The sequence below is a fragment of the Pongo abelii genome, chromosome 10, assembly GCF_028885655.2.
Source record: "Pongo abelii isolate AG06213 chromosome 10, NHGRI_mPonAbe1-v2.0_pri, whole genome shotgun sequence".
NCBI lineage: Eukaryota > Metazoa > Chordata > Mammalia > Primates > Hominidae > Pongo > Pongo abelii.
Genome location: NC_071995.2, coordinates 115754061 through 115881177, shown reverse-complemented (window position 1 = coordinate 115881177; position 127117 = coordinate 115754061). Strand labels below are relative to the sequence as shown.

The window sequence follows — 127117 nt, the reverse complement described above, 5'->3', positions numbered from 1 at the left end:
CCGTGAGGTTCCAGGTGGAAACTTGTGAACAGAAGAAGTGAGCTCAGGGCGCCTCTGCTTTTTTGCCCCCCACCCCCACCCCCCAGCATGCCCCTTCATTTATTTTATTTTATTTTATATTTTATTTATTTTATTATTTTTTGAGATAGGGTCTCACTCTGTCACTCAGGGTTGCAGTGGAGTGGCGCAATCTCAGCTCACTTCAACCTCTGCCTCCCAGGCTCAAGCAAACCTCCTACCTCAGCCTCCCGAGTAGCTAAGACTACAGGTACCCGCCACCATGCCCGGCTAATTTTTGTATTTTTAGTAGAGACAGGGTCTCCCCATGTTTCCCAGGCTAGTTCTGAACTCCTGAGCTCATGCAATCCACCCACCTCTGCCTCCCAAAGTACTGGTAGCGCCTGGCTCTACCCTTCTACATTAAAGGCTCGGGGAGTTCATTTGGTACAGCCCATCATAAGCACAGGCCCCGGACACTGTTCTAGGGGATGGTGACTTGTGCTTAAGACTGCAAACGCACGGAGCCCAGATGGTGCTGAAATGCCCCATCTCCACTCTAGCGTTGAGCCTGGTGTGGTCCCAGCGGGAACCCTAGGCAGGGGAGTGGCTGCAGGGGGAGCCTCCTCTCTCAGCCTCAGACCAGGGACCCCTGGCCATGTGCTTGTGGACCGTTGTCACATCTGAGGCAATGGTGGGCACAGCAGGCAGAAACACCATTGTTGGATGCGTTCCCACAGTGCTGAGCTATGTCTAACGTGCTCCCCAAGGGCTCCCACACCCCTGTCCCCTGGAGAGGTGACTGAGGGTTCTGGGTGTTCCATGGATGAATATTGACTTCAACAGGCGTATTCCTGTTTTAATACATGTAAGAAAAAAATAACTTCACCCCACACCAGGGAGTCCATGGGATGCTGCTTAGGATGACTGAAAGTCAGGACTTAAATTTAAAAACACAGCCCAGCAGCACAGGGAGCTAAAGGGCCAGGCGACCCGCTACACAGGGAGTGGGCGAATGGCCCCGGGAAAGTGAGTGCGGCCTGGGGAGGCTCAGCTTTTGGTTAATGCGCACGACCTCCTGGGTAGGTGCCAAGCTGCGGCTGAGAGGCTCTTGACTCTGTGCTGTCATTGTCATTGTAAGCACCTGGCAGAGCCTAGTAGACACCAGACAGCAGTGTGTGCCACCCCAGCCTCTCCTGAGGCCTCTGGTGTCTGCAGGTCGGTAGCTGGAGGCAGGTTCAGTCTCTCCGGGGAGGTGAAATTGCACAGTCTGAAATCACCTCTGGAACTCCGCTTCTCAGTCTGGGAGTCCATTCAACACTCAAAGCTGCAGGGCAGGCCAGACACAGTGGGTGGCTCATGCCTGTGCCTTTGGGAGGCCGACGCAGGCGAATCACTTGAGGTCAGGAGTTCGAGACCAGCCTGGCCAACATGGTGAAACCCTGTCTCTACTAAAAATACAAAAATTAGCGGGGCATGGTGGTGGGCGTCTGTAGCCCCAGCTACTCAGGAGGCTGAGGCAGGAGAATCGCTTGAACCCAGGAGGTGGAGGCTGCCGTGAGCCAAGATCACGCCACCACACACCAGCCTGGGCGACAAAGCAAGACTGTCTCAAAAAAAAAAAAAAAAAAAAAGCTGCAGGGCAAAGACAGAGGTCTGTTTCCTGCCCTCAAGCGCTAACTACATAGTGGGAGAGACAAAGCCCCCGGGACTTCCAGGTGGATCCCAGGCAGTTTCCTCTGGAGGGAAGTGGGATGCGCTCCCCCTCACCTGCTCTCCCTGCCTTCCCCTGCTGCTCGGGAGCTTCTTGGTCCCCTGGCTGCTGGCGGAAGGCACCTAGAAAGTCACTAGGACAGCCTGGTGGGGATCGGCCTTACTCCAAGAACCGCCCTCTTCCAGCCCCCATGCACCTTGCCCTGCCCTGCCCATGTGAGCAGGACGATCTGCAGTACCACTGAGCAGGAGGGCATACTGGCGCTGCCACTGTAAGCCTCAGGTTTTCTGGGGCTGTCCCAGTTTGCTTTGATTTGGTTCATTTCAACAAAGGCAGTTCATTAACGTAAAGTGTTTTTATAAATAAATCATCTTCCGTCAGCCCCTGTGCCCTGAGTTTTAGTTTGGGAGATGTGGCCACGATGGGCACACATCAGATGTGCTCCCCTGTTTGGGCCACTGAGGCTGCCTGATGTCTTTGAAGCTTTGGGCCACCGCTTATCTAAACAGCTAATTAAAATGAGGTTGAGTTACCGTGAGCCCAGTCCACACCGCTCAGAAGAAAGCTCATTTGTGCATAATCACTGAGGGTGTCCTCTAATTGGCAGGGTTAGGGCTCATTTCCGCCAGAGCGTGGATGCAGAAATCACCTGGCGCTCTCCTGCCCGGCTCCTGGCATTGTCTGTGGCATCCCGGGAACGATCAGGGTTGGCGATGAGTTGGTGCAAACCTGATCCCAGAAGGGGCAGGCTGATGCGTCTTGTGGGGCTGCTGGCCTCTGATCAACAAAGACCGAGGGTTGCTGCTCCGGGCACGGATCTCAGTCAGCCCCACCATCTGGGCACTGCGGTCTGTGCCTCAGGCTGGAGGCAGGTGGTTCAGAAATGGCTCTTGTTACCTGCTGGCCAATGGGGCGTGCCCACGAGGGGATTTCTGGCCTCACAGACCCTGTCCCAAGTGCAGCAAGCCCCTCTCGTCCCTGGATGGGGACAGAAATGGAATGACTGGGGCACCTTAACTCTAGCAGCCTGAAGGAGGTGATGTGTTTGCCCTGAAACCTGGTCAGCAGGCGAGTGATAACCACGTACACGGGTTAACAGCTTTCCTTCCATCAGAAATGACACCAGTGACTAAAAGGAACTAGGCAGAAATCAACACTAAGTCAAATATTTGAAGGAAGCTGATAAGTTCGTCCTTTGAGGGCCACAGGCCGTGGGTGGAGAAGACTGAGCAGGGGTGGCATCCTCAGCCTGCTGGACACCAGGGGAGGCCACCTCTGTCCATACTCTTCAGTCATCTGCCAGGAATAGAGTCGAAAGCGGACTGTACTCCTAATATCGCCGTATTACCAAGGGGAAAGGTTGGCTTTTGGATGTTGAAAGAATATGGCAATTTGACACAAACACTCTAATTTGGTTGGTTTACAAAAGGGCCTTGTGATGGAAATGGAATATGAGGAGCTCAGGGGACACACTGCAGCCACGTTAAGCATGAATTATGGATAAGGGAACAGAGTAAGATGACAGCAGCTTCCAGCTCTGGCCAAATAGCCGCTTAGGGAACGAATTACTGCTAGACTTTAACAAAACAATGCTGTTGTTTTCTGAGCCAGGGGACTGGAAAGTTCTTTTTAAGCTTTGCTAATGGGAGACAGGTCATCTGTGGATCTGATCCTTGTCATAGAGCAGTTGAACCTGTCCCCACCTGCCTGCAGTTAACGAGGCTGCGGCTGAACTCTGCTGTGCTGGAAACGGTGCCGTGTGACTGAAGTAGGCTGATGGAGAGTTAAAAATACAAGTTGCCTTGGCAAGGCTTTTGCAAACACCTGCCTTGCAGGCTGTCCTCCCACACAGCGACCTTGGGAAAGCCAGGAAGAGCTGAGTAGGGGGAGCCAGGGTGTAACTGCACTCCCCGGGGCACTGGCGGCGTCTCTGTCCTCTTGCAGAATTTGCACATGCGGCAGTCAGCAGGGGCTTGGTGGTGGACCAGCCTGGTCCTAGGAGGACTCACGACTCTGAGGAGGACATAGTGGCTGCTCAGCCCTCTAATCTGCTTGTTGACCAAGTCAGCAAGGGACTGGGTTCTAGTCTCACAGAGGAAGGGCTGGTGCCCCAAGAGTGGCTCTGATGGGATGGCAGTGGTCAAGGGGCCCGCTGAGGAGCTAGCTGCCACGTCTGTCTTAGAGAAACGACAAGGCAGTGTTTGTCCTAGCATTGGGCGAGGGAAGAAAAGACATGGCCTGACAGCTCAGCCTGGGGGGACTTCCCCTTCCATTCCTAGGGAAATAAACGGCCCCCAGTGCAGAGCAGTCAAACGGCTGCTTCTGGAAGCCCACGCTGGGCATCAGAGGCCAAAAGTGGGCTGGGGACAACATGGCACCCGCCAGAGCCCAGCAAGAGGCAATCTGCCATCGCACATTAGAGGCAGCCCTTGTCCAAGTCGCCGCAGGTCCCTGCAGCGGTAGCCAGGTAACCATCTGGCCTGGCTGCACGGGTGACGCGGGCAGGCCTGTGTGGCTCACAGCACCTCAGCCTGGCCAGCCAGCGCCGTGAGCTCACTGCTGCTGCAGCTGCCGCTCAGAGCGAAGGCTCCGTCAGGCAGTGGGAAACGGCCCTGTTGGAGCCCCTGTGGTGGCTTGCCTGGAATAGCCGCGGGACAGTTGTCGGGAGAAGGCTGGACCCTCACCAGGGGAAGCCGTTTCTCAGCAACTGTAAACAAAGTGGGTTTGCAGCGGCCAGCGTCTGCCATCTAACACGTGTGGTGGGAAGCGCTAGCCCCTGAAACGTGGGGCCTGTAGCTCTCAAGAGGGGGGGATGGGGGTGAAGGACTTCATCTTGGGGGTGTCAGCCTTCCCTTTCAGAAAGGACCAAGCCCTCTCTTGGGGAAATTCAGTTTCCCTCTGATCAGCTGAAACCCTAGCGTTCAGCCAGCGCAGGGAGTTGTGCTTGGTAGGAGAAGGTGACGCCGTCCCTGGAGTATCTCTGAAACATAAATTATTGCCTGGGCAACAGCAGCACCAGGGTGGCACATGACTTGGGTTGCAAAACACACTCTAGTGGCAGAGACGAAATTCTCAGGGGGGCTGTGTAGTCCCTTGGAGAATCTGATGCGAGGTAACCACGCTTTTTCCCAGAAAATGCCCTCATGCACCATTTCACACACAGCAGGTCCTTAAATAGCATCGTTTTATTCAATGTCATTTTGTTATAACATTGAGAAAAAAATTGATTCCCGGCTGGGGCCACTGTGTACAGTCTAGACGTCCTCCCGGTCTGAGAGTTTTCTGGGCACTCTGGTTTCCTCCCACACCCCAAAGATGTGCAAGGTGAGGTTTGTTGGTGTCTGGTTGCAGTCTGAGTGTGTGTGTGGAGGGTGAGTGTGCCCTGTGATGGGAGGGCATCCTGTCCAGGGTGGTCCCTGCCTTGCACACTGAGCCGTTGGGATAGGCTCTGGTCGCCCACCACCTTGAACTGGAATAACTGAGTTGGAAAATGAAAGAAGGAATGAATAAAAATTACTGTAAAATAAAAATTGCCTCCCATAACCATACAAATGCACAATAGTAGATGACGCCGTGCAGAAGTGCCCAGTGAGCCCGTTCATTCTGGTGTCTGGCCTGCGTGGTGGAAGGAGGTGCTCCTGACAATTTTTGCTTCGCGAACATTTATTCTGTGATATAACTCACCGTCGCTGCAGCTGCCAGCACCCAGTCACCAAAAATTGGGTAATTACCTTGTTTTTAGTAATTTTTCTTAAATGTATGTATAACTCATGTCTACTTAATGTTTAATATTAGAAGTGTTTGCTTTAAAGAAGTTCTAAAGTTTGGTGATGTTTTTATGGCCAGCAATATGCCGTGGGAACTTAACTCTTGTTTACATCCATTAGCCTATAGTAAAATTAGTTTCATTATACATCATTTTGCTTAAAGTTGCCATTTCTTTTTTTGAGACGAAGTCTTGCTCTGTCGCCCAGGCTGGAGTGCAGTGGTGCGATCTCGGCTCACCGCAAGCGATTCTCCTGCCTCAGCCTCCCGAGTAGTTGTGATTACAGGCACGTGCCACCAGGCCTAATTTTTGTATTTTTAGTAGAGATGGGGTTTTGCCATGTTGGCCAGGCTGGTCTTGAGCTCCTGACCTCAGGTGATCCGCCTGCCTCGGCCTCCCAAAGTGCAGGGATTACAGGCCTGAGCCACCCTGCCCAGCCAAAATTAGTTTCATTATACCCCATTTTGCTTAAAGTTGCAGTTTCTAAGAAAACCTATTGATGACGGTTGGTGAAGAGTTACTGTACCATGTTGCGGGTCTCCTGGATCCTGGGCTGGGAGCCCCTGTAGGGGAGATTCTGGGACAACCCACTTGACTGTGGGTTTACAAAACAACCACGGTGGAAGGTAAGATTTCAAGGGGGTGGGAAGAGAGCTGGAACCGTGGCATGCCAGGGGATTATCACTGTATGCCTTGCCCAAGTTAAAATAACTTGACCAATAAATAAATTCAAAGCATTTAATATTAGAACAACTATGGACATCATAAAGCAGAAAGCAAGTCCGACAGTGTTTTGAGATGCGACATGAGATCTTCTGGTGTTTCACCATCCAGCTCCCCAGGCAGCATGCTCGAGTATCTTCTACCTATAGGGGAGCCGGGGATGGAGGCGTCCCTGAGAGGGACTAAAGAAGGAAAGTAGAGGATCAATTGGCTAAAAACTCAGAACTTGTGAAAGGGTCTGGATAAAGGTAAGGGGGCTTAATTTGGATAAATGTTGGCTTATAAAGGAGCATTTATCCTTTCCCTGTCAGTGTGATTGATTCCAGGATGTTGAGGTTTGCAGCAGAAAACGCTGCCTGAAGTTGGCGTGCTTGAAGATCACAGCTTGGGTCCAAAAAAATTCTCCTTTACAAAACCCAGGCAACTTTCACGAATGGCAGGTACGTTACAAACAGGCTCTGCAGTGGGAGGGGCTACACTTGGGACATTTTTATACTGGACCAGCTGCTGGCTGCTCTAATTCTGGGTCTAATGACTTTACACTCCGTTATCTTTAATTGCTGCAAACTAGGAAGGGCGAATGCCCCTACAAAATGAACTGGGAACGCAGACTGAAGGGGCTACTTTTTGAAAAGAAAAATATTTTCCCCAGTGGTCCAGATGCATTAAGACTATGAGAGAGAAAGGGCGGGGCTTGATGAAAACCTTCTAAAGCGAGGTCACCAGCGAGCAGTCTGACCATCACATGACATGATGAAAGTAAACAAAATCCTGCATTTGCTACCTACAGGCCATCTCCGCTTAGGAAGTCATCTGGTTGAAAGGAAGCAGAAAACCCTCCGGTCCATCTGCGTGCAGGAAGGCGGGGTCTGAAAGAAAGCGCTCTGGACGGGGAGGTGACGCTTCCCAGCCGCAGCTCTATCTGCTCCATTCCCCTGTGTAGCTGGAGATGAATATGGAATGGCTGCGTATCTTAAGCAATCTGAAAAACCTTCCAGAACCTTCATGACGTGAAGGTTCTAGGCTTTGGAGTAATGGCAAGCACTTCCCGCTGATACATACACGTGTGCAACTGAGAGGACGACTCGGTTTTCTCTGGGATGAGTGTGGACAAACGGTTCCCATGTGGTAGGTACTTCTCCTGCATCCTCAGGTACCTTTTCTCTTCCTCACAGACCATTGTACCTTTTTGTTTTATCAAGAGTTGTATATTTTGTCTTTTTTTTTTTTTTTTTAAACTGCTTTTGGGCTGGGTGCAGTGACTCACACCTGTAATCCCAGCACTTTGGGAGGCCGAGGCAGGCGGATCATTTGAGGTCAGAAGTTTGAGACCAGCCTGGCCAACATGGCAAAATCCCCCGTCTATACTAAAAATACAAAAATTAGCCAGTTGTGGTGGCGGACGCCTGTAATCCCAGCTACTCGGGAGGCTGAGGCAGGAGAATTGCTTGAACCCAGGAGGCAGAGGTTGCAGTGAGCCGAGATCAGGCCATTGCACTCCATTCTAGGTGACAGAGCGAGACCCCACCTAAAAAAAACAAAACCTGCTTTTGGCTTTACATTAACTGTTGGTTTTTGATTCCGTTGATGTCTGTTTTTATCCTGATTTAACCCGTGCCTTCTGCTGCTTTGAGATTGCTGCTCCCTTTTCTGAGCTGAGGTGCCAGGCCCTCCCAGCCCCTCCCAGCCCCATCCCCTGGGTTTTGTATTGTGTGCTTTTACTGTCAGCCCAGTCTAGAGAGTTTATAGTTTGTTTTTATTAACCTCTTTAAATCCAAGTAAATTCAGGAGTGTCTGGAATTGTCTTATTTTGCTTTTTGTTGATTTCTCACTATTCTGCATTGGGGTCAATTCCTAGAAAAGCAGGGCCCTGCCTGAGGGTACAGCCCATAGGGTGCAGTGTCTCGCGGTTGGGGGGTTCTATAATTTGGCCTGTATGGTGTGAATCTTTGTGCATCTGAGCTGTTCTTTGTGGCCTTCGTACAGGGTGGTTTTTTGTGCATGGTCTATGTGTATTTGAAATTCCATAACGCATCTACTGGATCCAGCCTGTTAGCGATATTAAGTAAATCCTCCAGATCTTTACATTTTTCTCACTGATTTGCCTGCCGTTAGAATGGATTTTATTTCTCTTTGTAGTTCAATCAGTTTTTGCTTTGATATTCTGACGGTATATTAGGTGGATGCTGTTGCTGTTTAGAACTGTTGAAAATCAAGAGTAAGGCAATGGCTTGCTTCCAGAATACTTTGGAAATGGCAGCTGTGTATCACACTGAACAGTCCTCTCCTGTCCTGTTTCATTTTGATGGCTGTTTAGTCAATGAATATTTAGAAAATATTTGCTTTGTATCACATATCACAGACACAATAGTAAGCAAAATAGTCACCAATGACTAAACTGTATAAGTATATAATTATAAGCCATGGTAAAAGCTGTGAAGAAAAAGTACTGCTCTACCAGCTTGCTACTGGAAGGTGGTGGTGGCAAATGTCACAGAAGAGCACCCTAAGTAAATACAGGGAAAAGGACATGGAGGTTATTGCCTTGGAGGCCAGGGACAAGCACATCCAAAGGCCCTCAGAGGAAAAGAGGTAAGGGGCTGGAGACCGAAAAGGCGGCCTGCAGGGCTGGAGCTGGGAGGGCGGACACAGAGAAGCTGGCTAAGCAGAGACCGTATAGGACCACGCAGCGTGATCCCTGAGGCGTCCTGAGGGAGCTGAGGCCAGGGTGGCTGGCTGGGTGGGGAAGGAGGCTATGTTTGAGTTGGCAGCATGTGGGACTCGAGCCCCGGCACATGCCAGCTTGCCCCAGGCGCCGGGGGAAGTACAGGGTTCTGGGAGATGTGTGCCGTCAGGCATGGCACCTTGGGCTGCTTTCTTCCCCTAAATGTTTACCACCTGTGCAGAGCTGCCTGGAGTTTTAAGATGGATAAAACTGGTTCTTCCCATTTTTCTCCTTGCTCCCAACTGAGGCACGTCCCTAAACGTGGTTATAGGGAAAGGCCAGTGCGAGGTCGTAGTAGTGAGTGGCCATGGCGTCACAGGATGAACGACAGACAGGGAGAGGGCTCTGGAAGGCCAGCTGGTCCACCGCAAACTCGTAGGCGCGGATCAGCCCCCGGTGTCTAGAAAGAGCACAAAGATGGCGACAGGTCAGGGCTGCCTCGCTGGCCCTCACCCCGGCCGCTTCTGTCTTTGCCGAAGGCATTCGCCTGAGACCAGATAGAGGTTCATCTTCACAAAGGTGTTCTCTGGGCACACAGCGTCAGATACTCACAGTCCCGGGCTTAGCGGTCAACGTGGGGGTGCACAAGTTGGATGGGCACAGTGAGTGTCACAGGGCAAGGACTCAAGAGGGCGGGCCTTGCCCCTGACAGGATTCTAACCACAGCAGGCCCCCCAGCATACGGCTTGCCCTCCCTCTCTGTACAGCCAACAGCGTGGACTCGCCCCATGGGGCTGTCCTGCATCAGATGCTGGGCGCTCAGTACAGGTCAGCATCCACGTTTATGTTTCCAATTCCTAGAAAGGCAGGGCCCTGCCTGAGGGTATAGCCCAGAGGGTGCAGTGTGTCACGGTGTGGGGGTATGGGGTGGGGTTCTATACATCAGTCAAACTGAGATGGCCTCTTACTCGCGCGGCCCCACCACTAACCTCCTGTGAGTAGTGAAGCTGTCCAGGTCGGCGTTTCGCATCACCGTCTGGTAAGGCACATTGGCTGTGATGAGGCTGTGGCTGCTGAATGAGATGTGCTGCACAGGGTGTCTGGAAGGCAGTGGGAGAGAGCTCGTAAGGGGGCGTCCACTGGGCCTGCGCTTGCTGCCACAGACCTGGGAGTTCAGAGCTGCAGGGGATTCTAGAACCCATAAAGCTAAGCTTCTCTTTCACAGAGGTAACAGGGCCCCCACGGAAGCAGTGTCTCACCTCAGTTCCCAAAGCACAGGTGAGCAGGCCACGCTTTGGGCATGACTTTGTAAACAGGTCTGCATGCCCCATACGCATGCTGGCATCTGCCCCCACAACCTGGTACATTCCAGACATAAAGGGCACACCCTACTGGAGACGAATCAGCCACGTGCAACAGAGACTGGCCCATTGCTGCCTCCCTGGGCAAGTCCCTTGAGCTCTCCCAGCCAGGCTCTCCATCATCTATGGAGCATTGGGGGCATGTTCACTGTTGATCCATGAAGGTGCCCCCCCATCCTGCTCACAGGGCTGCAATGACACACGTCCCCTGGGTGGTGAAAGCACGTTCGGGACATCTTGGAAAAAAATGGCTCCAAGTCTGTTGAACAGAGGTTTGCCTTCATTCTGAAACTTTCCTGCAGTACCTGCTGTGGTCATGGCACTAAGCTAGGAGACACTGGATTAAAAAGATGTCTCATCCAGGTGGATGCCTGGCCCAGGGAGGGCCCTAGCTAGTGAAGAAGGTAAGATGCAGTCCCAGAAAACGTGACCAATGTTTCTGTAGCACGAGCGATGTGACAAGCTACAAAGAATGTGTGACCCAGAGTTAAGTGCTGGGAGCAGAAGCAGGAGGCGCTGTGGGCTGAAAGGGTCTGTTGGGAGGGGTGCACAGGAGGGGACGAGGCCTGTGTGGGCTGGGCCAGGGCTGATCCCAGGATGGCTGGGGCTGCTCTCCTTGACTAAAGCAAAGGATTCTTGGGAGTGAGGGAAGCTGGGGAGCAGTCCCTGCCTCCCCAGGGTTGGGACACCCACAGGAGGAAAGTGGTGGTGGACCTGGCATGGGACCTGGAGGATAAGAAAGACCCGGGGAGGGGGGCAGGCTTGGTGGAGGGGCTTGGTGGAGGCCTGCAGCCTGGCGGGCTGGCGGCACCCTGTCAAGCAGGCGAGGACCTGGGCTGAAGAGACGGAAGTGGACAGTGGGGGGTACATGACAGTGACCAAACGACAGCCAGACCGGGGCTCAGAAGAGACTGGGGCCTGGCAGCAGGCACTGCAGGTGAGGCCTTGAGCAAGTCAATGAGTTCTGGGCAGGAGACCGTGTGTCTGTCAGCCTTGTGCTGGTGAAAACAGTGACCGCGTGGGGGACAAGCCTGGACCGCACAGGGACAGAGGCAGTGCTGGGACAGGGCCACACCTCTGGGGAAGGCCTTCCTTAGCTAGGCTTCATCTCAGTGGTCTGTCCCAGGGAGTGAAGCTTTCCCAAGAGAAAAATGAGATCTGCTGGAGTTGGGGGCTGGCAGCCATCACTGGGGACCTGGATGGCTGATCAGGGTTTTCCTCAAAGGCAATGCTTCCGGGAATTTCAGTCCGGGAGTTTTAGTTGCCGTCTGGCACCACCTGGTGGCAATTCAGTGCATCACCATTCAGAAAAAGGGCCGCGCGCCCTGGACACGGACAGCCACAGCGAGGGGCGGGGGCTGGGCAGTACCCAGGGCTCTGTCTGATAAAATGTGCTGGCCACAGTGTTTGCCAACACCACCCTCCAAGGAAGCAGCCCCTTCTGCATGTAACCCTGCCGCCTCTTGGAGACGCCTGTCAAATTGCTGACCTCGCACTTCCATAAAGACCATGTTGCTGCTCAGAGGTCACGTTCTCAGAGGTCGGTTTACCTTGATTTGCGGTAAGTGGGGAACAAATCTTAGTTCACGTGGGAGGGCCTTGCCCGGTTTCTGCTCTTCTGTGTTGTCATGCTCAGAGGCCACTGGCCCAGAATCATCTTGGTTTTGTAGAGATGGGGTTTCATTCTGTCACCCAGGCTGGAGTACAGTGGCACAGTCACTGCAGCCTCAAACTCCTGGGCTCCATGAAGCAATCCTCCCCCGTCAGCCTCCTGAGTCACTGGGACTAGAGGTGCACGCAACCATGCCTGGAGAATTTTTTAAGAGGCACGGTCTCCCTGGGTTGCCCAGGCTGGTCTCAAACCCCTGGCCTTGAGAGCTCCTCAGTCTCCTGAGTAGCTGGGATTACAGGTGAGCCACCGTGCCTGGCCGAATGTCTCTTCACAGTGGTGCTGAGGGGCAGCGAGGGAGAGGGCCGGTTGCCTTTCTCCCCACCTGTCTCAAAGGCAGGGTCTCCTGTTCGAGGCCTGCCGGGCCAGGTAGAGGTGGTGGCGGGTGGCCTCAAGTCAGCTCTGATGAGCCGGCCCTGGGCTGGGCTGCTGCTTTGAAGGTCAGAAGCAGGCTCACTGGAAATGTCTTAACCAGTTAGGCACCATTGGCGTAAACCTACCTACCTACCTACCTGTGTGACGCCATCAGCCTGTGCTTAGGATAGGTTTATTTATATCTCGAATAATGGTGTTAAAGGTGGAAATGACAAATTCCTCCTTCGTTGGAGCCTGAACCCCTTCAGTCCTAAGTGCTCTTCTCTGTAAACAGCATGAGGAAAGTCTAAGCAACGGGCAGAACCATGGTTACACATGACGGACTCAAGTGGAGGACAGCAGCCGGGCCAGCCCTGCCTTCCACCTGTGGGCAGGTGGGGTGTCACATCCTGGTCTAGCCCAGCGAGCTTCCTATGTTTTTGAGTTCCCTTTTCTGTTTATTAAGATGGAGAAATCCTAAAATAATCAGAATAGCACTTGCAAAAAAGTAGTTTCATTCTTAGAGAAAGTTGGGCCTGACTAATGTATGAATTGTGGCGATCTGAATGATATCAGAGACAGGAACTGCATCCCCACTGACCAGCGCCATTTCCCAGCCTGTTTCCTCCTCTGCAGAGCAGTGCTGGGACAGCAGCTGGCTCCTAGGGTCACAGTGAGGATTCACCTGGCGAAGCCGGGGGGTAGGGGGCATTTAGCACCGTGCCTGGTGCAGGCTGACTAGTGCTGCCTTCCCTGTTCCTACTAGAAACTCCCGAGAGTGTCTAGAATGCACCTTACCCGGAATACACCTCCCACAGCTTCTGGTTTGTCCGATAATCCCACACGGACACCAGGCCTTCCTCGCCTCCACTGACGATCTTCCAGTCATCCATCTGCACAGCAGAGACCCTGAGCTGATGGGCGGAGAGTGACAGGGCGATGTTACCGCTGCGGAGGTCATGGATCCTCACCCTGGACAGGCCCAAGAAGAGCAGAGAAGGGAAATGGGGTTAGAGTCAAAGCTTGAAATGACAAACTCCCCCTCCGCTCTACTGGTCTATGTGCAACACTGCTATGAAAAACTCCTCAGCTGCAAACATTGATAATAAGGACATCAAGCATAGACTGTCAGGAAGGACCCAGACAGTCTCATCTGAATGGTTTAAAAGCACATGGAGCAAGAAAGACGCAGGCTAAGGACAGTGGCTGCCCACTTTACCTGCTTAACAGGGAAAAGCCACCTGCGTGACTGCACACGCAGGGTGGCCTGAGACGCCTGTCCCAGCAGTAGGTGTATTGCCCAGCACAGTAATTTTGCTGATGGTAAAATAACCTGTTAAAGGCAAGAGCTACAAAGCCAGACACCCCAGATCCTCACCCGGTTAGGAAAAGAACACTTTTTGGGTATTTCACTTGACTCTGTAAGTTCATTGCTGTCTTGCTGGAACTGAGAAAGGGAAAGCCTTTATACTTGATAAGCGCAGCAGAGCGGGGATAAGGGTGTGTGTACCCTGGGCAGTCACTTATTGAAATAATTACTTGCCTTATAATAATCCACATTTCTTTAAGAACCTCTTTAAAAACTACTTTTTATATATGTTGAATTTTTCACGAGGATAAATTAGATAATGGGACAGAAATCTCGTATCCACTACAAACACCACTCTACTTAGTTTCTACAAGAAGCCAAAGGCTAAAAGTAAACCAAATTCATTACATTTAATAGTAAAGATGAGCTTAAGAGACCCTATGATGCAAGTCGAAAAGGAAAAGACAGTCCCTGCCCTGAAAAGACCCCAGCATCTAGCAAGGAACAGGACAAACACAAGGATGTAAGATTAAAAACGCACGTCTGACCCAAAAGCTGTGGAGAGACAGGATTCTCTGAAACACGTCCCATGCCCTGACTCTAGTTATGCAAGTATGTGCGCACACACGTCAATTTTCCAAGTTCTGAGGGAAAATTATTTTGAACCAACAATTCTATACCTAGCTTAGCTACCAAGTGTGAAGGCATAATAAAGACTTCTTTTTCTTTAACAGAAAAGGACTCAAAGTGAACTACCTGTGGATACTCTCTGAAAGAAAGTGGCATAGCAAAATACCAGAAGAAGAAGACAGATGGCTTAAGTGGGACCTGATGTGTCTGCTGGGTCCATGGAGGCACACAGGACAAACGTTCCTATTAACAAGAAGAGCTGCCCATGGATCACAAAGTAAAAATATATGCTATGCATGAAAAACACATCTGCAAATGAGGATGAAAAGATGTTACAATTTTAATGCTAGAAAAGGCAGATTTCAAGGCAAAAGCATTCACTGAGAGCACTTACAACAATGAAGGGGCAGTTTACTCAATGTTCGGTCAGACCTGGAAAAACAAACTCCATGGATCCCATTTCTTTTTATAGGTTTTGTTTTTTATTATTATTTTTTTAAAGACAGGGTCTCACTCCCATCACCTAGGCTGGAGTGTAGTGGCACCCTCATGGCTCACTGCAGCCTCAACTTCCTGGGCTCAGGTGATCCTCCCACCTCAGCATCCCGAGTAGCTGGGACTACAAGCACGTGCTACCACGCCAGGCTAATTTTTTTTATTTTCAATAGAGACGGTTTTGCTATGTTGCTCAGGCTGGTCTCGAACTCCTGGGCCAAGGGATCTACCCACCTCAGCCTCCTAAAGTGCCGGGATTACAGGCATGCGCCACTGCACCCAGCCTGTTTTTTTTTTTTTTTTTTTTAAATTGTTTCTTTAATCTATTCAGCAATAATCTGTTTATATTTCTTGAATTTTTAAAATCTCCAAATCTGAAAACTTAGATGAGTAAATGGCTTTCTGGGAAAATAAGAATTATCAAAACGAATCCCCAGGAGACAGAAAATCCAAGTAGATAAAATAACAAATAGCAGCCTGAGGAAGCCAGCAAGGGGCAACCGTCCCTGCAAAAAAAGAACAAGTGACTTTGGCCAGACCTGTAAGGACCAGCTGCCTCCAGGGCTAAGTTAACTGTTCCACAGCCTAGGAAAAGGAGGAAAGCTTCCAAATTCTCCATGAAGCCAGCATTCTATTGCCAAAGCCTAATCCTGAGAGCATGATCAAAGAAAACTACATATCCGAGTGAAACATCAGGAATAGACTCCACAGCAAGATGCCACAGACGAGGGGAATTGACAAAAAACCAGGCGGTCACGTCCATGGAAGCCGAAAGCAAACGGACAAAACGTCACAGCCGTTCCAGATGTGGTCTCTAGAAACACTGAGGCACTGGCACCACCATTACTTCACATCGCTTTTTAAAAACCAGACACAATTAGACAAAAGGAAAAAATGAAAGGTAAAAAAATCAGAAAAAAGTGGGTAGACTTCTCATTAGTGAGAAGGGACCGTCCCAGAGAATTCAGTAACACAGAGTCAAATATAAATTTATATGCTAAAATCTAGTTTAAAAAATAGAATAGAAGAAAATGTCCCATTTGTAATAGCAGTGAGAGGCAAAATATAATAATTTTCTCAAGTTGGAGCTCTACCACATATATTACACAAATTACAGAGAGCGCAAAGAGTTAAACATAAACTATAAAACATATTCAAAGGAGGAACACCTTTCTAAACATAACAAAGTATGGAAGGTGAAAAAAGGGTTTAACTTTTTCCTATTGGGGGGAACAATCAGAAAGTCAGTCCAATGATAAACTGAGGAAAATGTTTGCAACAAAAAGGGTTAATGTCTTATAATAAATGCCTTCAAATTAGTAAAGACTGACAACCCATTATTAAATCGACAGAAAAGATAAGAAAAAACAATTTACAGAAAAATACTAATGGCTTTTAAACGTGTAAGATGTTTAAGTTTGCTGGTAATAAGATAAATTACACAGTAAAACTACAATGCAATGCCACTTGTCACCAATCTACCCAGCAAAGGTAAAGTTTGGTAACATGCCCTACAAGGCACTGTGTGGCAGGGAGACATGGACGGGTAGGTACTCCTAGACAGCTGAGACGAGCAGAAATCTTTCTTTGGGGAGTGATTTGGCAATATCCAACCAAATACCACATGCACCTCACTTCTGAGCCAGCAAATTCCACTTCGAGGAGGTAGCTACACAAGTGTCCACATACACGCAAGGCCAGTCACTGCTCTTAGTCGCAAAAGAGGCTTCTGTTTCAGACAACATGTTGACGGTTCCACTGTAAAACGCTTAAAAATGCTGGATAAAATCCTTTTAAGGGCACTGCTGAGGTCACGTAATAAGTGACTTCCCCAGGACCTGAGCTGAAGACCAGACAGGAGAGGGTGAGCTGTGACTTCAGGGAGGGGAGGCTGCTGGCAAGCGCCAGGCTCAGCTCCGTGGTTTCATGAAACACACTGAAGGGCCACCCAAGGCAGGGAGCAGAGTATGGAGCCTCCTGCTTTCAATACAAAAGCATGAAAGTATAGTCCCTGAAATTAAATTCAGGAGATAGGCTGGAAGCAGATCAGAGAATGCGTGAATTAGAAGAAAAATCTGAAGAAATTATCAAGAATGGAGCACAAAGAGATAAATATGAAAACTGTGAATGGGGGTATGAGAGACATGAGGGACAGAAGGGGTGGTGCAGCACACGCCCCAAGTTCCGGAAGGAGAAAGAGAGTGTGGACAGTTAACAGCTGATGTTTCCCGAACTGATGAAAGACGTGCATGCCGACTCAATGCACACGAATCAAACACAAAATACATATCTAAGAGTAAGAGTATAATTTAAAAAATGGGAAAACACAAAGACAAAGAGGTCCTAAAAGCAGCCTGAGAGAAAAAGACATTACCTATTAAGGAAAGATAATTAGACTGACAGGAAAAATCAGACACATTTTAGCTGTCATGAACTGGAATGATGTAGGTGACACGATTAACTAGCTCATCAACTGAGTGCTAGTTAAAGCAATTATGGTACATCCATACAGTGGGACCCGGGGCAGAACTACACAGGCCGACCGGCAGCCGTACGCACAGGTGTGTGCTGGGGGACATGCGTTTAGGCTGTGCGTGTGTGGGCGGCCCCCAGAGAATGCTCAGCATTTAAGCAGTCACAATGAGGGAGGCTGACAAGGCTGCTGGGAAGAGGGGTACGCTTCGCCCTCTAGGCTACTCTGCTTTTGAGGCCCATTTTGAATGTGCATACTTCCTGTTTAAGTAAAACCAAACAATTTTAAAGATCAAATTCTGGAAGCACGTACTTGAAACATTAACAACAATTACCTTGGAGAAGAAAGAGGGCAATAAAGGAGGCTTTTGTGTTTTATTCTGGACGCTGCCACGTTTAAAAAACAAGAATTCATTCATGACCGGGAGGCCTTCAACAGTCACTCTCTTCTTGAGCTGAGAGGTGGATGCGCGGGCATTCTCGGTTATTCTTGAAACTGTACGCGTACCTTATATACGCTCCCATACATATGTTCGGTTTCATAATTAAAAAACAATACTTTCATCTATTTCTTAGAAAAGGTGAAATAAAACAGGATGGAACAACACGTCGTTTTAGGACACAGAGGAGAGACTGTTTCTTCTTTCTGTTAGGCCATGTAACTGACAAGGCAACGCAAGTGAATAGATATACTCAACGCTGGGAAACAGGCAGCACAGAAAATGGGCACCAGAATATGCCAAGACAACCGATTCCAGGGACAAGTTGAGAGTTCTCTGTATAGAGAACATAAAATTCTATGTGTCCAAGATTAACAAGCCCTTCGGACTGGTCACTGAACCTTTCTGGACCAGCATTAGATGGTCTTGAAGAGGTCTGCTAGACCCAAAATTCTGAGATCCATAACAAGTCCACCCAGTGGACAAAGATGATAATGTACAGATGACACATAATAGGTCCGTTGCTACAAATGCTGCTCAGTCCCTGACTTGCCAGTGAGGGATCTGGGAGCAGAAAGATGCAGAGAGAGCTTGAAGATGACTTTGAAAACAAAGGTCTCTCTCTGTCGCATTTACAGACACCTATCCTTAGGCATGCGTAGGTAAGAAAACTCAGGCTGTGTGTGCAGAGAAGAGAAAAAGTATAAATGCTGTAAAGAGAATTCTGACTTTAGGCCATAATGGGAACTTGAAAAGGACTGGGGAAAGGGGGAGCGGAAGTGTTTACCAAGTACTTTTCAGTGCATATTTGGTTAATCAGAGTCTATTCAGCTATGGTGATTTCCATAAAGAGCTCCTCTGTTGAATATTTATACTCCATAATTTACAGTTTGGCTGTTAAGGAGACAAAGGCAAACACAAATTTGGTCCAGAAGTTCAAAGTTTGCCATCTGTTTTCCTATTGTATTTAGATACCAGCATGGATGGCTCCAAACAAAATAAACAAATAAACCAAAAGATGCAGCCTCAGTGTATTTTATATCACTAAGGAAAAAAAAAATAGGCCAAACCAGCCTTGAACTTCTCCCCCTTGGGAAAAAGGAAAAACATTTTTCTGACATCTCCTTAGAGAAGCACCACTCTGGCTTCTCGTCGACAGAAACAGCAGACAGCACAGTGTGCTAAGTCCACCCAAGCCATTCAGATTCACATGAAGAAACAGGTATCTGCCTCGGACATCTGACAGCACGCAGCACCGGCCCGAATGCCGTGCGCCTTGGCAAAGCCCGTTGTCAGCTCAGCCCTCAAACCAAATACTCGACGCTGGGAAACAGGTAGCACAGCAAATGGGCACCAGAATATGCCAAGACAACCGATTCCAGGGACAAAGAGGAGCCAGTGGTAGATATTGTGAATCCCCATCTAGCGAGTATTTCATCAACTTTGCCCGTTGAAAGGAAAAATAATTGGTCTGAAAGCTGTAATTGTATTATGTTTAATATTCATGGTTGGGCTTGGAGGACGGTTCCAACACTCCCTCTCTGCAGCCTCTCTCTAATGAAAATCACACCATAGGAGTCGGCAGTAGCCCACCAATTAAAACAAAAGACACCAGAACCTTCCAAAGACTCCAACAGAGGAGCATCCATCTGATGGGCAGGAAAACGTGCTGGAACCGAGAGGGAGGCACGCTCTGGTTGGTCCTGTGTTAAGAGCTTTGAATAACTTATTATAACACTTGCAGATGGAGCAAATGCAACATTTACGCCCCAATCACTCTCTCTCAACAGCAGGCAGCAGTAGCACGAGCACAGCACACAACTTTATATTTGTCAGGGCAAGAAGCAAGCACTGAGACTCTGTAATTGGGGGGTCACAACTCAGGGCGTGCTTCCTATTGGCTTGGATTAAATACTCCCATATGATAATGAGGAACACTGTAGCTGATGGCAAGCTGAAGCCTATTCAATGCCTGGCTCGGCAGTTTCATTAAGGAGGACCTGACCTTCAGCTATATTTCTACCCAGAAAACAAAGGGAACAAGCAATAAGGTATTACAATGTAGGCTTTATGACCAAATTAATTTTAAAAATAGTATTTTTTTTAAAGAAATCAATACATGATTCTGTTTGGTCTCACTGAACCTGAGCTATTACATATTAAAGAGGATTTTAAATATAACCTTATATGCCAAAATCAATAGCTTTATCTACAAAGCACTGACAATGGCCTTTGGTGAAAGATTCATTTTAAATGGCAACTAGAAAAATGTGTATTTTCAGGTAGAACTGCCAGTTTAATCCAGCTAGGCTAAGCCTAGTGCTTTCTGTATTTTAAGGCTGTATCTCTGAAGTTGAGAGTTCTCTGTATAGAGAACATAAAATTCTATGTGGCCAAGATTAACAAGCCCTTCGGACTGGTCACTGAACCTTTCTGGACCGGCATTAGATGGTCTTGAAGAGGTCTACTAGACCCAAAATTCTGAGATCCATAACAAGTCCATGCAGTGGACAAAGATGATAATGTATATAATGCCAAGAAAAGGGCACATGGTCCCAAGTTGGAAATACTAAAACATTTAGTTATTAACTAAGTCATGAGTATTTCCTATGTCCATATTGTTACTTTCATATACAGTGACACTATTCAACATGCCTGACATTTGGAAGTTTACTGTTACATTACTTATTTTAGAAAGGGCGAGGTATTGTAATCAAAAAGCTGTACAGTGTGGTAGTGCCAGAACACAGACATACAGATCAACAGAATAGAACTGAGAGTCCGGAATAAACCCTCAAAGTTACAGTCCATTGATTTTCAACAGTGGTGCCAAGACAACTGAATGGGGGAGAGAATTGTTTTTTCAACAGATGGTGCCAGGACAGCTGGATATCCACATGCAAAAGAATGAAGTTTAGGTCTCTACCTCACACCATATACAAAAATTAACTCCAAATGGATCACAGACCTCAGTGTAAGAGCCAAAACTATAAAACCCTTTGAAGAAAACTTAGGAGTTAATCTTTGTGAGCCTGGGTTAGGAAATGGTTTCTTAGCTATGACATCCATAGCACAAATGACAAAAGGAAAAAAAAAAAAAAAAGACAAATAGAACTTCATCAAAATTGAAAACTTGTGTGCTTCAAAGAATACAATCTAGAAAGCGAAAAGACAACCCACAGAATGGGAGAAAATATTTTGCAAATCACGTATCTGATGAGAGATTTGTACCTGGGCTATACTAAAAAAAAACTCTAATAACTCAATAATAAAAAGACAGCCCAATTAAAAAAATGGGCTGAGGATTTGGATAGACATCTCTCCAGAGAAGATATACAAACAGGCAATAAGCACGTGAAAGGATGTTCATCACCACTGGCTGTCAGAGAAATGCAAATCTAGAATTCGAGACAGTAGCAAGTGTTGGTGAGGAGGTGAAGAAACTACAACCCTCATCCAGTGCTGGTGGGAATGTAAAATGGTACAGCCACTATAGAAGAGTCTGGCAATTTCTCAAATGGTTTAACATAGAATTACCACATAAGCCAGCAATTCCACTCCCAGTGTATTTCCCCAACCGAACTGAAAATATGCATCTACATACAAACTTACACATAAATGATAACAGTAGCATTATAATAGTCAAAAGGTGGAAGCAACCCAAATGTCCACTAATTGATATAAAGAAAATATAGTATATCTGTACAAGGGAATATTACTTGGCCAGAAAAAGGAATGACATACTGATACATGCTACAACTTGGGTTTATCTTAAAAACATGCTAAGTGTAAGCCAGTTATAAAAGGTCATAGATTACATCATTTCATTTATAGGAGATGTTCAGGCAAATCCAGAGACAGAAAGTAGATGAGTGGTTGCTTAAAGATGGAGGGGATGAAGGAAATGGGGAGTGACTGCTAATGGATTTGGGGTTTCTATTTGGGGTGAAAATGTTCTAAAATGGACTGTAGTGATAACTGCACAACCTTGTGGACCTACTCAAAACACTAAATTGTACAATTTAAATTGGTGAATTATGTGGCATGTAAATTAAATCTCAGTACAGCTGCTAAAAAATAAACTTGAGACCATGGGGGAAAACACTGGAATTTGCTGGCTCAATGACTTAGCAACCCAGTTACAGCCCGACATTTGCCCTTAGCTCCAACTCTTGGTTCTCCATAGCACAGCACGGATAAGCTTCTCCCTGCTAGATCCCCAGCTGCCCTGGTGAAAACGAGCAGATCACAGATGACAAGACTGAGAGCCACAGAATAGGAGGGGCCCTCATTTAATACAGCCCTTGACTGCCAACTACTGTGCTGACTTAATTCACTGAAAAGAAAGGAGGACGTTCTGATTCTGGCCAGAACGGAGTAAGTCCACTGCTGCCTCTCTCCTGCCGACTGCCAGCAAAACCTATGGAAAAAACGCAAAAACAAACACCTGAGGACTCTGGGGAGTCAATCCAAGCCGATGGATTGCAGAGGAGAGTCAAACCCATGGAAGTGGCTGTACAGGGGAGGAGTTTCCCATGTTTTTCCCTTTTACCTCTTGCAGCCTTGCCCTGAGTATGGGCTCCAACATGCAGAACTGTGTGGTGGTGCAGGAAGCTAAAACTCCAATAGAAACTCCATCTTTCTGACCAGAGGAACAAAAGGGGGCCCCTGCAGTCCCTGAAGAATAGGGGTGAGGGTTACTGTGGGGTTTTTTTCTCTTTCTTGTGGCTGTGGCCCAAGGACAGTCCCCAGTCACATGCTGCATGGTGGCGGCAATGCAGGCAGGTAGAACTCTGATAGAAACCCCATCTTTCTGACCAGAGAACTATTAAGGGAAAGGAGTCCCTGAAGGCTGGAAAGTGTAAGGATTGAGAGAGGAGGAACCTCAAGAAAGGGATCCCATAATACTGTGTCTAAACCTACATAAATCCCAGGCTCATCCCTGGGCTATGTGGGACAGATTCAAAGCAGGACGGCAACGGCTTTAAGAGCTCAACTAAGACTGAACCACTGCCAACCCAAGTGGCACATGCGCAGACCAAAAACAGCATAGAAATTGAACAGCTTTGGAAAGCAAACTGACATTGGAGTCACCACCCACAGAGGGTAAAAAAGAACTTGCCGTCTGAACCTAACCAGGGTGACTGCCTGTTTAAGAGCAAAAACAAAACAAAAATCATTCATTGGGGGATTACATAACAGGATCCAGAGTGTATACAACACGACATCCACAATGTCCAGAATACAATTCAAAATTACTTGACATACCCCAAACCAAAAGCCAAACAGGAAAATGTGAGCCTTTCTTATGGGAAAAGACAATTAACAGATGTCAACCCTAAGATAAGCTAGTTTGGGAACCCTCAACGACTTTAAAGAACTTGTTGTAGCTATATTCCATGAGGTAAAGGTAAAATGCATGGGAATACTGACAGTGACAACCTCAGCAGAGACACAGAAACTATATATAAAAAAAGAAACGGATGGAAATTTTTAACCAAGAAAATATGGAATCTGAAATAAAAAATTCACTGGATAGGCTCAACAGCAGAATGGAGATGACACAGGAAAGAGTCCATAAACCTGAAGTTAGAGCAATGGAGATAACACAGCCTGAAGAACAGAAAGAAAGGTTTGGGAAAGAACACGAACAGAGCTTTGGTGGCCTGTTGGAAAATTTCACAAGGTTTAATATTTACATTATTGAGGTTATCGGAAGGAGAGGAGAAAGGGACTATTCAGAAAAACTATTTGAGGAAATAATGGCAGGAAACTCCAAATTTAGTGAAAGACATAAATATACAGATTCTAAATGCTTAATAAACCCCAGACAGAGTTTAAACTAAAAAAAAAACCAAGTGATTACTTCCTGCAGACTTTTCCTTAGTGACTCATTCAAGCTTCTCATAGATGTCCCAATTCCTAAGCTATTAATTCATTGTTGCCTTCAGTGAATATATACTTTCATTTCATTGAAAACACCACTGATTCCAAGAAGCATCATTACCTTGTGTAACTTTTTAAAATGCTGCCATTTTATGATGCTATTGTAAAAGTCCATTCTGATTTCATAGATGTGAAAATGTTTTTTTTAAACGTACAACTTAGAATAAATAGAAAATATACTGTGCTAGGCACCCGCCAAGTACCAGAGAGAGTGTGGTAAGTGGAATGGACATGAGCAGCCAATCCTAATGCCAATGTGCATCACTCCCCGTACCATTACTCATTGCTCTTTCTTCTTAGTCTTAGCGAGAAGAGACAAAATATGCATTCAGAAAAACTCATTGATCTACACTGATAAAACTCTTATGCAAAATCTCACTTTTCTCTCTGCTCCCATCTTTACAAGCCTTCCCTCCCAGCGAGGGAAAAGCATACTCTAACATTAACTCAGTTTCCACCCCAATCTTTCTCTTGCTCTTCATCAGACTCTGTTTATTTTTTAGTTTTTCTTTATTTTTTGAGATGGAGTCTCGCTCTGTCACCCAGGCTGGAGTGCAGTGGTGTGATCTCGGCTCACTGCAACCTCTGCCTCCTGGGTTCAAGCGATTCTCCTGCCTCAGCCTCCCGAGTAGCTGGGATTACAGGCATGAGCCACCATGCATGGCTAATTTTTGTATTTTAGTAGAGATGGGGTTTCACCATCTGGCCAGGCTGACCTTGAACTCCTGACCTCAAGCGTCTGGTTTTTCTTGAGTGATAGAATAGATACTTTTTCATTTTTACTTTAAGCCCACTGTCCCCCCACACCCCCAAAATAAAACTCCTTGCAAAATTCCACCCACATTTGCAAACTACTTAAAGCTGATTCCTTACTTTAATGAAAACATTTTTGTCTTAATCTGGGGCAGTTTTATGTACCTTTAGAGTTCATCTCATTCCCAAGTTATTTATAAAGCACTAAGAGAATGCAGTGGGAATTAAGTTTTTAAAATAAAATAGGAAGGTTCTAGGGTTTGTGAAAAATTGCATCAGTCAGTAAGTGACAGCCAAGGACATAGTTCTCTTCATAATATTTGACCCCTTACTCCCACTTTTGACATAAAACATAAGCTATACAAGCCTGGGCCAGCATCTCTAATGAGATCTTACTCATAGCTATTAAACCTCTGGGGAAAAAAATGTAAGACTTCCCTCTACCACACTTAGTCTGGCTTCCTCATTCCTTTTTTCTAGATGTGCAATTTTTATTAAAACAACAGATTTTAAACCCCTATATTCTAAGCTGCTGACCGAGCAACGCTGACTCAGGGAGTATTCTTACATATGATGGCTGGCCCCTAATGTACCAGCAGTGGGCACACAGCTGGCACTGCTCTAGGACTCACACTGGTTAAATGCCAATTTGGATGCCCCACCTCCAACTCTAAGTCACTAGTCTGTTCTTTTCATCCACAGAGACAGAGCGTTTTAAAAAAAAATGTAACATTGGCTTACTAATAAAATGGACTTAACATAGTCAGATTTGGACTGCAAACTGACCAGAGAGCCCTTTGACACTATGCATGGAACACCTCCCTGGCAGTGCGTACATAATGAGGCAGCCTGCTCCAGAGGAAAAGTCAGCTTTACTGAGTGTATACAGTCAGCCCTCAGTATCCACGGGGGATTGGTTCCAAGACCCCCTGCAATTCCAAAATCTACAGATGCTCAAGTCCCCCTTTACATATAAAATGGTGTGGTATTTGCATATAACCTACACACATCCTCCCATAAAAACCATCTCTAGATTACTTATAATAGCTAATACAATGCCTACACATCACTTCATTATGATTCAACATAGTACTTGGCTTGCTGCAAATTCAAGTTTTGCTTTTTGGAACTTTGTAGAATTTTTTCTTAATATTTTTGAAATTATGCAGAAAACAGAGATTTCTTCTCCTCAACACCCTTCTGGTTTCCGGTGAGCCTAACTGTGGCTGAAGATATAAATGTTCACACTGCAAGCAAACTCTGAGCATCATCCACCATCCCAAAGAGCTCTCCACATCGCCTCTCCTCAAAAACAAGCAGCTGCCAGGCCCCTGTGTGGAGATCCCAGGAGAGGAGCTCGGAGCCTCTGTATAGCTCAACCTGAAAACTAAAATGCGGGATTAAAACTACAAACTGACTTGATTCTTTTGCCGTGCCACATGTGGGGCCCCTTATCAAGCCTAGTTTCTAAAGAGAACTAGCCCAGTGCGTGCCCCACACACACACTGAGGAGTTCAGTTCTCAAGCACCGGAACATCAGCCATTTTAGGAGGCCTTATTTTTCTTCCCAACAAAGCATACTCACATCATTTCCTTGCTCTAAGTTGGGGGTGGATATCTAGGGGTGAAGGTCGGGAGTTGAAAATATTATTTGACAGAATAACTATTTTTGCAAGCTGCTGCACTGGTGGGACAGAGGCCTGGGATCTGGCACAGAGGAGTACCCGCCTCACGATCTGACACCCGCCTCCGAGCAGCCCGCCACCTGCAGCCCAGGGCCGGGCCCAGGGGAGGGGGCGCCAGCAGCCCCTGGCCCTCAGCCATGCTACCTCTCTTCAGGGCATGGATCAGACACAGCAGATAACTGGCCAAAAAAAAAAAAAAAAAAAAAAAGGGAAAAGAGAAAACAAGGAAAGAAGAGGGGGGAGAAACCTAAAATTTGGACGCAAAGGGTCTTTTCAAACACTTTAATCCTTTCGTGCTGATGGTTCCTGGGGCGCCTGGGGCTGGCACAGGCCCCTGTACCGGGAAAATCCGACTCCCTAAGCCAGTGCGTTGAAGGGAAGGCTGCTAATCAGCTAAATAGAAACTGGAATCTGTTCACATGAAGTCTCTCTTTCCCTCCATCACCAGAGAGACACCACCGTGTTCTGAAATACACTCTTGACATCATTTGGCAGGAAACCCTATTTTGTTGAACATGATTCATCCCTTAGGTTATTGTTTTTAATATTAGAAAGTGAGCTTTCAAGTGCCAAACAAATTTTGCAGCAGGGGACAAAAGATATTCCAAGTGGTCTCCCTGGACCTTCTACCAACTGCGTCCACCAAATGGCTTAAAAGAAAACCTTCCCGTGGTGCTTCAGAAATGAAGCAGAGACATAGCTACATCCAACTATTACCTAATACAGGACTTTGTTCTCCGAGTCTAGAGTGTTTATGGGATCGGGGCTGAACTCAGGTGGGCAGAGCTGTTGAGTGAGAACCGGGCAGTGTGAGCAGCGCAGTGGGGGCTGGGCCTTGGCAGAAGCCATGGGGCTGCAAGGCAATGCCCTTCCAACTCACGTACCTCCCGTCCGTGTTGCCACTGACCATGAGGTTGGGAGGGCTGTCGCTGAGGTTGACACACGTGAAGTCACGGAGAACGTTACCCAGCTTCAAGAGGCGGCGTCCTGCTTCCAGGCTATACACCAAGATCTGAGAGAGGAAGAGAAATGTGTGGGCCCACAATTCCATACACCAGGCCAACATCAAATACTTTCATTTCACCATCGTGGAGGGCATGATCCTTACCACTCAGCTCCCGTGAAGATGTTCTGCCACTTAATTTCCTGATCTTTTTCAGGTTACTGATAGTATAGGGACATGGCTATTAGAGTGCCAAAAAGAAATGCAAAGGAAGAGAGAAGGAAATCCAGCGAATTCCTCAGGCCAAGGTGCACACTCAGGCCACAAGGAAAACGCAGGGAAATCAGGTATTCTAATTTCTTAACAAAGAGAAAGCCGTCTGGAAACCATGGGGCCACTGACTGCTTCTGATTTGGAACGAATGGGAAAGCTCGCAAGGCATCAGGAAGCTTGCAGATGAACCAGCATGTTCTCATCTGAATTTACGTCACAGGCGGGAAAAGAAAGAATAGTACAAAGACCAGGAAGATGAAGCTTGCATAGCCACTGGATGCTTCCTTCGGACTGAACTATAAACCAGAACACAAACTCACTCCCAAACACTTTTCTCTTCACTCTCTGCTTGTTAATGTTAGGATGCTGTGTTCCATAGGGTATGAAAGTAAATAAGAAGGTACCCCTGATTTCCAGACAATGCATTGTTATATTAGAACACCTCTGTGTCTTCTCTCCAGCGGGGGGAAATTTACATTTTTTGCTTAAAAAGTATTAATTCAATTCAACTTAATTCAAAGAACATTAAATGCTTGCTATGTGTCAGTCACTGTCGTAGGTGCTGAGGACACAGTCCTTGCCCCAAATTCACATTCAGAAGGCTCCTCATTAACACACACACAAACACACCAAGTTCTGAGCATACTTTCTATCCTAGAGATCATGTGGTTGATATTTTTAAATTAGTGAACTCAAACGTTTTTGGTTTTTTGAGGGGGTGGGGGGACAGGGTCTTGCTCTGTCATCCAGGCTGGAGTGCAGTGGCAACATCATAGCTCACTGTAGCCTCAAATTCCTGGGCTCAGGCAATTCTCCTACTCAGCCTCCCGAGTAGCTGGGGCTATGTGTGTGTAACACCACAGCCTGCTGATATCTTTCTTTTTTTAAAAATTTTTTAAGTAGAGAAGGGGTCTCACTGTGTTGCCCAGCCTGGTCTCAAACTTTTGAGCTCAAGCGATCCCCCTGCCTTGGCCTCCCAAGGTGCTGGGATTACAGGTATGAGCCACTGCACCCAGCCAAAGGTTTTTGTTTTTGAGACTGAGTCTCACTCTATTGCCCAGGCTGGAGTGCAGTGGCGCGATCTTGGCTCACTGCAACCTCCGCCTCCCGGGTTCAAGTGATTCTCCTGCCTCAGCCTCCTGAGTAGGTGGGACTACAGGCGCCCGCCACCACACCTGGCTAATTTTGGCCAGGCTGGTCTCGGATCTCCTGACCTCAAGTGATCCTCCCACCTCAGCCTCCCAAAATGCTGAGATTACAGGCATGAGCCACCACGCCTGGCCTCAGCCAAAGGCTTTAATAGTAGTATTTTGTAGAAAGATTTCTCCTCTCAGCGCACACATGGAAGTGATGTGCGTTTCTTCTTGTCAGCCTGTACATTTATCACTTACCACGATACAGATTTTTACTTTAGTATTGAGAAGTTAATAATAAATTAAATATTCTCTACCTTAAAAATAAGCAATCCTGTCAACACACATTTCTAACAAGTGAATCTTTGGAAGTTTCTAATGGTCAAAACAACACTATAATATTAACTATTGCTAACAGCATCTGGAAGGAAAAAGGACAATTTCAAAATTTAAAATGCCCTCTTAATCCATAAAGACTACAGAGAACAATTGCAGTTGAAAAGAAAAATTTCTGACACAGAACATTTAAACAATTTTAAAATATCAAGAGTAAACTTATTCTTCCAAGTAAGTATATAGAAATAACCAAATCTCTTATCTTCAGAGAATAACCTAAAAATTATATAAAATCAGCACCTGGAGGGAGAAAATAAAAAGAGCAACCTCACGTTCTATTATAAAAGTAGTATTCTGCATCTACTTATCATTATAGAGTGTTCAAAAATTTGGACTCAATATTCTCTTGTTTTTAAAATACTTCAACTTCTGTAGCAGGAAGGTAAGGCCTTTAAGTCAGTAAAATGTTGATGGTAAATGTAAGAACTGAAATCTGATACTGAGTAGGTTCATGTGTCTTTATGTCTTCCAGTTGTTCTTTTTTGACAAGTGGATAAATTATTTCTTAGTGATATAGTGAGATGTAATCCCTTTCCAAAAAGACTCTGCAAATTCATCATAAAGACATCTAAGTTAGTAGTCCAGAGTCCAGTATTTTCTAAAATGTTTAATAATTCAACGAATCAGAACTATCTGAAGAGCACCTTTACCATGACGTTTAGTTAAAGACCACAGAGATTAGAAAACACATTACCCATCTCAAAGGCAGTTCTTTCCATGTTACAAGTCCCTTAACGACCTTTACCATTTCTCTCTCCCTCCCACACGCTCTCTCTCTTTTAATAAGGTTGAGCAAATGGGACTTCATTTTATCTGATTGCCATAGACTAGTGAGATTAATTATTCATGCTCACACTCTCCCTCTTGTTAAGACCATGCATTAGACTAATTTTTCTCTTTATTGCCCTAGCTGGGTGAGTCTCAACCCATGGCCACTTGACTCATTCTCAGAGGTGTACAGATATGCTGGAAAAACCTACCCCAGCTCAAATCCTGGAGAAAATATTCTGCACTAATGCGGCTGCCAAAGATGATGTTGAGGATGGTTCCTTTTAAGTACCAGGTATATATATTAGAGAAAAACTTGAACAGTAATTACAGAGCAAATTTTTGCAGGCATTAGATGTTTCTGTAAGAATTAGCTAAAACAGCTAAACCATGTTGAGGCTGGTTGTGTGTTTTACAATGGTAACAATAGGAAGTGCATGACACAGAGAAGAAGTTTTCCTCCTTTTTGGCTTCCAGGTAGACCTAGAAGGCAACAGGGGAAAAGCAAGCACTATCTTTAAAAAGAACTCTAGCAGAAAGTTCTCTATTCATCTGTTTTTTTTCTTAGAGATCTTAAAGTATTTCCATAAATCCTAGTCTTAGAATCTTAACTTGCAATTTTGTCAATGATTCTGATGTATCTGAAATCTATTTCTAAAAATCTTTTTCTGATTTCAAATATGATACATCTTACAACAAATTCTAACATAATAGAATTCTATAAAGAAAGTGGTAGCCCTCTGTATATTCATCTCTCAGAAATCAGCACTTTTAACAGTTTGATATATATACTTCTAGACTTTTCTTCTGCACATCTGTCTCTGTGTGTATACACATTTTTTCTCTAAATGGGATTATTTCACAACTCCTTTTCCCTACGTGTCAATACCTATAGATAGATCTTGTTCTTTTTAATGGTTGTGTAGAATTTCTCTGTGGATACACAATTCCATATGGATTGTTTATAATTTTTAGATAAAATAATGCTGTGATTCATTCAAGAGCTGGCCAACAGATATTTATCAATCATCTTCTAGGCACTGGAATGAACGTGCAGGGATGCTGGGTGACGTGCAGAAGTCCCAGCCTGCTGCCAGCTGACAGAGCCCGCCTCTTCCCCAGCTGGGGCCTGACTGCCAGCTGTCCTGCTCCTCCATAGACGGGGCCTGCCTCTCTGAGGAGACCCACCGATCATCTTCTAGCCATGTCCTGGCAGCTGGTGTCTTAAGCAGCAGGGGCGGTGGTCCAGAGTCAGGAAGGAGACACCAGCTACAGGCCCAACAACTGGGAGGCATCAGCCACTGCCGTGGGCAGGTGGGCCCCGCAGCATCCAGGTGTGACCTGGACTAGCTTTCCAGGCAAACTGTGAAGGAAAAAGCTGAGAGATGGCTCTTGTCCCTGTGGGGGCGGGAGGTGGGGTGGGAGGCGGGGTGAGCTCAAGGCAGACCAACTCTTCCTTCACCCAGTAAGAAATGGATTAACACTGCAAGCTTTTCTTAAAGTGGGGGCTATCACCCTCATAATTAATCATGAACCAGTTGCATACTGAAATCCCTATGAAGAGATGATAGAGCCTTACCCTCTCAGAATTTTGGTCCTATACTGATGAATGAGGAAAGGAACTCTGTGTTTTAATTTTACCGAAATACTGAGTCTTCATACTCAAATACCTGCTACAGGCATGAAACCACCATCAACCACCCCAGCAGCTGGCTCAGCTCCCCAGAAGCCCAGCACTGTCTGTCCAGAGAGCTCAGGAGGAGTCGGAAGGCTTCCTTACAAGACAATAGCATTTTAAAAGCTTTTTCAATTGAAGATTATTTGTTGGCCGCCATTTAAAAAAGGGCAGTGGCAAAGAGAGCCAAAGGTTAGGAGGTGCTGTGCTGGGCTGAGTGGAATATAAGAGAAGAGGCACGAGAGGAAGATGTGACTACACTTCCTGGAGATGACACCTTCTACCCACTTTCTTTTCTGATCCCTAGTAACCTACATCACATATGTGACTCTTGGCTCTTCTGAACGGGGAAGTTGTGATCAGAAGCCAGATGCTGGGCAGTGAGGCAGTTAAACCGCCTGCTCTCTTCTTTTCCGTCCACTCCAGCTGCCTTTGTGCTCTCTTCTCCATGATGTTCTCGGCACACAGTGGCCATTCCCCTGGTCAATGCTGACAGTCCTTGCTGTCTGCACGTGTCATGTGGTGTTTCGACAAGGTCACCCTCATCTGTGTCTTATCTTCCTCCGGCTCTTCCCCAGATCTGTGGTTCTCAGATACTGGAGGGGAGGAGGCGGTGACTCCAGCAGGTCAGGGGAGGCTCTGCAGCACTATTACCAAGCACCACACTGCATCACACTACACGTTGTAACATTCTCCTAGGCTTCAACTCTAAGGTTCCTAACTCTAAGGTTCCTGGGGGCAGAGATCCTATCATTCGTTCATTCATGTGGCAATTATTAAAGGGCAGCACATGCCAGGTACAGTGTCAGTTACACATTCCTGCATCTCACTAAGTGCCTGCATTTGTGTTTGGAGGCTCACTGATTGGTACACAATGCCAGGCAAATCCAGAGCTTCCTATAGTCTCAGACCCCAAAGATATTCAGATGTTGCTTTTAGTGCTTAACACCTTCCTCCACTCCTGGATCTTGCTGCTGGTATGGACAAAGGAACTGCTCCATCCTACCCAAAATAGAAGATGGTTCCACAGAGATCTCTTCATACTATCCAGATGCCAGAGTGCCCCAACTACATCCAGTCCGACAGTCTCACCTCTGACAACATGGCAGACAAGAATGTCTGGAAAACCTTGCCATTTACAAACAGTGACCATGCTGGATAAGACTCAGCCTATTATCAAACAGTCCTTCAGACCTTCTGTTTAATAAGCAATCAGAGAAATTCACAGGAGCCCAAAATGGAGAGAGCACGAAACCCAGATGAAGAGAGCACGAAACCCAGGAAGGTAAGACAGCATTCAAGCCAGGGGCTAGTTTGGGCCCTCCCTCCAGTGTCAGGAGCCTGGAGAGCTGGGGAAACAGGAGACCAAGCATCTGCCCAGCATGAAGTAGAACCTACAGTTGGGTCCCTGCAGGGCTACATACATTCAGTAAAAAAGCGAGCAAGATGGGGAAAGTATCTATTGGTGCAGAGAGCTTACCCAGAAACGTGTCTGCCTCAGGTTCAGTTCAGGGTGGAAAACAGTCTGCAGTCACATATCTGCCCCCACACAAGTTCTGGGTTTGAGTTTACACCACCTGTAAGGCTAAAAGAATCCAAGCCTAATAAAGTATTTTCGGGTTGGTAACACCTCCCAGTACCTCGGCAGAATCTTCTCAGGAGGGAAACAATTTCAACTCAGGCCCCTTTAAGAAACCTACAAATCAAGATCAACTGAGTATTAGCTCACAATTAAAAAAATCCAAATACAGCAAGAAGTGATTTATCATATGTGAGACAGAAAAACAAGGAGAATTAGACTTCCAGGCAAGATCAAATAAAGAATACAAAATAAGCATGCTGAAAATGTTTACAGATAAAAGAGGGAGAGGATAAAAAGTAGGAAATCGGATTAAGCAGATTTGAAAAATAAAGCAGAGAATTTCTAGAAATTAAAAAGTCAATGGATGAGATAAGCAAGAAATAAGAAGTCCGAGAGAGAAACTGTGGACTGGAATACCGAGTTGAGGAATTAGGCGGAATGCAACAGACAGACAGATGGGAAATCTGAATGGGCAGTGAGCAGCACGGAGGAGGGGAGAAGCTGCCTTCATGCACACCTCTCCTGAGCTCCACGCAGAGCATCGCGATACATTTCCAGTAAGATAAGGGCCGAGAATTCTCTACAACTGAAAGGAGGGACACACAAGAAATCCCAGACACACAAAGAGACATTGGCATGAAACCACAGAAAATTAAAGACAAGGAGAAGATCTTAAAAGCAGTCAAAAGGAGAGAAAGTCCTAAAAGAGAATGACAGACTGACAGCCATCTCGTCAGTAGTGTCAGTGGAAGGCATAACCAGTCATATCCTCAAAGGCTGAGCGAAAATAACTGTCAAGCTAGAGCTGTAAAAGACTAGCAAAACTACCTTTCAAGGATAAGGATGAAATGAAGGTGCTGTAAGAAAGAAACACAGAAAACACTTGTGACCAAGTCCTTATGAAAGAAACTTCTAAAGAATGCACTTTTGGGAGACAGAAAATCATTCCAGAAAAAGGGTCTGAGGTGCTGGAAGAAATAGTCAACAAAGATTCAAATAATGAGCATAAAAGAATCCAGATGCTGTCTGCAAAAACAACAATGCTGATTTGGGGGTTAAATACATAGAATAATCTGTACCTAGTCTTTATTCCAACCAGTCAAATGCCATGAATCAGGAAAAAGTACCATAACCATGAAGATGCCAGATGCCCAGGGTGCGCCCCCCGCACTGTCCGGAAGGAACAGAAGCTCCTTTGGATACCTGTGGAGTGTTTGGCACATAGGAGGGGCTCAGTATACAGTTGATGAAAGAATGAGCAGATGAATACACACTGCACATGTCTGCGTGTATCTACCCTTTACAGGCGACTGCTATGCTGGCCTTACAGTAAAGACAGGCTTCACGCATACAAATGAACACACAAAGTCGATTTGCTGTCCACCAACTGCAATGTATACAGCTGTTTGCTAAGTGACAGGTACGCTTTTATTCAGTACAGATCTTCACGTACAAGACTAGTGATGCTCCTTTTTCAAAAACAAAAGATACAAAAGAAAAAGTCCTATACATCTTCATGGTAGAATTTACTCATGTAAACGACCCACATTGCTATTCTGACCCAACAAAAGTAAGATCCACGGAAACGTGGAATTGAACTACAAAAATGCAAGGTGTGCATATCAATATTCATGCACAAAGCTAGGTGAACAGTCTCTATAAATTCACAGATGAGCTAAGGCTTTAAAAAAACAGGGATGAGAAAGACAACTGGGGAGAGAGGAGGAGCCAGTGACCAAAGAGTAAATCATACACAAAACAGCCAATAAAAAAATAAAAAAGCAGTTAATATACATGAATAATGGATGTCTGATTTAAAAGCAGTTTACTCCAATATGATGTAATTTTTGACAATCAGCCAGAGAGACTATTTTGTAAGTCCTTGCCAGAGATAAGTCATAGCGTGAGGCTTGGTAACACGGCCGTATCTGTGAACATGTGGAAAATGACTTTCACCACCATCCCAAAGGTGACTTTCTGTTGGCAAACAGAAGCTTGCCTTTCAGGTGCACTTCGCAGAAGCAACCGGCAAGATGCAAATCTTGAAGAAATGGATCCCTGACACCCTCGACGTTCCCTGCAACATGGCACCCCTTAACAGTCTCCATGACATGCTTCTGGCACCGTCCATGCTCAAATTCAGCACAAAGGGAGAAGCAGCCTGAGCGGCTTTCATGTTTAAGTTTTAATTGGAGTGACAAGCCCACAAGGCCAAGATATTTCAGGGATGGGACGGTGTTGCTGAGCGTCGCCAGGCGCTGGGTAGGCAAGGCCTGTGTGCGCTCCCCACCACCACGTGCCAGTGCACCTGCAACCCCCGCTGTTCCAGGACTGGACTCTTCCCGGGGAGGCAGTGCCAACTGCTGCGGGCTGTGCCAAACGTGGGGGCTTTGTGATGTGGGCAGATGTCTACAAAGGACCGGAGTGAGGCCAAACCAACACCTATTGTGACCTAAGCCTGAAAGGAACCCACAGAGCAAGAGTACACTTGGGTACAAATCCAGGCAAAAACCATCCAAACCGGCCAATCTCGCTCTCTCAGCACGTCCGTAGGTGCTGGGAATAATAAAGGAAGGCCAGGCCTACTTTGTGGAGTGAGCGGAATACGGCTCTCTCTTTGCTTTGGGATCATTTTTGTCTCAGTGCTGGTGTAAGGGTAAGAAATGTGATCACGAAGACCTAGTTAATGCTCACATAACACGAACAGGGAATATTCATGTCAGAGCAGTGAGTCCAGTGAAGAGATGATAACCATCGTGCAAATGTAAGACTGGGAGCTGAAAATCCTTACACCCTCCTTCATGCTCCCAACAGGCCTCATCCCCACAGAGAGCATGGGCAGTGTCAAAATGCCATGAACACTGACCACACGGAAAGAATCACCAAGAGAAGGTTATTGTATCTATCTTACCGAGTGAAAACTGAGGCTGCAAACTATGAAGTGAACTCTTTAAAATTAAAGGCAACTTGCATACTATTTTGAAAATGAAAAGGTTACCATGAGATGCTCATAATGTACAGGTATCTGTATGCCGACAGGACTTAGTGAACATTGCACATGAAATTCAGTATGTTACACTAGCTTGGTTATCAATTTTCTTTTGACTAGCCTGGCAACTTCTAGTTTGGCCCGAAGTGAGACTGGACAAAAGCTTCTAGAAGAGGGCAGGCAGGCAGCTAAAATCAGATCACTGAAACAAATAGCCCCAGGGGGAGACTGGGCAGCCACAGTGAATAATCAGGGCGTTTGCTGGAGGGCAGCAGGTCCACCCAGGGGCTCCCCCCAGCTCCCTAAGGCATAACGGCCTCTGCTCACTGTACATGGTGCATGAGGTATTGGCAGAGACATGTGCTTAGTAGCATTTTGCACAGAAACGAACACTACACATATGAGCTCTTCGTAATACCCAGGACATGCCTTTCACACAAATCCCTTCGGAATATCCTTCCATTTGAATCTCACAACCACCAAGAGGGAGAGAAGACAAATACTACTGCCTACATTTTGTGCATCAAGAAACTGAGGCTTAAATAATTTTAAGCAGCTTGCCCCAAATTACCTGGGCAACAAAAGGAGCTGAGGTGGCACTAGGTGGAGCCCAGCTCGTGTCATTCCTACGCCACTTTATGACCATATCACACAATGTCTTTCCTGTCCTGCCAAAATAGTTATTAATAACAGCTAATATTTATAATATTCTCTTACATGCAAAACACTGCTATGATGCGTTATGTCACCTGACCTCCACAGTGCTGTAAGGTAGGTACCATGATTTTACTCCCTTTACACAGGAGAATATGGGGCCCTAAAGAGCTCAAACCTCTTGCCCAGTTAGGAAGTTGTGGCACCAGGATTCAAACCTGGGTGGGTGGGCTCAAAGCTCATGCTCTTTAAACCTCTACCCCAGGGTGCTCAAAGTATAGTCCCAGGACTAGCAGCCTCCGCTGCACTGGGCACTTGTTAGACATGCAAATTCTCAGGCCCCACCCTCAACCCACTGAGTCAGAAGCTCTGGGGGTGGGGCCAGTGCTCGGTGTTTTCATCAGGTCTCCTGTAGATTCTGATGCATGCTGGCATGTGAGAACCCCTGTGCTCTACCTATACTGCCTTTCAGGCTAACGAAGAACTTCAGCCATGACAGTGGTAAGTATCACTCAGCTATCAATGCTTACTTCCTGCTTCCAAATTGCTGCCAATCTGGGGAGGCAATAGTGCTGTGCGGTGCCAGTATGAAAATATGAGATGCAGGCTGGGTGCAGTGGCTCACGCCTGTAATCCCAGCACTTTGGGAGGCCGAGGTGGGTGGATCATGAGGTCAGGAGATCGAGACCATCCTGGCTAACACGGTGAAACCACATCTCTGCTAAAAATACAAAAACCCAGGCGTGGTGGCGGGTGCCTGTAGTCCCAGCTACTCGGGAGGCTGAGGCAGGAGAATGGCGTGAACCTGGGAGGCGGAGCTTGCAGTGAGCCGAGATCGTGCCACTGCACTCCAGCCTGGGAGACAGTGAGACTCCATCTCAAGAAAAAAAAAAAAGAAAATATGAGATGCAGACCCCGTGTTCTGTACAAGCTCAGGGCCAGAGCTCTGATGCTCAATGAGAGGCAGATAGTTTATAAGGCTGCTTCTGGTAAGTAGGACTCTTTTTCAAAAGGACATGGCGAGACAGGAGAGGAAGAGGGGATGCTAGTGCCAGTCCCCCGTCAGGAATGAATGTGGCACATTGAGGATGGCGCTGGCCTGGCTGGAGGCCTGGCTGGAGCAAGGGGCTCATTCTGGAAGCACAGGACTAGAGAGCTGGAAGCTAAGATGGGGCCCGACTCCCCACAGTCTAGAAGGCCAGGCTGAAGATGGGCACCGGGGCCTTAACCATGCTCCTTGCCATGCAGCCATTGCTCTGAGAAAACCTGAAGTGGACCGTGAGGAGGGGCACTGACAGGCAGATGGGTGCCACAAGAGTATAAAGGTGGGGAAAGGGCAGGGGCGAGGCAGGAAGGGGAAATGCGCTCGGGGAGGGATTATTTTCATGTCATTTTCAACATACTTTTAAAACTGTCATCATGAGATCACAGTAAGAGTTCATGACCCAAGGAAACAGCAGAGTGCAAAGAAGCCACCTGGGCCAGATGGCCTAACCCTGCAAAGACCCAAAGAAATCTGGATGAGGAATTCAGTTTGGGACCAGTCGGTCATCCCACGTCTCTGGCACAGTTCTCCTGCAGCAGAGGCAACCTAAGGCTGGAAGCCAAGTCCAGCAGAGCGGCTCCCTGGACACAGCCCACTTCCTCGTTTTAATGCACCTTCAGCCTCATGGCTCCTCCTGAGTCCCTTAGTTTGGGATGCGACCGCTTAGATGTGGGCTGAGCAGGAGTTTTCCTTTGCTCTCTACAAAGGGGATTTACCCTGTAAATCAATAACACACCAAGGGAATGCTTTAAAGAGTAACTTTGCGTCCATTAGAAGGATTCATCTGCACCTCAATAATTGATAAGTTAATTACAAACCCACTCTCTAACACACTGCCTTATAGAAGACTGAAGTGTGGAGGAAATTAATAAATCATAGTCATCTATGTGCTGAATAAAAAGTGAAAGTTCTCTACTTGGTAATATTTTGTGAGTCTAAACTGCGATATGTATTTTGAAAACAGTAAAATATTTGAAATATTCAGAAATTCAACTCACATAGGCCATTTGCTGAGTGCCCTCTTGCTCCTACTCTGCCCCAAACCAACATCAGTCTCAACTGTCTGGACACGCAGGGGAAGCACACAGCCTTTTCTGCAGCACTAGTGTTTTCACCTCTGGAACAAAGGCAAACATTTCCAATAGGGCTCCCTTATCTCCCCATGAACTGGAGAACGAGCTGATTTTTAACACTAACAATGCCTGGGCAGTATTTACTCCCAGGCTCATCTGGCACAAACAAACCAAAGCCATACCCATCTGTGAAGGTGAAATAAACAGAGTTAGCGCTAAGTTCATTCTCTTCCATGGTATAGGATGGTAAACCAGGAAGGCAATTCCACATAAATCATCAGGGAAGAAAAACCAGGCTCTAAATAACATTCTAAGCTTAATTTCAAAGCCAAAAGAGAAGAAAGGCAATGAACATCATATTCTTCAATCTAAATGGTTCTGTAAACTTGGTCAGAGTCTCAAGAAGACTGAATAATTCCTTTAAAAATTAGAAAATGGTACAGATGTTATTGGCATACAAGAACTAGGCAAGTGTGAATAAAGACAAAAGACATTTAAGACTTGGTGCCAGCCCTCTCCAATGAGGCTTCGCATCTTGAAGGGTTTCATATGAAGTGACAGCATTCACATTAGCTTATTGCATTAGTTCTGCATGGAAGCTAAAGTGACCTGTCCCATTCTACCATAAATGCATTCTTTTAAAACAATCCTTGGGGGCCGGGCGCGGTGGCTCACACCTATAATCCCAGCACTTTGGGAGGCTAAGGAAGGCAGATCACTTGAAGTCAGGAGCTCAAGACCAGCCTGGCCAACATGTAGTGAAACCCTGTCTCTACTAAAAAATATAAAAATTAGCTGGGCATGGTGGCGCACGCCTGTAGTCCCAGCTACTGGGGAAGCTGAGGCAGGAGAATTGCTTGAACCCGGGAGGCAGAGGTTGTAGTGAGCTGAGATGGCGCCACTGCACTCTGGCCTGGGTGATAGAACGAGATTCCATCTCTCAAAAAAACAAAACAACAACAAAAACAATTCTTGGGAAAGTGAATCCTGTGAAGAAGCATGGGCCGCTATCCCTACAGGTATGGCTTCAGCAGGGCTCCTGCAGCAGCCCAGGGTTGCTGGTGCTCCTGCAGGCCTGAATATACCTGGCGCTGCTTCCAGCCGGTGGAACCCCCTTCCACAGGCCCTGCTGCCTCTGCCTGGACTGCTCTCTCCCAGGCTTTGCCTGATGAACTCCAACCTGACCCCAAAGCTGGGGGATGGGGGGTGAAGGAGGAACCTAACAAGTGCTGAGCACCAGCCGCATACAAAGCACATTACCTTTCTGGGGTATTAGCTCCAGTATCCACATGGGGACGCCAAAGCAAGTAACTTGCCTAAGGTTTACCTGACTGCAGAACCCTTGCTCAGTCTCCAGTGGTGATGCAACTGCCATCTTGACTGTAGCTGAAAGGAACTTTCCCCTATATTTACATTCTATAACTTTATCACTCCCTTCCAGGATCCCTAGAGATCCTAAAGATCATGGCTTCTGCAATAAGAAGCAATATTCCAAATGACACTTTTCACAGAATAACCCATCAGTTGTACAGAGTATCAGAGATGGTCCAGTCCTCAAAGGCGTCTAAGCCAGAGGTTTCTCGGTCTGTCTTGAGAAACTCTAGGGCTCTGTGGAGGTGCTTCAGGGTTTTCACAAGTGAGAAGAACTGTATTTATTATTTATTATTAACCATATACTAACAATTATATCAACTATGGATACCATTTTAATATTAAACATGTACAAAATGCACTTGAATGTTCATTCCTCATTTATTTATCTACATGATTTTCTATCAGTCTGGAATTCACCAAGTTCATCACGAAGGTCAGGTTATGACCTCATTTCCATCTCAACACGCCTCCTTTACATCGCCAAGTCACTGTTAAGGACCACAAGGCTGTAATCCCTGAGGCAGATGTGATATTTGACTCATCTCTATGTTTCCAGTGCCAATCAGATATTGCACACGCAGCATGTGTTCAATAAGCATTCATTAACAATGACGGCAACCCTCAAAACAACAATGGACCCTTTGGGAGTCAGCATCACTCAACAGTCCAGAAAACTGGTCTCCACGAGTTATCTGTCTACATTTCTCCAGGAAGCAGATAAATATTAAAAACATTAAAGGTTTAAGGTAAAAATGAAAATGAAATTAGACATTTACTTTGTGAACTTTCAATTTTTTTATTTAAAATTTTTAAATGAAAAGTTCACAAAGCAAATATCTAATTTCATTTTCATCCTGCTTGTAAAATACCAAGTTTTTTTTTTCTTCTCTGGACTAGAATATCAAACAAAAGGAAAGATGGATTTCCTATTCGGGTGGAGGTATGGGAGAATGTGGCCACAATCTATGCGCACTGCATTTCTGATTCCAAAGGCTCTCCCAGACAGATATTTCAACTCGTGATGAGTGTGAGCAACCAATCCAGAGTCTCTTCACGTCCGTGTATGGGGAATAATTATCATAAGAGACGTTAGCGATGATTTTCCAGCGTGATGTAAGCTGAGGCAGCAGCGCCAAGCAAGCGTCCTTGTCACGCGCATTCCAGCCTCCTGGATTACTTCACTCACAGCTCCCTGATTAGGATGCACGCCGTGTGCCGCTTAATACAATCTGCCATCAAATGCCAAGTACTTCAGACCTAAATTAGGAAATATGTCCAAATACATAGAATGATGCTAAGAGCCCTAAGTGGCTCTCTCTCTTCCTTTATGAGGCCTGGGGCTCGTCATCAACCTAATGCTCTTAAACAAGGCAATTCGGTCTTCTAACCCTCCACCTCTGAGAGCAGAATTTAATTCAGGCAGCAAAAGAATTAATAAAGATTATATGGTATCATAAATATGTGTTCATGGATGAAAGTATTTTTGACAGATTTCAGGAACTATGAGACATAAAAACAGATTTTAAAGGGCTGCTTGGGCACGAAGGCTACATTAACAGCGTTCACACTGACTTTTGCACCACAGCATGACAAGAGATGAGGCCAGAGGAATTACTTTTACCTTTGTTTTCTTTTACAATCATATACCACTTAGCAGTGACTACCTGTGAGGTCCTGTATGTCACTGAAGTCTGAGAACCCAAGAATGCAACATCAGAACTTAAGAATCCATTTTTAATTTAAGAATTCATTTTTGTCCAAAAGTAAAAAACCGTCAAGCAGCCCTTCTTCCTACATACAGCTTACAAGGCAAGACGTAGGAACTGAGGAAAAAAATACCAAACATTTCCTGCCCAATACTTTCTGCCAGCAATAGGCACAGCTAAGGAACTCTTGGGCGACACTTAGAGAAGAAGTGATAGAATAATGGATTCCTCGGCCCATTTCAGAAGCCCTCAGCAACTCAGCATCCTCCAGTGGATTGGCTCAACACAACTCCACAGCCAAAAGGTTTAAACCACCTACATGGCTTAAAGAATCCAGAAATGTGGATCGGGACAGGAGCCCAAAGGTCACGTGTTCAACCCTCCTCATTTTACAGAAGAGAAGAGGCAGGTCAGATTAAAAGAATTGTGGGCTCTTCCCTAAATGGGTCCCAGATAAGCCCAGAAGGGCAGCGTGTCCGCGTACGCTGCAGCTGTTTCTTGCCACCACGACACTGGCCGGATAGGGCTGTCAGTCATGTTACACTGATTCTAGATGAAGTCGTGTGTTCTAGTCATTCACTCTAAAAGCAGAGAGCTGAAAAATAATTTAAATGAAGGGCAGGACCAGTCACATCTCTGTATATCCCCCCTGGCCTCATCTTGTTGTGATCTTTCTGTAAAGCCTATCAGAGAAAAGCTGTCCAATAACCACTAGGGGAAGGGGATGCCCTGCCATCCACAACTGCCCAAGGTACAACTTCTGTGGAGGGCAATGTCTATCAAAATCATGGAGGCACATGTCCCTTTGACCCAGCAAGTCTACTTGGAGGAAATGACCCTACAAATACATTCATGTGGACCAAGTGTTGTTTACAATAGCAAAACACCAGGAGCAATCTAGCATCCATCCGTAGGAGCTAGCAAATTAATTAAAGCACATCCACAAAGTATAATATTATAAAGTCGCAAAAATCAAAACCAAAACATTAAAAAGTTCTTTGTTAGGTCATAGAAATGATCTCCAAGAGATTCTGTTGCAGGAAAAAGCAAGCTGCAGACAAAAATGTAGCACTTTACTATTTTCATTGTTTAAAGTGGGGTCGAGACCACATATGGTAATTTGATTATAAGTGCATAAACTATCTTAGGAAGAATGCACAAAAAACTGGCAACATTGGTTTGGCTCCAGATAGAGAAACTGGGTGGCAGGTTGGAGGGAGTGGGAAGGAGTCCTCCCACCACATACCCTTCCTTCCTATCTTTTGATTCCTGAATTAGGTGAATGCATTACCCAATCAAAAAATACATTTCTTTAGATGTTTAAAAATCTGTGTTCTCTTTTCTGTTCCATTGGTCTATGTATTTACTTTTACACCAGTACCATACTTTCACACCAGTACTGTTCCATTGGTCTGCGTATCTACTTTTACAGCAGTACCACTACATATCTACTTTTACACCAGTACCATCTACTTTTATACCAGTACCGGTATCTACTTTTACACCAGTACCAATACATATCTACTTTTACCACCAGTACCATGCTGTTTTGATTACTATAGCCTTGTAGTATAATTTGAAGTCAGGTAATGGGATGCCTCTAGAGTTGTTCCTTTTGCTTAGGGTTGCTTTGGCTATTTGGGCTCTTTTTGGTTCCATATTAACTTTAGGATTGTTTTTAAACATACACTGAGGAAGGGACACCCAATTCAATAAATGGTGCTGGGAAAATCGGATAACCACATGTAGAGAAATAAAACTGGATCCCTATTTCTCACCATATATAAAAATTAACCAAGACTTAAATCTAAGACTTGAAACCATAAAAATTCTAGAAGAAAACTTAGGAAAGACTCTTCTGGACATTGGCCTAGGCAAATAATTTATGTCTAAAATCCCAAAAGCAAATGTAACAAAAACAAATAAATGACACCTAATAAACTAAAAAGCTTCTGCACAGCAAAAGAAATAATCAACAGAGTAAACAGACAACCCACAGAATGGGAGAAAATATTTGCAAACTATATATCCAACAAAGGACTAATATCCAGAATCTACTACGAACTCAAATAAATCAGCAGAAAAAAAAGCCAAAACAAATAATCCCATTAAAAAGTGGGCAAATGACATGAACAGATATTTCTCAAAAGAATATATACAAATTGCCAACAAACATAAGAAACAATGCTTAACATCACTAGTCATCAGGGAAATGCAAATTAAAACCACAATAAGATACTACCTTATCCCAGCCAGAAAGGCCATTATTAAAAAATCAAAAAACAGGCCGGGCGCAGTGGCCCACACCTGTAATCCCAGCACTTTGAGAAGCCAAGGCGGGCAGATCACGAGGTCAGGAGTTCGAGACAAGCCTGGCCAACATGGTGAAACTTCGTCTCTACTAAAAATACAAAAATTAGCCAGGCATGGTGGCACGCGCCTGTAATCCCAGCTACTCGGGAGGTTAAGACTGGAGAATTGACCAAGGACCCGCCAACATGGGCCGCGTTCGCACCAAAACCGTGAAGAAGGCGGCCCGGGTCATCATAGAAAAGTACTACACGCGCCTGGGCAACGACTTCCACACGAACAAGCGCGTGTGCGAGGAGATCGCCATTATCCCCAGCAAAAAGCTCCGCAACAAGATAGCAGGCTATGTCACGCATCTGATGAAGCGGATTCAGAGAGGCCCAGTAAGAGGTATCTCCATCAAGCTGCAGGAGGAGGAGAGAGAAAGGAGAGACAATTATGTTCCTGAGGTCTCAGCCTTGGATCAGGAGATAATTGAAGTAGATCCTGACACTAAGGAAATGCTGAAGCTTTTGGACTTTGGCAGTCTGTCCAACCTTCAGGTCACTCAGCCTACAGTTGGGATGAATTTCAAAACGCCTCGGGGACCTGTTTGAATTTTTTCTGTAGTGCTGTATTATTTTCAATAAATCTGGGACAGCAAAAAAAAAAAAAAAAAAAAAGACTGGAGAATTGCTTGAACCTGCTCAGTGGATGTTGCAGTGAGCCGAGATCACACCACTGCAATCCAGCCTGGGTGACAGAGCAAGACGTCATCTCAAAAAAAAAAAAAAAAAAAAAAAAAAAAGTCAAAAATCAATAGATGTTGGTATGGATGTTGTGAAATGGGAATGCTTATACATTGCTGGTGGAAATGTAAACTAGCACAATCTCTATGGAAAACAGTATGGAGATTTCTCAGATAACTAAAAGCAGATCTGCCATTTGATCCAGCAATCCCACTACTGGATATCTACCCAAAGGAAAAGAAGTCACTGTATAAAAAAGACACCTGTACACATATGTTTATTGCAGCCCAAATCACAATTGCAAAGATAAGAAACCAACCTAAGTGCGCATCAACCAATGAGTAGATACAGAAAATGTGATACACACACACACACACACATACATACACACACACACCTCCCATGGAATAATACTCAACCATAAAAAGGAATGAAATAATGTCCTTTGTAGCAACTTGGGTGGAACTGGAGGCCATTATCCTAAGTGAAGTAACTCAAGAATGGAAAACTAAATACGGCATGTTCTCACTTATAAGTGGGAGCTAAGCTATGGGTATGCAGAGGCATAGAGTGGTACTGGAGAACCCTAGAGACTCAGAAGGGTACTGGGTACAATGTATACTATTTGGGTGACAGGTACACTAGAAGCATAAGCTTCCCCACTATACAGTTCATCCATGTAACCAAAAACCATTTCTACCCCCCTAAAGCTACTGAAATAGAACGATTTTAATTAAAAAAAAAAAAAAACTCTGATCTTCAAAAAAAAGGGCAAAAATACATAGTTGCTATTTTTTTCTATGACTTTACGTGGCCCATAACACTGCTGGCAAACCCAGGTGTGGCCCCTAACTCTGATGTCTGAAACCCAAGTCTGGGAGCCCCTGCCCAACAAGCAAATCAAGATGTTACAGGGCCCAGACTGTCTGATCCCTTCCTACCCGAGCTGGAGGTGACTGATCAGCCAGCTACATTCAAAGACTTTTTTAAAAAAAAGATTAGACAGATAAGCTTTTGCTAAATTACTCGGCTTTGTTTCCTTAGAAAACTATGTTTATTAACAGAGCTAGGTTCCTTGACAAGCACCAGTTTGCTGAAATCTGTGTGTAATGCTGTTTTAACATGCCAATGCCAGGAACACTACTGGAGCTCAGTATTTGGGATGAATACACAATGGATTGGCTAGCCAGATATAGGAATGGGTGGATTTGAGCCATTATTACTCCATGCTCATGCAGCTGAGGTGCCTGTAATATCCTAATGTGGGCATCATACGGTGTAAGAATATTCTCCAACTAAACAAAAATTACACCTCTGGAATACTTCAACAGGTTAGGGAGCTTTAAGTTTCTGACTAAAAGTCAATTTCAACATTTGGACTTCACTGTCTGCTTTTATCACAGTTAATCAATAATGGACTACAGCTAAACCCCAGTTTTGTATCAGGTACAAACAAATATAAACCAAATGCTCTGTTCTCATAAAACCTTCATCTGAATCCTAGATATACAGGCCAGAGGCACAGACACAAACCCTAGTGTGGATATAGCTCCAGGTAAACTCTATTGCTAATAGTCTCACACCAGCCTAATAAAACGTGCTGGGACACACGCTGCCACCAGGCTGAAGCACAGAGATGGTTAAGCATGGTATTCGCAAGCAAAGTGACACCAAGCCTCACACATGAGACTATTTGGGAATTATGACATCACATTAGAGCACAGCAGGAGGATACTAAAATCTCACAGAGTTACCCATGACATGACTTAATTCACACAGAGCTGTTATATGACAATTACGTTTCTTAAAAATGCAAGTTTTTCTGAGGAAGCAGAAAATCCATTAAGCACAATCAGATGGAAAGTCTTGTCTCTGTAAAAATAAGCAAAGTTACATAGATGAAGCTTGGTGTTCCTCTTACTTTTGAGTGGGTGGCATTCCTGTTGGAGAAACATCTCAACACAAAGTTATTACCAACACTACTAGCAAGTAGCCATTCACCCACATGAGTGTTTGGAGGGTTGGTGCTGTGCTCACAAAATATTTGGATGACTAAATGCTACTGTCAGCTTCCAAAGAGACATTTAGAAACATTCTTGTAGCAAGTTTATTTCCACTCCTAATTTTAAAACACCAGCAAAAACACCAGCTTACAGGACTATACTTTTGTTTTTTTCCTTTTTTTTTTTTTTTTTTTTTTTTTTTTGGTAGAGACAGGGTCTCACTATGTTGCCCAGGCTGGTCTCAAACTCCCAGCCTCAAGCCATCCTCCTGACTTGGCCTCCCAGAGTGCTGGGATTACAGATGTGAGCCACCGTGCCCAGCCAGGGACTATACATTTTTAGCAAAGGACTTTTCACAAAATTAATGTGTTTATCAGCTGATTCTTACAGTTAATGCTTTCAGTTGAGTTGGAAATTTTGAGAGGAATCAAAAAAACCCCACTGCCTTACATCTGTATCTGAAGGATCCTTGTGCTGAACTGTCCCTTTAAGTAGTTTCTCAAATGTATCCATTACAACTGTATTACTACAGGAATAAATCCATTCAGATAAGTCAAAGAGAAAAAGGACCTACCAGATAAAACATTTATAAAAAGTATGAAAAATTTAAACCAGACTAGTACTGAATATAACTATCACCTTTCTATACTGAGAGCTCTAAAAATAAATGAGATAACATAAACTTGAAAGCATACCAGATGAAAAATTAGAAAGCAAAATGGTCTCTCCTCTCTCAACAAATTAGCTCACCAGGGACGGGAAAAGAAAGTTTTTTTAGAGCATGAGAAAGGAAACTGCCTTAGGAAACAATTTCTGCTCCTTCCCCACTTCCTGGGAAGACAAAACTCAGGAGTTATATCATGACACATCTTCCAGCTAGGACACAATGGATATGCCCCAACCAAACTGCACACCAAATTTGCAGCACAAAGGGAGGCCTTTTCACAGTGAGATGATAAAGTTTGTAGCACAAGGGGAGGCCTTTTCACAGTGAGATGATAAAGTTTCACATTGAGATGATAGGATGCCACACATATCGTCTACCGCTTAGTCTATCTTCCTGGATGAAGAATACATCACTGGGATCTAAGATGCTTCCATTCTTGACCACTTACTAGGCTGCAAAGCCAATCACACCTACATAAATGAGATTTGACCTTACAGGTCAAATACATGGAGGAAGTCAGATGTCAAAATAGGCACCACCAGAGGCTGGAATCCAACTATGGGTGGGAGGAGTAACGGGAGGTTCAGGAGCTAACAGGTCGTGAGCTCTCATGTGCCAGGCACCATGCCTCAGGCTTTACATATGGCTTTTCATTTAATCCTATGACTCTAAGAAGCAGGCACTATTATGAACTCTATTTTACAAATGAGGAAACTGAGGCATAAAGAGGGTTAAGGAACCTACTAACAGTCACACAGGGTCTGCTGGCCCAGACATGTTCCTTCGCAGGAATCCCACCAACTGACAGAATGGGTCAGGAGCAGGGAAATTGGAAAAAAACCCAAAATGAAACAAAAACTTTCTCTCTCTCCCCCTTGGTCCCACTGGTAGGGAGAGCTCTATAAATCCGCTTTTAGACTAAATATTTGGCCTACAGTCAGGATAGTAAGATGCTAGGGAGTGATAAAATTTAGTCATCACTCAAAGAATTTCCATTAAAAACCTGTCTTCCTGCTTTTGGCTCAGAGTATCAGAATGCACTTTTATGCACTGTTGGTAAGAATGTGAATTCTGATGCACCTTTTTAGAGGGGCAATTTGGCAATGTCCATCATTATCTCAAGTACATATCCTAGAGATACACTATATATAAAAGGACTTCTGCAAGCTGCAATATGCATTGTAGCATTGCTTATAGCAGCCAACACAGTGAAAGCAAGCTAAACACCCACCAGTGAGGGACCTGGCTAAACAGGCTATGAGCTAGAAGCATATGCTGGAATCCTAGGGAGGGAGAGCTTGGTAAAAGCTGACATGGAATCCTCTCTCCAAGGCACATTATGGAGTAAAAATGTTGGATACAGAACACTATGTATACTATGATCCCATCTCTACAACAATATGTTTTTAGTATACAAATGTACCTATATATGCATTAAATTTTTCTAGATGGATACCTAAAAACTGTTAATAGTTTCTTCTATGCAGGGAAGTTGGGGGAAGGGAGGAGAAAGAACATGATTACTTTTCATTTGCAATTCTTTTGAAGTTCTTGAATTTTTTGACCATGCTTATATACTGCCCTGATATATACGGAAAAATACTGAGAGCTTTAATTTTTCAATTCCCTTCTAAAAAATAAATCTATGTTCATTTTGTTAATTATACATCTTGCTAGTTGTGTACCTTGCTTCCTTCGTACACCCATCCCAGACCCTGTACACCAAAAGCAACTTGGTTGGCCGAGACGTCTAGACATGTGACAGGCGGGCCGTGGGCGTAAAGGAGGGTTCTGGCGGAGTCTTCGGCTTTGAGCAGGTACATCAGATCTCCAGCAGCGGCTACTGCCACAGGGTACCTTCTGGTTTCTGGAACTATTTCAAGGTACTGAACCTGTTAAAAGGTAAGAGTTGTTTAGTCCCATAAATTCATCCTGACTTGGTCAAAAATATGCAATTCCACCTACACATCAATGAGAAGACCAGCAACCCAACAGAAAAAGATGGGCAAACGAAACACTCACAGGAAATGAAACACAAACAGCTCTTACACAACAGAAAAGATGCTCAGTGTAAAAGAAACATAAGACACACCTAAAAAGAGAAATACAAAATGAAAATTCATTGAAATATGATGCTTCACCTTTCATATCAGTAAAGATCAAGAAATCTGATAACACCCCGGGCTGGAAGTGAAGGAGGGAAAACCATGTTCCATGTTTCTGGATCCCACTTACTGCTGGTGGGGATATAATCTTGTCCAACTTGTATCAAGGGAACTTTGGCTACTCTTATCAAAATACCAAATGAACATGCACTCTGACCCAGGACATCCACTTCTAGAAGTTACTTACAAATAAACTCACATATATAAAAAATGATTATGTACAAGGTTATTCATGGACTGTAGTACAATTGTGTCTTAGCTAAAAACTAGAAAAACAGAAACACCCATTACTAAGGGACTAATTAAATAACTTAGTGTATCTATACGCTGGAATACCATGCAGTCCTAGAGGGAAGCATGAAAACGTTCTTTAGAAAACGAAACAAATGGCATGATTCTCCAAGATAAGCTTAGCGGGTAAAGCAAGGATGCAAGATGAGTTAAGGTAACCCCATCTGCTGACATGTGTACAAGGTGGGGGTGGAGAAAGTACACAATGCGCTTGACTCGCACATCCATACATCTTCTAACAATGGCTGCCTTCAAGGAGGGAAGTGGATTATGAGATGGGGAGATTTCCCACCATCAGCCTTATTGTGTCTTTTAAATTCTGAACCATGGGGGATGTAATAGCAATTCAAAAAATAAAAGGTTGGGTTTTTTTTTTGTTTTGTTGTGGTTTCTGTTTGTTTTTTTTACAAGAAACTGAATAACATTCACGCAGTTCCAAATTCGCAAAAAAAATTTTAACATTTGTGCCAAAATGTGTGGCCGAAAGGTTAAAAATATCAAAGTGATCTGCTGTCTCCTGGTTTCAATGTCATCAGGGTCCATTTGGCCACCAGAGGGTAAGGAAGGGCTCTACAAACACGCACGTTTCTACCCACCCCGCTCCCCAGTCCTGACTGCGTCACCGCCGGCACTTTCTCTAATGTGCACGAGTCTGAGACGCACTTTTCAAGAATAATTTGATTCTGTCCATCCACAGACGGCCCATTTCTCCGCGGTGCCATTCGCAATAGGCTTTCGCCTCTGCGAGTAAATCATGAGAGGACACATGGAAGGTGAGCCACACTGTGTAATTATGAAAATCCACAGTGTGAAAGGACAGCGCTGCCCTGACCATATGCCAAAGAGTTCAAAGCCGGCCTCCAGAACACCGTCCAGAAGAGCTGGAGGGAGCGTCAACATCTGGGGGACTCTGCTAATCCTCGGGCCCAGCTCCGCAAGCCGCGGGTCCATCACAAAGGACAGCCGCTCTAGGCTAACATCGCAGACCTGGGAACACTGCCACTGCCATTCAGGGGCGTATATGGACAAGACAAAACTGGCTTGGCTCTTCGGGCCAGGGGTGCCTTTTCCAAGGATACTCAGAGCATTTTGTGGGAACCTTTCACTCAAAGTGAAAAATAATTCCTAAAACATGCATAAAACCCGCCTTGAACAATGGCTGCTCGGTTCCTCTCACTCCCCCAAATCATGTCTCATTTTTCTACAGCTGACATCCTCTGTCTAGCCCTTTAACTTTATCTCCGTGTTGGCTTTCTGACAGACCAAGAGGCTCAGATTGACAGTGGTGGTGCCATTTGCTGGGGGCTGTAAACTAGTTCAAAAAGCTTCCAGTCTGTGCCAGGATGCCACCTTATTGCCAAGGCAGGATTTGCACTTTACAGAGAAACTGGCATCTTAAGTAAGTATCTGGGTCTATATAGTGATTGCTGGTCTACAGTATTCGTTTTTTTTTGTTTTGTTTTGTTTTGTTTTGTTTTTGAGACGGAGTCTCGCTCTGTCGCCCAGGCTGGAGTGCAGTGGCGATCTCGGCTCACTGCAATCTCCGCCTCCTGGGTTCACGCCATTCTCCTGCCTCAGCCTCCCGAGTAGCTGGGACTATAGGTGCCCACCACCACGCCCGGCTAATTTTTTGTATTTTTAGTAGAGACGTGGTTTCACCGTGTTAGCCAGGATGGTCTCGATCTCCTGACCTTGTGACACAGTATTCTTTAATCACCGACTAAATAGTAAGTACTATGGAAGTTTTGAGAACAGAAATGTACTTTCACATTTTTCTAATAAAACCCAGATGAGCTGACAGCATCAGGCCATTTTAGGGGAGCACTATACCCAAAGTGCAGACGCTCCTGGAGGTGAAGCAGTGATGCCATGGCTTTCTAAGTTATTCTAGTCTAAGAAGATTCCCACCAGAGAGAAAGAGGGAGGAACAGGATTGGTTCCAGGTCAGGCCCTCAATTCATCACTCAGTGTTGGCTTTTCTGCTCACTCTCCTACCAGTGCCAAAATCAAGCTTGTTTAAATTAAATCCAAACTCAGCATAGACAGATTTGAGCACTTCCTTCTTAACACCAAATCATCTCCCACTCTACAAATCTAGAGGTTCCTGTACAAATGAACTCAGAAATAAGCTCGACATAAAGAATTCTTAAGGCTGGCTGAGCTGCACACATGACATCCTGGAACATGGCTACCCAATTAACACCGACTTAAATCTATCTTCACGCAAGAGTTACTTTAAATTTCAGGTGAGACAGTCTTGGGATGAAGAAGTGTAGGAATGGAAACCTTCCTTCCCAGATGGACTGGGATAACACCACTGAACTCATTCTCACTTATATATTAGGTCAGAAACTGATCTTTGATTCCCAAGGGTGAGATTCCACCGTGTTCGTCTGAAGAAGGCCAAGGAACCACAGTGATGAGCAGCTCTGGCCCTGAAGTCAGCCCTGAGGTTTGAATCATAACTTCTTACCTCTGAGAACTGGGGCAAGTCAGTTCACTGCTCTAAGCAGACTGAAGTGGCTTCTTGGTAAATGGGGAAAATGCTACTACCTATTTTGTAAGGCTGTAGTTAGACTTATGGAGGTAAGGCCCACAGGAAGCTCTGAGTGAATGGGAGTTACCAACACCATTAGTACGTGCTTATATTAGACCCAGAGATTCTAAGAACAGAAAATAAGATGACCAGACTAAAAAGCTCACCAGTTTCGGAACTTCAAATTCCGCAGCTATCTGCCAGTACCCCTCCTCATTGGGGGATAACATCACGACATCAAAAGCAGAAGCTGTGGCCACGGTTGCATCGTCCTGGCTGAGGGCTAGTGCCTGTATTCTTGCATCGTGCTCAAAACGATGAACAGGGTACTTTCCGGTCCTTAAATCCCAAATATTAAGAAACCCTATGCAGCAAGAAACAATGCAGGTAACAATTTTAAATTTACGTAATATGTTCAATTATTTTAAAAACATGCAACACAAAGGAAAATTTTTTAAAGGAGATACCTTGGAAATGAGACCCAAGTCTAAAAACAGGAAATCACTTATGTTTCATATATACCTGATGCACATGGCCTGAAGGTAATTTTATACAATATTTTATTTTATTTTTTTATTTTTTAGAAACAGTGCCTCACTCTTGGCCCAGGCTGGAGTGCAGTGGTGCTATCATAGCTCACTGCATTTTTGAACTGATGGGCCTAAGTGATCTTCCTGCTTCAGCCTCCCAAATAGACAGGACTACAGGCGTGTGCCACCATACCCAGCTAATTTTTAATTTTTTGTAGAGACACAGTCTCACTATGTTGCCCAGGCTGGTTTTTTGAACTACTGGGGTCAAGCAATCTTCCTGCCTCTGCCTCCCAAAGCGTTGGAATTACACGTGTGAGCCAACGTACCTGGTCTATACAATATTTTAAATAATTCTGTGCATGAAGCAAAGTTTTGGCTGTGTTTTGGCTACAAACCCATCACATGAAGTTAGATGTGAAATTTCCTACATGTAGCATCATGTCAGTGCTTAAAAAGTTTCAAAGCATTTTGGAATTTTGGACTAGGGATGCTCAGCCTGAATTTCACATCCTTCCTCAGCACCATCCTCCTAAAGCCTCTGTTAGCAGCAGCGCTTTATTTTGCACAGCTCTAAAACCTGTGCTTCAATATCCCACACTTGCCAAAAATGCCGATTTTCCACTCTTCTCCCAACACCTGGAATGCTGCTACCCAGATTAATTCCTCTTTCACACACTGGCCACACACCCTTTCTCCAGGGTGGTTTCCAGACCGGTAGCATCAGTACCACGTGGCGACTTATTAGAAATGCAGACTGTCAGGCACCAGCAACTCTGGGGATGTCCACTGGAGTTTAGGACCAGTGGTCTACAGGAACTTATGCTTTTCTACCAGTCGGATAAGCTTTTCTGTACTTAGCATTTCATTGATTCTTCTTTCCTCAAAAATAATTTCTTTTTATCATTCCCAAGCTATTTCCTTCCCTTCGAAGATTTACCCAAGAAAAGAATTACTCTCTGCATTAGGCTGGTTAATGCCTTGCTCCAATTCCAATTGATTCAATTTTTCAAAATTCACCAAGAAATAAATGTGTGGAGATAACACAGTTTGTGACTATTTGAGTTCAAATCCAGCTCCAGCACTTGTTAGCTGATGGACTTAGGGGAGTTGCTTAACAGCTCTGAGCCTGTTAGCCTTTCTGTAAAGTTGAAGACAACATTACCTACTACATAGGACTGTGGGGCAGATGAAAGGAGACCGGCCACACGAAGCACTGAATATGGCCATTCCTTCTGTCTTTTATTTTTATGCAGTCTATAGTTCCTGCTGTGTTATAAAACATATTTAATCTATCAATGCTAATTCCCCTTCTATTGCTCATCCGTAAATCTAGCCCTATTTCCTATAACTTCCTATTATCTAGAACAGACCAAGCTTTTTGCTTTTCTTCTCTTGGCAGTGTATCTTCCTTTCTTTTTTCTTGCCTTCTACTTTCTCTTTAAACTATAAATGCTTTGAGTTTAGGATCTGACTATAAAGGATCATTCAGCACTAAATAAATATAGAGAATTGGAAGAAAATAGTACATTTGGGCTGCTTTGCCAGACTTTCAAACTGTCAGTAGGCTAAGTAAGCAATTATAAACAAAAGCAGAGCCTTCTTCAAGTTAAATGTTGCTTCGCATCTAAAACACAGTGTACTCTTAAGAATTACGATAAACTTGGGGGATAAGCGGATCACAAAAGGTTCCACAACACATTCCCCTAGCAATTATTTTGGCAAATTCTTTCCATCCTGACTCAGAAGAGAAAAATATGCTGCAGAAAATGCCAGTGGCTCTACATATCAGATAGGAGATAGGCTCTCCCATGCCAAGATGTCTGCTCTTAACATGGGCTTCCTTCAAACACTCTGCATTGCACTTATTTGCATTTGTTTTGAGACATCACAACAGTAAAGAGAAAAAAAAACTGCCATTTGCATAGAGCTTCTGAGTCTTCAGAGACTCATGTGTCTCCTCTCACTGAGCATTCACTTCCATCTTGGGAGGCGCACCATTTTACTCCTCTCACAGAAAAGAAACAGAAGCACCGAGCGGTTAAACAACTTGGTCCAAAGCCACTTGGTATGTCATGAAGTTGGGCTGGAATTTAGCTGGAAAAGTGCAGGATGAGCGGCTGCATTTCTAAGTGCATAAAATAACTATGAGCTCAATGAGTAACTGACGTACACCATCAAACTCACCCTGGGTGCTGCCAAGCATGGAAGCTATTTAACCACAGCTCACTCTAAGCACACATGGAGTTTATCTATAAACACATTTTTCATTATTAATCAAGTATTGGCTTTGCTGGCATCATTTTTCCAACAGAACTTTATGCAATAAAATATCCTTCACTACAAGGTTGAGCAGCACAGAGCTCTCCTGAGAAGAGTCTTTTGGGGGAAAAAAAAAAAATCCAGGGCTCCATCAATTTAATGGTCAAATCTTTCTCTCCTGAAAGCCTGTTTGTTGTGTCATCATCTTTTTCGATTTCCCCTACTTCAATTATAAAGTGTCGCACTTGGTCAGATCCTCACTTGTCGGGGGGCTGATATCACGTGCGCAGTTCTTCAACATCATTTTTAGGTGCAAAATCATTTAGGATTGTTATGTCCTCTTGATGAGTTGATTCTTTATCACAGGCAAAGTCCGTCTGTATCCCTGGTTACTATAGTCTTTGCTTTGAAATCCACTTTGCATGGCCACGCCAGCTTTTGATTAGTGTTAGCATGCAGAACTTCTCCCATCTTTTTGCTTGTGTCTTTATATGTTTAAAGTGGGTTTTCTGTAGACAGAATGTAGTTGGACTTGCTTTTAATCGGGGTGTTTAAATAGCTTATATTTACTGTGATTATTGATAAGGTTGGGTTTAATCTACCATTCTGCTAATTTTTAAAATTTATCCCATCTGTTCTTTGCTCCCTTTTCTCCTCTTTTGTTGCCTTTTTTATTTTTTGGATTGAGTATTTGGGATAACTGTTTACTCCATTTTAATTCCTTTGTTGGCTTGTTAGCCAAAACTCTTTGTTATTTTAGAGGTTGCTTTTGGATTTTAACATAAGTCTTTAATTTATCACAGTCTACTTGCAAGTAATATTGTATCACTTCACATGTTATATAAGAACTTTAGGCTGGGTGTGGTGGTTCATGCCTGTAATCCCAGCACTTTGGGAGGCTGCGGTGGGCGTATCACTTGAGGTCAGGAGTTTGAGACCAGTCTGGCCGACAAAGTGAAACCCCGTCTCTAGTAAAAATACAAAAATTAGCCAGTCATGGTGGTGGGCACCTGTAATCCCAGATACTCAGGAGGCTGATGCATGAGAATTGCTTGAACCTGGGAGGCGGAGGTTGAAGTGAGCCAAGATCGTGCCACTGCACTCCAGCCTGGGTGACGGAGTGAGACTCTGTCTCAGTAAAAAAAAAAAAAAAAAAAAAAAAAAGAACTTCACAGCAGCATACTTCCATTTCTTCCCTTCCAGCCTTTGTGCTATTACTGTCATACTTTTTATTACTACATATGTTACAAACTTATTTGTACATCTTGTAAACCTTACATACATTGTTATTACTTTTGCATAAGCAGGCAATTGTCTTTTAAAGATATTTAAATAATAAAAAAGCCATTTCTATTTATCCATGTAATTACCACTTCTAGTTCTTTCACTGTCACTTTCAACATCACAAAGTCCTGCAGCTTCTGCAGGGTTTGCAATTTCCCTTTGAACTGTATTGTTGGATATTTGCCCCAAAAGCATATGGGCAGAGTGGGCAGGAATAGATACAGAAGCTAACAGGGAGGGGTGTTTGAGTGAAAGCTAATTTTATAAATGGTCAATTTATCAGTTACTACAGTTATATCATGACTATTTTTATAATCTCAAAACTGCAAGGACTTGAATAGTGAATAACTGAATTGTAAGAATGCTCTATAATAGTGTGGCTGATTATCATCAGCTACATTTAGCCAAAAAGGAATCAATGCAATAATACAATCAACAAGTAGTTACAGAGCTCCCTGTTTTGTACCAAGGCACTATTCTAGGGACTAGGGATATCACAGTGAATAAGACAAAATAAAACAAAAAAAGTCCCTGACTGATGGAGCCAACATTTTAGTGACATATAAGAATTGAAAGGATACCTGTTCTCATAAAACACACACTGGAGAGAAACAAATATTTAATAACTAAAATATAAAACACAATGATCACAGAGAGATATACACAAAGCACAATGGAACAATGAATAAGCTTAACTTTTGGTCATGCTGTCACACTATTTTAAGACCCCAGAAAAGGAGCAGCGAACTTTTCTAGACGTTTTAACTTGAACCAGGTCCGCATTTACTGCATAACTACTAAGGAAGAAATAGTTAATGCCCGTCAGGGTCAAGGAAATTCACTTCTCAAATAGGTATTTTTTTTTTTTTTTACCTGATGTAAATTCATTTGAAAGGTCAAGTTTTATCGTACTGCAGACCTAGCAATGAAATGGATTTGGCTCCTGACACTGTGTGAACTTGTGAAATGGCAAGACTGTGTCCTTTTTCCTCTCTATGCCCTATGGTAAGGAATTCACAGTGCTGGATGTGGCTGTACATCAATAAAGGTTTGCTTAATGCTTGTCATATGTTTCAGCAACGGAACATTTGGTTGTAAGAAACAGACACCCACTAAAACTGGCTTAAACACAAAAAGGAAACTGACTGGAAAGGAATGAGGCTATTTCCTGGAGCCCAAGGGCAGGAAGTACAGCTGGAGGTGATAAGGGATCAGAACCAGGAACCAGGAAGACATGCAGAACCAAGGTAGTGTATGTAACTTGTGTGCACCACAGATCTTATCTCTGCTTCTCTCTGCAATTCTATTTCATTCTTCTCTTCGGAAACCAGCTTTCTCTCATCCCTGGGTACATGGAGAAAGGTGGCTGTCCCCATTCCAGGAGGTCTTCTACTCCAAGCCTGCAACAAAGTTTGAGTCCCAACCAGCCCATCCCAGTCCATGAATCAGCTTCCCCCAGAACTGGGGCCCCATCCCTCATCCAATTAGCTGAGGCCAAAAGACTAACTCAAATACTATGAACATGCCCACCTGGAGAGGGCCTGGGGAGGGACCTCAGGGCAAGGAGACACCCCCCCACCGCCCAAAGGTCTTTATGACTTCTCTCCTGCGCAGTAGGCCAAGGTAAAACAAGAGAAAAAGTCTCAGCAAACACAAAGGGAAGTTCTACTTGGTTTCTTGGCAGTGGCATAAGAAGCAAGTCTTTTTTTTTTTTTTGCCATTCCCTGCACCAGGCATCATCCTGAAGGCCGGAGTTTATAGCCCCCATTTTGCCCCACACTAGAGAAACAGAAAGAGCAAGTGTTTTTCTTCCTTCCTGACCAAACCTCAATAGCTGGATAAAAGACGATTAATGCTGAGTAGTGCTGGGATTGCAACAATACTGTTTCACTCATAACAAACCGGAAAAGGATGCAGACAAAAGAAGAAACTGGGTCTCTTGAAACATCCAGAAGACAAGTGAGGGCCATTGGCCCAATAAAGGAGAAGGGGCAGGGCCTGGCTTGCCACCTGCTCCCTGGGCTCAGGACCTTCCACCTTGACAAGCAGCAGCCAGGCTGAAGGAACTCTGAGCTCAGCCTAGACCAGGAACAGCCATTAACGATGACATGAGTAACGATGGCCAGTCTTTCGAGGAGACATAAAGCCTGCTCAGCAGCTGTGGATGGGCACCCATGCCAGTTTGCAGCAGGCCCCTCCCACCTCCCTAAGGAGGCCAGCCAGAGTGTGGTAATGAAACTGCACATAGTGGAAATGGGATCTAAATGAGTTTAAACTGATTTATGTTAGCTTTTGTAAAGATTACTCGATATCTGGAAAGTGCTACCACTGTGAAATAATGTCGACAATCCTTAAGACCTCCGTCTAATGGTACTTGCACAGAATATTTATATTCTTCGTCATGGGAACAAGGACCATAATGGATACCATTTTTGTTTTATTAGGGATGCATATTTAAATTAATCTCCTATTTGCCTAAACAATTAGCTGCTTCTGTTTGTGTGCACAAAGCCAAAATTGCAATTAAGCTTCCATCAAAAAGATAAGTCCCAACTAAAACTGTCCCGGTGGAGTCATAAGAGCTCAGGGCAGAACTTTCCAAAATTACTTTTTAGCATAATGGTAATTATGTTAATTGCCTGAAAGGTAAATAACTGCTGAACTGGTTTTGGAAAAAAAACACAATTGGTATACTCTTCCCTTCCCTTTGATCTTTTCCATGCACCACAAAATTTAAAACAGGTTAACAGTTTTGAAAGGTCATAGACTAGTCCCTTCTTGAACTACAGAGCTGGTCTTGTGGTCTTTAGTGGTTCCTTAATTAGAAATTATTTCAGCCACGAGCTCCCATCCTCTTGTGCTTGCACAATAAACACCTGAAGCTTGGTGTCAACTTCATGATTGTTAAATAGACAGGATCAATTAACTGCGTTCAGAGATACTGAATGAAGTTGACTATTTATAATAAAGACAGCTGGCAATCTCAATTTCCACCATGTAAATAAACACTTGTCTATCAGAAATTAATCAGGAGTCAAAAGAAATTCTGCAACAAAGGAAAGGCATTTTGACAAAAATTTTAAATATACCCATAGCACTGACTTAACACGTACCTCTTTGTTCATTAAGTTCACACATCACCACTCTGAAATGCAGGCCAGAGACATAAAACTAGCATAAAGTTGGACAGGACAAAAGTTTTTGCTCTTCATGGAAGAGGTGCTGGTGGGAGATTAGTATCAGTGTAGACAAGGGTCATAAAGAACAGCTAAACCACGGAGGGTCACGAAAAAGGAAAAAGGCTGAAGTTTCTTGTTACTGCAGCTACGTGGCATGCCATCCTGCATTCCCGCTGACCACAGCTCTACAGCTCTGTTGCCTAAGGCAGAAAATAAACAGAAAACATTCTGGAATCTGCATTTTAGATTGACAAGTAAAAGAATCTGAATAGGCTTGTGGAGGAGGCGACTGGTTAGGGCATAAACAAAGCAGTGAGATCACCAAAGTAGAAACTGAGTCAAGAGAAGAGGAAGTAAGACTGAATATATTTAGTAGCTCTCAAATTCAAAGCAGAAAGAACACCTGAAAAAGAAGAATGAAAAATGACAAGACAGCAGACTAAAAAGGAGGCAAATAGTATATTGTTAAGACTATGGCAATGTGACTAGATAGCAGAATTTCCAGTTAACATCTTAGGAAAAACAGATTGATGGAGAAGGCAAAGAATTTGGACCAGCTTCTACAAGGGAAAGTTCCAGAGGGCAGGTAACGTGAAAGAGACATCACTGTGCATGAAGCCTCAGACTGAGGCCAGTTTTCTCTATAACCGATATACACATGATATAGACTCTATCCCGAAGAGATTAGCAGACACTGGTAGTAGTAGATGCCTCTAGGGAGGGGAGTGGGGAATCAGTGGACTGGGTGGTAGTAGATTAAAAAAAAAAAGATCACTATTGAAGCTGAGTGATGGGTACATGGGGGTGCATCATGCTATTCGTTCCATTTTTGTGTATTTTGAATTTTTCACAATAAAAGATTTATAAGAATAACCATTTGAAAGGCTATCACTAACAAAAGTAAAAATACGTTAATTTGTGTTTTACTAATGTTTTCAACAGCCACACTGCAGACTAAGTGTCTTCTCAGATCTACGGTGAAAATTCTAGTGACGACATTTTGCAGCCTTTAGAAATCCCATTCCAAATCCTGAAAAACAAATCTTAAAATTATACTACCAATTAATTCCCTTTCAAGGAAAGTAATAAATGTCTCAAATAAAAAGCAGGGGAAAAAGTCTACATAAAGATTTAGAGGATGGCGAAACTGCAGTCAGTTCTGAGTTACCTAACACCAAATACGAATGAGAAGACAGAAACCACAGACAGCCTAACGTCTCACTTGGGCATTCAGATACCAATGCAAATCCCCCCAACAAATAGATGGTTTTGCCACAAGGCACCGATGTCTGAGGTGGGGCTCTGGGTTCTCCCTCCCCTGTGCCCAGAGTGGATCACAAGAGCCCAATAGAGACGGAGACTCACATGGCCGCCTGCCTTCCAGACCAGTGCTCTTCAGACTTTTTTGATTACCCCCTGAAATGATTTTGAAAAACAAGGCCTTCCTTTCCCGTTTTATATATGAAACCGATAAATATTTTTTGTCCTAAGTTGTAAGTAGTGGCAAAAACGTAACATCTGGCATGTTTGTAAATGTTGACATTTTAAAATAAAATGGCTACACTACTCTTTAAAAAGTATTCTTTGGGAGGCTGGGGGTGGGGGGGCAGATCACTTGAGGCTAGGAGTTTGAGACCAGCCTGGCCAACACGGTGAAACACCATCTCTAATAAAAATACAAAAAAAAAAAAAAAAAAAAAAAAAAGCCGGTGTGGTGGTGCATGCTTGTAATCCCAGCTACTCAGGAGGCTGCGGCAGAAGAATCGCTTGAACCTGGGAGGTGGAGGTTGCAGCGAGCTGAGATTGTACCACTGCACTCCAGCCTGGGCAACAGAGTGAGACTCTGTTTTGGAAAAAAAAAAAAAATCCTTTGGAAACAAAATACCAAAGATTAGGTACTCATCATCATGCATTTTTTTTTTTTTTTAAAGAAAAGGGGAGGGTGCAGGTGGGGAATAGCTTGAAGACAAATAGCAAGATACAAAAAAGAGAAATGCTGAGGATCCCTGATTATAACCACCACCAAAAGAACACAGGGGTACCATCTAATCTCAGGCCTCCAAGTCAGCCAGACAGCAGAAAAGCGGCAAGCACATTATTTTCTAAGTAATCATGTAACATTGTTTTTAAATGGCATTAAATTGCTATGGGAAAAATCCAATCTTATTTAATCCTGTAATTTGACAGTCTTTTTTGATTTTGAAATAATTTCAGACTTACAAAAATATTATAAAAATTATGCAAAGAGTTCCAGTTATAGCTTCATCCAGCTTTCCCAAATGTTAACCTATTACATAACCATAGCAGAATGATGGAAGCCAGGAAATTAACACTGATGCAACATATTTAATCTACAGATTTTATTTGCATTTCACCTGTCCTATTACCAGCATATTTTTTCTGGTCCAGGATCCAATCCAGAATTCCACATAGCATTTAGCTGCCATGTCTCCTTCATCGACTCCAATCTGGGGCAATTACTCAGTCATTCCTTGTCCTTCATGGCCCTGACACTTTTGAAAAGTACTGCTCATTTATTGTGTAGGCCTCTCAATTGTCTGCTGTTTCCTCATGTTTAAAATCAGCAGGTGTTGTGCCTTCCCAGTGCATTATGTATCAGGAGGTACATAATATCAAAGTTTCATTACTGGCCATGTTAACTATCATCATTTGGTTAAGGTGGTATCTGCCAGTTTTCTCTACTGTAAAGTTACTATTTTTCTCTTCTGGAGTGATAATTTCGCACCATGCAAATGTCCTGTTACTCATTGCTCATCTGAATGTTGTGTCCCTGCTACCATCATTTCAGTGTTAAAATCCTAACCCCCTAAGTGATGTTACCAGGAAATGAGACCTTTGGGATGTGACCAGGTCATGACGACAGTGCCTGAGAGCTCCTTTGCCCCTTCCACCATGTGAGAGAAGGCACCGCCTGGAAGGAAGGGCTCTCGTCAGACATAAAATCTGCCAGTGCCCTGATCTTGGACTTTCCAGCCTCCAGAAATTCATAAATACACTTCTGTTGTTTATAATTCACCCAGTTTATAGTGTTTTGTTATAACAGCCCAAACGGACAGAGACATTCAGCACATTGATTTTAACATCCACTGGTGATTCTTGCCTACAACAATTATGATTACGGTGCTTGCCAAATGGTGGCTTTCTATTTTCATCATCCCTTCCCATACAGCAATTCAACTACTACTGTAAGGAAGAGCTATCTCTTCTCCTTTATTTATTCAAGTATTTATTGATACCAATATGGACTCATGGGTAATTATCCATAGGTTATAATCCATCACTATCATCATGTTTTGTTGCTCAAGTTGTCCTTCCTTTAGCCCTCAGGAGCTCCAATTTAGTTCTACTGTCCTATAGATGCCCTACCTTCATCTTTTTATTTATTTATTTTAAACATCCTTACTTTCAGGTCCCATAAAATGTTCCAGATTCATCTTGTATTTATCTGCTCTAGCCCTTGTTCCTTTTATGGAAGAACATTTAGAAACCAAAATCTGGGCACTAGCTGTGCTTACTGTTACCAGAGTAGCACAATATATTCTTTTTTTGGAGGCAGGTGTCACTCTGTCACCCAGGCTGGAGTGCAATAGCATGATCATGGCTCACTAGAGCCTTGACCTCCCAGGCTCAAGTGATCCTCCTGCCTCAGCCATGCTTCATTTTTATTGGATGACAGACATTGTGAATTTTACATTGCTGGTTGCTAGCTTTTGTTGTATTCTACAAAATAGTATGAAAGTTTATTCTGATGCAAAATTAAGACACTCAGAATCGGCCGGATCCTTTTGTGGCTTGCTTTCCAACTTTTTTTTAGGGGATCCTGAGCAGCTTTTAGTCTAGGGCTGAATTAGCCCCATTACTAAAACATGGTGCCCTTCTGAAGATTCCACTCAACAATCCATGCATTATAAGGTCTTTCTACTCTTGGGGAAGTGCAAACTATTCTTAGCCTCATGTGAGCTCCAAGAATTGTTGTGCCTTCTCCTTTCAGGTAGTTCTTTCCCTGGTCCAGGTATTTCCTCTTACACATGTGCAGAGTAGGACTCAGCCAAAGACTCGAGGGAATCCTCAGCCAATCTCTGGGGTTCTCCCTCTGGGAGCTCCCTCTTCTCCAATACTCTGGCCCACAAATTCTATCCACCTTGGCTTCTCTGAGCCCTCACTGGGGCCTCCTCAAGTCAGGGAGGCCACCAGACTCTGTTTAGGTCCCCCTCCTTGTTTGGAGTTTCCAGCTGGTGAGCTGGTGTAACTGTGGGCCTCACCATGTTTGTTCTCCTCCAAGAGATCACAGGCGTTGGCTACTTATTTTCCAATGTCTAGAAACCATGGTTTAATATATTTTGTCTAGTTTTCTAGTTAAGGTGGAAAGATAAATCCAGTTCCTGTTACTTCATCTTTCTCAAAAACAGGTTATTTTTTATCTTTTTATTTTGAAACTTTCAAAATTACAGAAAAGCTGCAAGAACTTCTATATACTCACTGTTCAGATCCCATTGCCAACTGTCCCAGTAACATTCTTTGTAGAAAAACGACCCAAGCCAGGATGACACACTGCACTCCATTGTCAGGTCTCTCTTCTCTTTCTACCTGGAATAGTTCTTAAGACCTACCCTGAGTTGCATGACCTTGACAGTGCTGAAGAGGACAGGCCAGTCATTTTGTGGAATGTCCCTCAATTTGGGCTTCTGTGATATTTTCTTGTGATTAGATCAGGCTGTGCACTTTTGGCTGGAATAATATCAAAGAAGTGATTCTGTGTTTTTTCTCGCTGCATCCTGTCACGTGGCACAGGTTATCAATTCTACCATTATTGATGATGTTAAATGTGGCCACTTTATTCAGACGGTTCCTGTTAGATTTCTTGACTGCAGAGTTCTCTTTTTCTCCCTTTTAATTAGTAAGTGTTTAGTGGGGAGATTTTTTGAGACCATGTAAGACCCCATCCGTCATCCCATTCTTATCCTCTGGTTTTAGCCTCAATTGATTTTTTTTTTGTCTGAATCAATTATTACTGTGATGGTTGCCAATTTGTAATTTTCTAATCCCATCATGTTTTCTGCATCTATTAGTTGACATTCTACTATAAGGAAATTTTTCTCTCCTCCCTTTTTATTTATTGATCTGTTTATTTTTATCATGATATACTCATATATTCCTATTTTATTCAATGGGTTGTAACCTGTTATTATCAATATTGACTTTGATACTCCAGTTGTCCCAGGTTTGGCCAGTGGGAACATCTTCAAGCTCACTTATGTGTCTTTGTGACATGTCGTCATCATTCTTCAAGCACTTCTTCATTTCAGTGCAATCAGATGGTCCAGGCTTACTGTGTGGTTTCACTGCCCCATCCCTGGAGTCCACCATTTCTCCAAGCATCCCTGGTTCCTTTTAGTAGAGAGTGATATTTTCAAGAGCTGGGCACGAGGTGTCCTCACTGCTACTGGGCTGTTGCTGCTCTTACACCTTCTCAGCAAACAAAGCCAGGACACACATAAACGTATATACATACAACATACACATACATCTCTGTTTACTTCTCTATCTATATTTAACTCCATAAATTCCACACCGATGCCTCCTATTCCAATCCAGCCCCACAGGGTTCATTCTGGCCATCCCCTTTCCGTACTTGAGCCTTCCTTCTCCAAGCATGAGAGAACTGGCTCCCATGAGCCTCAACATACTTACCTGCTGAGTCTCCCTGTATGCTGCCAAGCTCCCAGGCCACTGCCTCACTCAGCTTCCCTCTCACACTGTCCCTGGCCCCCAGACCACCTTCCTACTCCACTTGGGCCCGTTTAATGGCTTTTTGAATGAAAAGGCAGGCAAGTAGATGCATTTTGCTTTTCAAACAAAAATATATTCATTCCACAAATATACTTACTTCTAGTTTGATCAAGCCCTAGGGTTCAGAATGAAATAAACGCTACAACCAAAACTGCACATAGTGAAAGGGAAATTAAATTTTCTCACTTAAAATTCGATTTATCTTCCTCGAGAAAGCAAATAAATTCATGCTCAGTTGTCATTAGGTACACTTAAGAACTTGAGCAATTTATTTCTCTAGTCTAAACTATCTCCCCAAAGCTACCTTGTGCTACTACTGCTTCTTTCAGTTTGTAACTCAACTGTAATAAAATAGAACAGCTACTGTGAATTTATGCATCTTAGTGTCTATTATTAAAAATCAGTTTTCAGTAAAACCACCTCCAAGAAACCAAAAGAGTAACACTAAATCTTATAGTATAAATTTAATGTGCCACATTTTTCTACAGGAGAAAAAAATTTCAATTTACTTTCACTAGTAACTTCAAAAATGCATAGTTATCCCAGAAACTAGTCACCCATTAGTCTGTGCCTACTAGCATACTACGGTGCCTTTCCAGTGTTTCTTAACTTTGAAGGCTTGTAGATTCCTAAAAATTCACTGTGGACGCCCCTCGGTGTGAAAAACAATTCATGACAAGGTCAATACGGGCATGCAGGTGGTCACTTGGTACCAACAGCCTCAAACACAAGGTGTAAATTCTGGTACCGAGATCCCACAGCACAGTTGAGTCATGGGGTCCAAAGATCTAGTTTATTTTTTTTAAGATTACCATAAAAACAAAAACACAGATTTAAAAAAAATTCCTACAGATCTCACAGCTCTCACCCAAAATCCAATCTGTAGACTCTCATGTGAGGCCCATTGCCCCATCATTCAGATATAACACAGATTCTACCCAGAGCATGTATCATTTCAAGCTCCTGTCACTGAGGAATAGAAAAAACTTTTAAAGAGCGTTTGTATTCAACAACTTCCTCCAGCCCCCAATATAGTCTCTGTGGCCTGTCTGTGAAACAATCTCTAACATCCTAGATATGCCAGGTGGAGGTCAACTTAAAGTTCAATGCCCTAAGAAGGATTTCTTAAACACCAAAACCCCCTCAGTTCAGAATTCTGCCTTTTTTTTTTTTTTTTTTTTTGACTGGGTCTTGCTCTGTTGCCCAGGCAGAAATGCAGCAGAGCAATCGCGCACAGCTCACTGCAGCCTCAACTTCCAGGGCTCAAGTGATCCTCCCACCTCAGCCCGCCAAGTAGCTGGGACCACAGGTGCACCCCACCATGCCCAGCTAGTTCATTTTTTGTAGAGACGGAGGCTCACTATGTTGCCCAGGCTGGTCTCAACTCCTGGGCTCAAGAGATCCTCCCACAGCACTGGGATTACAAGCCTGAGCCACCACACCCAGCCTAGGTGTTTTAATTCCCTTCTGAATGTTTAAACTGTGAGCATTCCTAGTGTTAAAAAAAAAGTTTACATTTATAAACATACCCTATCTTTTACAAGGACTACACCTGGTGTGTTTTTTTGGTTTCTGTTAGAAAGTTGTCTCACTGTTTTGTTTGCAAAGTGTCTGAATATGAAGACTAGATTCCTGGACCTAAGGGTGAGTAGGCAAAGGTACCAGGCAAGAACTGATGATTGAAACTTTTAGGACAAGACTGACTGGAAAAGAAAGGCCTTGAAAAAAATCAACTTCTCCACAATCCATCAATTGCCTTAGCCTTCTCGCAAGCAATGCTTTAACATGTTAAGAATCACTTCTAAAACTTCAATGTTGGGGGCAGGGAGGTAGTTGTTTACTGCATTCAAAGGCCATGTCATCACATCCAAATGTCATCATCAGCATACAAACAAAAGATACAAGCAAAATGACTGAAGAACTATTTTTTACTAAAAACAAAATCTTAAGTAAAACTTTAGAAGTACCTAGTCTCTACAGCTGTCTAACTAAAACATGGGCCTACTGTTCACCGCTAAAAAGCAGCTTGGAGAGACCCACCCCCATCCATTGTTGATATGTCAGTAAATGAGAAATCATAGTCACCTCGGCCCAGGGCAGCCACAGTCCCGGACAATGGAGCATGTGTGTGTTCAGACAATTGCACTGGGAGTGTTGCGGAGGTGGATAAGCCACTTTGCCGTGCTTGATGGCACCGTATAAAGAGGACTGCTGGCTGTCCCGTCCAGGCTTCCTCATGCTAATATGCACCAGATCGCGTCTCTCCTCTCTCCACTGAGGCGGACAAATAAAAACTTCTTTGCATCTAAGAAGTGTGTAATCTCATTTCTCACCAAAGAGCGAGCTTTCAAGACAAACTCGGTGACCAGGGAGCGGGTTTCAAGCACACTGCCATTCCCTAATGCTGTGGCACGAGGCCAAAGGCAGGCAAGCACAGAGCAGATGGAGTCCTGGCAAGGTCTCCGCCGTCCCTGCATTAGCAGCATCTGCTCATTACTCAGAACCTTCGCCTGCTTTATCTAATGCTCCAGGAAAAGCATTTTGATTTGATTCATTTCGGTATGGTAACGTGCAACACAATTAGTGGTAAAATCAAACTGGAGGATGGCCAGTGCTGACAATCGGAAACAAGGCAGAAGAAATACGAGGCCAGAGGGTTGGAATTCAAAAAATCACAACTGTGGATCACCTTGCCAAATCTCAACACCCCAGGTGCGTGTACAGTGTTCCTACGGGGCAAAGAGGCTAAAAGGGATGCAGGGATGACTCCCTTTCCCCAAAGCAGGTTCCATCTTCCCCTCTGGATACGATTCCCTCCACCGAGAATGTGCGTGTAGACCAGCAAGGGCGTTTCAATGGCTACAGAGCCTCACTTTGGCACAACCAGAGAACTGAAGTTCATTAACTCGTTTTATTGTCTTATTCTTCTTTTCCGTGTCACAAATTTTAGACAGCAGAACACACAAGGTAAATTTCCTTTTTTTGGTCATGTTTCTGCCTCAGAAGTGCCAGTTAGCTGCTCCTGGAAAGAAGCAATATAAAAATGTGGGTTTGATTATTTGAATCTGTCTTTGCCCAGAAGTAGCTATTCATGAAAATGTTAGTGTAAATATCATAGTGTCAATCTGTTAAACTGAAGGGGGACCAAAGATAACGCCACCTGAGGTCTGGGGAAAGAATAGAAGTTGTTGTTTATCACAGAAACAGTAACAACCCGAATCAGACCAATAAAACAAGCTCAGCACTAGAGGGGAGCAGGGAAACACAAGGGCTCTAAAAAAGCAAAAGCCCTTAATACCAAAATGAACTTGAAACGAATCAAAGATTTCAATGGAAACACTGCAGCCTTGGAAGCACTTATAGATTTTACCCAGGCGTTGAGTAATCATCTTCCCAACCATGATGTGAAACCCCAAAGGACAAGACTGACAAGCTTGATGTAAATTTAAGCTGCCAGACAGACCAACTGAAACAGAGCACAAAGTTCAGAAACAGACCCAGATACAAAGTGAATTGCATAGCTAAAAACTTATAAAGGCAGCACCTCAAACCAGTTAGGTAGAAATGGGCTCTCCGAGAAGAGATGCTGGAAAAAAGATGTACTTGGAACCATATTGCATACTAATCCAAGACGAACTTGTCAAGATAAAAATATAAAAAATAAGCCGTAACAGTAACAGAAGAAAAAGAAAGAACTACAAGTAGCAGGTACACATTTTTTTTTAATTTAACCTTTCTCACATTAAGAGAAATGTAAATTAAAACTACACTTGGTGACCATTTCTTCTCAAACTGATGAATACCCAAAAACTGGAAACATACTTTGTTGGCAAAACTGTGAGGAAGCGGGCACACTCTCATGGCTTGCTGGTAAGAGCATAAAATAGTAAAACCCCACTTGCATTTACCCTGTAACCCAGAAAACAATCCTCCTTGCACTCGCGTGAAATGTCATCTTTACAAGGTTTTTCACTACAACACTGTTTGTAACGGCAAACACAACACAACTGTCCTTCAATAAACCAAAGTGCTTATACACAATGGAATTACCATTCAGGTGTGCAAACAGGGTACTCTCTCTACACAGACATGCACTGCCTTTTAAGATATGCTATTTAGAGAAAAAAGCCAAGGTGTGGAATCATGTAAAGTAAATAGTATGCTATCTTTTGTTTTTTAAAAAGGGGGCAATAAGAATATACACACTCATATTTGCTTGTACTTGTAATACTAAAATACAAGGATATACAAGAAAGTAAAAAATATGGTTACTTCAGAATGGAGCAGACAAAAGTGGGTGGCAGCAAGATTTCTCAATACGTAACTTTATATTATTTTGATCTTTGAACCCTAAAAATATAGTAATCAAAAACATTAAATTACAAAATAAACCCCACTCACTTATAGATTAAAAAATTAACATCATTCACACATACCAAGTACCTTCTAGAAAACAAGTCCATTAAAGAATAAATGACAAGTCAGGCGCAGTGGCTCACACCTGTAATCCCAGCACTTTGTGGGGGCCAAGGCAGGCAGATCACTTGAGGTCAGGAGTTCGAGACCAGCCTGACCAACATGGTGAAAGCCCGTCTCTACTAAAAATATAAAAAATTAGCTGGGCGTGGTGGCAGGCGCCTGTAATCCCAGCTACTCAGGAGGCTGAGGCAGGAGAATTGCCTGAACCCAGGAGACGGAGGTTGTAGTGAGTCGAGATCGCACCACTGCACTCCAGTCTGGATGACAAAGCCAGACTCTGTCTCAAAACAAACAAAAAAGAATAAATGACTTACTGATAAAATATCGGAAATACATATGGCAAGGATTATTTCCCAAGCTTTCTTTTCAACCAGAAAAGATGACAACCCAAAAGAAAAATGAAGACCGGAACAAACAATTCGCAGAGAAAGAAACAGAAACAGCTAACAACACACAAAGAAAAGATGTCCACATGTAATTAAAGAAAGGCAAACAAAAACAATAAAATGCCATTTTTACCTGTCAGTCACTCTCACATACTTTTGGTGACACTATAAACTGGTGAAACCTTTTTGGAGGGCAATTTGGCAATAGTTATCAAAGGCTAAAGCAGCCACAGCCTCCAACCTAGCAATCACTAGCACCTCACCCCAGGGCCACCCTTGGACGAGTCCATCCTGGCATTCGTTCAAGCATATTGCTTGCAGCACTGTTTTCAATAACAAAAATGAACAACTCAAATGTGTATCAATGAGGGCCTTAATAAATAAATGATGGTACAGCCACATAATGCAGTACTACACAGGCATTAAAAAGAATAAGGTTTACCCTGTAAGTGTGAACACGGAAGATCACCAAGATGTGCCATTAGGTTATTAAAAAAAAAAAAAAAAGGTGCAGGAAAGCATACAGAGCAGGACCCCCCATGAGTAAAATGCGAGAGGGCCTGGAAGTGGGACAGGGAGGAATACCTCGACTTCTTTTTGCATACTTTTTCTTTGTCATTTTATATACATTTTTGCTCTGTTTGAATTCTAACTACGACTTAAAAAAAAAAAAAGAATTTAAAATACATTTTGGCAATCACTTGCTAAGCATTTACCAAAGAAAGTAGATTCTTAGCCTGGCCAACATGGTGAAACCCCGTCTCTAGTAAAAATACAAAAATTAGTTGGTTGTTGTGGTGGGCACCCATAATCCCAGCTACTCGGGAGGCTGAGGCAGGAAGGAGAATCACTTGAACCCAGGAGGCAGAGGTTGCAGTGAGCCGAGATGGTGCCACTGCACTCCAGCCTGGGTGGCAGAGCAAAACCCTGTCTCAAAAAAAAAAAAAGTAGATTCTTTATCATGCCTACATTGTTTCCCAATATTTCTGTGCAACAACAGGGGATGAGGGCAACGAAGACAATTCTCACAATATAAAACCAGCAGCAGCACCCCTGCACATCACCTCAAGCTGTATTTTCAAGCTCACGAGATGTGAGACATGGGCTGCAAATCAACTGGGCGCACATTTCTACAAGAGTCTTTATGTTCAGGATTCCATAAACAGCATGACCACTGCAGCACGGCCCTGGAGACACAATCACAGTTCTGGATTCACTGCTGACTTCAACCTACCTGGCTTCTTTGCACCTCTGTTTCCCTATCTGTAGAAGAATAAGTGTGTGCACGTTCGTGTGTGTGAATGGTAGGGGAAGGCTATTAGATGATCCTAAAACTATATGATTCTAACTTAAAAGTACTGCAATCTTTGCATAGGTATTTTGGAAAAAAAACTCATTGGTAATTTGGAAAGTAGCAAACATGTTCAAGCTGCTCTTATGGTATCTATCCAGGGTCTCAATAAACATATGAAATATTAATTATACCACAGAAACAGCTTAGCTGAATTTCTATAGGCTGAAAAGGAAATCCATCAACAGTGTCTACTAACATCAAACCAACATCACGTTGCTAAAGTAATTATATAAAATATAAAAATATTTTCAAGGTCAGGCGCAGTGGCTTATGCCTATAATGCTAGCACTTTGGGAGGCTGAAGCAGATGGATAGTTTGAGCTCAGGAGTTCAAGACCAGTCTGGACAACGTGGCAAAACTCCATCTCTTAAAAAAAAAAAAAAAAAAAAAAAAAAAAATTAGCTGGGCATGGTGGCATGCGCCTGTAGTCCCAGCTACTCAGGAGACTGAGGTGGGAGGATCACTGGATCCCGGGAGGTCGAGGATGCAGTGAACTGAGATAGTGCCACTGCACTCTAGCCAGGGCAAAAAAGTGAGACCCTGTCTCAAATATATATAGGTATATATGTAAGATCTCAGCCCTAATTTTTATTTTTAAACAGCACATGGGTATAAAATTCCCCCATTAGCTACTTTAGTTTTGTTCCTCTGGGCCAACTGCTAATGTCACACTGACTCTGAAGATTTGCAGTGGTGCCATGACATGAACACTTAACATTCTGAAATATGCTGTGGTCCCAATTTTTAGGCAAGTGGGGACATAAAGCTTGTGGAGATTCAACACTTCACAACATAATGGAGGATAGGAGCATGACAGGTGGGCATACTGGATATCATGGCTATTGAAATGACCATTTCTAGTAGTTATACACTGTCAAGAGTTTCTTTGCATAGGTAAAGCTAACTTTAGACTATTCCTACCTCGTTCCAAAAATCCATAGTTGTTCATGTACAAAAAGAATTCTATCAATGTCAAAGAGAAAACATATTATTACCAATTATCTTGTATGGTATATTAAGTGACAGGAAAAGGTAGGCACTGACTTTTATTTTTCTATATCTACATTTATCAATAGATCTATGTCTATCCCCTTTTCACTATTCCCTTTGGGCTGAACAGAGGCTAAAGGAAAAGTAGGCCAAGTATATTTAATATTTTACATCAAACAAGTTATTTGCTTAAGATGCTTTGGCCAGCCTTGTGTCTGGCACTAGCGCCCAGCGTGACAGTTCCAGTAGGAATTAAACACCAGTTTTAATGGGTGCTGTGTTCCAATGCCTACCAATGCATTGATGGTTGTTGGCCAACTTCTTCAAATAAAGGCAAGAGTGAGTGTATGTGTGTGAACATGTGTGTGTGCCCACGTGTACGTATGGAGGGATTACAGGGGGGAGCCGGCCACAGCTGCTTAATTTTTGTAAAGCTTTTTTTTTTCCTTAATAGGGAGGAGGGTTGTGGTTACTTACCATCCTCATAAGCTGCTACTGCCAGCGAGCTGTTTATCCTCACAAAGGAGACATTTGGCTGCATTCCAGGCTCGTCCTCCTCGTCCTCTGATTCCAGGAAGGGGGCTACGTAGTCCCAGGTGCGGGTGTCCCACACTCTCACATCCCCTGATGTATATCTGGAAGAGAACAACACACTTGGTTCCAAAAAGGGATTGAAGAGCAGGGCTATGGTGGGGAAAATGCATAGAGCCTTAAAACAACAGACAAGTAAGAGTCGGGTGGTGTAGAGCCACTCCTGAGGCACTGTTTAGATGAGTGACTCCAACAGGAGAAAATGTCAACTAGATGACAGAAGGCTGTGAACACGCTTCACATTCTCACAGCACAATGGTGAAAATTTCAAATGAGAAAACAATAATAAGACATGGGTAGCAAGTTCTCCTTGCTTTTCCTTTTACACTATTACAACAATCTGCTCCCGCAAGCTATCCCACTACAGGGATCACTTGCAGAAATTTGTATAAGCCCCACTATTTACCCACAAACGCACACACTCACTCACACGAAAGACAGAGAGAGATGCTGCAGGGATACTCCAAACTAATGGTCTCACAGGCACAGGCTTTCTAATACCTCATCCATGCATCAGATTTGACTGATTCAAGTCCCTGAAGACTAATTGATTTGCTGAAACAATTAAATCTTGCCTTTAGCAGCCAGACAATGCTGCCTGCTCATGAAAAGCTCTTGCTGAATGTGCGACACTCCCCGGTTTTGCCCACTTAGAAAATAGAAGTACTCACTCTCCTATGACTAGTGCCACTCCAACAAATGACTCCTTGCATCAAAGCCAGGCCAGACTGAACCTACTCAGACATGAGGCCCCCAGGATGACAGAATGGCCAGATGATAAAGTGGGGTGCTGCCCATCACCAAGTATTTAAGCTATGTTGCTTCTGTCTGCTGCAGAGGGTTTTACTCCACTTGTAAAGCAACTGAGTGTTATGGGGGGAAAAGTGGTGAGAAATGCCTTTAAGGGCCTCATGATAGAACCACACAATTACAAAGATAGGCCAATGATTTTAAGGGGATTCATAGTCTTCCTGAGGCCCTAGCCATAGTTCCTGCAGGGTTTCTTTGCCGAGTTGATGAGACGACCTCTGAGATGCGTTGAGTCGCTGAAATCTATGATGCGACACATTAGTGAAGTAGCTATAGAAGATCAATCTGGAATTTCTTGGTTTTTGTTTTCTTGTTTGTTTTTGAGACAGGGTCTCACTCTGTCACCCAGGCTAGAGTGCAGTGGCACAATTTCGGCTCACTGCAACCTCCGTCTCCCGGGTTCAAGCAATTCTTCTGCCTCAGCCTCCCAAGTAGCTGGGATTATAGGCGTGCACCACCATGTCTGGCTAGTTTTTTTTTTAGTTTTTAGTAGAGATGGGGTTTTGCCCCCAGCTGGTCTTGAACTCCTGGCCTCAAGTGATCCACCCACGTCGGCCTCCAAAAGTGCTGGGATTACAGGTGTGAGCCACCACAACTGGCCTCAGGTGGAATTTCTTATAGAGAAGTACTCTGATTCAGGAGTGCTTTGTTTACTAGTAGTATTGCACCCAAATTCTTAATCTACAGTAAATACATACATGGCACAGTCCAAAGGCCATTCTGTCACCCCAGTTCCTTGGTTGGAGAACTTGGCTCTCTACCTGCAGGGTGGCACCCAGAGAGTGCGCATGTGCGATAAAGAGCCAGATGGGAGAGATATGCTTTCTGAACCTGGACTGCTGTGCCTCTGGGTTGACCACTGATCCTCCAGCAAACAGAAACACAAGATGAATGTCCTTAAGCCCAGCGACGTGCAAGCAAGGGCAGACCCTGAGATCACCCCAGCCAAAGCACGGCCACTGGCCCCCAGGCTCTCCAGGCAGCAGTCAGCTCACCCTTCTGAATGAGGAACCCTATACCAGAACACATACCCCGGACCTCACTGCCCTCAAAATACCGGGCTCAGTGTGACACCCTGAGAACGACTCAGGCCATTCGCTGGAGTAAGGCCACTTGCTTAGCTACAGAGACACAACAGATGAGACATGTTTGAATGTCTAGACTGGGGGGACTAGATTCTTAAGGTTAAATTCTATGTGACAGGAACCAGCCAATTCAGGAAAGATGAGAAGGATGGCAACGTCTTTCAGAAATACAGAGATGGTAAGTGAAAGAAAGATAAAGGGAATTCAGATCAGAAAAGTAAGGCACGTTCAGAAAAAGAAGTACATAAACTAGGAAACTGTATTTCCTTCTTGCCAGTCTCTGTCCTTCTGCTTCCTGTGAACCATGTGTCACACCACACCAGCAGTCTGCACAGTGTTTTCAGTGGTGCCCCCCCCAGGGGACGCAGTGGGGAGGCGAGGGTGGAGAGGAAAGACAGTTTAGGTGGCCTCAGATCCAGCCCCCCAGCTCCCTGAACACAAAGAGTTCAGAGCCAAAATGACAGCAAAACAACAAAGCTTGGGAAAAAGGTGCTTTAGCTGCTGAACCAGACAATAGTGAGCTGTGAAACAGAAACTGTTGAGCCCACTCCTTACTCAGAGAAAAAGAGAGGGAGGGCAGGAACCCCACAGATAACAGCACTCTATTCATATCTGAGGGGCTCCTGGGCAAGCCTTTCTCCCACAGAGGAGGTTGGTCCACTCACATTGTGACTCCACATGTCTAAAATCAAATGCTTCAGCTCATGGCCAAGCTAGCCTGTGTCTAAATTCCTTATTTTTATCAATGGGCTCATCAGTCCCAGGTCACTGGTACAGAAGGAGAGAGGCCCCTTCAACACCGCTGTGGCCCACCATCCACACCACTATATATGCTCAGGTGCCAAGCTTGTTCTGTTCTGCTCATTCCCAGAGAAGCCACCCTGGTCCAAATCCCCCAACACCTCATATTCACACCCGACTACTACAGGCTCCCTGATTCCGAGCTTCTTCCATTCAATCTTCCCCCCACAAGCCAAGCCCTTCAAAACACCTGACTGCACGAATCTTTCTTCTGGAACCATTTCCTTTACTTCCTTTCTCCCTCACATGCCACACTACACCGCACTACGATCTACCTTGATGGCAGCCTGGATGTCTCCGTCATGGCAGTGGTGCATGTCTGTGATCATCTCACTGTTCATCTCCCTACCAGCCTGAAGCTTCTGAGCTCAGGGCCTGGGTTTTGTTCATAGCTGTGCATGCAATGACTAGAACAGTCAGACTAGAAAGCGCTTGCCATATACCCAGAGAACCCTCTATAAAGTCTTACATCTTAACACCTTATTGAATGAAATTTTAATTATGAGACCTACTGAAAACCCACCACAAACTAACTTCCACCCCTCTCCCCAGCCTCATTTTCTACTCTCCCTTCACATGGGCCGGCCTCCAGAGAGGCTCCCAAATGCTCTTGCCTCTGAACTCGGATTCCCTGCCCCACCTTCCTGCAGTGCCTCACCTCCTCACCTCCCAGCCCAGTGGGGTCCAGCCTGGGCTGCACATTAAAATTGCCTGGAATGCTTTAAAAAGTCCAGATACAGGCCAGGCACGGTGGCTCATGCCTGTAATCCCAGCACTTTGGGAGGCTGAGGGCGGGGGCAGATCACCTGAGGTCAGGAGTTTGAGACCAGCCTGGCCAACATGGTGAAACCTCGTCTCTACTAAAAATGCAAAAATTAGCCAGGTGTGGTGATGCGTGCCTGTAATCCCAGCTACTTGGGAGGCTGAGGCAGAAGAATCGCTTGAACTGGGAGGTGGAGGTTGCAGTGAGCCGAGATTGTGCCACTGCACTCCAGCCTCCCAGACCAAATAAATCTGACCATTTGTGGATAGAATGTTTTCAATATACAGCCAAGATTGAGAACCACCAACCCAGTCCAATCCTACCAACCCCTCAAGGTCTAACACAGGCCCTCCCCTCCTCCATGAAGCCTGAAGCTTTCTGACTCAACTACTATGCCCTTTATCTGAAGAAACTGCTTTTACTACTACAGTCCATATGCATTGATCGTCTCCTCGACTTAATTGTAAAGTCTTCAAGAAGGCCCTACCGCAGTGCCATAGCCTCCATCACAGTGCCTTATGCAGAGCTAATCATAAATAAACGGTGACTGAAAAGGGGTGTCCGCAGGTAACAACCTGACTGGCTTGAGGGGTACCTCTTTATTTCCACTGCTCACTTTCCAGTGGTAATGATTAGTGAGACACCCAGAATGTACACACTGATGTGCATTAGACTGCTTCCACTATAAAACGGGATAAGCTAAATTATTTCAATAAACATGAAATTTTCCATATATCTATTTAAATTAACTTCATTCTCCATGACCAAAAGGTATGATAATAACATAAATGTTTTGCTGCAAAATGACTCAGGAGGTAAAATATAAAAGCCTCTATGTCTCCTGTATTGACAGGAAGTGAGACTAAATATGCTACTGCAGCAGGTAGTGGATTATGACTCAGCAGCGGGCTCTCAAATCTAACCTAAGTGAAAGCCACAATAGTATGGGAGGCAGCCTCCATGCTAATGAACTTGTGCTAAGGAAACAGACATCTTTGGTAGGGTAAAACACAGGTTGGGGCAGAGGGACCTGGACCAAACCCTAAATGTGATCTAAAAGTGCTTAACAACATTGGCCAGGAGCAGCAAGAACAGATAACGAATGGAGGTAGGAAAAAAGGCTGATTTTTCTCCAGAGCTCCAGATGTCTTTATCGCTGCCTAATGACAATTACACTCAACCAATTAAGATGCCACTATGACAGTTACATTGTCAGTAAGCCTTTGGACCCCAATGTTGATGGCTCTCTAATTAGTGTCTGTGCAAAGTACAACTGCAACTAATATACTAGCTGATGTAAGAACACTAAGGAAAAACTGAAGAAGAAATAAGTCTTTTCCAAATGAGGATATGCCCCAGCCCAGTGAAGCGGTGTGCTTTCCCAGTCTTTTCTACACTTGGCAAGGTTGAGTTTACCTCTAAATAAATAGGTCAGAGACCATAGCTGATTTTTTGTTGAAAGAATGGGAATAGAGCCTCTCTCAAGCTCTGCACGCCAGAAGGATTGACCAATTTAAAATGATTTACCACCAAAGAGCTTTCATTAACTAGTAAGTTTCCAATAAGCAGACTACTTATTGGACTAAGGGACTAGAAGAATAAGAAGGAATAAATACTGTACAGCTAAAAACAATCTTTCTTCTTCATAAGTATCCAGCAGCGTTTCCACTTTGCTTCCATGTGTCAGCTCTTATTTGCTAAAAACAAAATTTTTTAAGGCCCTTCCTAGCAAGCTGGGGGCTTGTTTTGATTTAAGAATGCTGAGAAGTAAGGTTAAGTGACTTACCCAGGGTCACAAGAAACATTTTAGTGGCACAGCTGGGATCAAAATGTGCCCCAGGTTTTTCTCAATCACTGCTTAGCCAACAAACCACTCTGCCTCCTCAGATGACACTGTCTTTAAACAAATACTGCTTTTAAGAATCACCCCCATTTAAGTGCAATATAAGGAATTTATTGTTTTCAATATTGTGACTCAGGTTTGCAGGACACAGCCCCTGACCCTAACCCATCAATTCGACCACTAAATTGCAACTGGAAGGCGAGAAGCCAATAAAAAAGGCTCAGTATGCTAGGAGCAGGACTGGGGGCTGAACAGATGCAACCTGTGCCTCCCATGCCTGCTTCTCAGGGGATGCAGGAGAACATATGGAACCGTTAGTAAGACTTCTCTCTCTACAGGATCATACACAAACAGCCACTCCCAAACCAAGTCACAGTTCTATTCTGATCAGGCACCCAGAGCAGCCAAGAGGGGCCCTGTTATGAGGCTTCAGGCCAGGAACAGCAAATGGTTTCATTTCTGTGTCAAATCCAATACATGGTAGTGGCTGCCTAGAGCTCTGTGTTGAGAAGGATTCTGAAGCTATGTTTCATCCAGCTTACCAGAAAAACAAATGCAGTAATGAGTTATTCATGATCACCACTGGTTGGGGAATGAGGAGGGCAGCATCTCTGCCCCATACAAAACTCCACCTGGCCAAGTCCTAGTCATCCTTCTGGATTCAGGTTGAAAGTCATTTCCCAGCAGGAAGCTAGCCTGATGCTGAGCCTGTACGAGGTGCCTCTCCCTAGCATGTTATGGCACCGTGCTCCTCCCCAACCCTAACACCTCCCACAGTGTTCTGTAAACACCAGTAACTGGATCCCTTGGTGGCCTATAAACTCCCCGTGACCAAGGGGGTTGTGTGTGGTATTCATCCATGCTTAGTGGGTGTTGACGGAATGAATGAATCTACTGACTTAAACCCAGAAGATGGAAGTGGTTTAAAGCCTACTGAGCAATCAGGCAGAGTCTCCTAAAACTGCAGTGTCCACATTTCAAGAAACATTTGTGCCCTTAATATGTAAAAGTTTGAAGAACTATTCACTTGCTCCATACTTTCTTCAGTAATACCAAAAAATACCAATCAATAAAAGCAAGAGTATTTACTATTTTCTATGAAACATGACGGGGTTGTATTATGCAATTAACAAAATGAACTCAATCCCACAGTGCAGAGTCCTTCTGTGGAAATGCACTACAACAAACATCAAGTGGGGCTTAAGACGCATCAATTGAAAAATAATGAACGTCTTAATGGACCTTACAAGATACATGCACTACACACTTAAAACTGTTTTCCATACATCTTGGTTAATCACAATCAATAGAGTCAGAGTCAATGATGATTATGCAGAGTTATTGTAGCTGTGGCCCTTCCCATTATTCCTCGGAGAACCAGAGATGGATAAATGCAGTCATGAGTTCACCAGTATTTATTAAGGATATTCTAGAGCTCCTTCATTAAAGATATAATAAATGTAATGCTCTCCTCTAGTCACTTATCAATATCTTACCTCAGACTTATTTACCAGAAGAGCATGTATACCTCACAGCAGAAAATAAATAAATTTAAAAGTATTTTTAAAAAGAGGTCCCTAACGGGTAATGATCGAATTCTTTATGGGAAACAGTCCAATGTCACAATAAGTAGCAGCAGAAAATCTATACAAAACGAGGTTTAAAGGAAAACTGTTAGGGGAAAAAGGTTTTTTTAAAAAAGGAGAAAAATGGAAAGCATGTCCTTAGTAAGTATATATGGGCAACATTTATCTCACCTTATACCTATGTTATTTACAAAGCATCTGTTATCTCAACAGCCTCGAAGTAATCCGTAGGCAGTATTTATTTTTTACACATTCATATAAAACTAAGCGAGTGTTGGAAACACCATCCTTGTGGGCTTCAGTTCCTGGACAGAAAATATTTTTAAATTCAGGGAAATATATATGTATTCACATTAAAGCTACTATTCATATTTTGGCATGGTATACAGTGGATAAAAAGGTCCTTTTTTAAAAAAAAATTTTTTTTTGAGACAGTCTCGCTGTCACCAAGCTGGAGTGCAGTGGCATGATCTTGACTCACTGCAACCTCCGCCTCCCGGGTTCAAATGATCCTTGTGCCTCAGCTACCCGAGTAGCTGAGATTACAGGTGTGCGCCACCATGCCTGGCTAATTTTTGTATTTTTGATACAGAAGGGGTTTTGCCATGTTGGCCAGGCTGGTCTCGAACTCCTGACCTCAAGTGACCCACCTGCCTTGGCTTCCCAAAGTGCTAGGATTACAGGCATGCCACCGTGCCCAGCTAATAACAAGGTACATTTGTAATTACTGGAAAAAGCAGAGGACAACATAGCTAAAAGCAAGGTATTTCAAGTTACCTTAGATGACTTTGTTTATTTTTTGGAGATGGAGTCTCACTCTGCTGCCCAGGCTGGGGGGCAGTGGCACGACCTCGGCTCACTGCAACCTCCGCCTCCTGGGTTCTAGCGATTCTTCTGCCTCAGCCTCCCGAGTAGCTGGGATTACAGGCATGTGCCACCACACCCAGCTAATTTTTGTATTTTTAGTAGAGACAGGGTTTCACCATGTTAGCCAGGCTGGTCTGAAACTCCTGACCCTAAGTGATCCACCCACCTTGGCCTCCCAAAGTGCTGGGAGTACAGGCATGAGCCACTGGGCCGGCCTGTTTAAAATAATATTTTCTAATACTTCTTAATTGTAAAACAATGATAAAATTCCACTGAAGGGCCAACAGGCAAACCAAACCAACCAAAGATTCAGACACCAATTTTTACATATATAAATTGGAAGCTCCAAATTTTGCTTTCTGTCTACAAAGAATTGGAAACCCTCTCACTCTGATGCCAGGTTGTATGAATGGGGCTCCGAAAAATAAAAACATATTTAAATCAGGTCATGTCCGGCAGCTGAAGCAGCAGCCAGAGATCACTTGGTTGCTAGAGAGGTATAGGCAGTTTTGTTTTGTATCTACTTGGGCACACTTGCCTCAAAAGGAATGAAGCAAAAATGGGACAACTGAGTGTTTTTAGGAAAGAAGAGCGCTAATATTTTGCAACAAATGAGATACAGTTCTCCTTCCAATCACACTTGGCAGAGGAGAAACATGGATACACAGTCCTGCTCCTTCCAGTAAAGGCAGGAACTGTATGCTAAAAAGGCAGAAACCAGGGGAGAAAATATTTAGGAGTAATGAAAAAAACCTCAACACAAACAGGGTGCTTGCTGTTTTTTTAAAACCAAAAGAGAGAAAATGTCCTCTCATGTGAATAGAAAAGTGCGTTTTCTTATGCCAACTAGAATGCTTTAGCCTTATGAATCTCAAGTAACAACGAGGAGGGAGTTTATTGCAAAACACCATCATACTCCTGGGCATCTGATAAAAGCTTCTGGTGAGCTAATGGCTTAATGGTTAGCAGAGCTGGCACAAGGCCTCCAAGGAGCTACTGGTTCTACCTGAGATGCACTCTTCACTAGGTGGCTCTCCTTCACTACTTATGGCAAACGACACCTAGCCCTGCACCTCAGGTTTTATACTGTGACTTTTTTGAACTCATGATGTCATCTGATTGCAACACTCAACTTCCAGAGGGCAACTCGGGAGAAGGAAGACGAGAACAGTCTAAGCATCACAAAACAGAACAGGGATGTTTCCATATGCCCCTTTCTTCTACTCTTTCTTCTCAAGGATAAACATACAATTTTCAAAACATTCTAAAATTCTAAGCGCTGTTACCACAATAAATCAAAGAAACAAAAGACACGTTTCCTGATCACTTACTATCAACTAACTTTCTAGACAAACTCTCTGCTAAAACACAAGGAAACACACACTAAACCTCGCTAGCATTTCAGGAGGTCCAGCAGATCACATATACAAATGCAGATAGGCGCCAAACTTTGAGAGAAAGACAGGTGACTGATTCCGTAGAGACTGGTGACTTATGAACACAAATTTTTCTCAAGTTACAGAAATGAGAAATTTTCGCTGAAAAAGCAAAGTAAAAGTTGTGTCTGAATGTCTCAGTCGCAGTTGAAGGCACGTCCACTTATCTCTCCAATAAAGAAAACAACTGGTGCAGGTCTTTTCTGCGCTGCTGCATATCCCTGCCGAGTGGTCAAGTGACAGCAGAGAAAGACAAGAGCGAGGGCCAGAGAACGCGCTCACGGAGGTAATGGAAGCCCACAGAGTGTGGGATCGCCGAAGGGGAGTTTTCCTTTCTTATACATTTGGCTCAAAGTTTCCTGGGTCCTGGGAAAGATGTTAGACTCTGAGGGTACACAGATGCTTAATACAGGGCCCCCCCAATTTCAAGAGGGGAAGTCAACAGGACCAAATGCTGCCAAGAGGCTGGAGAGGACGAGCCAAGAGAAGGCCATTGGTTTCTTGACCAAGAGATCACGGGTGACCTCTGAGAGTGCAGCACAGTGGGGCTGGGACGGAGCCAGCTGGAGGGAGGTTAGACGGGGAGGAAGGAAGAAGGGCAGGAGGCACGGGCTCTCACTATGTACAGCCCTAACAGGAAGATGGCAGGGATGGTTTGGAGACTTCAAGTCAAAAGGTTAGATTGGAAAGAAGCTGAGGGCTACAAAAGCATTTTTAAATAATTTATTAATCTGGAAAATAAAAATTCATTCCCCTAAATCCAGTAATTCTGCTTACAGGACTCTAGCCTAGGAAAACAATCAGGATTGCAAGACTAGGAGACGATAATGAAAGAACTTTAACTCTTTATTTTATATACTTATATAGAATTTCAAGTTTCTACAGTAGCATGTGTCTAATCATTTTAAAATAAAGATCTGTAATGCTAAAAAGGAGAAAAATTTGCAGACATCTATACATAAAATATTCATAACATACATATAACAAAACACAGGAAATGACCTTAATGTCTACTATTAGGGGAATAAATAGGGAAATTGGGGTATAATTATCCAAAGTGTTTTTGCAACAAGTCAAAGAAAGTAATGAAAAATATGCAACATGAAAAAAATTCATCAGTTTGGTGAGGGAAAAAGGCCACAAATCTAACAAAGGCTATAGTCACACTATGAAAAAACATGCATAGAAAACCAGACTGAAAACCAAACCAGACACATGGGAGACCTTAATAAAGGTTGTGTTCCATACTAGAATTTGAGTGGCTTTTCTCTTCTCTACTTTCTAACACGGTTGCAAAACAACATGGTTTTTACCACTGCTTTTTCTATTTTTTTTTTTTTTTGAGACGGAGTCACCCTGTCGCCCAGGCTGGAATGCAATGGTGTGATCTCAGCTCACTGCAGCCTCTGCCTCCTGGGTTCAAATAGTTCTCCTGCCTCAGCCTCCCAAGTATCAAGGATTACAGGTGCCCGCCACCACGCCCAGCTAATTTTTGTATTTTTAGTAGAGATAGGGTTTCACCATGTTGGCCAGGCTGGTCTTGAACTCCTGACCTCGTGATCCGCCTGCCTAGGCCTCCCAAAGTGCTGGGATTACAGGCGTGAGCCACCGTGCCCGGCTGCTTTTTTTTTTTTTTTTTTTTTTTTTGAGACGGAGTCTTGCTCTCTCGCCCAGGTTGGAGTGCAGTGGCACAATCTCAGCTCACTGCGAGCTCCGCCTCCTGGGTTCACGCCATTCTCCTGCCTCAGACTCCTGAGTAGCTGGGACTACAGGAGCCTGCCACCACACCCGGCTAATTTTTTGTATTTTTAGTAGAGATGGGGTTTCACCGTGTTAGCCAGGATGGTCTCGATCTCCTGACCTTGTGATCCGCCCGCCTCAGCCTCCCAAAGTGCTGGGATTACAGGCGTGAGCCACTGCGCCCAGCCGGCTGCTTTTGTTTTTAAATAGACACATGCTACAAAAGAAAAACCAAAATGATGCTATAATAGCCAAAGCTTCAGAGCAGCAAATGAGGGCTGGAGATGGCAGCCTCACCAGCCAGCCCTGCCTGTGGATGCTGCAGAAACACAGCGGAGCAGCTCCGCTCACGCACACCCAGCCTGGCCCTGAGCCTCCGCCACCTCAAGCAAGATGAGGGTCTCAGAACGGATCATCTCTAAAGTTCCTTCCGGGTTTAAAATTGTATGATTCTAAACTGAGAAAACTAAGAAATTAGAGAACAGACATAGGCATTTCTCTAGTTTCCCATATAACATCATATACAGGTGGCAGGGGACAAGGGGAGTCTGTGTATTAAGTTTTAATGCTTACTCCATATAAAACAGTATACATTTAACAAAATATTACATACCACTCATAGTTTTAAAAGATGCTTACAGGCCGGGTGCAGTGGCTCACGCCTGTAATCCCAGCACTTTGGGAGGCTGAGGTGGGTGGATTTCTTGAAGCCAGGGGTTTGAGACCAGCCTGGCCAACATGGTGAAACCCCATCTCTACTAAAAATACAAAAATTAGCTGGGTGTGGTGGCGCACGCCTGTAGTCCCAGCAACTCGGGAGGCCGAAGCAGGAGAATCGCTTGAACCCGGGAGGCAGAGGTTGCAGTGAGCTGAGATCAAACCACTGCACTCCAGCCTGGGCGACAGAGTGAGACTGTGTCTCAAAAAAATAAAAATTTAAATTTAAATTTTAAAAAGATGCTTACAAATTGCTGGAAAGAAAATACAGTAGATGGCTATAAAGTTAAATATTATTTCTAAGTAAAATAATAATATAAAACAAAAAATGTTTCAGTGAAACAGCAAGGCCACACAATGAGTTGCCCTGTCAGCTGTAGATGGTCCCGTCTGCAGGAGTTCCAAGAAGAGTGGACGCTAGGCTACAGTGCTAGAGAAATCTCTAGGAGGAGACAGGACTGCAGTAGGCCTTAAAAAATGGGTTCTGGGTTTCGAGTTGATGAAAATGTTCTGGAATTAGATAGGGGTATTGGTTGCACAACCTTGTAAATCTACTAAGAAAAAATCACTGAATTGTACACTTTGAAAGAGTGAATTTTATGGCATATGAATTATACAGTCATGTGTCACTAAACAACAGGGATACACTCAGAAAAATGCATCCTTTGGTGAATTTATCATTGTGCAAACATCACAGAGTGTTCTTACACAAACCCAGGTGGCAGAGCCCACTATACACCTAGGGTACGTGAATGGCCAATGTCATATATGGGGCCCATCATTGACTGAAACGCTGTTATGCAGCATATGACTGTATCTTAACTAAAAAAATGATGCGGTCAGAAGTAACTAAATAGAACAGTGTGGAAAAAACAAAGGTACACTTGACAAGTGTAATAAGGAAAAAGGTAGCTTGGAAAGAAATGTCAAAGAGCTTTGAATGTCCGGAAAAGTTAACTAGAAACTATTTGTAAGACTGTAGAGTAAGCAAAGACTCATGGACAAAAGAGTGAACAATCAAATGCTTTGGAAAGAACGTTTCCCCACTGGAAAAACAAGCCTCAGGGAGACAGGCGCCAGGTCCTGTTCACATGATGGGTATTTGAGTGTCAAATGTATTTATGAACGAGTGACTATTTTCAGATTTCACTGGTTTTATGTGAAAAGGAGAGTAGGGAAGAACCATGACTGGGTCCATCATGAGGTTCATTGCAATAAATATCAGTCTGGGCCTATGCAGCATGGCCCCAAACAAGGAATATTTACATAGAGAGCTGAAAAGGTGAGAAGAAGAGATTCTGCTCTCCATCAATGATGTGAAATGTACTTAATAGGTGTAAATGCAAAAATGCTTCATAGTTTAGCTCTAGGTACATAAAACTAAGCCTCTGAACAGACTCCACTTGTGCAAAAGAAAAAGGGAAGGAAAAAAGAAGAATAAGAGAAACACAAGGTAAGTACAAGAGAAAGAAGGGGTGAGGTGGCCACTGTCTCTTTAAGAAGCTCCTTGGAGATACATAACTGTAGAAAGCCTGGTGAATTCAACATTGATTGGGAATGAGGTAACCACAAACACCGCTGTCTCAAATGAAAAGGGATTCAAGATCTGACCCAGAAAACAAGCATCGTAACCACCAGATAAAATTTTAATGATAAACACAAGATGCTCTACATATAAGCAAGACTGAAGTCTCTCATGCTAAGCCATCAACGTAAGGTTTTCTTAGAAAAAGGAGCCACCAGCAGCCTCTCGACCCACAGATCAAGTTTCATCCTATAGATCCACAGAACTCGGCCATCGTGCCCTGTGCCGGCATAATCTGTAATGTTGAACAGACCCCGAGGGAACAGAGAGGCAGAGAGAGAAGGACTGGCATCTGGACTCGTAGGGGGCCTGCCCTTCAGGAGCTCCAGAGAAGAAATTCATAATTGGCTTTGAGATTCAAGGCTCTCCTTGAATCTCCTTGCGACTCTTTCAGTCCAGTCTCAGCCTTCTGTCCTCAAGTGTCTTCTGACACTCTAGGCAGAGATCCCTTTAAGCTGGAATGATCGAAGTACCTTCTGGAGTTCCCACCAAACTGTAGCATCCGTGGGTAGAAAGGAGCTGCATATTAGGCGATTGTAGGCCCACATTTTAGCAATGAGGTGGAGAGGCCCAACGTGCATCGATAACTTAATGGACAGAATCGCAAGTATCTGGACCATCAATCTTTCTAAAACTAGTTCTGCAGCACTCCCAAGAAGGGCTTTCACCTCTAAATCATAGCCAGTAAAACAGAAACTGAAGAAAAGCCTGCCTCCTGGGTATATCTTGTTTAAAGCAGAAATACTTTTTTTCATAGGCACTGCATACCACAAAATATTAAAATAATCTGACTGTGTGGAATTTCTATTCAAAAGGTGCTCTTTAAGGAATGCTGCTTAAGGAAAGATTTTTCTTTAAAGAAAAGGACTCCTCTACTACTGAGTTTTAAAGTCCAAGGTTTGTTTTGTTTCCCATAGGCAGGAACTTCCCTAAGGCGTCTCACTCCATAGCAGATCCAAACTCAGAAATTTAAGTGTTCTGGTTTCTACTTTATGGCATTAAGTATATAGTCTGAGGCTGTAGTTCATGACATCTTCCTAATCCAAAAAGAAAACTGATCTTATTGTACAGTAAATAAATATATAAATGTACCTCTGTAACAAAGTAGGAAGACTTCATCAAAGTGGTTTTTGGGACAGAAGCTGAAGGAATTTACAGAAGCTAAAATTAAATGTATTGGCCATGGAGAAAAAAAAAAATTTCAGGACAACTTAAGTAACAAATAGGTACTATATGGTGGGGAAGGAAGATTATGTGTGGCCACAGCCCTTCTTCACAATAAGGGATTTAGAAAAAGAGAATGAGAACAGGGCCTGTCTGTGCCAACACTTACTATTTTTGCTTGACTTTTTTATGTCTTCACAAAATACAAACTGTTTTCCTTAATGAAAATCTCACATAACATGCCACAAGAGTGATTTAAAAGCTGGGAAAGACATATTGAGACAAATGGATCACAGATCTGCTCTATACCACGTGCTTCTCACCCTTGCTGCGGCGCTCTCACGTCCTTGGGAGCAGAATCACGGAGACTCTCCCTCTTCCACATGGGCTGCAACTGAGGGAGGTACATGCTCTCAAGGGAAGCTAAGGTCACTGGTACTCAGAGGGTGGTATGAGAAAAATGAAAGACCTTCAGATGCAGAGCACTCAGTGGAAACGGTTTTGCTTACCCAGCAATGACCACGCCATCGTGAGAATGCACATCACGCAAAACTGCGTCAGGAACATGCTCCAGCTCGCTCACAGCACCTTTGCGATTCTGCGTGAGGAAAAGGGGGATGCAGTTTAGACTATTCTCGGGACAGCCCGAAAGCCAAGCATCGCGCTTTTTCACCTACTTTCCACAGCAATTCTCTACAGCATGGACAGCAAGTGCATTCAAAGTTCTGTGGGCATTCAAAAAGACAAAGATGATGACTAACATGCTAAGCTGTTAAGCATGGACGAGTTACTATATATCCCAAAGGCACTGAACTCGAGGACACAGGATGTGTGAGACACTGCCCCATCCTCCAGGAGGTTACAGAATAGAAAGCAAATATGTGCTCACCAATAACTACCATCCACAATAGGCTGGCATGTATCTGCTGGGAGTGGCAAGTATCTAAAGAAACTTATAAAGTATATGAAAAAGTTCAGTTCAGCAAAAAGAAAGTATTACATGATACCTTACCTGTTAATTCTTATAAGGACTCTCAGAATAAAATGCAAAATTATATACAAATAGATAAAGATCAGGATGAGGAAAAGGAGAAGAGATGATATATTTCTAACTAAGAGGCCAGAGATTTCATGGAAATGGTATTTGAATGAAAGTCTAGGCCAGGCACAGTGGCTCATGCCTGTAATTCCAGCACTTTGGGAGGCAGAGGCAGGAAGATCACTTGAGCTCAGATGTTTGAGACCAGCCTGTGCAACACAGGGAGACCCCATCTCTGCAAAAAATTTAAAAGATAGTCAGGTGTGGTGGCATGCACCTGTAGTCCCAACTATTTGAGAGGATGAGGCATGAGGATCACTTGAGTCCAGGAACTTAAGGCTACAGTGAGTTATGATTGCAACACTGTACTTCAGCCTGGGCAAGAGAGTGAGAACCTATCTCTAAAAAAATAAAAAATTAAATTGAATTAAAATGAAGGGAATCTGAATGGACATAAAGTATTTACATGTGGGAGGTTGGGAAAAGTGAGATAGTTAGGCCACAAAGCAAGCATGAATAAAGGTATTCAAGAATACCATAATTTCAACTTTACCAGACTGGGACAAGGACTAGAAACAGCGTTAAGTGCCCAGCACAGTTCTTAACATACAGCAAGTGTTCAATAAGTGCTAGCCATTATTATTATTATTTCTGTTATTAGGAAAAAGATGACATCATTCCATTAAAATACACATTTATTAAGTACCTAGACTCCAGAAACTGAGCAAAGTAATTTGTATGATGGTCTTAACTTAATCCAAGGAACAAGTCTAAGGCTGAGAGACAAAACTGGACACATCCACGTGGAGCTGTCCTACGAGTGGAGATATGGGGAGGGAAGGCAAGGATCTGGGAGTCAGCTGTGTGAAGGCTGCAACCAAGGTTACAATAACAGAAAAGCTCTAGTGAGGGAAAAGGTATTGAAAGAAAAATAGAGGGCCTAAGATGAAAACCTGCATTTATGCAAACACCAGGAAAAAGAACACTATGGCCACCACAATTAGTTTAGCAAATCACTTCCAGGTTGGCTCTGAAATGCAATTCCAGATAACTTTATGCACTTGCAGGTCATTCCCTTTGTGGAGGCACCTGAGAACCCTGGGGTCCCTTCTACGGTCTTCCCAGACACTGACTTAAGAGGTACCAAACCAAATCACCTGCGTAACCCATCCTGAAGTCGAGCACGCACAGCACAGAACCCTGCATCTGTGTGCAGAGGCCTATGCTCTCCTACAGCCAACCTCGCCTGAGCACTGAGCATGGACCAGGCTCTGCAGGAGTGGCAGACACTTGATGACAATCATCCTCACCACGACGCCATGAGCAGTGCCACTCCTAGCCCCTACTCTAGAAATGAGAAAATGGAGGCAGACAAAAGTAAAGCAACTTGCCCCAACACTGCCTTTCATTTCTTTCTTTCTTTTTTTTTTTTGTTTTTTTGAGATAGTCTCGCTCTGTTGCCCAGGCTGGAGTGCAATGGCGCAATCTCGGCTCACTGCAAACTCCACCTCCAGGGTTCAGGCGATTCTCCAATCTCAGCCTCCCAGTAGCTGGGACTACAGGCGTGTGCCACGGCTAATTTTTGTATTTTAATAGAGACGGGGTTTCACCATGTTGGCCATGGAACTCCTAACCTCAAGTGATCCATCCGCCTCAGCCTCCCAAAGTGCTGGGATTACAGGAGTGACCCACGGTGCCGGGCCGCCTTTCATGTTTTGATAAGGCTTTCTTTCATTCCAGAATTTTGGTAAGAATCCCACCATTACATTTAATGAAAGATACATCATTTAAAATTTCACTCCTAGAATTCTCCTTGTTAACAGTGTCAGGAAATGGACCTTACACGCTCCAAATAGAAGTCTCCCTCATGTTTGGTTCGGCCTGCAGTCCGCTCCAGTTCACTCAATCAACAGCCATGTAGTGAGTACTTACCTAACACATGACTTCCTGTTCGTTAGAAATTAATACTAAATAGACATTCAGCTAGATTGTATATAACTTGTAAAGTGTTACTAAGTGCCAAATACTAGGTGGTGGGTCTTTAAAATATCGTCACTTCTGCCACCTCCAGACCCAACAAGGACATACCTGTCCTCTTCCCTTGCTTTCTCTATCACCAAAGAGGAAGCAAAAAACACAGCTGCTGCTTTTCTCTACCACGGTCTGACATCTTTGAATTCAAGCCTGGGGACGCCAAATAACTCTCCTGCTTGTAAATCTCAAAAGTATCTCTCCTTTCTGGAGAGAAAGGACCCCGTTAACACTCAGCTCTCAAGCTTTCCTTAAATCGCAGCCCCTCCCACCAGGGTTAGACTCTCTGCTTTCCGACCCCTTGTTTATCTGGGCAGCTTTCTTTGTCATACCTTTCTGCCTGTGTCCATCGCATGGACCTACCCAGGCACACGGGCAAGAGGGACTGGGGGCTCCCTCCAGACGAGTTTATTACCGTAGGTGGATGGAAAAGGGCACTGTGGGGCCAGCGTGACCTGTCTTAGTGGTGGTGTCTTAACAGCCTAAGAAAGGATAGCCACACTAACTCTCAGAACAGTGATTCTCAACTGGGAGGGGATTTTGATTCCCAGGGGACATCCAGCAATGTCTAGGGGCATTTCTAGTTGTCCTGACTTGGGGGAGGAAGAGAATGCTACTGGCATCTAATGGGGAGAGGCCAGAGATACTGCTCAACAGCCTGCAATGCACAGGACAGCCCCGCACAAAACGAATTAGCTGGCCCCAAATGTCACTAGTGCTGGGGTTGAGAACCCCTGAATTAGAGAGACACTGCTCTTATTGACTTTGCTAGAAACCATGTGAGGTTGCCCAGATCAAACGTATTGGTCACTAATCAGGTTAGGAGGTGAGTAGGGACAGACAGGCACATAGGCAATATGTCACTATCAGTAATACACAAAAGCTTGTTAATCTCAAAGTCTATTAGGATTGACCTTTACGGGAGTAAAGAGAATGGTTCCATCACTTCTCTACCATTGAATCTCCAGCCTCCCAGGTGGGAAAGAAACACTGCCACCACACTGCTGTCTCGTCATGCCTCAAACAGCTTTATGTAACACGGCTCTTGACAGTTATCTCCTATGGAAACACTTCACTGTGCAAATTCTTAGCTGTGATCTAATATTTCTGTAGAGACTTTGAAGTGATAAATGTTATGGAAGCACGCCAATAGGTTATGTGAGGGAAGAGAAGACAGTGCCTAGAGATGTTTAATCATCTCCCTCTTACATTTACTGGAAATGACATTTTTGGCTCCTCTTTTGTATGCAGGTAGTGCTTTTGCTTTCTGGGTCCCTCCAGAGAGTCGGTGAAAGTCAAAGGGGCTGCACAGAGCACTCCTCTGACCACCCTGACAATCAGAGAGGAAGTGGCTGGCAACCCAATCCCACCCTTCCTCTCCTGCAGAATAAGAGGATGTTCCCAAATCTTGAGGCTGAAAACAGGCAGATCATCTAATGGCGAACAAAATGGGCAACAAGTCACCAACAGCTGAAGGGGAGGCTCAGTGTACCCCTCTCCCTTCGCTGTTGGCAATTAATCTCAGGCTATGAGTGAAAGCTTGGATTCCCATGTCCTTGCAGGCTATTCTTTCACAGGTAATGATATTGGCCACTGCCCACCTTCCAGTTGGTTCGTAACATGTGTTCCTTGGCTCGGCACTCTTGGAAGATGAGCTTCCAGCAAGAATAGTCAGAGATGCTGCTATCTGGAAGGTGCCCTTCCTGCTGGCACAGCCTGTACCACAGCACTTCATCCTCTGCAATCACCTTCCACGTCTTGCTCACCTAAAACAGCAGAAGTGACACAAATGTCAAATTCTGCAATTAGAGAAGCCCCTTGTCATCCAAAAATCAATCAACACCTATATTATTGCCCTGGGTTTATGGCAGTATAAAATGTCTCATTAGCAAAACACTATGAGGTGAAAAAAAAATACAAGCAAATGTTTCCAGTTTTATCTTTCAAGATTTCAAAATTGTTGTACCACCATGTAATATCACATTTTAGACTACTTGGTTAAATTGTAATCTAACAAATAAGAGAACAAAATACACAAATACATAAAATGCAAAAAATATAAACTTTTACATGGTAATTAGCTATACAATCATACAGAGCTTTTCAGAACGGAATCTCTTTACTTTTGACAAACAGCATTTGTATTTCCACCTTATAGAATTGAAGATTGATGGCCTCTAAAATCAAAGGCTGTCATAAAATTACCTATAACCCAAACATCTGGTCAGGTAAAAAATTCAAATTTAAATTGCATGTGAGAATTTAGATTTTAAACATATGTATATATTTAATTAACAGAAAACTCAAGCCATTATCCAGGACTATAAGATTAGATCTAGAAAAATTAATGTTATGTCTGGCCTGACTTTCAAATCCCAACAGTATCCAGAGGAAATGGCCATTTTAACTATTAGCATTTTGTTTTCCAACACTAATTTAGGGGAACAAAGGGTTTACTTCATCACAGGATAATGTGCAAAGTTGGCCAGACTGCAAAAGATGGACTCTGTTGGCAGACGAGAAACTGATCGAGCAGATCAGTGTGATCCCAGTCTGCAGAGCATTCTGGGAATGCAGGATCAAGTGCCTGATGCTTGCTATCCATCCAAAAGTTGAGACTCACTTCTAATGAAGAGTGGTGGCAGGTAGGTTACAGTACCTTGTACTCTTTAACACTCCCTTAGGGCCACTTCAAGGCTTGAAGACAGAGATGGGAAGAAGGAAAATGAGAGAAAGTAAGAGACCAGACTCTTACTGCACAAAGGGCCTCAGCTGATAAAGCACTGACAGAGTTAGTTTGCAGGACGGTAGATTAAAGACCTCCAAAGACCTGCTCCTCCATAACAGCAGTAAGAATTCCACCAAAAATGATCGATCAACTTTTTCAGAGTCTGGAAATTAACAAAAGGATTGCAACATTCTGAGGAACATTTATCCAAGAAAAGTGGCTAAATCTCAGTAAGAACAGTGATGTCTGAGTTGTTTTAATGTGTGCTAATTCTGTTTCCTCTTCTGGCTCCAGGATTGCCTTAAAAATCAACAACCTCGTGAAGATGGCATCTGTAAAAACCGGCAGCCTAGCAGCCATTAGAGAGGCCAGACAAGTTTAGAGCGCCCCAAAAATCAAATCCCCAGAGAACTGTCACCATTTGACATGGCTGGCAGCTTGCCAGAAAGCTCTATTCTCAAGGCTTGTCTTTATCTGAACTGGCTGAGCACTCTCTCTGTCCTATCTCCAGGGCATTTACCCAAAATAGTAAGTGGCAACTGCTTAACTCTACAGCTGCCTGAGGAGGCACTGCTAGCTGGGGCTAACAAGAGGCTGACCAAAAAGCTTGAAAGAAAAAGCTGGGAAATGGGATGTCCACAGGAGGCTCTGAAAGGCTCCAATATATTCCTGGGAGTCTGGAATGCCATGTGAATGTATAGGGCTATGTGTGTGCCCAGGAAAGACCAGAGAAGGCCCTAACCTCTCCCCTCTGACCCTGAGGCTCTGCACAAGCAGGAAGTGAAGGCTAAGGCAGAGCTGTAAGCTGCTAGAATGGTGAAGCAGTACCCCAACATACAGAGAGCACCTCAGCAAAGGCTGGGAGACGTACTGGTTCAGTGGATTTAAGGAAATCTCCATTTGATAACTAGCTAACCACTAAGCTAGCCAAGCAGAGACTTCAGTAGGTGCACATGACAAATAATACAAATTAGAGAATTATTCCAGAAAAGTCACTAAACAAACAGCAGCAACAACAAAAATAACAACAGCAATAACAGCAAATTCTGAAGGAGGACAAAGATTCTATTTCCAGAGTTTCCATTATTTAAAATGTCCAGTTTTTAACAAAATTACAAAAGCATGCAAAGAAACAAGGAAACAGGGCCCATACACAGGGGAAAAGGCAGTCAACAGAAGCTATCCCTGAGAAAGTCCAGATGCTGGACTTACTAAACAGAGACTTTAAATCAGCTATTTTAAATATGTTCAAAATACTAAAAGAAAGCATGTCTTAAGAAATAAAAGAAAGTAGAAGAACAATGTCTTACCATATAGAAGATAATGATAAAGAGATAGAAATTATCTGTTAAAAAACTAGGGAGGCTGAGGTGGGCGGATCACCAGGTCAGGAGATTCAGACCATCCTGGCTAACACGATGAAACCTCATCTCTACTAAAAATACAAAAAATTATCTGGGCGTGGTGGCACAAACCTGTAGTCCCAGCTACTCGGGAGGCTGATGCAGGAGAATCATTTGAACCCGGGAGGCGGAGGCTGCAGTGAGCTGAGATCACACCACTGCACTCTGGCCTGGGCAACAGAGCGAGACTCTGTCTCAAAAAAAAAAAAAAAAAAAAGAAGCTCTGGAGTTAAAAAGTACAGTAACTGAAATAAAAAATTCCCTAAAGGGGCTCAACAACAAGTTTGAGCTGGCAGAAAAATCAGCAAATTTGGCCAGGTGCAGTGGCTCACGCCTGTAATCCCTGCACTTTGAGAGGCTGAGGCAGGTGGATCACGAGGTCAGGAGTTCGAGACCAGCCTGGCCAACATGGTGAAACCCCATCTCTACTAAAAATATAAAAAATCAGCTGGGCATGGTGGCGTGTGCCTGTAATCCCAGCTACTCGGAAGGCTGAGGCAGGAGAATCGCTTGAACCCAGGAGGCGGAGGTGGCAGTGAGCCAAGATCACACCATTGCACTCCAGCCTGGGCAACAGCGCAAGACTCTGTCTTGGAAAAAAAAAAAATCAAGAAACTTAAAGCAAGTCAACTGAGATTATCTACTCCATGGGGGGAAAATAGAATAAAGGAAAAAAAAGAGTCTGTAATCCTAGCACCTTTGGAGGCCGAGGCAGGAGGATTGCTCAATGAGTTGAGACCACCCTGATGAACAGTGTGAGACCCTGTCTCTACAAAAAAAAAAAAAAAAAAAATTATCCAGATGTGATGGTGTGTGCCTGTAGTCCCAGCTATTTGTGAGACTGAGGCGGGAGGATTGCTTCAGTCCAGGAGTTCAAAGCTGCAGTGAGCTATTATTGCACCACTGCACTCCAGACTAGGTGACATAGTGAAATCTCATCTCTAAAAAACAAAAACAACAAAGCAAAACAAAAAAAATGAATAAAATGAACAGAGTCTCAGAGGCCTGTGGGATATGACCCAAGTGTGCCAACATACACCAAATGAAGTTATCTCAGAGCAGAGTTTTTGGTGCACTACTGGAATTAGGTGGGTATTAATCCAAACTAGATTATTTTAAACTAAGATGTTCACTGTAATCCCTAGGCAACAACTAAGAAAATAACTCAAAAAACAGAGTAAAGAAATTAAAATGGCATACTAGACAATATCTATTTAACATAAGAGAAGGCAGTAATGAAGGGACAGAGGTATAAAAAAGACATAAGTCACACTGAAAGAGGCTAAAACTTACAAAGTAAAATTAGTGGGAATCTAAGAACTCAGTTTATCTTGGTCTCAAAATTTGACTTTCTATCTCAAGCAAACTATACCAAAAATAATTATTACAATACCTTATTCAACCAAAAGCATATCAAAGCAATACTGACCAACCTAACACTGACGACACATTAAAGTTTTGGCCTCCTTAATTATGCTTCTGCTATATATGTGTGCACACAAGCTCCATGTGTGATAAGCAGTCACATCACCTCAGTCACTTTCCCTACAGGCATGGACGCTTCGCGTGGAATTCACAGCATCCGAAGTTAGATCACGTGGCATAAATAAGTGACAAAGCTGTCATTTTTCTGAAATCTAAGTGTCACACTCTAATGCTGAGAGTGTCATGCTGTCTCAGTCTCCAATGGTTTAGAACCTGAAGAATCAAGAGGGGCCTTGGAGATCAACTAGGTGTACCTCCTCATTGCAAGAAGGCACCCTACTGAATCCCTGGCCAATGCGGCCCAGGCAATCCTGCAATGCTTCCAGTGGAGAGCTGACCTCCCCCATCAGTCTGATCTAACAACAGGCAGTCTGAATATTAGAAAGGGCTTCCTTCCACTGTCTAGAAAACTCATTCTACCTATGGCTCTGATTTTGCCCTTTTGAAGAAATCTATTTGCTCTTCCACCTGACAGTCCCTCAAATAGCTGAAGACAGCGATCATATTTCCCCTTAGTCATTTCTTCATTGCTCTAAATATTATCCATTTCCTTCCACTATTTTTCATATAGTTTCCATTCTGACACTCTCTCAATGCACCCTAAAACATCTGTACATCTAAAGTGTCCCTCTTCAAATGTGGTACTCAGGACTCAATAACCCCTCAAATATGGGCTGTGCAGTGCCATGCACAGAAGGATCTTATCAGACACTGGTTTACTGCTTTACTTGTAGCCATCAACATGGCTACTCAACTAATGGTCCACTAAAGCTTCTGCAGTCTGTTTAATTTATTAACTATTTAAGGGAAATGAAAAGGTATAAAGAATATTACAAACACCCATGAACTCGCCACCCTGCACACACACAAAAAAAGATTGCTAATCAGCTTAAAACTCCTGAGTATCTCTCACCGTTCACATTCTCTTCCCCGCAACAGTAACCTCAATTTGGTCCTCATGATTCTTCAGGGTTTTTTTTTTAAACACAAACTGAAAGGAAAAAAAAAAAGCCCACCATCCTTCCACCACACTATTTTTTATACCTAAATTCTTAACTTTGTAAACTTTCGATCCATTTCATTCCCCACCTCAACATCTGCCCCACCCCCCCCAGCATTTTAGCCTCCCCTAGATAATCTCTGAATCCCGATTCTGTCATCCATTGCATTAGCCACTTCTCCCATCCATAAGTCATCTGCAAAATATGGTCTGTGGGCCTTTGCGTCTTAATTATTTAAAAAAAAAAAAAAAAAGATAACCAGGATGGTGCTAAAGGTAGGGCTCTAGCTCTGTGGCAAACCACTGGAGCCCACCCCCCAGGCTGACATGGATCCATTAAGCAGCCCACCCTGGGCATGGCCACAGCATCAGTTACAAATCCACTTAACCACACTGTCATCCCACACTTCTCCATCTTAGCCTTAAGGGCTCAGGAAAACAAGCCCTCATCTGATCACAAGTGGTCAGGCAATAAAGAACGGGATAACGACTCAGCAATGCTGGAGCTCCAGTTTGACTAGACGAGAACACCATGGTTTTATTTTTGGCATGTCTGGTCCACAGCTGAGCCTACCCATGACACCCAGATGCTGTCTGTCTGTCTGTGCCAGAGTGTCTGAGCACTGGGCAATCATGAAGCACAGATAGGGACAGACCAATGTCAGCTGTGAGCAAGCCAGGCCACAACCTGAGTAGTCCCAGAGCAGCGTATGTCACCTAACCGAGCCCTGGAATTCAGGGTTTAAGAAGGTGTAAGATAAAGGTAACATATAGAGACCTTTACAGGTTCTCAAAGGCAGAACGTGCTCAGGAAACACAGGGCAGCTTTACTCTGATCCTGGGCATACATATGCCTTTTTTGTAGAAACCATAACATTTTGTAAAAGTCATGAAATGTAACTACTGAACAAAAAAAGACTCAAGAGTAATTAAGAGATCATATAAATGTAGCCATTCTTTAATTACATGGACCAAAAGCATATTCAGTAGAACAACACCTCCAGGTGTTACTAAGCTCCTTAGAAAAGGATTCCATGGTCAAATGAGCTTAGGAAACACTGCTTTAAACAAAACTAAGCAGAATTCCTCGCTGCAGAACTTGGCGCTTTGAATAGCAGTAGCATGTGTTGCACATCTCTAAGAAGGGGATACACGTTGAGTATCCCTTATCCAAAATGCTTAAAACCAGGAGTATTCTGGATTTCAGATGTTTGCATTATTCTGACTGAGTCTCCCAAATCCCCAAATCCAAAATCCAAAATGCTCCAATGAGCACTGAAAAAGTTTCTAATTTTGGAGCATTTGGGATTTGGGATTTTTGGATTTGGGAAGTTCAACCTTTATAAGAAGCTGCATTTCCTAAACTCATTTGGTTCCTGACTTCTTTTTGCAAGGAGTATCTCAAGAGCCCAGTACTCTGCAGAAGTCACTTTAGAGAACACTGATTTGGGTTACCAGTCAATCAGTTAAGATATGTTTTGGGCACTAACCATGTACTGGGCACTCAGGCCCGCAGTTCTCATCTGCTTCCCACCCAAGCTATGAAACCAAAACCTTTGGCATGTGAGAGAGATCCCATGGACGCACCCAGACTGGGGCTACTTCTCCATGGCTGAGGAAGCTATAGGGAAATGCTGGGGCCCCTGCCCTTACACCCAGGTTAGATCACAAGACTGGCCCCAAATAGGGGAAGCAATCTTTTAAATTATGTGTTCAAAAATGAGCTATAAGCTTCGTTTTGTTGGATGGAGCCTCTGAATCATCCGCACTTTAGGAAAATCCAAAGGCAGTGCTCAATGATTACAAACTAGAAAATCTCACACTAAACATTTTGTATGAGTTTTCATGAGAACTGTGCAAATCTCAGCCACTTTAAAATGGAAACTTTTCAATGAGACTTTCAGGAAGTCTCAAATATGTCGGACCTTAAAGACGTTCGAAGCTGAAAGCAGCTTTTTCTAACAGTTTCAAGGAAAATGCCAAATCATTTTAAATAACACAACCTGAAATTTGTACAACGGGGTTACAGGATGAAAAACTGAGACCAAAAAATTGATGTTGTGGTGCATCATTCACATCACTAACCCCGGGTCACAGTGTTTATTCCATAAAAAATAATATTCAGGCTAAAGTTTAAGTCCTGGATAACAAATAAAAAATCTCTTTGAGGGACTTAAAAAAGGCAGAGGTGAGAATTGCTTCCAAAAAGGGATCAGGATTGTATCCACAATTAGGTATTAAAAACAGAAATGTGTCCACAATTTCTTTAGCAAACTATAAAAGAAGGGTGCTTTTCTTTCTTCTTTTAAAGGAGAACAAAAATGACAGGTTTTAAAAATGACTTTTAATTCTGAAGGAAAAAAAATCAACAAGAAAAAGACCTAGTTAAACTTTCACAAGCAAATGTTAAAGGGTCCCACCAAAAGGAAATCTTGTTAATTGTTTTGATTCCTTAAGTTTTATGAAATCTAGCAAGTTTACAAGCCTGAATTTTCCAGAGGCCTAATGCTCTTTCTTTAATACACCAGAGTTGGAATGGCCTTGCTCAGTAAAGCCCCACTGAGTGAGCCTCAGCTGCAAGGACTTGCTAATAAATGTGTCTCCAGCATTTTGCTTTATAGCACCACTGTGAATTGCAGCATTAAAAAAAAAAAGCTGTTGGCTCAAAAATGAGCTTTATTAGCTCTGCCTGGATTAGGGTTACCAGTGAGGCTCACAGAGGGGAAGTCTCATTGTTCCCTTCACAGGTTCACACATCAGGTCTACTGTGGGAGGACACACCACATAGAGACAGCTCTCTATGCACTCACTATCTCAGTTTCCTCTCTCTCCACTTGCTCCTGAGCCACTAGCTTTTGCCCCCAACACACCACTGACCCTGGTGAAGGTCACCAGTGACCTCCAACTTGCAAAACCCAATGGCCGTTTCTCAGTCCTCCTCTTACTTGATGAACAGCAGCGCTTAACACCTTTGATCACTTTCTCCTCCTGGAAAACGTTTATCCCATGGTCCCAGGGAACGACACATCTGGGTTTTCTTCCTGCCTGGCAGGGAACTCCTTCCCAGTCCTCTGTCTGGCCCTGCTCATGTCCACAGCCTCTAATCCTTGTGGAGCACCAGGGATCCATCCCTGAACCCCTCCTCTATTTACATTCACTTCCTTAATGTTCTCATTTGTCTCCTGGCCTTAAATACCATCAATGTGGCTGACAGCTTCCAAATTTCCATTTTCGGCCCAGAGCTCAACGAAGAGCTCATCCTCAGCCTCACAACCAATGAGTGATCTTCCCCCATACCCACACATGCTCCTTCCATGGTCTGCTGCTTGTCCGTAAACGATGAACTCATTCCTCCAGCTGCCCAAGGCAAACACCATGGAGTCCTTGTTGACTCTCTTCCTTCCGTCCCCACATCCAACCCATCCACAATCCTGACTCTGTCCACTTCTGCTGGTGCCATCCTGGCCCAAGCACCACATCCTCTTCTCTGGGTTACTTCAGTGGCCTCCTAACTGGTCTCCCTGCTGCTGTCCTTGTCCCCCAACAACTGATTCTCCACACAGCAGCCCAAATGGTCCCTTTTTAAAAGTAGGGCAGCCCTTGTCACCCCTCTGCTCAAAGCACTGCAAAGGCTTCCCATCTCATTCACAACAAAACTTCAAGTTCTTTTAATGGATTAAACGCTTATCACATCCTGAGTCCTCCCCTCCTCTTACCCTTCTGCTCACTACACCCCCGTATCAGTTTCCTATGGCTGCGCTAACAAACTACTACAAACTTAGCTGCTTAAAACAATACAGATTTATTCGCTTATAGTTCTGGAGACCAGAAGTGTAAAAGCAAGGTGTGGGCAGGGCTGCATTCCTTCCGGAAGCTTCAGAAAGAAAACAGTTTTCTTACCTTTTCCAACTTCAAGCTACCTACATTCCTTGGTTTGTGGCCCCTTCCTCCACCTTCAAGGCCAGCAACACAGCATCTCCTCTCCTCCCTGACATCCTGCCTCCCTCTTACAAGGAGACTTGTAATGCACTGGACCCACCTGTATAATCCAAGATAATCACCCCATCTCTAGATCCTTAACCTAATCACATCTGCAAAGGGCCTTTTATCATGAAAGGTAACATACTGGTGGGATTCAGGGATTAGGAAGTGAGCATATTTGAGAGGGCCATTATTCAGCATACCACAACCACCCATTTGGACCTTCCTGCTGTTCCTCAAACACAACAGGTGCACTCTGCCTCAGATGAGCTTCAGCTGCGCCTGCCTCAAGTCCTTCGCCCTTGCTATTCCACTCTGCCAGAGATCTGCACAGTGTCCTTCACTCCTCCTTCAGGTCTTTGCTCAAAGCTCACCTTCTCTGCAAAGTCTTCCCTGGCCACTCAAAAGTGCAACCCCCATATCACCTCTACTGTCTTGTTCTTCTCTATAGCACTCACTGCCATCTGATAACTCTGTTTAATCATGTCTTTATTGTATACAATGGAAGCTGAGAAGCAGGTTTTTTATGTTTTATTCTCAGCTGTCTTCATTATATAGAACAGTACCTCGCACATACATAGTCAGCCCTATAGAAATAACTAAATGAGATAAAAGTGTAAGTCCAACTTTTTTTAAAAAATTAGCATTGCTTTTAATTCTCAAAGGTCATAGACACAGCTCAGCTCCTGGCATGTGCTGCCCTCCGTAGGCTCGCTCTTATTCACATGTATTATTTTGCTTTATGCTTTTTTTTCTAGTAAACTTTTTAATTGTGGAAAAGTTCAAACACACAAGAGTAAAGTGAACAATATAAAGAACTCCAAAGTACCCACCGCTTAGCTCAATGTTCATTTGCCATTCTTGTTTCATCTAGCTCCCAATCTGTTTTTTAGAGTGATTTTGCCTTTCCCTAAATGTGTGCTTAAAGGAGGCAGCCAAAACAATCACATGAATTAAAAGGAACTCCTGAGGGCACTTGGGTCTTGAGCATACAAGGAACCTTCCACATAACTTCCTGACAAGAGAAGTCTGGTGGCAAGGGTGAAAGTAAAGAACTAAGGGAACCCTGCCAGCAACTACAGGTCTGCAGAATCACTTCTGCCAGGAAAATCAATTCAGCCTCACTTGGCTATGGATTCCTGACTCACACAGATTTCATTAAGATTATAGATCTTTAGCTATAAGCGCCTGGATTTTAGTTTCTCCTACATGGACATAAAATCACATTTTCCTTGAAACTTGAAATACCATAATCTAATATGCTGGTCTTTGGTTCTAGAATTACTTATTTATTTCGCTGTCACCTACTTCTTGCTCACCAATATTGTCATAAATTTCAAGTTTTTAACCTCTGCATCTTCCCTCTTTTTCTTTATTGCTTTGTTTATGCACGTTTTTCTATCTTTTACTTGAAAAAATGACATCTTACTTATGCAGCTAAATTCCTAAAATTACACGTTAGGAAACACAAAGAACTAAAATATACATTAAAAAACTGAAAACAAAATTATGGAGTTGGAGAACAGATCAGTGGTTGCCAGGGGTTAGAGATGGAGCTGGGGGTGAAGGGGTTGGGGAAGGACTTGAGGCCAGTGTGGCTGTCAAAGACTGTGAAAGAGTAGTACAAGAGATTCTCGTGATGAATGTTCTATATGTTGACTGTGGTGGTGGTCACACAAATCTACATCCATGTAAAGTTCCACAGATTCACAAATAAGTGCATGTAAAACTAGTGACATCAATAAGATTTGTGAATTGTGCCAATGTCAGGTCTTGGTTTGCTACTGTTCTGTAGTTATGCAGGATATTACCAATGGAGGAAACTGGGGGAAGGGTACACGGGAACTCTCTGTACTATTTTTTGCAACTTCCTATAAATTTATAATAATTTTTAAAGTTTAAAAAATGAATATTGGTAAATACCTAAAAGCCATCACTCCTCAGAATCATTCACATTGTAATATAATGGCAGACTTACTTTTCTCCTAAAAACCAATTTGTAATTTTGAAATCAACAACTGCGTCATTGTTATCCACTAAAAAATAGTCTCCTTTAAATACCAGGAATCCTGTGGGCACAAAAAAAGATGAACATAAAATTATAAATAGCAAGATTATAAACCTGTTCAATAAACTGTCCAACAAGTAACTTTGCTTACTAAAAGCTACACTGTTTTCAAGATGTTTCGGCAAGAAATACTCCCACAGAGAGATTAAGTCCCTCGAGGGACAACTATTGAAAGGAAGGAGCTGGAGACCTCAGCATCAAAAGTACACAAGGATCACAAACTAATGTAGCGGGACTTCAGTTTTCAAAACATACAGCCTCAAAAGCAAAAAAAAAGAGGGGATATGGAAAGGAGGCAAAGTCAAAGCAAAATCAGTCTCGGGCATGGTTTGTGGGATAATTAAATCTCAAAGGCCTCCCAGTAACAGAGTTTCTTACTGTTAGTCAGTTACCAATTTGGCATAAAGATCTAAGCAAACAGGTTTTCTCCAAGGGCATACATTTAGTTCATGGTGCCAATTCCACATAACTGGTCCAACTTCACTAAAATCCCAAGGCACCTAGATTAAAAGAGAGATGGAGAGAGAGAAAAAAAGCAAGCCCCTCTAAAATAAAATCATAAAGCAGCAGGACATTCCACAGAAGGATTTCCTCCCTATTTCAAAATAAAAACACCCCAAGAAACAAATGAAAATGCTACTTATTTTTATTACTTTGTGGTTTTAATTTTAATGATTGATGAAACAAAGCCAATTCTCCAAACTACTGGCCATCTATTGTCATTCTCATGTAAGAGCTCCATAAAAATCCTGACTTCACAGATCACAGCCAACTTAGTCACTGTACACTAATGGGGTTCTGTTTAAGAATATTTTCTACTCTTATATATGTGCTCTAAAAACTGGGTTAACAACAACAAAAAGCCAAATCCAACTGGCCATAGAAGGAAGAATTCTGGTGGACAATTGGACTACTGTGTTGCAAATTAAACTGTTCACACCTGCAGAATAATCTCACCAGCATAACCAATCTACCCTGTAATGCAGCCCCATTGTACCAAAAAGGGATCTCTTCTTCCACTAGATTCTATCTTTCTCTGATAAACTCTTTGGATGAGAAAACCAGCAGCAGATGTGAAAGCCACATGGCTCTCTACAAAGCAGGAGAGCAAAAAGCAATGTTAAAAGAAATGATTTCTTAAACAGCAGCTCGCTATCAAGAATGAAGATTTTATCATCTAATGCTGACTTTGTGTAAAGCAGCTAGCTATTAGACCCTGTTCCAAGACTTCGGCTAACAGCATCAGGCTGAAATCCAGGAACTGGCCTCATTTAGCTACACTCTTGTTTTCAACTCTTGGGAGCAGGGCCAATGTGTAAAGTTAGAATATAACAAATCAATTTTCCAAGGGGAAAGAAAACAATATAGGTACTCATGCTTAATGCAACTGATAGGCTCTGAGCACAGTTTACACCTCAGCACATTTTTTAAGTGAATTTTAGCCTTTAAATAATTTCCATCATTCCTAAAGACACACACTCTGCATCAAAAAATATCTGCCAATGCCCCCACTTAAGCAATACTGTAACAATAATCAAGAATATTAAAAATTCTTTCAAATTCATATTCAAGTAGAAAAACGATTTAAGCAAAATGCTTCACAAAGGAAGATTAGAAAGGCTGGGCACAGTGGCTCATGCCTGTAATCCCAGCACTTTGGGAGGCCAAGGCAGGTGGATCACGAGGTCAAGAGATGGAGACCATCCTGGCCAACATGGTGAAACCCCGTCTCTACTAAAAATACAAAAATTAGGTGGGCGTGGTGGCGCGCCTATAGTCCCAGCTACTTGGGAGGCTGAGGCCGGAGAATCACTTGAACCTGGGAGGCAGAGGTTGCAGTGAGCCGAGATCGCGCCACTGCACTCCAGCCTGGTGACAGCGAGACTCCGTCAAAGAAAAAGAAAGAGTAGAACACCATAAACTGTCTAAATGGTCCTGTATCATGTGTGATTTCACTGAACTGCCATAGAGGTAGCAAGCTCCAGAGTCTAAATTTGGGTAGTTTTCACCACTCTCAAACCGCCTTCATATGCTGAACTTCATAGTCTTGGTGGTGCTTTGAATTTTATGTACAGTTTTCCTACCAGTGAATTTTGCAAACCCTTTCTCTTGAAGCTGTAAACACCTGTGTAAAATGCATTATAGAATCCAGGGATGAAAATGCTAACCATTAAACAAACTAATTTTTTGGCAGTTATGGAGAATGGCTACTCCAGTGTCTCCTAGAGAATACAGTTGTCCATCAAAGGCCACACGGTTAGCAATCATACACCCATTTAACTTATGAAAAATCAACAGAAATCTATAAATGTAATACAATGCATTAACAGAATGAAGGAGAAAAATGATGTGATCACCTCAGGTACAGAAAAAGCATCTGACAAAATTCAAGATCCTTTCATGATAAAAACTCTTAATAAATGAGGTATAGAAGAAACATACTTTAACACAGTAAAGGCCACATGTGACAAAACTAAAGCTAAAGTCATACTTAGTAAAAAGTTGAAAGCTTTTCTTCAGGAATAAGACAAGGATGCACACTCTCACCACTTCCATTCAACATAGTACTAGAAGTCTTAGTCATAGCAATTAGGCAACAGAAAGAAATAAAAGGCATCCAAGCAGAAAGGAGGAAGTTAATCTGTTCCTGTTTACAGACAATATAAACATAAACATAGGAAACCCTAAATACTCCCCCAAGAAACTAATAAACAAATTCAGTGATGGGTACAAAATCAATATACAAAAATCAGTAAAGTTTCTATACACTAACAACAAGCTATCTGCAAAAGAAATCAAGAAAATAATCCCATTCACAATAGCCACACCAAAAATAAATACTTAGGAACAAATTCAACCAAGGAAGCTAAAGACCAGTATGCTGAAAACTATAAAACACTAAGGAGAAAACGGACGATACAAATAAATAGAAAGATATTCCATGTTCATGGATTGGAAGAATATTATCAAAATGTCCATACTACTCAAAGTGAGTGAAATGCAATCTCTATAAAAATTCCAAAGACATTTTTCACAGATACAGAAAAAAAAAGATAAAATTTGCATAAAAACACAAAACATTGCAAATAGCCAAAGCAATCCTGAGCAGAAAGAACAATGCTGGAGGCGTCACAATACCTCATTTCAAAATATACTACAAAGCTAGAGCAATGTACACAGCATGGCACTGGCATAAAAACAGATACATAGACCAGTAAAACAGAATTGAGAGCCCAGAAATAAGCCTGTGCATTTACAAGTCAATTGATTTTCAATGAAGGTGCTAACAACACACAATGGGGAAAAAAGTCTCCAATAAATGGTGTTGTGAAAATTGGATATCCACATACAGAAGAATGAAATTAGATCCCATCTCACACTATTATAAAGAAGTTAACTCTTACTTGAAGCCAGGAGTTCGAGACTAGCCTGGGCAACAAAGCAAGACCCTGTCCTTACAAAAAATTTAAAAGTTAGCTGGGCATGTTGGCATGAGCCTATAGTCCCAGCTACTCGGGAGGTTGAGGTGGGAGAATCACGTGAGCCCAAAAGTTTGAGGCTACAGTGAGCTACGATTGCACCACTGCATGCCAGCCTGGGCAACAGAGTGAGGCTCTGTCTCAATAAAAAAAATAAAAATAAATTCAAAATGGATTAAAATCTTAAACATAAGACTTGAAACTGTAAAACTATGAGAAAGAAACTTAGGGGAAAAACTCCATGACACTGGTATAGGTAATGATTTTTTGGCTATGACCCCAAAAGAACAGGCAACAAAAACAGACAAATGGGATTACATCAAACTAAAAAGCTTTTGCACAGCAAAGGAAACAATCAACAGAGTACAGAGACAACCTACAAAAGAGAAAAAGTATTTCCAAACCATATATCTCATAAGCAGTTAATATCCAAAATATTACATAAGGAACTCAAACAACTCAATAGCAAGAAGACAAAAAACCCAATTGAAAAATGAACAAAGGACCTGAATAGACATTTCTCAAAAGAAGACATACAAATGGCCAACAGGTATATTTAAAAATGCTCAACAATACTAATCATCAGAGAAATGCAAATTAAAACTAAACACCTGTTAGAATGGCTATTACCAAAAAGACAAAACAAGTGCTGGCAAAGACATGGAGAGAAGGGAACCCTTGCACACTGTTAGTGGGAATGGAAATTAGCACAGCCATTAAGGAAACAGAGGTTCCTTAGAATATTAAAAATAGAACTACCATATGATTCAGCAATTCTGGTTGCTGGGTATACATCCAAAGGAAGTGAAATCAGTTTGTCAAAGTGATCTCTGTACTGCCAGGCTCATTGCAACATTATTCACAACAGCCAAGATACAGAATCAACAGATAAATGATAGATAATGTGGTATGTACACACAATGGAATACTATTCAGCCTTTAGAAAAAAAAAGAAGGAAATCATGTCATTTACAACAACATGGTGGATGAATCTAGAGGGCATTATGTTAAGTGAAATAAGCCAGCCACAGAAAGACAAATATTGCGTGATCTCACTTAAATGTAGAATCTAAAAAAGTTGAGCTCATAGAAGTAGAGAGTAGAATGGTGGTTACCAGTGGCTGGCGGGGCAGGATGGGACACTGGAAAGATGTCAAAGGATACAAAATTTCAGTTAGATGAGAGAAATAAGTTCAGAGCTCTACTGTACAACACAGTGACTTTAGTTAATGATGTATACTTGAAAATCACTAAGAGAATAGATTTTAAGTGTTCTCACCACAGAAAATAAGTATGTGAGGTAACACATGTTAGTTACCTCAACTGAGCCATTCCACAATGCATAGATATTTCAAAAATCATGTTATACCTGATAAATATATATAACTTTATTTGTCCATTTAAAAAAATAAAATGAAATTTTTAAAAAAGAAAAATCAGTCCAGGTGCAGTGGCTCATGCCTGTAATCCCAGCACTTTGCGAGGCTGAGGTGGGTGGATTACTTGAGGTCAGGAGTTCAAGACCAGCCTGGCCAACATGACAAAATCCTGTCTCTACTAAAAATACAAAAATTAGCTGCGTGTGGTGGTATGAGCCTGTAATCCCAGCTACGTGGGTGGCTGAGGCAAAAGAATAGCTTGAACCCAGGAGGCGGAGGTTGCAGGAAGCCGAGATCGCGCCACTGCACTCCAGCCTCGGTGACAGAGCAAGACTCTGTCTCAAAAAAAGAAAAGAAAAATCAATCACACACTCTTGGCCAAAAAGACGAGAACAAAAGAACAATTTTAATGGCATAAACCTTTGCCTCTCTCAAAGTGCGGCCAAAGCCACACTGGCATCCCCTGCTTAGAAAGTAGACCATCAATAGGGCCGGGCGCGGTGGCTCATGCCTATAATCCCAGCACTTTGAGAGGCCAAGGTGGGCAGATCACCTGAGATCAGGAGTTTGAGACCAGCCTGGCCAGTGAAATTCCATCTCTACTAAAAATACAAAAATTAGCTGGGCATGGCAGCACGTGCCTGTAGTCCCAGCTACTTGAGAGGCTGAGGCAGGAGAACTGCTTGGGCCTGGGAGGCAGAGGTTGCAGTGAGCCAAGATCGTCCCACTGCACTCCAGCCTGGGTGACAGAGCAAAACTCCGTCTCAAAAAAAAAGAAAGTAGACTGTAAGGCCCCACCACAGACTTCCTGAATCTGAATCTGCATTTTATCAAGATTCCCCCATGATTCCTAAACACAATGCAGTTTGGCCTAAATGATATCTCCCACCATTCCACTCCACAGGCATATGCCCCAGAGTAAGCGTGAGACGGGTGACATTGATCTGTAATTCCCTTGGTGGGTCTCAGTTCTCACCTGCCTTGCACCTCACTGAGTGAGATCCTAAAGTTTAAAGGGTAATTTGGACTATACACCTAAAACGTGACTTCACCTAAAACATGTTCTGTCCTCGGGCTGACCCCTCAGCTACCAACCTAACAACAGGCTCGATTTAACCAAGGGCTCACATCTTTGCATTAAAAACTGTGAGTGCATTAACAGCACGGACAAGCTCAATAAAGGCTTAGCACCAAGTTGTCGGCCACCAGCACACTGCCATAGGTCAGAAATAACTCAGACTGCAGGGAGAAAAGAGCTCTTGGGTCACAGAAAGATACACACCGAGTAGTGATGTGGAACATAATCCTTTAAGGTCAAGGTGGCTTTCCTTCAAGTAAATTTGCCATCCAATTCATTAATTCTGCAAAGTTTATAATTCTGTGAGTAAATTTCTATTACCCAGGAGAGTCTTATACTTTAATCACACATTTAGGAAAATCTTGAACAACTGTTGGTGACACCTTACCTGTGCACATCTTCCTAGTTCTTTCCTGTCCAGATACTGAAATATATTGATTGCCAATTCGTAAGGCAGTTGGATATCAAAGAAAGGCACATCATTCATTTCATTCTGAGGGGGAAAAAAAAAGAACGGAAAGAAGTTTATAATTCTTAGATATGAAAATAACTCAAATTTACAGGCCCTTTAAATGACCAGAGATATTCTTAGGTGGTAACAAGATAGATGAGGCTGTTTCCCAGGAGGGAGGCATCCGTACTGTTTCACCAGGCGGTCATGGAACTATTTCAGAATGTGCCAGCCATCCTCCATTCTCTGACCCCCACAAGCCTTCACTCCTTATATTCACTTAGGAAACCCATATGACCATTTCGCATGGTGCTTCACAAAGCAGCAGGGGTGCTATCTTCCAGCCTGGTGTATGGCACAGGAATCACTGTCAAGGTCTGTGGAAAGCCTCCTGACCTCTAAGGAAAGGTGAGCAGCAGGCGGCCAACAAAGTGAGCCTTGAAATCAGGGAGGCCACCCCTCCTCCCAGGACAACCGCCACTACTCCCAACTAGGAAGGGAGTGAGCACACACAGCTAGAGAAAAGCTGCTTTAGGTCACTAAGGGGTTTTCACTGGGAAAAGAATAGGGCTATAAACATAAGCAAAAAGTAAACAAGCGGACACTGCTCTTGATGGAGATGAACGCCACCTCTCCTTGGCCACTGGAGAAGTGCAAGGTTTCCTAATGCTCTCAGGGGCTTACACTGGTTAACCTGAGCGGGCCAGTGCAAACAAAGCAGTTCTTCTTCGGTGTCATTTATTAATGCAGAGAAATCAGAGCTCGCCTGCCTTTGGATAAGCAATTAGAGATGAGGTAACGGGCTTTATTTGAGAGATAAGGCTGTCACTGACGATCCTGGTAGCAGAAAGAAATATGAGTGTGAAACAGAAAAAAAGCCAAGTGTATGTATGTACCCCTCTGCCTGTTCCCAATCCACCTGCCAAAGCTCACTTTGGTATGTGCTTCTGCAAAGCTAGGAAAAGCTGCACTCTGTGTCCCAACAGCAATCACTTAATAAAATCCATTTTTAATAAGCTTTGGCTGATATCAGTGACTTATTGCTTACAAACGAACTGTTAATTCACCACTCAAATACAGCGGTCTTATGTATTGCAAGGCTGCTGTCTCAAAACAAAAAAAAATCACCTCAGTGTTTTTTAAGGGAGTCCAAGCACTGATTTAGACCCTACCAAGACTCAGGGTAAAGATTTTTCTGGAATGAAGTTTCTGTTCATCTAGGAGTCTCGGGGCTAAAAGACAGCCCAGAGCATAAAAAGGAAATGTGGTATTTAACTGCAAAAACAGTGCAAAGGATGAAGGCCAAAAGGGATCTCTGGAGCAAAAAAAGAGTAAGAGCTGACAGCTCTCTGTGGGCAAAGAGAAGGAACAGAATGTTAAATCAAGAGAGAAATTTTGGCCATACAGAAAAAAACAGGAAAAAAAAATCTGCAAGTGTAATTAGAAGGCTCAAGGGTGCTTGCCTAAAAAAATAATGGAAAGTCATTGGTTTAATGTCAGCCTCCATCCCCTCCCACAACTAATTGGCTTCACTCATCAAGAAAAAGAGGCATCACTTTCTCTCTCAGCCCAGATACAACTTGAGACTCCTCAAATCAACACTGGAGGGAGTCACTGCTTGCCAAGGAAAGCCACACTCACGATGAAACTTTCATTTGCAATCGTGGTCTTCCTCCTGCTTTCTTTTTTGGATTATTTTGACATTGTGGAGAGGCCTACTTTACCTATTCGGTAAAGAAACAAGAGAAAAATGTTCCTTATCCTCCTACAACCAGAACAAAGGCAAGGAAAAGCCTGTGTTCATTGAAACTGAAGTCTCATTTAGCCTTTCACTGTTACAGACTTGCCAGGCACTGCTTTCTTCAATTGGTCCCATTTAAGACTCACTAGGAACTGGTTTCTGGACTTGACACTATTCTGATGAGGCAAAGGACATCATCATCTTTGTTTTTAGCTGTTCTAGTGCAGAAAAGTCACACCTCTGGTAACAGGAGCCTTCCATCTTTTGCCTACTCAGTTGGCCTGGCCTCCATCCTCATCATGGAAGGCAATGCCTGTATCTTGGCATAACCCTAGCCCTGCCACCAGTATCCTTGATCCCAACCACCATAATCTCTGGGATGCAAACCAGCATGGAGGTTCAGAGCAAAGATTCAAACTGATACACCTGTTCGGTCACCTTACCAACAAGCCACCAGGCTAAGTGCATCTGTGCTTTCTCATCTGTAAAAGAGATATAACCACTCTATGAAATAGGTATGCTATTAAGAATAAAAATGAGACCCCGTGCTGGTCTCACTGTTAATGCATGCATTATAATGGTTCTTGATCATTTACAAGTTCTGAAGGGCAACCACTGCTTCAAAGCATTGAATTGTAATTTTGTAAACGACATTACACAGCCAAACTTTAAAAAAAAAAAAAAAAGTCACTGTGCTCTCAGAATTATGATCTAAACTCCAAAAGAGATCAAGTCCCAGACTTTCATGTAGATGATCTTCCGTGTTGGCAACCACTGGAAAATGACAGGGAAAAAAAAGAAACCAATACACTAACGGAAGGTCCACATCTTAAGAAATATGTAGACTCCCCCAAGGTGAGGAGACCAAATGCTCAAGTTTCATGCTGCACACTTAGAGTAATTCTGGCAAGACATTCTATCAATGGTCCTTGCCATAGATACTGCAGTGGGTCACTCAGATCCCGCTTCCGGTCCCACTCATTCCCCTAGATGAAAATGCTGCCTGCTGTTGACTCACAGCTGAGTCCCTTCCTAGGCAATGCCTTTGGCCAAACAAGCTGCCTCACCCAGGTTGCATCCCCTCCCACCCCTCTAAGGCAGCCTGTATCCAATGACTAGTCCATGGCTGGGTACAAAGGCTTGGCCCCCTTGCTCAGTTCAGGACCTCTCTGAAAGGAAAACCCACTAAACCACCTACATGCAAATCCCCATTTCAGAATCTATTTTTTGAAAAGTTCAATCTTTTTTTTTTTTTAACTGAAGCGATAGACCTGACCCACGATAGTCCTATGTTCAATATATTCCCAAGGTTTCTTAAGTACACCTCCAGATACATTAGTCTAGGTAAGCTACTTCCTCTCCCCTACTTGAGGAGGATACTAGAATGCGGGTAAATGAGTGACATCACTCCACCAGACAAACCAGAGTAAATTCAAGGTTTAGTAACTAATTCATCAACTTCAGTTTGTTATTATTGGAAATATCATTTGAGAAACACCTTACAAGACACAGAGTTGTGAGCATATTTGGCCCTGTGGTTGAAAACACACCTCTTTTATTAGTGTGCATGATTTGACAAGGATATGAAGTCACATCCTGGACAAAAGCTGTGGTCTAGTAACCACATAAATCCTACTACTGTTGGGCAGCAGAATGTCTTAGGCACTCTGATTGAGTACTTCCTATAGTTCATAAATGTAGGTTAAAAACACTACTTGCTACTAGTGTGCAGAGAAATACCTTGTTATCTAAAACACACTATCAGACAGAGGTTGGTTAACGGATATAAAAGTGCAGCTAGACAGGAAGAATGAGTTCTGGTTCTCTGTGGCACTACAGGTTGACTATAATTCACAACAATTTATTGTATATTTTCAAATAGCTAGAAGGGCAGATTTTTAATGTTTACAACACAAATAATAAATGTTTTAGGTGATGGATACGTTAATTACCCTGATTTGGTCAATATACATTGTATACATATATCACACTGTGCCCCATAAATATGTACAATTATAATGTGTCCATTAAAAATAAATAAATAAATAAAAGATGCTATCAGTCTTCCACCTAGACTACTGCAAAGCACATAGCTATCCAAAAAGTTACGGGCCACATTAACCCAACTCTACACTGACTTAAAAACATGAAAATGGACAACCTGGCATTTCAGAAACAAAGATATTCCAAGAAGAAGGAAAAGGAATTAAAGACATTGGAAATATTAAAATAGAGAAATCTGGTCAAACTATAAAAATATCAACATGGCTACAATATTTACAGAAAGTAATTTTGGGCCGGGTGCAGTGGCTCACGCCTGTAATCCCAGCACTTTGGGAGGCCGAGGCAAGAGGATCACGAGGTCAGGAGATCGAGACCATCCTGGCTAACACGGTGAAACCCCGTCTCTAATAAAAAATAAATAAATAAATTAGCCGGGCCTGGTGGCGGGCACCTGTAGTCCCAGTTACTCAGAAGGCTGAAGTAGAAGAATGGCGTGAACTTGGGAGGCGGAGCTTGCAGTGAGCCGAGATCGTGCCACTGCACTCCAGCCTGGGCGACAGAGCAAGACTCCATCTCAAAATTAATTAATTAATTAATTAATTAAATAAAAATACAAAAAATTAGCCGGGTGTGGTGGCAGGCGCCTGTAGTCCCAGCTACTTGGGAGGCTGAGGCAGGAGAATCGCGTGAACCCGGCAGGCGGAGAATCGCGTGAACCCGGCAGGCGGAGGAGCTTACAGTGAACTGAGATCACGCCATTGCACTCCAGCCTGGGCGACAGGGCAAGCGAGACTCTGTCTCAAAACAAAAAAAAAAGAAAAGAATTTTGCAGTAGTTGAATAGCTCTCAGCAATGTGAGACTGGCCAAATTTATTCTATAGGAGACCAATAAATTCAAAATATTAGTATTCCTTCAATGTTAAGGAAAAGTATCTGTTTGTTAACATACAACCTTGCCTTTCATTCTTTGACAATGTCTCAGATATCGAATCTCTACCACTATTGGGGACTTTCGTCCTGTATTACACATCAAAATCACCTGTGGAATTAAAAAAAAAAAAAATGCCAAGGGCACTACCAAGACCTACTGCCCCGAATTTCCAGGGTTAGGGCTCAAGCACCTCTTTTTCTTTTGAGACAGAGTCTCGCTCTGTCGCCCAGTCTGGAGTGCAGTGGCACGATCCTGGTTCAGTGAAACCTCTGCCTCCCAGGTTCAAGCGATTCTCATGCCTCAACCTCCCAAGTAGCTGAGATTACAGGCACACATCACCACACCTAGCTAATTTTTGTATTTTTTAGTAGAGACAGGGTTTTGTCACGTTGGCCAGGCTGGTCTCAAACTCTCGGCCTCCACCTGCCTTGGCCTCTCAGAGTGCTGGGATTACAGGCGTGGGCCATTGCACCTGGCCTCAAGCACCTCTTTCTCAGGCGATCTTCATGCACACTAAAAGTTGAGAACACAACCCTACATCATAGGCAGATATAAAAATCTATCCATCCCCTTTTTCCTAGTCAAGGAAAAAAAAACACACACACACACACTCAAAGGGGTCATATTACTTGTTTAATTTAAAGTCAGTGAATACTAGATTTTCCCAAAGTCTACTGGACTTACTCCAAAAACGCTGAGAGAAATTGCAAAGAGATCCATCCCCAGGGAGGCTGATTTGTATTCCTATGTGCTAATGTAAGACTAATTCTGTAAATGGATTGGTTTTGTGCCTTACTGTTAGAAATTTAATCTGTCTTCTCTTGTTTAATAGAAGAACAGATAATTACTAAGAGCCAAAGCAGTAAAAAGTGAAGAAACTGACTTAAGGTTTTTGTTCCCAATGTACATCTCCAGGGCAAAAAGAACATGAAAGATCTCTCCGGGTGGTGGTTTAAGAAACTGAGAAAATGCACCTTGAGTTCAAAGAAGAGATTTGCAATAACATTTTTACTAAATCTATGACTGAAAGGAGACTGGTTTCTGTAGGCATTTATCTCAACTTTCCACGTACTGCAAAAGCTGAGTGGAGTAGACCCATATAATCTCAATCAGAAGAAATAGATGAGTTTCAGTTTCACCTGTGTCTTCTTTGAGAAGAAAAAAACTGGTTGGCTAGGGGAAAAAGGTCTGAAAGGCAGTCAAGATAAATAAGCATCCATTTATGATCCACAATTTGTCTCGAAATACATATTCTTATATACAAAAAGAAAAAAAAGTCAGAAATAGGCCAGGCATGGTGGCTCATATCTGTAATCCCAACACTTTGGGTGATTGAGATGGACAGATCATTAGGCGCCAGGAGTTCAAGACCAGCCCAGGTAACATAGTGAGACACTGTCTCTAGAAAAAATAAAAATAAATAAGCCAGGTGGCGTGCACCTATAGTTCCAGCTACTTAGGAAGCTGAGGTGGGAGGATAGCTTGAGTTTGGGAGGTCGAGGCTACAGAGCCATGATCACACCACTGCACTCCAGCCTAGGCAAAAGCGAGACAGAGCCTGTCTCAAAAAAAAAAGTCAGAAATACACCAAAATGTTAACAATGGTAGCCTCTAAGCAATTATATTACTAAAGATTTTTATTTTCTTCTATCTTCTGAATTTCCTAAATATTTCTACAGTGAGCACATGATATTTTCACAGACGGAGAAAAGCAACACATTTTTAAAGTAAGGTAACTTATGTTCAAAATACTATCTAAATTCAGGGCCACACCAGGTGCTAGGAAGAGGGAGGTGCTGTTAGCAAGTATATAAGAAATGGTCTACACTCAAGGAGCTAAAATCTTTTATAGAGGTAAGTCATTGTCATGTAAAATGAAATATAGGAGACTACAACAGGCAATATAGATCGTCCCCTAAGATACTCCAAAGTTCATTAGTAAGCCAACTATATAGAAGATGGAAATAATTTCTCCAAACAAACAATGCTATAAAGAATGGCTAAGCTCCCAAGCAGTCCACAAAAAAACAATTTATCTCTTAACATTTAACCTAATCCCCATGCCTAGGTATGAGGAAGAGCAAAAGGTATTCAATAAATATTTGTTGATCACATGTGCGGGTGATATAAGTGAACTACAATACTACAGAATCTAACCAGCTCAGTGCCTTGCACACAGTAGATGCACAATAAATGTCCATGGAATTTGATTTATCCTTTTTTTACGAGAATAGGCTTTCCAGCTTCAAGACATATTCTCACTCCCCTGGGGACTCTGGCAAGGAAAGAAGGTAGAAGACGCCAATCAAAAGAAGGGCAAGTGCTGGGGGAAATCCCAGGAGGCTGGGTGTGGTGGTGAAGAAGGGTGGTGTGAAGCAAAATGGGCTGGGCCTCTGCTTTGAGCCCCTTTTTAGTCTAAACTGGGATCTGTGCTTTAGGACATGGCGAGGAGAGAAGACAGGAAGAGGAGAAGCTTCAGGTCCCAGAGGGGTACCACAGTGGGTGTGGTTTTGTTTGTGAAAAAAGTAAAGATGTTCACATTAAGGGTCCCAAACACTGCAGGCACATTCCCACCATCAGGATTGGCTATAGAATTTGGGGGGCCTGTTGGTCAAAAATGATTAAGATCATTACAAATGATCAAGGCAACAGAGCATTAAACTAAGTGCAGGTCCTGGCCACCACAGAACCTTTGCACTTGCCCGTCTTGGCCTAGAATCCCCTCCCCCAGATCTCTGTATGTTCACTCCTCACCTCCTTCAGGTTCTCCATGAAATGTGACCTTCCCAGAAAGACCCTGTTGGACAGCACTATTTAAAATTACAGCCCCTCCCCTGGCAGATACACTCTATGCCATCTGCTTATTTTTTCTCCAGAACATTTATTTATTACCTGACAATTATTTGTCCATTGTCTAACTCCCTCTTCCCCAGAATGTAAGTTATACAAGGGCACAGGCTTTTTTCTGCCTTGTTCGATGCTATATTCTCAGTGCCTGGAACAGTGGCTGGTACTAAGAAGACACTTAATAAATATTTGTGGGATATGAATGAAACCCGAGCTGCTTCAAGCAGCAGACCCTTCCAACAAAGACCGCATGTAAGTCACAAGTTGTTCTAGTATACACAGGCATCATTTCAAAAGGTTCGTAAGTACAGGCCTGCTAATTCACGAATAACGAAAAAATGAACAGCACTGAGGATAAGAACTTTTTAGTTGAGGGAAAGGGAGAAATTTGGGCTGGAGAAATCACGGAAGAATTAACACAGGAGACAGAACTCAAGCTGAGCTTTAAAAGGCAGACAAAGAACAGGAAAGAGGAAAGGAAGTTATTCCAGATAAGTCAATTCATGAGTACACATTTGGTTTGGTTTGCTGTCTCACTGCATATTAGCCAGAAGAAAAGTGTTCACATTAGGGAGCTTACTTATTTGTGTTTAACTTAAAAACAGAATAAGGTTAAGCCATTAAATCTATCTTGTTGGCAACACAGATGCAGGATCTGACAGGTTAAATATTGACATAGTGAGTGATAAATATTGGCCAGCAGTATTAAAACTTTCAGCAGACCTAAAACTCCATATCTTAACCTGGAAGGATGCTTTGAATGTTCAAGGGTTCTAACAATCATAGAGCCTTTATAAAGTCGCTGTCAGAAGCAGCAATTTCGCCCACATTATTTCAACTCAACAAACGTAGATAGGGCCCCTACTGTACTAGTAAGGCAGGTGGAGTTACAATAGTAAGGCAACAGATCCTGCCCTCCAGGGATTCACAAGAGGCGGAAGCTAAGGGCTTATCGGTGATAAGTTTCAGTAAAGAGGAAGTAAAATAGCATAGCAAACTCTGAGTACTAATGATAATGGCACCAGCTTACATTTATTCGGCCCTTACTGTACTCCAGGCTCAGTGCTAAGTTCCATGCTTATTTCATTGCCTCTTCACGAGATAGGTACTAACATCATCATCATTTGACAGCTAAGGCAGGGTAAATTAACTTGCCCAAGGCAAACTGATAACAGCAGAGCCAGAATCTGAACTCAGGTCTACTTGACTGCAGAGCCCAGCCCCATAGCCAAGACTGTCCTGACTCCATTCGTGTCATTCTTTTAGTTAAAAGAAACAAGACTTTAGGCTCTCTGAGGACAAGGAGCCATTGTTTACTGCTGATTCCCCAGCACCGAGCTGATCAATGAATATATGTTGGATGAACTGAAAACACAGTCGTCCCCGCTTATCCACGGTTTTGCTTTCCATAGCATCAGTTACTTAACAGTACAGTATTATGAGAGCCCACATTCATATAACATTTATTATAGTATACTGTTGTAATTGTTCAATTTTGTTGTTACTGTTAATCTCTTACTGTGCCTTGTTTATAAACTTTACCATTGGTCTCTGTGTATAGGAAAAAAAACACGGCATATATAGAGTTCAGTACTATCTGCATTTTCAAGCACCCACTGGGGGTCTTGAAATGTATCTCCAGTGGATAAGGTGGGACTACTGTATTCTCAGAGTTAGTGCTGTGTCACACACCCACCTAAAGTGGGTATCAGTTATTGCTGTTTTTTCCTGCCCAACATCCACTTCCTCTCTTTAGGAAACCATCCCACTCCCACTCTTAGTCAACACGATTTAGGCAGAGCTGACCTCACCTTCATCTACAGGAATGGGCAATGGATTCGGGTCTGGACAATTTGAATCAGTGATTGGCTGAAAGGTGGGCACATGACCCAGTTTGCACCAATGGGAATTTAGGTTCATGACTTGCTGCTCTCTTTCCCCTGAGTTGCTAAGCAGATAGAAGACTAGAGTTGCTGGTAGCCATTTTTCCCCAAGAGGAGAGCCTGTCTGTGAATAAAGCCAACAAAAGGAAAGCAGGATTAAGAGAAGGCGAATCCTACTTACCTTAGGTAAGCACCCAGAACAAACACTACCACCTGGAATTTTCAGTTACAGGAATCAATAGATTCCAGTTTGGGTTTTTAAGCCAATTTGGGTTGTGTGCTTGTTGCCTGCAGCCCAGAGTCCTGATACACTACCTAAATAAAAATGGAGCCCAAGCAAGTTGGTATCACAGCCACTCCGCTGAAGAAAGCAGCACACTTGCAGTTATACTCAGGTATATCCACTATCTCCAAGAAGCCTGAGTTTATGAACAGAGAAGAGAAAACAACAGACAAAGTGCCTACTGCCTCTGAAATTCTGACCAGGGATGTGTTCTTTCGCTAGTTTACTTATACTGAGAACTCTATCAAGTGCCACTTAAGGTATTCCCAACTCATCACCTAAAAAGAGATGGCTGCTATTACTAAAAGCTTCATAAAACATGAGGCTTGGGAGGAGTCCTGCGTTGTTTTTTTTTTTGTATTTTTGTTTTTTGAGGTGGAGTCTTGCTCTGTCACCCAGGCTGGAGTGCAGTGGCGTGATCTCGGCTCACTGCAACCTCTGCTTCCCGGGTTCAAGCAATTCTCCTGCCTCAGCCTCCCCAGTAGCGGGGACTACAGAGGTGTGCCACCACGCCCGGCTAATTATTGTATTTTTAAATAGAGACAGGGTTTCACCATCTTAGCCAGGATGGTCTTGATCTCCTGACCTCGTGATCCGCCCACCTCGGCCTCCCAGAGTGCTGGGATTACAGGCACGAGCCACCACACCCGGCTGAGTCCTGCATTTTCATGTCAGCTTTGCTTGCCCATCAGAGGTTCTGGCCTATAGCAGCCAGATGACACTCCAAGGCAACACTGCACACCTACCCATCCAAAGCCAACTTCACTCTTGATTGCTAACTTACTAGTTGTTCTCTCTCTAGTGATGGATACTGAAGACTGGGAAGTGGAGGAGACTGCACCAGAAATACAACAGGGTGCACTAATGAAAGTGTGCCAAAGGTTGGAGAAGAAACGGGGGCAGGGAGGAAGTGTAAGAAGGTAGTACCAGATTTTATTTCCCATTCATGTCAACTGGATCAGCTTCTGTTAAAGATTCTGGGGAGTCTCAAATGGAACTAACTCTTCCTTTCAGGAGCCACCCATGGATCAAGCAAGGATTCTTGGGAAGGCACAAGGCAAAGATGATAAAATGGTTACCAAGGCAGATCTAACCCACCGACAGGTTTTGTTTAACCTGCAATGTTAGCACCTAAAATTTTATTAATTTTTTATTAGTTATCAACAATTAAAAATTGGAAGAGCTTTTGAGGTAGACTCACGTAGTGATGGCCCCAAATTTGTTCATGTCTCTCTGTATGCAAGCACTTGGGTAAATCCACACTGACTCTGGACTTGGCCACATGACAATAACAAACATGACCTATGCAGACTTCAAAAGCACCACTGCATCTGGCCATTGGGGCTCGCCCTCTTGCTGCTCTTGTAATTCTGAGAATGCCCACTTGGGGCTAAGCTAAGCTGCTGTATGATGGATGACTCATAACCCAGATACACACCTCTTTCTCTCTCTCTCTCTCTCTCTCTCACACACACACACATGCACAATTACCCAACCCCTAGAATCAGAGCAGCCTAGGTGACCACAGCTAACCTCAGACACACGAGTGAGCTCACCCATGCCCAGCCCAAGCTGCCACCCTGCAAAATGGTGAGCTAAATCGTGGTTGTTTTAAGCCAAAGTTTTGGATGGTGGTTTTTAAGTGAGACAGAATCTATTTTGCCCAGGCTGGTCTCAAACTCCTGGGCTAAGGTGATCCTCCTGCCTCAACTCCCCCAGCAGCTGGGAGCACAGGCATGTGCCACCATGCCCAGCTTGGATGGTTTTCTCATGCAGAGAAAACTGAAAGAGTCCACATAAAAATACATATTCCCAATTAAAAAAAAAAATCTAAAGACCTTACAACACTGGGACCACATTCCTTCAGGGCAACAACCAGCTAATGGGGGCAGTGGCTACTACTCTGACCCCAGCCATGGTATGTATTTCCCAATGTGTCTTTATCATCTTGCCCATGCTGGGGTCAAGTTCTGCTGTCATGTCATCTCAGTTGGGTGTTGATTTATGGTAAAGAAGAAAGTGAAATACTATATTCCACATACACAAGTTACTATCAAAAGTGAGAAAACCAGTACAACCACTTTGGAAAACTGTCAGTATCTACCAAGGCTAATCTATTCACACCTTATGACACCAATTCCACTCCCAAATGAATACTCAGGAAAAATGTGGACACATTTTCCAGAAGATGTACAAAACATTTATGGTGGCACTATTTCTGAGCGTCCCAAACTGGCTATCAACAAACTAGCAATAATTCCCATCAACAGTAGATAAGATGTGGCATATTCATGGGATCAATCTCACAGATAATGCCATACACGAGAACTCAGACACATGAGTATGTGCTGTTTGACTCCACTTAATATACAGTTCAAAAACAGACAAACTAAACGCGGTGTTAGAAGTCAGGTGAGGCCAGGCATGCAGGCTCACACCTGTAGTTCCAGCACTTTGGGAGGCCGAGGCAGGCAGATCACATGAGGCCAGGAGTTCAAAACCAGCCTGGCCAACATAGTGAAACCCCATCTCTACTAAAAATGCAAAAATTAGCAGGCCGTGGTGGTGCATGCCTGTAGTCCCAGCTACTCAGGAGGCTGAGGCACAAGAATCACTTGAACCCGGGAAGTGGGGGTTGCAGTGAGCCAAGATCATGCCACTGCACTCCAGCCTAGGTTACAGGGGAAGACTCTGTCTCCAAAAAAAAAAAAAAGTAGTCAGGTGAGTGTTTACCCTTGGGTGGAAGAGAAGTCAGGTGAGTGGTTACCCTTGGGTGGAAGGGAACACAGGGCAGGGGAGGTGGTTCTGACATGCTGGTGATGCTGCCCTATGACCTGGCTGCTGCTTACATGGATGTGTACACTTGAAAATTCATCAAGCTGTGCATTTAGGCCTTGTATAGGTCAATACATAGTTTGAGCTTAAAAACTTTTAAAAGTGGGAAAACAAGACCAAGATGGCCATGTTTAAAGACAATTCCTACAATACATGTTTAATTGTGACAAAAAGAACAGCTGCAACTATGAAACAAATTATAAAGCTATGACCAGAACACATAAAAAAAAACACCTGATGAGCTTGGAGAAAGGACCTAATGTGCACCACTCACCCTATCTCACTCACGTGCATTACCTGCCTTAGCCCTGTGGGCTCTGGGGCTTGCAACCACTGATACAGGAATCCAAGCCTTTTCCATAAACCTTGTCATCATTTATCAGCCTGGAGAGAAGGAGTAGATTTATTACCTAAAAATCAGTTACTTTCCTAATGCTCATCTACAAATTAGTTGAAAATAGCCACTGGAGAGAGTTGTTGGGAGAAATGAAGACGATAATGTCTCTAAACCCTTAAGACAGTACCAAGGAGACAGTTTACGCACACAATGAATTATAACTTTATTTATAGCAGTGTTACTGATGATTGCAAAGTCTTTTTTTTCATTTTTTATTTTTTGAGATGGAATTTTGCTCTTGTTGCCCAGGCTGCAGTGCAATGGCACGATCTCAGCTCACCACAACCTCCGCCTCCTGGGTTCAAGCGATTCTCCTGCCTCAGCCTCCTAAGTAGCTGGGATTACAGGTGCCTGCCACCATGCCTGGCTAATTTTGTATTTTTAGTAGAGACAGGGTTTCTCCTTGTTGGTTAGGCTGGTCTCAAACTCCTGACCTCAGGTGATCTGCCCACCTCAGCCTCCCAAAGTGCTGGGATTACAGGTGTGAGCCACCAGGCCCAGCCTTTTTTTTTTTTTTTTGAGACAGGGTTTCGCTCTGTCACCTAGGCTGGAGTGCAGTGGTGTGATCCTGGCTCACTGCATCCTCCACCTCCTGGCCTCAATCAATCCTCCCACATCAGCCTCCCAAGTAGTGAGGACTACAGGAACATGCCACCACGCCTGGCCAATTTTTGTAGAGATGGGGTTTCTCTATGTTGCCCAGGTTGGTTTTGAGCTCCTGAGCTCAAGAGATCCATCCACCCACCTCAGCCTCCCAAAGTGCTAGGATTACAGGCATGAGCCACCTTGCCCAGCCACAAAGTTTGTTTTTTGCCTGTTTTTGACAGGGTCTTGCTGTGTCACCCAGGCTGGAGTGCAGTGGTGCAATCATGGCTCACTGCAGCCTCGGCCTTCTGGGTTCAAGCGATCCTCCCACCTCAGCCTCCCAAGTAGCTAGAACTAAAGGGGTGCACCACCACACCTAGCTAAATTTTTTAAATTTTTTATAGAACCAGGGTTTCACTATGTTGCCCAGGCTGGTCTTGAACTCCTGGGCTCAAGCGATCCTCCTGGCTTGGCCTCCAAAATGCTGGGATTACAGGTGTGTACCACCACACCTGGCCTACAAAGTCCTCTTTAAAATTAGAGGTGCCCCAAAAGTTGTATGCTACTCATAGAGAACCTAGTAGTACCTAATGTGGTGATTCTGAAGGGGGCAGAGGAGACCAGGGAAATGAATTCCAGGAAGACAGGGAAGGCCTTTTCCAACAACATGAAACAGATTCGGATGTACCCTCCAGATTCTCCAGTATGCAGGTCCCTTCTATTTTCAGAATACAACAGACCCTTGAACAACACGGGTTTGAACCGTGTGGGTCCACTTGTATGCAGGTTTTTTCCATAAACGTTGCATCGAATGTGCCTGCCTCTCCTTGCACCTCTGCCACCACTTTGACAACAAGACCAATCCCTCCTTCGTAGCAGCAGCAGCAGCCTACCCAGCATGAAGGCAATGAGAATGATGGCCTTTGTGATGAGCCACTTTCACTTAATGAATAGTAAATACATTTTCTCTTATAATTTTCTTAATGACACTTTCTCCTCTAGCTTACTTTATTATAATGCTATAGTATATAACACACAGAAGATACAAAATATGTGTTAACTGACTTATCTATAAGGCTTCTGGTCAACAGTAAGCTATTCGTAGTTAAGTTTTGGGAGAGTCAAAAGTTATACACAGATTTTTGACTGCAAGGAGGTCAGTTCTCCTAACCCCCCACGTTGTCCAAAGGTCAACTGTACTTGATTTGCTTCTTTACTATTTTTGGCATCAATGCCTATAGCTCTAAGGTGTTACAAATGGAAAGCCTTGAGAATCAGGACCTTAAACCAAAGGAGGCTATACAGTAGAGTATAATGTCTTAAACTTGCCTGATCATGCCAGTCATCAGATTTCAGGGCCCCTTCCCTGGTGATGGAGTTAGCAGGTCTGGGGAGGGCCCAGAACCTATATTATAATCAAGCCTCAAGTGATTCTTATGCCAACTCAAGTTCACGTGGTGAAACTTGGAGTTGAAAAGTCCTGGATCCAAATTCAACCCCCAGAATCTATCAGCGGGCTAATGCTGGGCAAGTTACAGAGAATCTCTGAGTTTCTTCATTTGTAAAAGGAGAGTTAAAATCTACCTCACAGGACTGTTATATTCAAATTAGGGCAGAGCACAGGACTAAACACTTGGTAAAAACTCAAATAGTAGCTATTAATGCTATTTGAGTAAACTACATATTACATAAAATAATAGGCCATTATTTCTTGAAACAGCTTGCCACTTAAAGAATTATTCTCGGCCGGGCGCGGTGGCTCACGCCTGTAATCCCAGCACTTAGGGAGGCCGAGGTGGATGGATCACGAGGTCAGGAGATCGAGACCATCCTGGCTAATACAGTGAAACCCCGTCTCTACTAAAAATACAAAAAGAAATTAGCCGGGCGTGGTGGTGGGCGCCTGTAGTCCCAGCTACTGGGGAGGCTGAGGCAGGAGAATGGCGTGAACCTGGGAGGCGGAACTTGCAGTGAGCCGAGATCGCGCCACTGCAACTCCAGCCTGGGCGACAGAGCGAGACTCCGTCTCAAAAAAAAAAAAAAAAAAGAATGATTCTCAATTGGGAGGATCACTTGAGCCCAGGAGTTTGAGACCAGACTGGGCAATACAGGGAGACCTCGTCTCTACCAAAAAATTTTAAAAATTAGCTGAGTGTGGTGGCGCATGCACGTAGTCCCAGCTACGCGGGATGCTGAGGGAAGGGGATGGCTTGAGCCAGGCAGTTTGAGGCTGCAGTGGGCCGGGAGAGCAACAGTACACTCCAGCCTGGGCAACAGAGCAAGACCCTGTCTCAGAAAAGAAAGAAAGAAAAAAAAAACAGAAAAAAAAGTGGGTTCCCAATTGGAAAGCTGTAGGGACTTCCTTTGGGCCTAATTTAAATCAAACCATTAGAACCTGGAGCCTTGTCCTCTTAACCTGGGAGACACGGATGCATTTCAGGTGTTCTTGATTTTCCCAACTTTCCGAAGGGGGTTATTTTTAACGCACAGAGGGTCCCCAGCTTCCTCCAGATTCTCCAAGGAATCCAAGCCCCACAAAAAGATAAGAAACTCTATCCTAATGAAAGTGCCCAAGAGATTCTTCCTCCTCTTCTTCCTTTTTTTCTGAGATAATTTTTTTGAATACGTGCACGGTTACAAAAATTAAACAGTGCAAACAGTATACAAAGGTAAAATTACTTCCTATCCATTACCTGGGTCCTCCTTTTCAAAGGCAACGTTTATTCAAAGTTTAGGTAGCCTTCAAGAGCAGGATTTCTCAACCCCACACTTACTGATATTTTGGCATGGATAATTTTTTTGTGCGAGGTGTCCTGTACACTGTAGGATGTTCAGGTCCATCTCTGGCCTCTACCCACTAGATGCCCAGTAACATGCACACATACACACCCCAATGAGGCACCCAAAAATGTCTGCAGACACTGCCACATCTAGGGAAACAAAATCGCCCTGGTTGAGAAGTGCTGCTTCCAGAAAGACCCCTATGCACGCACAAACATCGGTGTTTGTGCGTCTACTCATTTTCTCGGGCAACTAGTGGCACAGTTACTCTCCAAATCACTGCAGGGGTTTGTCCTGGGGGCGGGGGCCGGCGCAGGCATGGGCGGGGGGTAGGCGACGGCCACTCACCAGGTCGCGGATGAGCTGGTCCACCAGCTGCTCCCCGCCCCCGGCGCCCTCGCGGGCCAGAGGAGAACGTGAGCGGCTCGCCACGTCCTGCCCCTCGGCCCGAGTCGCCCGCGCCGTCGGGGGCCTCCCCGCGCCCTCCAGGAGACCCTGGGCTAGCGTCGGGTCCCCAGAGGCCTGTTCGCCGTGCCCGGAGCCCACCTCCGGCCGCCGAGCCCGCCTCTCAGCAACCTCGGGCCGTCGCCGCTTCTTCGGCGCCTGGGCCTGCGCCAGCTCCTCCTGCCAGCGCCGACGGAACTCATCCAGGCTGTAGTCGTCCATATTCGCCGCTCCCGGCGCTCCACGTTCTCCTCGGTTCCACCGGGTGCCACGGGACAGTCCCTCCCAGGGAAGTGTCCGCCGCGACCGGAAGCCGCTGCCGCCGCCGCGGCTCTAGGGTTCCGGGTGGGCGTCCACGCCCCCGCCACGCCCCCCCGCGCTGCCCCTGTACGCACATGGTGGTCCGGCTTGTGGCTTGTGGCGCCCAAGGCGGAGGTTTACGCAGCTGCTCCTCAACCCGTCAGCTCTCCTGCCTATCGCTTTTCCTAAGCTCTGACTTTGCGCCAAGCATTGTTCTTTCATTCAACAAACATTCATTCAGCAACTACTATATGCCAGGCACCAAGAATTCAGCATTTAAATCTGCAAAACAAAACAAAAACTCTGACGTCTTGGAGCATGCGTTTAAGTGGGGAGACTTTAAACAAAGAAATATGAACATTTAAATCAGTGATAGGTATTAGGAAGAAAACAAAATAAGGTAAGGTAAG

At 43.7% G+C, this 127117-nt stretch overlaps 2 protein-coding genes across 5 annotated transcripts; one reads left to right on the top strand and one right to left on the bottom strand.

Moving 5' to 3' along the window:
* Positions 1–7935: 7935 nt before the first annotated feature.
* Positions 7936–126757, bottom strand: FBXW8 (F-box and WD repeat domain containing 8). 4 transcript variants are annotated; one of them, XM_003778132.5, is made up of 11 exons: positions 126312–126757; positions 109614–109718; positions 92226–92390; positions 88064–88152; positions 73044–73201; positions 52458–52654; positions 48984–49190; positions 26864–26991; positions 13048–13221; positions 9855–9965; positions 7936–9325 (listed from the first exon to the last, which is right to left on the bottom strand). In XM_003778132.5, the coding sequence occupies exons 1-11, from the start codon at positions 126627–126629 to the stop codon at positions 9181–9183; spliced, it is 1797 nt and encodes a 598-aa protein (XP_003778180.3). In that variant the 5' UTR covers positions 126630–126757; the 3' UTR covers positions 7936–9180. The 4 variants fall into 4 exon arrangements, with proteins under 4 accessions (XP_003778180.3, XP_024113296.2, XP_054383636.1 ...); XM_024257528.3 differs by having other exon boundaries at positions 126510–126749; XM_054527661.2 differs by lacking the exon at positions 109614–109718 and having other exon boundaries at positions 126312–126735.
* On the top strand, positions 44052–44565 carry LOC100458340 (small ribosomal subunit protein eS17). Its single transcript, XM_009248290.4, has one exon. The coding sequence runs from the start codon at positions 44089–44091 to the stop codon at positions 44494–44496; it is 408 nt and encodes a 135-aa protein (XP_009246565.1). The 5' UTR covers positions 44052–44088; the 3' UTR covers positions 44497–44565.
* Positions 126758–127117: the final 360 nt, after the last annotated feature.

Coding starts and splice junctions, on each gene's coding strand:
- FBXW8 (XM_003778132.5), bottom strand. CDS start 126,629: ATGGACGACTACAGCCTGGATGAGTTCCGTCGGCGCTGGCAGGAGGAG. Junction 88,153..92,225: donor TGTTACGAACCAACTGGAAG/GTGGGCAGTGGC, acceptor TTCCTCACGCAG/AATCGCAAAGGTGCTGTGAG. Junction 26,992..48,983: donor GGGTGTACGAAGGAAGCAAG/GTACACAACTAG, acceptor TTCCTCTCTCAG/ATCTTGGTGTATAGCCTGGA.
- LOC100458340 (XM_009248290.4), top strand. CDS start 44,089: ATGGGCCGCGTTCGCACCAAAACCGTGAAGAAGGCGGCCCGGGTCATC.